Source organism: Capricornis sumatraensis, chromosome X (assembly GCF_032405125.1).
Source record: "Capricornis sumatraensis isolate serow.1 chromosome X, serow.2, whole genome shotgun sequence".
NCBI lineage: Eukaryota > Metazoa > Chordata > Mammalia > Artiodactyla > Bovidae > Capricornis > Capricornis sumatraensis.
Genome location: NC_091092.1, coordinates 61,354,747 through 61,498,925, shown reverse-complemented (window position 1 = coordinate 61,498,925; position 144,179 = coordinate 61,354,747). Strand labels below are relative to the sequence as shown.

Sequence of the window (144,179 nt, the reverse complement as noted above, 5' to 3'; positions counted from 1 at the left end):
CTCTGGTTCCTCTGCCTTTTCTGAATCCAGTTTGAACATCTGGAAGTTCACGGTTGACATACTGTTGAAGTATGGCTTGGATAATTTTGAGCATTACTTTGCTAGCATGTGAGATGAGTGCAATTGTGTGATACTTTGAGCATTCTTTGGCATTACCTTTCTTTGGGATTGGAATGAAAACTGACTTTTGCAGTCTTTGGCCACTGCTGAGTTTTCCAAATTTGTCGGCATATTAAGTGCAGCACTTTCAGAGCATCATCTTTTAGGATTTGAAATAGCTCAACTGGAATTCCATCACCTCCACTAGCTTTGTTCCTAGTGATGCTTCCTATGGCCCACTTTACTTCACATTCCAGGATGTCTGGCTCTAGATGAGTGATCACACCATTGTGATTATCTGGGTCATGAAAATCTTTTTTGTATAGTTCCTCTGTGTATTCTTGCCACCTCTTCTTAATATCTTCTGCTTCTATTAGGTCCATACATTTCTGTCCATTATTGTGCCCATTTTTGCATGAAATGTTCCCTGGTATCTCTAATTTTCTTGAAGAGATCTCTAGTCTTTCCCATTTTATTGTTTTCCTCTATTTCTTTGCATTGATCACTGAGGAAGGGTGTCTTATCTCTCCTTGTTATTCTTTGGAAGTCTGCATTCAACTTGTGTGTTTTTCCTTTTCTCCTTTGCCTTTAGCTTCTCTTATTTTCTCAGCTATTTGTAAGGCCTCCTCAGGTAGCTATTTTCTTTTTTGCATTTCTTTTTCTTGGGGATAGTCTTGATCTCTGCCTCTTGTACAATGTCACAAATCTCTGTCCATAGTTCTTCAGGCACTCTGTCTATCAGATCTCATCCCTTGAATCTATTTGTCACTTCCACTGTATAATAATAAGGGATTTGATTTAGGTCACACCTGAATGTTCTAGTGGTTTTCTCTACTTTCTTCAATTTAAGTCTGAATTTGGCAATAAGGAGTTCATGATCTGAGACACAGTCAGCTCCTGGTCTTGTTTTCACTGACTGTATACAGCTTCTCCATCTTTGGCTGCAAAGAATATAATCAATCTGATTTTGGTATTGACCATCTGGTGATGTCCATGTGTAGAGTTGTCTCTTGTGTTGTTGGAAGAGGGTGTTTGCTATGACCAGTGCGTTCTGTTGACAAAACTCTGTCAGCCTTTGCCCTGCTTCGTTTTGTACTCCAAGGCCAAACTTGCCTGTTACTCCAGGTACCTCTTGACTTCCTACTTTTGCATTCCAGTCCCCTATAATGAAAAGGATATCTTTTTTGGGTGTTAGTTCTAGAAGGTCTTGTAGGTCTTCACAGAACTGTTCAACTTCAACTTCTTCAGAATTACTGGTCGGGGCATAGACTTGGATTACTGTGATATTGAATGGTTTGCCTTGGAAATGAACAGAGTTCATTATGTCATTTTTGAGATTGCTTCCAAGTACTGCATTCAGATTTTTTTGTTTACTATGATGGCTACTCCATTTCTTCTAAGAGATTCTTGCTCACAGTAATAGACATAATGGTCATCTGAGTTAAATTCACCCATTCCAGTCCATTTTAGTTCACTGATTCCTAAAATGTCGATGTTCACTCTTGCCATCTCCTGTTTAACCACTTCCAATTTGCCTTGATTCATGGACCTAACATTCCAGGTTCCTATGCAATATTGCTCTTTACAGCATCAGACTTTACTTCCATCACCAGTCACATCCATAACTGGGTGTTGTTTTTGATTGTGTGGATCACAGCAAACTATGGAATATTCTTAGCATGGGAATCCAAGACCAACTTACCTGTCTCCTGCATACAAGTCAAGAAGGAACAGTTTGCACCAGACATGGCACAATGGATTAGTTTAAAATTGGGAAAGGAATACGTCAAGGCTGTATATTGCCACCCTGATCATTTAACTTATATTTCACATCATGTGAAATTCCAGGCTGGATGAATCACAAGCCAGAGTCAAGATTTCCAGGAGAAATATCAATAACCTCAGATATATAGATGACACCACTCTTTGACAGAAAGCAAAGAGGTGCTGAAGAACCTTTTGATGAAGGTGAAAGAAGAGAGTAAAAAAATTGGCTTAAATCCCAACATTTAAAAAACAAAGAGCATGGCATCTGGTCCCGTCACTTCAAGGCAGATAGAAGGGGAAACAATGGAAATAGTGACAGACTTTATTTTCTTGGTCTCCAAAATCACTGTGGACAGTGACTGTAGCCATGAAATCAAAAGACACTTGCTCCTTGGAAGAAAATCTATGACAAACCTATATGGTGTATTAAAAAGCAGAGACATTTTTCCACTAGTCATGTATGGATGTGAGAGTTGGTCTATAAAGAAAGCTGAGCACCAAAGAATTGATGCTTTTGAACTGTGGTGTTGGAGAAGACTCTTGAGAGTCCCTTGGACTGCAAGAGACCAAACCAGTGAATCCTAAAAGAAATATTCAGTCCTGAATAATCATTGGAAGGACTGATGCTGAAGCTGAAACTCCAATACTTTGGCCACCTGATGCGAAGAGCTGACTCATTGGAAAAGACCCTGATGCTGGCAAAGATTGAAGACAGGAAGAGAAGGGGACAACAAAGGATGAGATGGTTGGATGGCATCACAGACTTGATGGACATGAGTTTGAGCAAGCTCTGGGAGATGGTGAAAGACAGGGAAGGCTATTTTGCTGCAGTTCATGGGGTCGCAAAGAGTCAGACATGACTGAGTGACTGAAGAGCGGCAATGGCCACTCTCCTGAATATCTGCCTAGTGCCATTGCTCTCTTTGATTCTACAAATTTTACTACTTTAGATACCTCATACAAATGAAATCATGCTATATTTGTCTTTCTGAATGGTTTATTTCATTTAGCATAATGTCCTCGTTTCACCTTTAGTGTTAAAGAGCATTTAGCCAGCATATAGTTGTCTTGATTTTATACACAGTATGATCATCATATTAGTCTGTTATGTTGCCAGAGCTGAAAGTAAGTCTTATCAATATTTTACAGATGGTAGAACCATGTTTTACTTTGAATTCAAATTCAAAATACTCTTTGCTCCTCTTTCCCCTATGGCCTTTGCCTAATAGGTTTCCAAATGCTCGTGTACTAGGACTGAGAACTCAGCATTTCATTCCCCTTCTTACCTCTTGCTGCAGATATTTTTATTTTGTATATACAATGATTTATGGAATTTAAAAATCTTGATTAAGCTCCCTAATGTTCAAAAAAATTAACAATGTTTCTCCAGGCCTTCCTAGGATTCAAGGGCCAAAGATTGAGATGAAGTTTCTTTTTAAAAGGCCAGGAATTTTCTTCCTTTCTTAGAAACTGTCTCAAAGTTTTCAGATCATCACACTGGTATTATTATATATAGAAGCTTTGACTATCTGTCTTTCTGCTGAATACCCACTGAAGGTAGATGGACACATCTTATTTTCACATCTCTATCTTCTCTGATCATGTTTTCTTAATATTACAAACACTTTTTCCTCGGAGATTTTCCTTAGCCCCTATCTTATGCTTAACATTTAGTTAATACTCTTCTTCATTATAATATATAATAAATATTCTTCTTTATTATACTTTATATTTATATTATATTCTGTGTTCTTTATTATAATAATATAATACTTTAGACATTTTATAGTGAGGAACTAATAATCTATACATATACAAACAACTTTATAAAAAAGATTTTCACACATAGCAATAAAACTCAAGTAATATTTGTATGAGACCCTTGAACTGGAGGTGAGCTCTTGGATATTCTTCATGTATATATTCCCTCTGTGATAATGCTTAGGCTTCATTGACTGCAGTGCTACAATGCTAGGCTATAGACAAGAATTTTGCATTACATATCAACCCTCATGGTATATAAATAGATGGGGTTAGGGCAAGCAGAGAAGTACATCTTTTCCTTCTTGTCATTACAATACTTTTTTTTTTGCAATATTATTTCTTAAGTGACCTCGTTTTTCTAGTGAAAGCTAAAATCATAAACTTGTTCAACGCACAATACCTCCTTAGGCTTGGTTGACCCTTCAGATGACCAATTAAAGTGATTCATTTTGTATAAGTGTGTGAAATAGTCTTTCTTTTTGCTTTTTTTCTTCTTTTCATTTTTCTCTGTAGTTATGGATCTCTTTCTTTCTCTCTGTCTCTCTCTCTTTCACACACAGATACACACACACACACACACACACACACACACACACGAGACAAAGAGTGGACTCTTTGTTTATAGACAATGAGGGTCTTTTAGAAGCTTGAGGCTAGTGACTCTGGATTCCAGCGCTATTCTGAGCTGGACACAGGCAAGTGAGGAAGCACGACCCCAAATGGCTATTCTGGGACAATTTCTGAGCTGCAAAGGTTTGCATTTTGGATCAGTGCTGAGTTGTCTTTGTTTGGCAGTTGTGCGGGAAGCAGTCCCAGAATTTCTAGGTGAGTTGATAATTTCTGACCCTCTCTTTTCTTTCCTTTTGATACTAGGACATGCTCCCTCCCTACCCTGCACATGTTTATTTATTTATTATTATTAGTTGTTGCATTTAGTTATTTAGATATTATTACTGTTGTAGAATGAGTATAGAAAACATCTGTGAGTTGATACTTCCTCATACCATCTCATCAGCACCAGTAAAGAGGAAGGGGCTGCACTGAGTCAAAGGCTTCTTAGAGCACACAGAATGAAGCTGAGTTTGGGAGGAAATGTAAAGGAGAATAAGAAAATTGAGGTGAGAAGAGAATAGAAGTTGAGAGTTTCCTCATTATATACCAAAGGGAGGCACTTGAAAAAGAAAAAAAAAAAACTTTCATCAAGCATTTCTTGCTGTTCTGTGGACATGAGAGCCTTGTGTTTATACATAGCAGGAAATTGTATATTGTCAGGGAACTGCTAAAGCAAGAAAAGGAAGTCAAGAATAAATGGCCTATGAAGTCTTCTGAAAAGGATACCGACTACCTCTTTTCTTCAGAGGTCAAAGTATTGTTTGGCTTTTGAGAATGTTTCAGAGGTAGGCCTCTTCCTGTTGATACTGCAAACATCCCCAGACACCAGGTTATAGAAAAGTATTTCAGAGAAAGAAATGGGTTCAAGAATAAATACTTTTCTGGAGAACAGAAAAATGGAGTCTTTGCCAGCAGAGCAAAGTAGATACTCTACACTATTAAAATAATGATTTAGACTAGCTGTCTTGTGAGTGGAGGACAGATTGTAATAGATTTGGAGGGTTTTACATCTATATTAAGGGCTTCCTAGGTGGTGCAGTCCTAAAGAATCCACCTGCCAGTGCAGGAGACATCAGATACGTGCGTTTATTCCCTGGGTTGGGAAGATCCCCTGGAGGAGGAAATGGCAACCGACTCCAATATTCTTGCCTGGAGACTCCCATGGACAGAGAAGCTTGGTGGACTACAGTCCATGGGGTTACAAAAGAGTCAGACATGATTGAGTTACTGAGCATGCACCCATACCTATATTAACAAAATTCAGTACAAATATTTCTTTCTATTTTGTTTACGTAGCCACAGCTCTTGACAGTCCTTCCCTCTGCTTCCCTCTAGAGGACTCTTGGGGACATTAGATAGAGTGACACTGATGAACATCAGCCCTGGCCTAGGTGTCAGGAAAATATATTCTTTCCTTACTATATAGACAGGGAAACTATGGTTGACCCTGAGAACAAGTAAGTGTAAAAGCCAAATCTACACTTTTAAACAATATGTTGATTTATATTATCCACAGCGTCGCTAGAGCTTATGAGATCCTAAGTAGTTAACTGTTCTTCAGTTTATCCTGAAGTAAGATGCTGGCTCATGACTTAATACTGGAAACATCATTACTGTTATTTAGGTGAGTTGACAGTTTGATGCCAATTTGATGCTGATACCTTTTTTTATTTGTTTCATTTTTGTAGACTGTATTTTTGTTGTTGTTGAAAGTATAATAAAGTTCTTGTTCCAACTCTAGAAAATATGATCATAACTCAAAGCCACTAGTGTCCAGAACCAAACTCATACTACTACTATTCCCTTTTGGTAGAGGAGTAACTTCAGACACAGCGATATTAAGTAATTGCAAGAGAAAGGAAAACACACACACACACACACACACAAACACAAAGAGAGAGAGGATCATACACCATGATCAAATTGAACTTCAGAAACACAAGGATGGTTCAATATTAGCAAATCAGTCAATATAATCCACATTAACAAAGGAAGAGTAAAAAAAAATCACATGATAATCTCAATAGACACAGAAAAGCATTTGACAAAATTCAACATCCATTCATGATAAAAAGTCTCTTCAAGCTGGGTATAGAGGGAAAATATCTCAATATAACAAAAAACATTTATGACAAATCCAAATAATACTCAACAATGAAAAGTTGAAAGCCTTTCCTGCTAAATTCAGGAAGAAGATAAGGATGTCCACTCTCACTACTGCTATTCAACATAGTATTGGAAGCCCTAGCCATAGAAATCAGACAAGAAAAAATATTAAAGGTATCCAAATTGGAAGGGAGGAAGTAAAACTGTCACTATTTGCAGATGACATGATATTCTATATAAAGAACCCTAAAGTCTCCATTTAAAAGCTGTTAGAACTAATAAATGAATTCACCAAGGTAGCAGGATACAAGATTAATGTACAGAAATCTCTTGCATTTCTTTACACTAAATAATGAAATATCAGAAATAAAAAGCAAAAAAACCCACTATTTTAAAAATCACATAAAAGAAAATAAAATACTTATGAATAAATCTAACCAAGAAGATGATTACCTTTACACTGAGAAGTATAAAACAATGATAAAGGAAGTTGAAGATTAAATAGATGTAAATATCTTACTTGAGACTGGGGAAATTACTGCCACTCACACACAAAAAAATAGGGCTTGTTAGTAAATGAAGGAGAAATAAATATTGTATATTTTCTTAAAAGTGTCTGATACAGTTTCATAAGACATGAGATCATGGAATAATATCCTGGGTTTCAAAATAGAAGAAAACAGTAGCTGCCAGAAACTACATTGTACTTTATTTATTCAGACTCATCACATATTTTTTCCAGAACCTTAAGAAGTTTATTGACAAACTACATAGGATTCATATGAGATTTCCAAATATGGTGAGAAATTTGAAGACCATTTAGGAGAAAGAAAAGTTGAGGAAATTTGGTTTGTGATTCAAGAAAGTCTAAGAAAGTCACTGTTCTTAAACATCTAATGAAGCATCATGGGAAAGAGACCTCAGACCAATTCTATATAACTTCATGTGATAGAAGTAGGATCATTAAATAAAAGTTACAGCAGGGTGGTCAGGGTTTCAGTTAACATGAAAAGAAATTTTATTTTATTTTTTTATTTTTTATTTTTCCTTTCTTACAAAGATTTATTACAGGCAGGTTTTAAGTGCAATGCTTAATTCTCAATATAAAACGCTAATATTGAGGATTCTCATTACTTTAGACTAGTTAATGGAGATTTTTCCTATGTAAAGTATTTCTAGTTTACCAGCTTAAGGTATAATCTTTTTTTTTTTTTAGTTCTTAATTTATTCTATTTTTTTTTAATTTTAAAATCTTTAATTCTTACATGTGTTCCCAAACATGAACCCCCCTCCCACCTCCCTCCCCATAACATCTCTGTGGGTCATCCCCATGCACCAGCCCCAAGCATGCTGTATCCTGCGTCAGACATAGACTGGCGATTCAATTCTTACATGATAGTATACATGATAGAATGCCATTCTCCCAAATCATCCCACCCTCTCCCTCTCCCTCTGAGTCCAAAAGTCCGTTATACACCGCTGTGTCTTTTTTCCTGTCTTGCATACAGGGTCGTCATTGCTATCTTTCTAAATTCCATATATATGTGTTAGTATACTGTATTGGTGTTTTTCTTTCTGGCTTACCTCACTCTGTATAATCGGCTCCAGTTTCATCCATCTCATCAGAACTGATTCAAATGAATTCTTTTTAACGGCTGAGTAATACTCCATTGTGAACATGTACCAAAGCTTTCTTATCCATTCATCTGCTGATGGACATCTAGGTTGTTTCCATGTCCTGGCTATTATAAACAGTGCTGCGATGAACATTGGGGTACATGTGTCTCTTTCAATTCTGGTTTCCTCGGTGTGTATGCCCAGCAGTGGGATTGCTGGGTCATAAGGTAGTTCTATTTGCAATTTTTAAGGAATCTCCACACTGTTCTCCATAGTGGCTGTACTAGTTTGCATTCCCACCAACAGTGTAGGAGGGTTCCCTTTTCTCCACACCCTCTCCAGCATTTAGAAAAGAAATTTTAATACAACTATCCAACAGCCATATTTCAAATCTTCTGTTACTAAAAGTGCTTAAGCAGATGCTAGATGACCAATTGCGGGGATTCTGTTAGAGACATGCAGTAACTGTGTGGAGGGCTAGCCAAGATGAAATTAGAGGCCCTTCACCCTACACAAAATCCTTTGGGAATAATATAATGTTTGCTCCATTGTTTGTCTCTTACATTCCTTCAGGCTACCTTAAGAAAGTCTTGAAGAACCATACAGCTCATGCATGTGAAGGAGAGAAATTGGGACTCATTTGCCCACAAAAGGCATCTATCAGCATCCTTTCTGCTCCAACTCTAATTGGTAAGACCAGTGAAAATGCCAACTGTGTGTCAGTCACAGGTAGACAGGTAAGACCCAACTTCTCAGAAAGCAAGGGTCCAGGTAAATCTGCATTCAAAAGCAAACATATCTAATTTTATTTGAGGAAAGAATAGATTGAATATGTAATTACCATGGAAACATGAGTAAAATGGAAAAGAAATTAATCATGCATAGCTTGATTACACCATTTAAATTAGAAGAGCTTTGATTTCAGTTACATATTCTTAATTTGGCCATTTCTCTTCCCTTCTTATATAGTAATAGCTAACATTCTTTAAGATGATATAAGCATCTGAATGTAGAGTTCCAGAGAATAGCAAGAAAAGATAAGAAAGCCTTCTTCAGCGATCAATGCAAAGAAATAAAGGAAAGACTAGAGATCTCTTCAAGAAAATTAGAGATACAAAGGGAACATTTCATGCAAAGATGGGCTTGATAAAGGACAGAAATGGTATGGACCTAGCAGAAGCAGAAGACATTAAGAAGAGATGGCAAGAATACACAGGAGAACTGTACAAAAAAGATCTTAACAACCCGGATAATCACGATGGTGTGATCACTTATTTAGAGCCAGACATCCTGGAATGTGAAGTCAAGTGGGCCTTAGAAAACATCACTACTAACAAAGCTAGTGGAGGTGATGGCATTCCAGTTGAGCTATTTCAAATCCTGAAAGATGAAGCTGTGGAAGTGCTGCACTCACTATGCCAACAAATTTGGAAAACTCAGCAGTGGCCACAGGACTGGAAAAGGTCAGTTTTCATTCCAATCCCAAAGAAAGGCAATGCCAAAGAATGCTCAAACTACTGCACAATTGCACTCATCTCACATGCTAGTAACGTAATGCTCAAAATTCTCCAAGCCAGGCTTCCCCAATACATGAACCGTGAACTTCCTGATGTTCAAGCTGGTTTTAGAAAAGGCAGAGGAACCAGAGATCAAATTGCTAACATCTGCTGGATCATGGAAAAAGCAAGAGAGTTCAAGAAAAACATCTATTTCTGCTTTATTGACTATGCCAAAGCCTTTGACTGTGTGGATCACAATGAACTGTGGAAAATTCTGAAAGAGATGGGAATACCAGACCACCTGACCTGCCTCTTGAGAAATCTGTATGCAGGTCGGGAAGCAACAGTTAGAACTGGACATGGAACAACAGACTGGTTCCAAATAGGAAAAGGAATACGTCAAGGCTGTATATTGTCACCCTGCTTACTTAACTTATATGCAGAGTACATCATGAGAAATGCTGGACTGGAAGAAACACAAGCTGGAATCAAGATTGCCGGGAGAAATATCAATAACCTCAGATATGCAGATGACACCACCCTTATGGCAGAAAGTGAAGAGGAACTCAAAAGCCTCTTGATGAAAGTGAAAGTGGAGAGTGAAAAAGTTGGCTTAAAGCTCAACATTCAGAAAACGAAGATCATGGTATCTGGTCTCATCACTTCATGGGAAATAGATGGGGAAACAGTGAAAACAGTGTCAGACTTTATTTTTGGGGGCTCCAAAATCACTGCAAATGGTGACTGCAGCCATGAAGTTAAAAGACGCTTACTCCTTGGAAGAAAAGTTATGACCAACCTAGATAGCATATTCAAAAGCAGAGACATAACTTTGCCGACTAAGTTCCGTCTAGTCAAGGCTATGGTTTTTCCCGTGGTTATGTATGGATGTGAGAGTTGGACTGTGAAGAAGGCTGAGCACTGAGGAATTGATGCTTTTAAACTGTGGTGTTGGAAAAGACTGTTGAGAGTTCCTTGGACTGCAAGGAGATGCAACCAGTCCATTCTGAAGGAGATCAGCCCTGGGATTTCTTTGGAAAGAATGATGCTAAAGCTGAAATTCCAGTACTTTGGCCACCTAATGCGAAGAGTTGACTCATTGGAAAAGATTCTGATGCTGGGAGGGATTGGGAGCAGGAGAAAGGGACGACAGAGGATGAGATGGCTGGATGATATCACTGACTCGATGGACGTGAATTTGAGTGAATTCCGGGAGTTGGTGATGGACAGGGAGGCCTGGTGTGCTGTGGTTCATGGGGTCGCAAAGAGTTGGACACGACTGAGTGACTGAACTGAACTGAACTGAACATTCTTTGAGTACTTACTATGTGCCAGGCATATTGCTTGGCACAATACATGAATTCTTTCCTTTAGTACACATAACCTCGTTAAGTAGGTACTACTTTTAAATATCATTTTATAGATGAGGAAACTGAGAATCAGATAAGCAAACGGATTCTCCCGAGGTTATACAGCTATTCAGTAACGGAGGTCAATGGTGACCTAGATGGGTGCTGGATTAAGTGCTCTATCATTTGAGAAGCTTCCTAGGAGCTTATGATCTAATACAAACTAAAATATACCTGGAATCAATTGAGAACATTCTAGTTTTCCCTAGAGGCTAATATGGGCTTCCCAGATGGCTTAGGGAAAAGAATCTGCCTGCCAAGGCAAGAGATTTGGTTTCGATCCCTGGGTTGGGGTGGATCCCCTGGAGGAGGAAATGGCAACTCACTCCAGTATTCTTGCCTGGAGAATTCTATGGACAGAGGAGCCTGGCAGGCTACATTCTGTGGGCTCATAAAGAGTTGGATATGACTTAGCAACTAAATACAACAGCAACAAGAGACTAATGTATGGACAGCTTCCTGACTGACCCATGATTCATCCTTATATGCTTGAAAGAATACACTTTCCATCTCTACTTTCTTGGTAGCAACTCAGTCTCATTCCTGCCACCACTAGCTCCACTGAGATCAGCACTGATCTTCACCAGTAGACCCTTTTATGTCTTTATCTAACGTGACTTATTGGAGTCATCTGACACAGTCTACCATTCTACCTTTCTTTAAACACGCAGTTCCTTCGGCTCTCATGATACTAGGCTCTCTCTCTTTTTTCCCCGTCACTTTTAAGAGCTTCTTCTCTCCTTCCCATTGTAACTAACCACATTAATTGTTTGGCCACCTGCTTTTTCTATTTCAGGGAACCAGAGAGTATTCAATTTGTCTTATATTAAAAGTTTTCATTTATGTAGAAATTAGATTTAAAAATAGCCCTTTGCTTAACTTGTGCCAGGAATTAGTATCTCCATTTAACATACAAGCAAATATAATTTTGCAGAGGCAATTTGCTGGTAGTCACATAGCAAGTAAGTAACAGAAGTGTAATTCAAGGCCTTACTTTTTATGTCTACTCCATCACTGTATATATATTCTCTTCTCAAAGTTCAATAAATAGAACATCTATGTGTCAGGGGAAAAAGAAACATTTTATTGGAAAGTTAAAGAATTCAACTTTTTAAAATTTTAAAATTTCATTAGTGGAAATGGTAACACATTTATGTGAACTTCTATTCAGTAATTTCTCTCTTTTCCTTCTTCACAAGAAACTGCTGGATGAGTGCAAGGACAAACGCTGGTGTCAGATATCTGTGAATAGTCAAATGTTTGGACAAGATCCATGTCCTGGCATATACAAGTATCTTATAGTATCTTATAAGTGTAGACCAGGCAACTTTTACAGTGGTGTTTAAAATCAAGAGGGAATTTACCAAAAAGGATGGGACCTATATAGTTTGTGGGCTCATTTTTAAGTGTTGTGTCTTTGTTTTCATGTTTAGCAATTTTAAAACACTGTATAATACCTTAAGCTGTATTAACCCAGAAACACAAATACTTCTTGGTGATAGAGGCCTAATTCTATTCTATAACTCAAGATTTGAAATTTACCCAAAAGTAAGAGCTACTTCCACTTTAACCCTCCTCTCATTTAAAAATTTTTCATGGAATCCCAAATTTGGATTGCAATTCTTCTGACAGCTGATTTCTACAAGTTCAGATGACTTTATTATATATTTCTCCTCATTTTAAGGAGGTTTAAACTATCAGTGCTTCAAAACAGTTTAAAAATATACATATTGGAATATAATATTGAAATTGAAAGGGAATCTAAAGTATCAATTTTGTTTCCTAGTGAACTACCGAATAAAGACAGTGTGTGAGAATGGTACACTGAGGCTTCGATGCAGAAATAAATCTGTCTTGACAATTTTCTCTGCAAGTTATGGGAAATTCATGGAAGGAAAACAAGAACGTGATGTAATGAATAAAAACGGACCTGTCACAGGTATGTTGGAAATAGAAGACAAACAAATCTACAGTCGAAATTTCCAAATTCTCTGAACTTTAAATGATTAATATATTCCAGATCACCATGGTATTAAAATATAAGCAATACCATGAGACTAGCACTGAGTATATAATATGAACATTCTCAACTGAGTGCAACTATTTTATGAACAAGAATATAATCATGATTAGCTAGTGCAGAGCCACAGAAATGATGCTTTTGAAAGCTATGCCTTATATGTTTTCCAGAGTCAGCATAGGTGTAAAACTAAACAATGCTTAGTTTTAAAATGTGCTAACTCAGTAGCCTTTACCTACTCCAGTTTATCCTGAAGTGTATGTCACAAAAATTAACATCCTTAAGAATTTGTTTGGAAAACTCTCTTACACTGACATATTCTCAGTTAATAATGCAACACTGTATCACATTATTGCTGAAGTAAGCTGTAACTTTGGTACCAATAAATAGGGTCTGTGTGCAATTTCCACTGCCATAATTTCTGTCTTTGGCCTAAACTGATCTCAGTTTCAGTGCTGTTGCTCTGTGATTATTGCTGCATTGTATTGCTTTCTGGTATATTCATGGTTCTGTAGAAGACATGCTTCTTGAATGCTTCAGATCAAAAAAGCTTTGAATAACCTTTGTTGATTCTCATAAACCTTGGCCATAGTTCAGGTACACCTTTTTCTTATTAAACATAATTATGCACAGGATTATTTAGCTTAACCTCTGTCCAGTGACTGTCAATCAGCAGTGATTTTAACCTCTTCCACAAAGACACTGTGTCTGGAAACATGTTTGGTTATCATAACTGGGGTCACTTGTTCCTGACGTCTAGGGGGTAGAGGTCAAGGATGCTGTTAAACATTAGACAATGTACAGGACAGCCCCCTGCAACTGAGAATTATCCAACTTTTAAAGTAAATACTTCCAAGGTTGAGAAACTCTGCTCTAGTGATAGTGCATGCTCGTGCTTAGTCACTCAGTCATGTCCGACTCTCTGCGATCCCATGGACTAGAGCCTGCCAGGCTCCTCTGTCCATGGGGATTCTCCAGGCAAGAATACTGGAGTGGGTTGCCATGCCCCAATCCAGGAGATCTTCCCAACCCAAGGATCGAACCCAAGTCTCCTGCATTGCAGGTGGATTCTTTGCCGTCTAAGCCACCAGGGGAGCCCAGTGATAGAGTATAAGATACCTCTAACTTGGCTCCCTCATCTACACTTCAATTACTTCTTCCATAAAAGACAGAAGAAATTTAGTATTTGTAAATTTGTATTTTTCAAAGTCACTAAGCTGTACTAATATCTTTAATTGCCAACTACTCATAGATACTGAAAATGTAAAATAATACATTGTAAACTACATATTTAGAGCAGTGAAAAGAATTTGAGCTGTTAGGAACTTGGAGAAAATTTTAAATCTTTATAACTCTTGGCAAACAAAAGTTGTATTGCATTTTTTTTCCAAGTACAAAAATGACAAATCTCTTTCATGCATTTCAGAGAAAGGAAGACCCAATACTTGGCAGTATTTGATATCTGCCAAGAACTTGGGAGACCTTATGGTATGGTTTTCTAGGGAAGATAAGACAAGACGTCAGCTTCTTTATAAGTTAAAGACAATTCTGGACCTGGTGTGCTGTTAAAGCCTGGCAGTATGATGCTCTTTCCATCCAAGAATAGTGTGCATTTGTAGTGTTTACCTAAGATCTATTTTCCCATCCTACTAACATCCTGAATTTCATGTTAGGAAATTATTAACATTGACTATAGTCTAAAGGGACAATGCTCTTCACTAGTCAAGGAATGGGCATGCTAGCAAAGTCAGGCCAAGATAATAGATGTTCCTTCCACGATTATTTGTATCTCAAATAAAATGACAAAGAGGATAACAGTATCCAGGTTCATTCACCCCAGTGAAGGCATCCTGAATAGATTATTTTGACTGCAAGACCACCCTTTTAGTTCTATTTCTTTGAGATCTTAAAGTATTTTGCATATTTAAAAAAACTCTCAAGCCTGCATTGTAGAAATACCTATTCTGGTTCTTCTATGCATTCTACCTCTTTTTTTCTTCCCCAACTCAAATTATTTGTTTGTTTTAATCATAACCAACAGAGTGCTTAGCTCCTGACACTCTACAAGTAGTCTTGAGACAGTGTCAAAAAAGAGAAAACTGTACGTTGTTTGCAGATACAGCTACTTTTGGTGAACTTTGTTTCCCAGGGGTGAAGAAACAGCCGCAAGTTTCCTATATATGTGGTCCCTACTGCTTAATAAATTACTGTGGAAAACTATAATATTATAACTCACATCCTACAATTACAATAATAGCTAAAATCTGTATAGCACTTTTCAGTTTCCAATTTTTTTATATCCATGTTTCTCATTTGGTCATTACAATAATTCTGTGAGGCGTTTTGTTCAGTTGCCCAGTCGTGTCTGCCTCTTTGCAACCCCCATGAACTGCAGCACAACAGGCCTCCCTGTCCCTCACCATCTCTCGAAGTTTGCCCAAGTTCATGTCCATTGCATTGGTGATGCCATCCAGCCATCTCATCCTCTGACATCCTCTTTTCCTTCTGTCCTCAATCTTTCCCAACATCAGGGACTTTCCCAATGAGTCGTCTGTTCACATCAGATGACCAAAATACTGGAGCATCAGCTTCAGCATCAGTCCTTCCCAATAATATTCAGGGTTGATTTCGTTTAGGATTGACTAGTTTGATCTCCTTGCTGTCCAAGGGACTCTCAGGAGTCTTCTCTACCACCACAGTTCGAAGGCATCAATTCTTTGGCACTCTGCCTTCTTTATGGTCCAGCTCTTGCAACCGTTATGTGACCACTGGGAAGACCATAGCCTTGACTTTACAGACCTTTGTCGGCAGAGTAATGTCTCTGCTTTTCAACATGCTGTCTAGGTTTGTCATAGCTTTCTTGTCAAGAAGCAAACATCTTCTGATTTCAGGGTTGCAGTCACCATTCACAGTGATTTTAGAGCCCAAGAAGAGGAAATCTGTTGTTACTTCCACCTTTTCCCCTTTCTATTTGCCATGAAGTAAGGGGGCCGGATGCCATGGTGTGCTCAGATACTCAGTCGTGTCTGACACTTGCAATCCCATGGACTGTAGCCTGCCAGGCTCCTCTGTCCATGGGATTTCCCAGGTGAGAATACTGGAGTGGGCTGCCATTTCCTTCTCCAAGAGATCGTCCCAACCCAGGGATTAAACCAGCATCTCTTAAGTTTTATGCATTGGCAGGTAGATTCTTTATCATTAGTGCCACCTGGGAAGCCCACCTTTTCCCTTTCTATTTGCCATGAAGTAATGGGGCTTGATGCCATGATCTTAGTTTTTTTTTAATATTTAGTTTTAAGCTGGCTCTTTCATTCTTCTCCTTCACCCTCATCAAGAGCCTCTTTAGTTCCTCTTTACTTTCTGCCATTAGAGTGGTATCATCCACATACCTGAGGTTATTGATGTTTCTCCTGCCTATCTTATAACTCATCCAGCCCAGCATTTCTCATGGTGTGCTCAGCATATAGGTTAAGTAAACAGAGTGACATCAGACAGCCCTGTCATACTCCTTTCTCAATCCTGAACCAGTCAGTTGTTCCATACAGGGTTCTAAATGTTGCTTCTTGACTCACATACAGGTTTCTCAGTAGACAAGTAAGATGGTCTGGTGTTCCCATCTCTTTAAGAGCTTTCCACAGTAAGTTATGATCCACACAGTCAAAGGCTTTAGCGTAGTCAATGAAACAGAGGTAGCTGTTTTTCTGGAATTCCCTAGCTCTCTATGATCCAATGAATGTTGGCAATTTCATCTCTCGTTCCTCTGCCTTTTCTAAACCCAGCTTGGACATCTGAAAGTTCTTAGTTCCCATAATGCTGAAACCTAGCATGCAAGATTTTAAGCCTGACCTTACTAGCATGGGGGGCTTCCCTGATAGCTCAATTGGTAAAGAATCCACCTGCAATGCAGGAGACCCCGGTTCAATTCCTGGGTCAGGAAGATCTTTTGGAGAAGGGATAGGCTACCCATTCCAGTATTCTGGCTTGGAGAATTTCACGGACTGTATAGTCCATGGGGTGGCAAAGAGTCAGACATGACTGAGCAACTTTCACTTTCACTTTACTAGCATGGGAGATGAGTGCAATTGTCTGATGGCTAGCACATTCTTTGGTACTACCCTTCTTGGGAATTGGGATGAGGGTTGACCTTTTCAGTCCTGTGGCCACTGCTGGGTCTTCCACATTTGCTGATATATTGAGTGCAACACATTGACAGCATCATCCTTTAGGGTTTTGAATAGCTCTACTGAAATTCTATCGCATCAGATAGCTTTATTGACAGCAGTGTTTCCGAAGGCTCACTTGACTTCATACTCCAGAATGTCTGGTTCTGGGTGACTGACCACACCATCATAGTTAGTCAGTTCATTAAAGTTTCTTTTGTACAGTTCTTCCATGTATTCTTTCCATCTCTTCTTGATCTCTTCTGCATGTACTAGGTTTCTACCATTTCTGTCCTTTATTGTGGCCATCTTTGGGCAAAATGTTCCCTTGATATTTCAAATTTTCCTAAAGAGATCTCTAGTCTTTCCCCTTCTGTTGTTTTCCTCTACTTTTATGCACCGTTCATTGAAGAAGGCCTTCTTGTTTCTCCCTGCTATTCTTTGGAACTCTGTGTTTAGTTGGATGTACCTTTCCCTTTCTCCCTTGCTTTTATTCCCATTCTATAGAAAAGAAAACAGAGATTCAGAAAGAAAAAGTAACACATTCAAGATTATACAGATATTAAGTGACTTTGATTCCATGCCTGTGAGATATTCAGGAGAAAATGATAAGTTGGCATATATATATGTGTGTGTTGATTTGAGTGTGGGGCCGGTACTGAAGGTATTAGGAGCTGTATCAGTCGGGATGGTTAGATACCTGTAGTAGAGGTCAACCTAAGCTGTTTTAGCATAAAAGGAGTTTATTAAGAGGGCAGTGGATATCTCATAGAGCTGCTGAGAGAGATGTATAACCTGGCTTAGCTATGTATCTAAGAAAAATGCCCCAAACTGTACTTTGGAACTTTATGGTAAGAAAAATGCTTATTCCATTAAACAGCTGCTGCCGCTAAAGAGAGAAGTTTTTAAGTCATTAGCTTCCAAGTCCAGGTGGCACAGACACATCTGACTGGGCGAGCTTAGATCATGTTCCAAATCCCTAGTTGTAAGGGAGATTGGGAAAGTCAGCACTTGAATTTCATCCCCTGTGATAGGAGGTAAAATTTTCTTCCCACAGAAACCTATAATGTGGATTAATACTGCAGTCATATTAACCCACTGCATAAAGAGGTTAAGGCTTTGAGTAGCCAAAACAGCATAGCTGTCATTTGTATTTAAAATATGCTTATATTCTTCCTAAAAAGTTAATGATACTTATCCTACTAATATTTGTAGAATGGAGAAATCTCCAAACAAAAAGTTGACATAGCAGGATAACTGCTGTGTATAGTTTGAAGAGGGATTAGAACAAAGTCCAAAGGAATGTTAGCACTGAAGAGATTTGCAGAGAAGAAGAAAATTTCAAAGGGAACTCAGTTCAGTTCAGTTCAGTTGCTCAGTCATGTCCAACTCTTTGCGACTCCATGGACTGCAGCACTCCAGGCTTCCCTGTCCATCACCAACTCCCGGAGTTGCTCAAACTCATGTCCATCGAGTCAGTGATGTCATCCAACCATCTCATCCTCTGTCCTCTCCTTCTCTTCCTGCCTTCAATCTTTCCCAGCATCAGGGTCTTTTCTAGTGAGTAAGTTCTTTGCATCAGGTGGCCAAAGTACTGAAGTTTCAGCTTCGGCATCAGACCTTCCAGTAAATGTTCAGGACTGATTTCTTTTAGAATTGACTGGATGGATCTCCTTGCAGTCCAAGGGACTCTCAAGGGTCTTCTCCAACACCACATTTCAAAAACATCGATTCTTTGGTGCTCAGCCTTTTTTATGGTCCAACTCTCATATCAGTACATGACTACTAAAAAAACCATAGCATTGATTAGACAGACCTTTGTCAGCAAAGTAATGTCTCTGCTTTTTAATATGCTGTCGAGGTTGGTCATAGCTTTTCTTCCAAGGAGCAAGCGTCTTTGAATTTCATGGCTGCAGTCACAATCTGCAGTAATTTTGGAGCCCCCCAAAATAAAGTCTGTCACTGTTTCCACTGTTTTCCCATCTATTTGCCATGAAGTGATGGGACTGGATGCCATGATCTTAGTTTTCTGAATGTTGAGTTTTAAGTCAGCTTTTAAACTCTCCTCTTTCACTTTCACCAAGAGGCTCTTTAGTTCTTTGCTTTATGTGGTGATGTCATCTGTATATCTGAGGTTATTGAAATTTCTCCTGGTAATCTTGGTTCCAGATTGCGCTTCATCAAGTCCAGCATTTCTCATGATGTACTCTGCATATAAGTTAAATAAGTAAGGTGACAATATATAGCCTTGATGTACTCCTTTCCCAATTTGGAACCAGTCTGTTGTTCCATGTCTGGTTCTAACTGTTGTTTCTTGACCTTCATACAAATTTCTTAGGAGGCAGATAAGGTAGCCTATTATTTCCATCTCTTGAAGAATTTTCCAGAGTTTGTTGTGATCCACACAGTCAAAGGCTTTGGCATAATCAATAAAGCAGAGTAGCTGTTTTTCTGGAATTCTCTTGCTTTTTTGATGATCCAAGGGATATTGGCAATTTGATCTCTGGTTCCTCTACATTTTCTAAATCCAGCTTGAACATCTGGAAGTTCACGGTTGACATACTGTTGAAGTCTGGCTTGGAGAATTTTGAGCATTACTTTGCTAGCATGAGAAATGAGTGCAACTGTGTGGTAGTTTGAATATTCTTTGCCATTGCTCTTCTTTGAGATTGGAATGAAAACTGACTTTTCCAGTCCTGTGGCCACTGCTGAGTTTACCAAATTTGCTGGCATTTTGAGTGCAGCACTTTAACAGCATCATCTTTTAGGAATTTAAATAGTTCAGCTGGAATTCCATCACCTCCACTAGCTTTGTTTGTAGTGATACTTCCTAAGGCCCACTTGATTTCACATTCCAGGATTAATTCAAAGGGAACTAAGAAGAGATAAAGTATGAAGAAGATGAGAAGAATGTGGTGTGAAAGCAAAAAGGGAGAAGACTGATGGAAAGGAAGAATTAATCAGCTGTGTCTATAAGTTATGAGGAACAGTAAGATGAAAACTCAGAGATAATTCTAGGGGGATGTGAGATTACAGATATCTTTTTATTTTTGATTTAAAATATGTCAACATTTTTCTAAACTGAGAGGAAGGAGTCATTCCATACATTAAAACAATGGTTTCATCTTCTTTGGTGTTTGGTAAATCCTTATTTTGAAATTGCTTTAATCCAAAGTCTTCACTACCTTTCATTTCAAGCACCATTAGTACTTTAGTGTACACTCCTTGCTTCTGTGCTTTGAAATCGCCTTAGTTCATTTATTCCTTCCTTTGTTCTGTGACAATGCCTAGACCATTACTTGATTCAATACTCAGGATTTATTCCATGGAAATAAATAGGTATGATAAGGCTGTCACTTTAAAACTTAGATTAACACTACTTTAATTTAGTCTCTCACAATATATTATTTTAAATGAAAGTATGCCAAATATCAACTTTTCAACCATTCCAGTTGTATGAACAGTAACTGCAATTCCCATGCCAATTTTCAACTCTTTGATGTTTTGCATTTCAGTGCCTATAAAGCTGCTGCAAAAAATTGACCATAGCTCACTGGACCCATTTACACTGTCTGATTACATATATATGGTAAGTATCAGAAGACACTGCATAGTATGCCTACAGGTGAATGATTAGAAACAGAATAGCTAAATAGTCTTATTTAATACTAAATATGCCTTTCTTCATCCTTTCCCCTCTTAAAAACTTGGGTCTAATCTGATCTCCTACATACTGCCTTCCTATAAAATATCTCTTTCATTCTGACACAATCATGGGAATTTAATCTAAACTAAGATTAGGCAGTTTTAGGTGGAAAAATAAAGTCTCATAAAAATGGAATTTAATATTTGAAATGGTGCTTTATTGTCTAAGTCTATTGGAAAGCTTGCTTAGAACATCTAATGGTGGAGAGCATCTTCCATACATACAGTCTCAGGGAGTCAGATTTTGTACCATAACTATATATATTTAAATTATAGAATTAATATATAATATCAGAGTCTAAGTCCAAACTTCATTAATCTTTGACTCATTCTCAAATGGCAAACTTCCTCCAACAAGTTTTATTTCTTTTTTTTTTGCAGACTTTTGAAGGTATAGTTTACATATCATAAAATTCATCCTATTAAGCATACAATTAATGGTTTTTAGTATATGCACAGAGTTCTGTAACCATTATCATGGTCACATTTTAGAACATTTTATCACCTCTCCCCAAAGAAATCTTGCGCTCATTAGCAACTTACATTGGATTCACCAGAGATCTGTTGATGCAAAAATAGTTAAGAATGTAGATATATTATCAGTCCAATGCAGTTTTCAAATTATGCTAAGTGCTGTAGTTCTTTTTGGTGAAAGTATGTGTAAAAGGATAACTTTTTGAGCAGATCTCTTATAGATGCTCCTAGATGACACTGCCTCTCCAATATGCCAAAGCAGGCCAACAAACTGGTAAGAAAGAATAGGTTGCCACTCTCTTGAGACCTATTTCACATAGGGTTGACATACTTTCTATATGGTCGTTAGGAAAAGAAGTATGACTGCTCCATCTTATATACATTACTCTCACAAACATACATTTAGCCTCATTTCTTGAGGTCTGTGGCACATGGGTGACTATTTTCCTTTCTATAGTAATAGGTGAAGTTTTCTGTTTGTGACTGTTAGATCAATATTATTAATTGTGTTAAACCAATATTTCATATCTTCATTGCATTTATGACTGTTTTCACTGGAAAAAATAAGTGAAATGTTAGTCCCGCAGTCATGACTGGCTCTTTGTGACTGCATGGACTGTAGCACAACAGGCCCCTCTGTCCATGGGATATTCCAGGCAAGAATACTGGAATGGGTTGACATTCTCTTTTCCAGGAGATCTTCCAGACACATGGATCTAACCCGGGTCTCCTGCATTGTAGGTGGATTCTTTACCATCGGAGCCACCTTGCTTTCTCCATTAGTTCCTAAAGGAGGTAATATAGTGCTGAATTTTCACATTTCTTCTTTACTCCTGTAAATTTTTGATTATGGGTGTTGAAGCTATGTTATAACTTGCCTATGATGTTATATCATCCTGGCATATTGACCTTTTCATTTGAATGTTGTGACCTTTTAAATCTTCAGTAAGTTTTATTACCTTAATATTTATTGTGTTGATGTTAATAGAGTTGTACCAACATTTTATGGTTTGCATTTTCCTGTTGTATCTTTAACCATCCTATTGATTTCTACTTTTGGGACTGGCATTTTTTCTTTATTCTCTTAACTGGAACATAATTGCTTTACAATGCTGTGTTAATTTTTGCAGTACAACAACATGAATCAACTATATGTATAATCAACTATGTAAATCTCCTCCCTCTTGGATCTCCCTCCCACTCCACCTCCATCCCATCCTTCTAGGTCATCACAGAGGACCAGGCTGGGTTCCCTGTGTTATATAACAGCTGCTCACTAGCTGTTTTACATATGGTCATATATATATATATATGTCAATGCTACTCTCTCAACTTGTCCCACCCTCTCCTCCTCCCCTCCCCATGTCCACAAGTCTGTTCTCTACATCTGCATCTCTATTCCTGCCCTGAAAATAAGTTTATTGGTACCATTTCTCTAGATTCCATGTATATGAGTTAAGATACAATATTTGTTTTTCTCTTTCTGTCTTACTTCACTCTGTATGACAGACTTTAGGTTCATCCACATCACTAAAAATGACCCAGTTTCATTCCTTTCTATGGCTGAGTAATATTCCACCATATATGTGTATCACATCTTCTTTACCCATTCATCTGTCTCACCAAATAGAGAATTTCAATAAAGAGAAGCTATAAAAATTAAGCTTGATATAAATTCTGGAGTTGAAAAATATAACTAAAATGAAAAGTTTACTAGAGAGCTCAAAATTATATTTGAGCTGGTAGAAGAAAGAATCAGTGAAATTAAAGATAGACCAATTGAAATAGAAGGGACAGGTTCTCTAAAGAAAGCAAGTTGAGAGAGGAATAATAAAATAGGTGTAGGTATAGATTAATTTAGATTAAGGAAGATGAGGGAGTTTCTGTCAGATGGATTCTGTTCTTTTTTGAGAGTGGAGATAAAGATGAATAGGTGGGGCACAGGGCAGTTTTAAAGTGAAACTATTTTATATATATATAATGGTGAACAGAGAACATTATGTGAAGTGAAGTGCAAGTTGCTCAGTTGTGTCTGACTCTTTGTGACCCCATGAACTATACAGTCCATGGAATTCTCCAGGCCAGAGTACTGAAGTGGGTAGCCTATCCCTTCTCCAGGGGATCTTCCCAACCCAGGAATCGAACCAGGGTCTCCTGCATTACAGGTGGACTCTTTACAAACTGAGCTATCTACATGTATCAAAATCCACAGAACTGTAAAACAGAAAGACTGAATCCTAATATAAACTATGGACTTTGGTTAATAATAATATATCAGCATTGACTCGTCAATTGTACCAAATGCATTGCACAAGTTACACAAATGCAAAATGTTAATAATATGAGAAATTGTGTGTGAATGAGGTGGAGGGAGGAGAGAAGGGAGGTATGTGGGAAGTCTCTGCTTTCTGACAATTACTCTGTAAACTAAAAACTTGTTTTAAAAAACTTTAAAAGACTTTAGTCTGTTAAAAATAATAAAAATATAAAGGAAAATATGGATGTTGATAATCTAAAATTTTTCCTTTAGAGGCATAATAGCAATAGAAATTTTCAAAAGGAAAAAGAACTTATCCATTTGGCTATTCACAATGGAAGTGAAATATATTGTGGTGGGAAATAAATCTCTAATTATTATTATTATGATTCAAAAACAGGAGCCACAAGGAAAAGAGTTCTAGATTTGAGTAAATTAATAAAATTAAGCCTATAGACATCAAAAATTGCTACAATTAATGTTGAGGCAAATTACAAAAACTGTAATTTATAACAAAATCACTTACTTCTTTCAATTAAGCAAAAGATAGTAATATAAAATTGACAGAAAGGAGAAACATAAATGTCTAATAAAATTGTCAAAATGTTTAACATTACTGGAAACCAGAGTCATACATAATTAAACATTGTGATAACGTTTCTTGTTAAAGTGGTAACATAGAAAGTGCAATACTCCATGTTGGTTAAAATGCCAGTAGTGTGTATTATTGGTATACCATTGAAAGGGAGTTTGATAGTATCTATTTAGAGTTTTAACAAGTTTAGGTCCTATAGACTATAATGCCATTAAAATAAATTTAGAAAAATATTTGAAAGATCTACATCAAACAGTTGATAACATTCTAAGTGATGATATTGTTGGTGTTTTTTTCCATTTTCTGTATTTTCTAAGGTTTTTTCATAATATATCTCACCTTTATAATAAAAACATACAAAGAAAAAATTTAATCCATCTCTCAGTGGGAAAGAAAGGCTATCTGGTCATTTCATGAAAAAATAATGATATTGTGCCATAACATTGCTCTAAAAAATAAAGTCATTTAAAAAACAACAAAAGAAAGATAATATTGTATATAATGTTAACTGCTTTTTTCCAAGTAAACTCTCATTAGTAGTTTCCCCTGTCATAATAAATAATTTTTAAATACCCAAAAAGACAGCTAGTGATAGGTAAAGGTCATAAAAAGATAAATTCTTCTTTCTGAATTGATAGTAAGGGAAGAAATAGTGATAGTTAAAGCAACATTGCTATTTTAAGAGAGTAAAAGTCATAACATTAAATACAAGGAGACGGAGATTGTTATATGATGATAACTAGCTTATCATCTCAACCAATACAGAGTTTCCAAGGGAACTTTTTTCATTGGATGTATTTCCTCTGGTGCAGTATGTTGCATTTAATACAGAACTGGTGTGAAATAAGCCCCTTGTTTGAAGGTAGGAATAGGAAGTGTAACATTTTATTCTCTGTATTTTCAAGTTTGACAATGGAAAATGCATATACAACTACTATCTTTTGCTTGAGACATTAGAAAAAAAAACCACTAAAACATGCTTGGGCTTCACATTTATAATGATTAAACGAACACAAAATTCCAGTCCAATTCTTATTCAATGTCTTAGTCTGCTCAGGCTTCAAAAACAAAACAACATAGACAAGTTGGCTTAAACAACAAAAATTTATTTTCTCACAGATCTGGGGACAAGAAGATTCAGATTAAGGTGCCAGCATAGGAGGTTTCTGGTGGAAACTCTCTTCCTATATTATAGACATCTGCTTTCTCACTGTATGTCCTTAAATGGGAGAGAGAGACAGAGACAGAGACAGAGACAGAGACAAGAAAGGGAGGGAGGGGGAAAGAGATATCCTTATGCTGTCTCTCCTCATAAGGGCACTAACCCCATCTTGAGAAATCTGTATGCAGGTCAGGAAGCAACAGTTAGAACTGGACATGGAACAACAGACTGGTTCCAAATAGGAAAAGGAATACGTCAAGGCTGTATATTGTCACCCTGATTATTTAACTTCTATGCAGAGTACATCATGAGAAATGCTGGACTGGAAGAAACACAAGCTGGAATCAAGATGCTGGGAGAAATATCAATAACCTCAGATATGTAGATGACACCACCCTTATGGCAGAAAGTGAAGAGGAACTCAAAAGCCTCTTGATGAAAGTGAAGGTGGAGAGTGAAAAAGTTGGCCTAAAGCTCAACATTCAGATAATGAAGATCATGGCATCTGGTCCCATCACTTCATGGGAAATAGATGGGGAAACAGTGGAAACAGTATCAGACTTTATTTTTTGGGCTCCAAAACCACTGCAGATGGTGACTGCAGCCATGAAGTTAAAAGACACTTACTCCTTGGAAGAAAAGTTATGACCAACCTAGATAGCATATTCAAAAGCAGAGACATTACTTTGCCGACTAAGGTTCATCTAGTCAAGGCTATGGTTTTTCCAGTAGTCATGTATGGATGTGAGAGTTGGACTGTGAAGAAGGCTGAGCGCTGAAAAATTGATGCTTTTGAAGTGTGGTGTTGGAGAAGACTCTTGAGAGTCCCTTGGACTGCAAGGAGATGCAACCAGTCCATTCTGAAGGAGATCAGCCCTGGGATTTCTTTGGAAGGAATGATGCTAAAGCTGAAATTCCAGTACTTTGGCCACCTAATGCGAAGAGTTGACTCATTGGAAAAGACTCTGATGCTGGGAGGGATTGGGGCCAGGAGGAGAAGGGGATGACAGAAGATGAGACGGCTGGATGGCATCACTGACTCGATGGACGTGAGTTTGAGTGAACTCTGGGAGATGGTGATGGACAGGGAGGCCTGGCGTGCTGCGATTCATGGGGTCACAAAGAGTTGGACACAACTGAGCGACTGAACTGAACTGAACGCCATCATGAAGGCCCCATCATCATGACCTTTAGTAAACTTCTTTTCCAAAGGCCTCATCTCCAAATACCATCATATTGAGGTTGTTGTTGGGAGAGGGGACACAATTCATTCCACAGCATTCAGGAATATAAAAATCACCAAGACACTAAAGAATTGGTTTTTCATTTGGCATTTATTCTTTGTTTGTTTTAGTATTTCTCATTTTGACCCCATTATAGAGTATGGGTTTATTGTTTATTGTTTTCCTCACAGGCATCCCTGAGAAAATGGGCCTGTATTTCCTGTGTGGTGTCTCTGGAGGCCTTGTCTTTCTATTATGCATCTTTACTTCCAAAATGACCTTTGTCCAAGAAATGAAAGAAGTTTCCGGGTGTATAAATTCCAAGTTGGGCAAGAAAAAGCTACAGGACCAGGAAGAAGAAGAAAACCACAATGATGACAGTTCTTCTGGTTCCTCTTTCCATCACTTTACACACACCTATCCATCCTTGAATAGCATATTTTGCCCTGATCTGACTGCAGCTTTAGAGCATGCAGCTAAGGGAAGAAACCAAGAAAGAGATGAAATCTAGATAGCCAAAGAACCTAGTCCTTATGCTATTTACAAAATCAAAACTGCCACAAAATAAAATGAAACACAATGTGCAATTTACCTAGTTTCCAGATATAAAGACATGATTCTATATGTTAAATACAGAAATGCCCCAAAGTACTGGGTAATATTGATGGAAATGTATTATTGTTAATATATTAGTTTTCAATTGTCTCATTTAGACCATGAGTTTTCAGTTTACAGTAAGGCCCCGGAAGCTATGTTGCTGTTCAGTCAGTCAGTCACATCTGACATTTTGCAACCACATGGACAGCAGCACGTGAGGTTTCCCTGTCCTTCAGTATCTCCCAGAATTTGCTCAAACTCATGTCCATTGAGTTGATGATACCATTCAACCATCTAATCCTCTTTTGTCCTCTTCTCCTCCTGCCCTCCATCTTTCCTAACATCAGGATCTTTTCCAATGAGTTGGCTCTTCACATCAGGTGGTCAAAGTATTGGATCTTCAGCTTCAGCATCAGTCCTTCCAATGAATATTCAGTATTGATTTCCTTTAGGATAGACTGGTTTGATCTCCTTGCAGTCCAAGGGATTCTCAAGAGTCTTCTGCAACACCACAGTTCGAAAGCATCAATTCTTCCACACTCTCCTTATTTAGGGTCCAACTCTCACATCTGTACATGACTACTGGAAAAACCCACAGCTTTAACTATACATAGGACCTTTGTCGGCAAAGTGATGTCTCTACTTTTTAATACACTGTCTAGGTGTGTCATAGCTTTTTGTCCAAGGAACAAGTGTCTTTTAATTTCATGGTTGTAGTCACCATCCACAGTGGAGCCCAAGAAAATAAAATCTGTCACTGTATCCATTGTTTTCCCATCTATTTGCATGAAATGACGGGACTAGGTGCCATGATCTTAGTTTTTTGAATGTTCAGTTTTAAGCCAGATTTTTCACTCTTCTCTTTCACTTTCATCAAGAGACTTTTTAATTTCTCTTCACTTTCTGCCATTAAAGTGGTATCATTTACATATCTGAAGTTGTTTATATTTCTCCCGGCAATCTTGATTCCAGCTTGTGACTTATCCAGCATGGCATTTTGCATGATGTACTCTGCATAAAAATTGAATAAGCAGGGTGAAAATATATAGCCTTGACGTACTCCTTTTCCAATTTAGAACTAGTCCATTGTTCCACATCCAGTACTAACTGCTGCTTCTTGTCCTGCATACAGGTTTCTCAGGAGGAAGGTCCGGTGGTCTGGTATTCCCATCTCTCTTAGAATTTTCCACAGTTTGTTGTGATCTATGCAGTCAAATGCTTTGGCATAGTCAATGAAGCAGAAGTAGATTTTTTCTTGGAATTCCCTCACTTTTTCTATGATCCAGTAGATGTTGGCAATTTGATCTCTTGTTCCTCTGCCTTTTCTAAATCCAGTTTGTACATCTGGAAACTCTCGGTTTGTGTACTGCTGAAGCCTAGCTTGAAGGATTTTGAGCATAATCTTGCTAGCATGTGAAATGAGTGCAATTGTATGGTAATTTGAACATTCTTTGCCATTGCCCTTCTTTGGGATTGGAATAAAAACTGACCTTTTCCAGTCCTGTGGCCACTGCTGAGTTTTCCAGATTTGCTGGCATAGTAAATGCAGCATGTTAACAGCATCATCCTTTAGGATTTGAAATAGTTCAACTGGAATTCCATCATCTCCACCAGCTTTGTTTGTAGTAATGCTCCCTAAGGCCTACTTGATTTCACAATCCGGGACACCTGGCTCTATCTGAGTGATCACACCATCGTGGTTATCCAGGTCATTAAGGCCTTTTTTGTTAAGTTCCTCTGTGTATTCTTGCCACCTCTTCTAAATCTCTTCTGCTTCTGTTAAGTCCATACAGTTTCTGTCCTTTATTGTGCCCATCTTTCAATGAAATATTCCTTTTGTATCTCTAATTTTATTGAAGAGATCTCTAGTCTTTCCCGTTGTATTGTTTCCCTCTATTTCTTTGCACTGTTCACTTAAAAAGGCTTTCTTATCTCTTCTTGCTGTTCTCTGGAACTCTGCATTCAGTTGGGTGTATCTTTCTCCTCCTTTTCCTTTTGCTTCTCTTCTTTTTCACACCTATTTGTAGGGCCTTCTCAGACAACCACTTTGCCTTCTTATGTTTCTTTTTTGGGGGGATGGTTTTGGTCACCACCTCCTGTACAATGTCATGAAGCTCTATGCATAGTTCTTCAGGCACTCTGTCTACCATCTCTAATCCCTCTCTATAATCATAAGGGATTTGATTTAGAGTTTTTTCCTACCCTCTTTATTATTGTTGTTATTATTATCTTGTGATGATGTTTAGCAGAAGATCTACCCTTTTAGTAAAATTTAAAGTACACAGTACAGTATTTTTAATTATAGGCTATATGCTCTATAGTAAATCTCAAGAACTAATGCATTTTGTATAGCTGAAACTCTGTATTTCTTGTCCTTTGAGACCCACATGATGTGAATGTTAGAATACTTGATGTTGTCCCAGGATTCTTTTAAACTATCTTCATTTTATCAAATTCCTTTTTTCTCTGCTTCTCTTTAGTTAGATGATTTCCACTGCTATGCCTTCCAGCTCATAGATCCACTCCTCTGTTTCATCTACTCTTCTGTTGATTCCTTCTAGCATATTTTAATTAGGTTTTCCTGGTGGCTCCGCTGGTAAAGAATCTGCCTGCAATCCAAGAGACTTGGGCTTGATTCCTGGGCTGGGAAGATCCCCTGGATAGGGATAGGCTACCCACTCCAGTATTCTTGGGCTTCCCTGGTGGCACAGCTGGTAAAGAATCTGCCTGCCATGTGGGAGATCTGAGACTCTGTATCATTTACTCTTCTACTGATTCCTTCTAGAGTATTTTAACATTTCAGTTATGGTATTTTTCATCTTTATTTGGTTCTGCTTTATAGTTTTTAACTCTGTTAAAATTCTCACTATGTTCATCAATTCTTCTCTCAAACTCGTTGAGCATCTTTATGATCATTACCTTGAAATATTTACTGGATAGATTGTTTATGTCCAGTTTGTTTAGTTCTTTTTCTGATATTTTGTCTTGCTCTTCATGTGGAACACATTTATCTTTCTCTTCACTTTGCCTGAATCTCAGTGTTTATTTCTATGTATTAAGTAGGTCAGTTACATTTCCTGATCTTGGAGAAGTGCTCTCATGTAGGAGACACCTTATGGGCCCCAGCAGTACACTACCTACTAGTTATCAGTGATAAGAGGTACGGAGTTGTCCCCTATGTGTACTTCATGGATGTTCCTGTTGTAGCAAGGTGGATTACTGTGGGTATAATTGTAGGTTGTGCTGTCCTGGGTTTAACTTCATAAAGGATGTGTTGTACAGAGTGACTGCTAGCCCACTGATCAGTGGACCACATCCAGGAAGCTGGGAACAGGGCACATAGGGTTCCAGTGTCTTTCAAAAGAGGCTTCACTGAAAGTACTTACACGTATGATTGCATTGCTTGAAGTTCTAAAACAGGCAAAACCAACATGTGGTGAAAAACATAAGAATAGTGGTTGCCTCTAGGGCATGAGAATGAGGTTAATTGTGAAGAGACCTGAAAAACCTTTTCGTATGATCCAGTCGTCCAACTCCTGGGTATATACCTTAGAGAAATGAAACTTTATGTTCATATAAAAACTTATCCATGAATGTTCATATCTGCTTTATTCAACATTGCCAAAAACCTGGAAACAACCAAAATGTCCTCCAATAGGCCGAGGTTTGAACAAACTGTGGTATGTCCACACAATGGAATACTACTCAACAATAGAACATAACTATTGAAACACACAACAATCTTGATGAACCTCAAAAGCAGTATGTTTAGTGACAGCAGCCAGCCTCAAAAGCTGACAGACTTAATGAATCTACTTACAAGACACATGGGAAATGTAGTTTTTTAAGAGATGGAGACCAGAGCAGTGGTTGTCAAGGATTAGGTCTGAAGAAAGAGTTTGACAACTATTGAGAGTTTCAAGTACTCTATAATATTGTGTTCTTTTTGCAACCACAGGCCAGCCCCTCATTGGTTGGGCGCACCTCTGTGACAGGTAGACCCCCTGAGGTCACTGTTTTCCCATGACCCCCACCTCACCCCACCCCTCGCAGGCCTGGCCTATGAAGAAATGGTGCTTGCAGAATCCTGCTCACCCTGCCCATTGGACCCTCTCTTTATTGGAACTCTCCCTTTCCACTGGATGGGACCTTTGTACAGAGAAGGCAGCAGACCACCCAGTGGCACCAAGTATACACTGGCGGTGCTGGGCCACCATCATCACTGTGTCTAGTTCCAAAACATTGGCACCACCACAAAGAGAAACCCCTGTACCAGCCAGGCAGTCACTACCCACTGCCCCTCCTGCAGTTTCTCCCACCCTACCCCCATAAACCTCAGGCAATCTCTCATCAGCTTCCAGTCCATAGCCCTTTGCCTATTCTGGAGGCTTCCCAGAGATGGAGGCATACAATAAATGGCCTTCTGTGTCTGACTGCTGTCACTGAGCATAGAGTCCATGCCCGTGGTAGCACAAATCAGTACTTCTTTCCTTTTCCTGGCTGAATAGTATTCCACTGTTTGGCTAGACCACACATGTTTTGTATCCACTCAGCAGTGGATGGACATTTGGGTGTCTTCTCCCTTGTGCCCACTGTGGTGGACATTCTTCTATGGGGTTCTGTGTGAATGCCTGTTTTCAACTCTTTGGGATGTATGTCCATGAATAGATTTATGGGTTTATTTCCAGACTCTTAATTCTATTCCACTGGTCTATGTGTCTATCCTTATGCTAGTCCACACAGCTTTGATAGCTGTAGTTTTGGAATAAGTTTTGAAATCTGGAAGTAGGTGTCCATCATGTCTCAGTACACTGTCCCAAAATATATATTGTTAGTCTGTTTCCTGGCCTTCCTGAAAGGGACCTAGAGGTTTTTAGTGAGTGTGATTTTAAATTATGAGAATACCTTTTGGGGCCTATTGGACACTGGCTCTAATCTCACACTAATTCCAAGATGTCCCAAGTGTCACTATGGTCCATCAGTCATAGTAGGAGCTTATGGAGGTCAAGGGATCAATGAAATTTTAGCTTAGGCCCACCTCCATTGGGTTCAGTGTGAACCCAAACCAGTCCTGTGCTTATCTACACAGTTCTGGAATGCAAAATTAGGATAGACATATTCAGCAGCTGGCAGAGTCCACAACTCGTTTGCTCCCTGACATGCAGAGTGAGGGCTATTTTGGCATGGATGGCAAAATGGAAGCAATTAGAATTGCCTCTATCTAGAAATATAGTAAACCAAATCGTTGCACATACCTGTGTGGATTTCAGCAATCTGCAGTACCATCAAGGGCTACAAACATGCAGGAGTGATGATTTCCTCCATATCCCCATTAAAGTGGCCTATTTGGCCCATGCAGAAAACATATGGTCTTGGAGAATGAGAGTGGATTTTCATTAGCTTGACCAGGTGGTGATTCAATTTTAGGTACTGTACCAATGTAGTTTCATTGCTTGAGCAAACTGACATCTCCAGTGCCATGCTACATGCCCCCTTCATGGATCACAGCCTTGTCATGGTGAAAGTGCTTGCATAACTCAATGAAGCTATGAGCCATGCCATGCAGGCCCACTGAAGATGGATCAGTCATATTGGAGAGTTCTGACATATCATGGTCCACTGAAAGAGGAAATGGCAACCCAGTTCAGTATTCTGCCTTGAGAACTCCATGGACAATAGGAAAAGATAAAAAGATGACACTGGAAGATGAGCTCCCCAGGTTGGAAGGTGTCCAATATGCAACTGGCAAAGAGTGAAGGTCAATTCAGATACCGTTATATCTACTATGCGGCCAAGAATCCCTTAGAAGAAATGGAATAGCCCTCATAGTCAACAAAAGAGACTAAAATGGAATTCTTGTGTCCGGTCTCAAAAATGACAGAATGATTTCAGTCTGTTTCCAAGCAAACCATTAAACATCATAGTAATCCAAGTCTATGTCCCAACCACTGATGCCTAAGAAGCTGAAGTCGAACGGTTCTATGAAGACCTAAAACACCTTCTAGAACTAACACCAAAAAAAAAAAAAAAAAAAAGATATCCTTTTCATCATAGGGGACTGGAATGCAAAAATAAGAAGTCAAGTGACACCCAAAATAACAGGCAAATTTGGCCTTGGGGTACAAGATGAAGCAGGGAAAAGGCTAACAGAGTTTTGCCAAGAGAATGCACTGGTCATAGCAAACACCCTCTTTCAACAACACAAGAGACAACTCTACATATGGACATCATCAGATGGTCAATGCCTAAATCAGATTGATTATATTTTCTGCAGCCAAAGATGCAGAAGTTCTATACAGTCAGCAGAAACAAGATGTGGAGCTGACTGTGGCTCAGATCATGAGCTCTTGATTGCAAAATTCAGGCATACAGGTAGAATGGAAGGGAATAATATAGGGAAATAATGGGAAAGAAGAATGTAGTGAATGAATGTACAGGAAGAATGTAGGGAAAACCAATAGGCCATTCAGCTATAACCTAAATCAAATCCCTTATGATTATACACGGAGGTGATGAATAGATTCAAGTGATTAGATGTGGTAGACAGAGTGCCTGAAGGACTATGGATGGGGGTTCATAACATTGTACAGTAGGTAGTGACCTAAACAATCCCCCCAAAAGAGGATTGCAAGAAGGCAAAGTGGTTGTCTGAGGAGGTTTTACAAACAACTGAGCAAAGAAGAGAATCAAAAGGCAAACAGGAAAGGGAAAGATATACCTAACTGAATGCAGAGTTCCAGAGAATAGCATGGAGAGATAAGGAAGGCTTATTAAAAGAACAATGCAAATAAACAGAGGAAAACTACAGTCTGTGTGGATCACAGCAAACTGGAAGATTCTTAAAGAGATGGGAAACCATATCAGACCACCTTACCTGTCTCCTGAGAAACCTGTATGCAGGTCAAGAAGCAACAGTTAGACTGGGACATGGAACAACATACTGGTTCCATATTCAGAAAGGAGTATGACAAGGCTATATATTGTCATCCTGCTTATTTATCTTGCAGAGTATCTTCATGCCAAGTGCTGTGCTGAATGAATCAAAAGCTGGAATCAAGATTGCTGATACCACTCTAATGTCAGAAAGTGAAGAGGAACTAAAGAGCCTCTTGAGGGTGAAAGAAGAGAGTGAAAGATCTGGCTTAAAACTCAACATTCAAAAACCTACATTAATGGCATCCGGTCCCATCACTTCATGGCAAATAGAAGGGGAAAATGTGGATGTAGTGATAGATTTTGTCTTCTGGGGCTCCAAAATCACTGTGTATGGTGACTGCGGCCATGAAATTAAAAGACGCTTGCTCCTTGGAAGAAAAGCTGATGACAAACCTAGACAGTGTGTTGAAAAGCAGAGAAATTGCTGACAAAGGTCTGTATAGTCAAGGCTATGGTCTTCCCAGTGCTCATGTACCGTGGTGAGATTTCTACTGTAAATTTGGCAGAACACCAAAGAATCGATGCCTTCAGACTGTGGTGGTGGAGAACTCCGGAAAGTCCCTTGGACAGCTAGATCAAACCAATAAGTCTTAAGGAAATCAATCCTGAATACTTGTTGGAAGAACTGATGCTGAAGCTCCAATATTTTGGTCATCTGATGGAACAGTCAACTCATTGGAAAGCCCCTGATGCTTGGAAAGATTGAGGGTAGAAGGAGAAGAAGGCGTCAGAGGATGAGATGTCTGGATGGCATCACCAGTGCAATGGACATGAACTTGGGAAAACTTCAGTAGATGGTCAGGGACAGGGAGGCCTGTTGTGCTGCAATCCATGGGGATCACAAAGAGTCAGACATGACTGGGTGACTGAAAAACAACACAATGGTAATTCTATGTTTCTTTTATTGAGGAACCACCCACCTCACTGATTTCCACAGTGGTCTGCCATTTTTGCATTCCCAACAAGCAGTGAATGAGGGTCCCAGTTTGTCCACATCTTCTCCAAACTTGCTATTTTTGTTTGTTTTGCTTGTAATAACCATTGTAGTGGGTGTGAAGTGTTACCTCATGGTGATTTTTATTTGCATTTCTTTAATGGCTAAATATCAATAACCTCAGATATGCAGATGACACCACCCTTATGGCAGAAAGTGAAGAACTAAAGAGCCTCTTGATGAAAGTGAAAGTGGAGAGTGAAAAAATTGGCTTAAAGCTCAATATTCAGAAAACTAAGATTATGGCATCTGGTCCCATCACTTCATGGCAAATATATGGGGAAACAGTGAAAACAATTGTTGACTCTTTTTTGGAGGGCTCCAAAATCACTGCAGATGGTGACTGCAGCCATGAAATTAAAAGACGCTTACTCCTTGGAAGAAAAGTTATGACCAACCTAGACAGCATATTAAAAAGAAGAGACATTACTTTGTCAACAAAGGTTCATCTAGTCAAGGCTATGGTTTTTCCAGTGGTCATGTATGGATGTGAGAGTTAGACTATAAAGAAAGCTGAGTGCTCAAGAGTTGATGCTTTTGAAGTGTGGTGTTGGAGAAGACTCTTCAGAGTCCCTTGGACTGCAAGGAGATCCAACCAGTCCATTCTGAAGGAGATCAGTCCTGGGTGTTCATTGGAAGGACTGATGTTGAGGCTGAAACTCCAATACTTTGGCCACCTCATGTGAAGAGCTAACTCATTTGAAAAGACCCTGATGCTGGGAGGGATTGGGGGTAGGAGGAGAAGGGGATGACAGAGGATGAGATGGCTGGATGGCATCACTGACTCAATGGGCATGGGTTTGGGTGGACTCTGGGAGTTGGTGATGGACAGGGAGGCCTGGTGTGCTGTGGTTCATGGGGTTGCAAAGAGTTGGACATGACTGAGTGACTGAGCTGAACTGAATGGCTAAAGAAGTTGAGCATCTTTTCTTGTCCTTCTTGGACATTTGCACATCTGCTTTGGAGGAATGCCTATTCAAGTCCTTTGCCTGTTGTTTAATTAGGTTGCTTATCTTTTTATTGTTAACTGGTAACGATTCTTTATGCATTCTGGAAAGTACACTCTTATCAGATTTGCAAATGTTTCTCCTATCGTGTGGATTGTCTTTTCAATTTCTTTTATTTTTAAGTCAGACAGAAGGGAGAAATATCGTATGACATCCCTTATAGGCGGGATCTAAAAAGAAATGACACAAATGAACTTACTTAAAAAACAGAGAGAGACTCACAGACTTAGAAAATTAACTTATGGTTGCCAAGGGGAAGGGATAGTCAGGAACTTTGGGAAGGTCATGTACACACCGCTATATTTAAAATGGATCAGCAACAAGGACCAATGGTATAGCACAGGAAACTCTGCTCAATGTCATGTGGCAGCCTGGATAAGAGGGGAGTTTGGGGGAGAATGGATACATGTATATGTATGGCTGAGTTCCTTTATTGTTCACCTGAAACTACCACACAATTGTTACTCAGTTATATCCCAATACAAAGAAAAAGTTTAAACTTTGGGTAAAAAAAAATGTTAAAAACAGATTTTTCTACTTTTCATACCCTCTCCTGATTTTCCCTCTTTTTTCCCCCAGTTTTTTCTATATCTACATTGTCAGTATATAGAGATATTACATACTACACACTATCTACTTTATAACCATAATTTAGCCTCAGTTCTTAATTGTAATTTTTTCTTTATTTTTAATTGGAGGAGAATTGCTTTACAATGTTGTGTTGGCTTCTGCCATACATCAACATGAATCAGCCATAAGTATACATATGTCCCCTCCCTCTTGATCCTCTGATCGTCCTTCCCACTTCCCACTCCATCTCACCCCTCTAGGTTGTACAGAACACCAGATTTGGGCTCCCTTTGATATACAGTAAATTTCCACTGGCTATCTGTTTTACATGTGGTAATGTATATATTTCTATGCTACTATCTCAGTTCATCCCACCCTCTCCTTCCCCCACTGTGTACACAAGTCTGTTCTCTATGTTCGCATCTCCATTTGTCATTGTTCAGTCGCTCAGTGGTGTCCCACTCTTTGCGACCCCATGAACTGCAGTACAACAGGCTTCCCTGTCCTTCACCATATCCTGGAGTTTGCTCCAACTCATGTCCATTGAGTCGGTGATGCCATCCAACCATCTCATCCTCTGTCATCCCCTTCTTCTCCTGCCTTCAATCTTTCCCAGCATCAGGGTATTTTTCCAATGAGTCAGCTCTTTGCATCTGGTGGCCAAAATACTAGAGCTTCAGCTTCAGCATCAGTGCTTCCACTGAATATTCAGGGTTCATTTCCTTTAGGATGGACTGGTTGGATCTCCTTGCAGTCCAAGTGACTCTCAAGAGTCTTCTCTAACACCACAGTTCAAAGGCATCAATTCTTCGGTGCTCAGCTTTCTTTATAGTCCAACTCTCACATCCATACACGACTAGTGGAAAAACCATAGATTGACTAGACAGAACTTTGTTGGCAAAGTAATGTCTCTGCTTTTTAATACATCATATAAGTGTCATAGATTTTCTTCCAAGGAGCAAGAGTCTTTTAATTTCATGGCTGCACCATGAAAATATAGCAGTCACCATCTGCAATGACTTTGGAGTCCAAGAAAATAAAGCCTGTCACTGTTTCCATTGTTTCCCCATCTATTTGCCATGAAGTGATGGGACTGGCTGCCATGATCTTAGTTTATTGAATGAAAAAAATGGAGATTCTCTGTCCCCACAGTAGGTCACTGCTGACTCATGCTTCTGGAGACCCTCAGACACTCAAAGGAAGGTCTGGCTCAGTCTCTTGTGAGGGTCACTGCTCCTTTCCCTTAGTCCTGGTGCATCTTTATTGCTGCCCTGCAAATAGGCTCATCAGTACCATCTTTCTAGATTCCATATGCATGCATTAATATATAATATTGATTTTTTTCTTTCTGATTTACTTCACTGTGTAATAGTCCCTAGGTTCATCCATCTCATTAGGACTGACTCAAATGTGTTCTTTTTAATGGCTGAGTAATATTCCATTGTATATATGTACCACAACTTCTTTATCCATTCATCTGTTAATAGACATCTAGGTTGCTTCCATGTCCTAGTTATTGTAAATAGTGCTGCAATTGACATTGGGTTACATGAATCTCTTTCAATTATGGTTCTCAATTTCTAGATAGAATTCTTTGATGCACAGAAGTTTTTGATTTGGATAGTGTCAAATTTTTCTTTTCTGCTTGTGTTTTTGCTGTCATATTTATGTAACCATTGCCTAATTCAAAGTCATGGAGATTTACATGTTTTATTACAAGCATTTTATAGTTTCAGCCCTTTACATTTCAGTCTGTGATCCATTTAGTGTTAATTTTCTTTTACATAATGTGAGATTAGGGGTCCAAATTAATTCTTTTGTTTATGGATATCCTCTCATCTCATCAGCATTTTTTGAGTTTAGTCATTCCTCCACTGAATGATCTTGGCACCCTTATTGAAAATCAACTATTTACAGACACATGGATTTATTTTTTATTTGAAATCCTGAAACATTGGCCTATATGACTGCCATTATGTCAGCACCACACTTTTTAGAATTGCTATAGTCTTGTTGGAAGTTCTTAAATTAGGAAGTGTGTGTTCTCCAACATTGTTCTTTCTCAAGATTGTTTTGGCTATCTGCCTTCCTTGCATTTCCATATGAATTTTAGGACCAGCTTTTCAGTTTTTACAAATAAGCCAGGTTAGATTCTAACAGGCAAAGCACTGAATCTGTGTATTGCCTGTGGGATTATGGCCATTTTAACAATATTATATGTTCAATCCACTTACATGGGATGGATTTACATTTCCTTGGGGCCTCTTTCATTTCTTTCAGCAACATTTTGCAGTTCTTAGAGTACAAGACTTGCACATTTTCTGTTAAATTTATTTCTCAGTATTTTATTACTTTTGACAATACTGTAAAATGAATTGCTTTCCTAAACTCATTTTTATTTGTTCACTGCTAGCATATAGAAAGAAGCATAATTGATTATTGCACATTGGTCTTGGATTCTGCAACTTTGCTGAGCTCATTGCATATTTGAATAGGTTGTTGTGGGTTTTTGGTGGTTTTTTTTTTTAATATACAAATAGAAATAATTTTCCTCATTCCTTTCTAGTCCGGATCCCTTTATTTTTCCTGCCTAATTGCCCTGACTAGAGCTTTGAATACAATATTGAATAGAAGTGACAATAACAGACATCCTTGTCTTGTTCCTGATGCTAGAGGGAAGCCGTCTACTCTTTTACCATTAAGTATGATGCTATTTGTGATTTTTCCATTAGGTGCTCTCTATCAGGTTGAGGAAATTCCCTTCTATTCCTATTTTGTTGAATTCATTTTTATGAAACGGGTGTTGGATTTTGTTGAATTCATTTTTATGCAACAGGTGTTGGATTTTGTCAAATGCCCTCCCTTCCCCCACATACATCTATGAGATGATCATGAGTACCTTCTTCACACTCTATAAATATGGTGTATTACATTAATTGATTTCCGTGTGTTGAACCAACATTATATTCAAGGAATAAATCTCACTTGATCATCATGTATGTGCTGTGCTGTGCTTAGTCACTCAGTTGTGCCCAACTTTGTGCAACCCCATGGACTGTAGCCTGTCCAGCTCATAGGTCCATGGGGTTTCTCCAGGCAAGAATACTGGAATGGGTTGCCATGCCCTCCTCCAGGGTATCTTCCCAACCCAAGGATCGAATCCAGGTCTCCTGCATTGCAAGTGGATTCTTTGCCGTCTGAGCCACAATTCTGATTCTTTTCTTTCACCACCTGAGAAGTGTCATGCCAGTTCCTTCTGGCCTCTGGTTTCTGATGTGAAATCCATGTAACTCTGTTTTCCTCACACGTGGAAGACATTGTTTCTCTCTTGCTGTTTTCAAGACTTTTTTCTAGGCCTTTAGTTTTCAGAAGTTTGATGGTAGTGTATCTTGATGTGGATTTCTTTGGGCTTATTCTATTTAGGATTCACTCAACTTCTTCAATCTGTAGGTTTATGTCTTTTGCCACACAGAAAATTTTCGGCCACTTTTTCTTTGAATACTTTCCAGTCCCACCTTCTTTCTCCTGTCCTATAGCACACCAATGAGAAAAATCTCAACCCTTTTGTTATATGCCCACAGGTCCCCAAGGATCTGTTTATTTTTTCCCCCACTCATTTGTGTCCCAGACACATGTTGTGACTAGCCCTGTATGGTTTGTGGCCTTAATGTAGTTCTATTTTCAAAGACTTTGCAATGCTATTCAGTTGGATTCTTTCCCATTATAGTTTATTGCAAGATATGGAATATAGTTCCCTGTGCAGTTAGTAAGCTCATATATGGTAGTATGTATCTTTATTCCTCCTCCCTTTCCCCTTTGGTAACCATAATTTTGTTTTCTATGTAAGTCTGTTTCTGTTTTGTAAATAAGTTCTTTCTTTTTTAAAGATTCCTCATATAAGTGATATCATATACTTGTTTTGGAGAACAGAAAAATGGAATCCTTGCCAGCAGAGCAAAGTAGATACTCTACACTATTACTATTATAAAGATTTAGACTAGATGTCTTGTGAGTGGGGGACAGATTGTAACAGATGTGGAGGATTTCATAATTATAGTAAAGGGCTTCACAGGTGGCACAGTGGTAAAGGATCCACCTGCCAGTGCAGGATATATAAGATACGTGAGTTTGCTCCCTGGGTCAGGAAGATTCCCTGGAGGAGAGCATGGCAACCCACTCCAGTATTCCTGGAGAACTCCATGGACAGAGGAGCCTGGTGAGCTACAGTCTGTGGGGTTTCAAAGAGTCAGACACCACTTAGTGACTAAACAACAACAAATACTCTTTAATACATGAACTTAATCATCAATCCTTTGACCTAAGAGGAAAACACTTCTTATGGAAGACCCCTAAGGATTCCTATGTAGTACAATTAAAATGCAGAAATATTTGAGAACATAGTTTTGTGCCTTGGATGGGTCAAAAAAATAATGTATAAATTGTTAAATGTGAACTAAGAACTTTCTGTAAGCATCAGATTGGCTCTATTCCCTGTCAGAGGATACTGACTTTGATTTGTAACTTATATCCTCACTAATAATGCTTTTTTCCTCTTACATACATCCTGGCTTGGATTGTCTTACATCATTCTATAGCAGTCAATGTGGTTATTGTACAACTTCATTTTCAATGAAAGCCAAGAGAAAATAAATCTCACACCTATCCTTCTGTCTCTTTTACCCTCCCTCTCTCCACATATAAAGGAAAATCATTAAAAATAAAAAACAAAGAATACTTAACCCAGTCAAATCTTGGCAGTTGACATGTATAATATTTTAAGACAGAAAAAGAGAGCAGCAGAAATGGAGGAAAATATTGCATCCTAAATTCCTTCAAAAATTAAAATGCAAGTTTGGATAGTAATCTCCACTTACTGTGCTTTGTGTGCATGTGTGCATGCACGTGTGTGTGTGTGTGTGTGTGTGTGTGTGTGTGTGTGTATGTGTGAATTATCATATGGAACCTCAGAAATCTCTAAAACCTTTGTGCAATTATCCCTCACAGAATTACAAAACGATGGGTTTGTTCCATAGGAACTATTGTGATTTCTTAGTTTTACTCCTTGAGAGATGATTTAGAAGAGATAATTCTTCTCACAAGATAAAATACTATGTATTCAGTTCCTACTTTATTACTGAGCTTGTGCTATGAAGCAATTCCTACAATATCTATAGTTCTAGGAGACCACAGAGAAAAATTTAAGGTTTCAGTTAAACCAAGGGGTCCCTAACCAGGTGAGGAACCAGGCCACATAACGGCAGGTGAGCAGTGGGTGAGTGAGCAAAACTTCCTAAGTATTTACAGCCTTTCCTCATTGCTGTACTTGAATTGTCTCAAAACCACACACCCCCACTCCCGCCACCCTGGCCCAGTTCTTGGAAAAATTGTTTTCCATGAAACCAGCCCCTGGTGCCAAAAAGCTTGGGGACTGCTGCTCTGGGCCACTGGTTCTCAAAAGTATAGTCTAAAGACACCTGGAGCAGTCCCTGAGATTCTTTTAGTGGGTCTATATATTATTAATAAAAATAGTTTTAATAATATTAAGATGATATTGCCTTTTCCATTTAATTATCACAGAAGACTTTTCCAGAGGCTATATGACATGTGATGAAGTCATCTCTCTGATGGATGTATGCTTTTTTATTCTTAAATTTTAAACATTTCTAAGTCTTCATATCTAATATAATTATTAGCAATAGATATAACCCACATCTAAGCACCTTTTGGTGTCCTCAATAATGTTTACATGTTTGGATGTCTTAACTCCAAAAAATGTTGCAAATTTCTGCTCTAGTTAGATTGTGTTATTCCTATAATGCTCTTCTTTCTGACAGATCCTGTTGAAACAAATTTTTACCTAGTGACTATTATTGATTCTCATCAATGTGATGATTATATTTCTGAAGAAGATTGACCAAAATTACATCAAAAGATCTAACAACCAAATGAGTCCATGTTGTAACCTGGGGAAGAGAGATTCCATACGAGATGGCCTATCTCTAAGGTTTTCCTTACTAGAAAAAGGGGAGGCTTTAGTTTCATGTGATGACATGAGGAGACAATTTGAAGTCGGTATTGACATAATATTATTCTGCTGATATGAAATGAAATTCTGATAGCCAGGGTGTCAGGTATGTTCATAATCTCAATGCCATCAATTTTAAGCCTGAAGGCCCAAGAGACGAGCAGTGTTTAGTACATCATCCCTTGTTAAATAGCAGCCACAGAGTTGGCGGTAGCCTGTGAAGGATTCCCTGCCATGTAGGACACGCCAGTTGTCTATAAATAGGACCTGTGAATGGGGAAAAAAAAAAGAGAGAGGAAAAATATTCAGAACAAGTGTGGACCACGGGAATCATAAATCAGAAGAGATCATTTAAAATAAAAACTTTAGGTTGTTCTCTGATTACATTAAATGAGACTTTTTTTCTTTTGAGATTAAGTAAAGATTTGACTCCAGTACTCTTGCCTAGAAAATTTCATGGATGGAGGAGCCTGGTGGGCTATAGTCCATGGAGTCACAAAGAGTCAGACACGACTGAGTGGCTTCATTTTCTTTCTTTCTTTAAACATTTGACAACTAGGAAGTACATAGCTCTGTACTAGGCTAAATGGAAATAACAAAGGCAACAGTAGGTAACAGGCCCTGTATCTGAAGAGGTTATATTTCTTGAGTAATTATTCTTTTATCAAAGCAAACCAGATCATTGGTTTCTTTTGTTCTTTTCTTTTCTTTCTCTCTCTCTCAAAGAGTTAAACTGTTTCACTGTCTTATGCTAAGCTAGAGATATTCTTTATCCAGAGGAAATATGAAGACCAAAACAAAACAAAACAAAAAAAGGAATCATGAAGACAGATGGACCCTTAGGGACTATCAAGTTCAACTCCTTCATCATACAAATAGAATCACTGATGGGTAGATACTCAGGGGAACCTGCTTCTGGGTCATTCGGTAAGTGAGTGGTAGGACCAGGGCCAATACCCAGGACTCTCTTCTTTTTTTTCCTTTGTAACATTTTGACTCACATATTCAATAAGTCCTCATTCTTCACTGCTTAAGTGACATCTATTGAGCTTGGCACCCACCTTGCCAGGCTTGAGTTTGACCCAAAACTCATTCTCAGGTCTCCTCAACTCTCTGGTTAAGGTCCGGTGTGCTGTATACCAATGATGGACAACGTCATAAGGTACAGTATTTATGACAGCCCGGTCATAGTTGTTGTACCTAAGGTGAAATTGTGAGAAAGAAAGATTTTCCCCAAAACATGTTAAAACATCTGTTGCTAATGGGGCAATTTTATATAAGGCTTTTCCTATATTCATTACTTGTCCCATGATGATGTGGCAATAATAAGCTAATGTTCTCTCAAGACTATAAGGTTTTAGAGAAGAGTTCCATTGCCTGTTGACCATATTTCTTTTTCCTTTGAAAAATCTGAGGGTAGGGGATAGAAGAAAGTTCTAGCTGGTTTCTACCATCTTAGAATATTATGTTTTGTTTGTTTTTATATATTTTTTGGCTATGCCACATGGCATGTCTCTCACCTCACCCAAGGATAACTGTTATACCATCATGACTTCTGTCACCACAGGTTAGTTTTGCTTATTTATAAAACTTTATATAAATGGAATACTATAGTATGTACTCTTTTGTGTCTGGCTTCTTTCATTTAATGTTATATTTAGAAGATTTATCATTATTGTACTGCATGTCAATAGTTCATTCATACTTCATGTTGAACAGAATTTTATTGTGGGACTAAACCACAATATATTCATCCATTCAAGGTTTCCCTTGTGGCTCAGCTAATAAAGAATCTGCCTGCAGTGTGAGAGACCTGGGTTCGATCCCTGGGTTGGGAAGATTCTCTGGAGAAGGGAACGGCTACCCACTCCAGTATTCTGGTCTGGAGAATTCCATGGGCTGTATAGTCCATGGGGTCACAAAGAGCTGGACACGACTGAGGGACTTTCGGACATAACTGAGGGGCTTTTACCCATTCATCCATTCTGTTGATAGATGTATAAGTAATTTCCAGTTTGTAACTATTACAAATAGTGCTGGAGGTTCTGGACCATGATAGAAACAAATCTACAGTTATACAGAGAACAATTTCCTATGAAAAAAAATCTGGAAACTGAGTGACTCCTACATATTGGTGAATGAGAAATAAAAAACATATCGAAATGGATAGGAAAGGCTGAGACAACTCAATAATGAAAAGACAATCCAGTGAAAAAGTGGGCAAAAGATCTAACTAGTTACTTAGCAAGAGAAGATATATGAATGGCCAATATGCACATGGAAATATGCTCAACATCATCAGTCACCAAAAAAAAAAAAAAAATGCATTAGAACACCAAGGAGATATCCAATATAATGGCTACAATTAATGACTGAAAACACCAAGTATTAGCAAAGATGTGGAGAAGCTACAACTTTCGTACATTGTTGATAACTGTAAAATGGAACACATTAGTAGTTAGTTGCTAATGAAACTAAAAAGTCACGTACTCTATGATCCAGCAGTTCCACTCTTAGGTATTTATATGTGTGAAATGAAAACACATATCTACAAAGATAGTTTTACATGAACATTGATGGCAGCTTTATTCGTAATAATCCCAAACAGGAAACAGCCCAGGTGTTTATTCATTAAAGAATAGATTTGTTCCAGGATGTGAATTTCTAGAACAGGCAAAACAAATCTATGGTGGTAAAAAATAAAAACAGATGTTTCCTCTGTGTGTGTGTGTAGGGTTGGGCTGACAAGGGGTATAAAGGTACTTTCTGTAGTGATGGTAATAGTCTATATCTTGACAGGCATTTGGGTTACATAGGTGTACGCAGTTTTAAAAACTCAGCAAGTGTATATTCAATATTTATACCAACATTGTATGTATATTTTATATCAAAATTAAACATCTGTAAACAAATAGTGAATTTTAGACTTAAAGTTATAAATGTTGAAGTATATTGGGAGACATATACCTTCAATGTTCTGTGCAATGTATCAAAAATAAGATTAATTTATAAATGTTAAAGTATATTGGGAGACATATACCTTCAATGTTCTGTGCAATGTATCAAAAATAAGATTAATTTATAAACAGAAGGATAGAAAGATAGATAGATAGGTAACAAAGCAAGTATGTGCTGCACTGTGCTTAGTCACTCAGTCATGTCTGACTCTTTGCAACCCCATGGACTGTAGCCTGCCAGGTTCCTCTGTCCATGGGGATTCTCCAGGCAAGAATACTGGAGTGGGTAGCCTATCCCTCCTCTAGGGGATCTTCCCCACCCAGGAATCGAGCCGGGGTCTCCTGCATTGCAGGTGGATTCTTTATCAGCTGAGCTACCAGGGAAGCCCAAAGCAAGTATAGTAATATCTTAATGGTAGAATCTCGGTGGTAGGTATACAAGTTTTCCTTGTAAATGCTTTCAACTTTTTGTATTTAAAAGTGGCCATAATAAAATGTTGGGGAAAATATTGAGCACCTACTCGTTCTAGGCAATTGAGATACAAGAGACGACAGAGGGAGAGTTTTCCAGTGGAGCTTATCCCAGGGAAGTGATTTAAGATTTATGTAATTCCTAATATAATACAGGAGCAACAATTTATTTTTATCTTCACAACTGTGGGTGAAGGAGCAGGCTTGAAATGAGTGGAGATGACAAGTTCAGTTTTGGATATGATGTGCTTTATGACTGTACAAGATACTAGGTGGCAATATACACAGGTCAGGAGAAATGCATAAATCTGGACAAGAGTCAAATTTTGTGGCTATCATGCCTTTAGGCACCCTAGCTGCTTGATCACTGAGCACAATTTAATAACTGTTTTTGTTTGTTTGTTTTAAAAGTGTTTTCATTTTTAAATGTCATGTGAAATACCTGCCCCTCTAATCTAGTGTTCCTTGGCTGTTGTCCTATTTATTATTCCATGGGAATTTTAATAAGAATAGAAATTGTACTAATAAAAAGCTATGGAATACCAATATTAAAATGTGACAGATATAGGATCTTAGGGATTTTCATTACATTAGAAAACTAATATCTGGCAAATAAATTACATTGAGGGATAGTTCTTTGGTACTCACCTGATCAAATAGAGCTCTTTATTCCATGGGTAGATATTTAAGACTGGTCCAACCCCAATCATGTGGTTTTGACATTCTCCAACATTTTCAATATATTCATGCTTCAATGGCACTTTACTGAGGAGTTCAAATTCCTCAGGTGCCTTTTGAAGTACCTGTTCTGCTGCATAGAATCCATCAACTAGCAGTGTCCTGCCACCTGTTCCTTCATGCTTAAGACAGTGAAACACCTGAATGCTAAAGAAGGGAAAAATTAAATTACTCTGTTCACTGGAGAAAAGAGAATACATCAAACTTTTAGAAAAAATATATAAAATGATTACTGATTCTACTTGTGTCATTTTCTTTTCATTAAGAAATAAATCGCATTTCCCAATTATCTTCCAGTTGTACTTTTTTGTGTACTTTGCCATATTAATGCCACTAAGGGTTCCTTCTAAACATATTTAATATGTACTGAAACCTATATGTGTCAGACATGGGCAATACAGGCATGAATAAGATATAGTCTCTCTTTTAAAGAAGAACATAGTCTATCTAGAAGAATGAACCAAGTAAGTACTGATAAAATATGATAGGCACTGTAATAAAGTTGTATACAAGACAGTGGAGCCATAAAGAGAGGAAATTATTGTAGTGGGATGTTGTATAGATAAATTTTTTGAGATGTGGATGAGAATGATTTTGCTTAGTTTTAAAGAATGAGCAAGACTTGGGCTGGAATGAGATTGAGGTGAGGAGAGGGCATTTCAGGCAGGAAAAAGGAATGGCCAAACATATCAATGTAGAACAGCAAGGTATATTCAAGGAAGAGAGTGATAAGTTCCTGTTGGCTTAGCACAGAGAATCACAGGATTTTAAACTAAGATGCAAGATTAACTGGTGAGAAGCAAGATGACAAAACCATGAAAAACAACGTGGATAACTGAAACTGGAGAGAAAACTACTGAGAACTTGAGCTTATAGAAAAGAGGACACATCTAAGAAATAAATGATTAGATGTGGAGGATGAAGAAGAGGCAAAAATCTAGAATGACTGTGGGTTTTTCCCCTGGGCAACTTGACAAGTAATAATGCCCATTTGCCAAGAGAATGAGGCAGATGCATAATTGGATCCTAATAAGGGGCTGTGAAGGGTTGAGGAAGACATTCAGTTTAGGGACATTTTGAAATAATTAAGTTACATATGACTGAAAAATTAATAGGAAAAGGCAAGTCAATTATTAATGGACTAGAAACCTAAAGTAATAATTTCAAATTAACAAGGGAAAAATAAAATCAATAGTAATTTAGGAAAAAAAGCAAAAATAAGGAAAAGTAAACAACGAAGTAAAATAAGTGATAAACATAAATAAAGGTAGAAGGAATAAAATCAAGGAGAATGTAGGGTAAATACAATTAAAATGAGTAAGGTCAGTCCTGGCTATGTTGAGCTTTCTGCAAAATTTCTAGGTTAGGATTATTTAGTAGCCAGTTGAAGATGTTTATCTTAGAAGAGAGGTAGATTTTGTAGCTGTCTGTGAAGTGAAGTGAAGTGGTCACTCAGTTGTGTCTGACTCTTTGCGACCCCATGGACTGTAGCCCACCAGGCTCCTCCGTCCATGGGATTTTCCAGGCAAGAGTAGTGGAGTGAGTTGCCGTTTCCTTCTCCAGGAGATCTTCCTGACCCAGGGATTGAACCCAGGTCTCCTGCATTATAGGCAAATGCTTTACTGTCTGAGCCACCAGGGAAGTCCTGTCTGTAGCTGTCTGTAGGTGATGGCTAAAGCCAAGAGCATAGCAGTCATTTGGAGTGATAATTTCAAGCAAGAAAAGGAGGAAAAAATTTTGAGGAACAACAATATTTATGACACAGACAAAAGAAAATAAGCCAGCATAGGAGACTGGGGAAAACTGACTATAGATGTAGAAGGAAAACTAGAAAAGAAAGGCTATTCAAGAAGAGGTAGAGGTAAATGGCCCCAGGATTCAAATAAGATAAAGACTGAAAGCTACATACTGGGGATGGCAATAAGTTACTTGCTGGTGACTTTGGAGAGAGTAATTTTAATTCAGAGGGGGTTGGATAAACTAGCTGACTACAGGTTTGAAGAGTGAATAAGAAGTGAGAATGAAAAGATACCAAATGTAGATAATTATTTTAATAAGTCTAGCTGTGAGGGTGAGGAATAAGGAATAAGTAGAGGAAGACAGAGTCAAAGGAAGTGTACAAAAGTAGAGGTTTAAGAACTGAGAAGTTGATAGGCAGGAGAAATCCCCAAGGAGGTTGGAAAGAATGAAATCCTGAGCAAAGGTAACTTTAGAAAGCATAAGGCATAAAACAATGATAATGATGATGACAATGACTAAAATGATAAGAACAATAACTAGCATTTATTGAACACCTCATATGTTCCAGGAAGTATCCAAGTGCTTTAAACACATCATGTAACTTAATCCCTGCATGTGTGCTAAGTCGCTTCAGTGGTGTCTGACTCTTTGTGACTCCATGGGCTGTAGCCTGCCAGGCTTCCCTATCTATGGGATTCTCCAGGCAAGAATACTGGAATGGGTTGCCATTCTTTCCTCCAGGGGATCTTCCTGACCCAGGGATCGAACCCATGGCTCTTATGTCTCCAGCATTGGCAGGTGAGTTCTTTACCACTAGGGCCACCTGGAAGCCCAACTTAATCCCTAAGCAATACTAATGGGCAGGTTTTATTACTAGTCCCATTCTACAGATGAAAAAACTGAGGTACTGAGAGGTTATTTTCCAAGATCACAAAGCTAATGTATGTTCCAGCTGGGATGCAAATCCAGGTCTGGGTGATGCCATAGCCTGAACTCAACCACTCTCACTGTACTGCTAATGTATTAGGCTCTCCCCATTGATTAGAAAGGGTTAAATTAAAGGCAAAGCCAACTGTGCATCTACAGTAGTGGTCAGAGAGAAAAGAGCTAGTCAATATTCGAACCTCAACCCCTGTCCAACTGTTTCTCATCCCATTTCCTCATATTCTTCCTTCTGTGTCCCAGAGAATGAGAATGCAGGGCTGTGGGTGGTTTTGTATATTGATAACATTGAGCCAGACATCTAAAAGATGTTTTATTCTTCCTTTTCCGAAGCAAACATTCTTAGGTTCCAATCCTCAAAGGAAATCGGAGTAACTACAATCAATTGGATATTATCATCCTCTCATATTGTCTTTATGAATTCATGCGTGCGTGTGTGCTAAGTCATTTCAGTCATGTCTGACTCGGTGCGACCCCATGGACTGTCGCCCACCAGGCTCCTCTGTCCATGGTATTTTCCAGGCAAGAATACTGGAGTGGGTTGCCATGCTCTACTCTGCCAGGAGCCAGCGTGAGGAACTCCACCCGTGGCAAGGGTCTTGAGGAAGGAGGCTCGGCATACGCAAAGGCGGGATTGAGCCTCAGGAGACCCCCTGTTCCTGAGCATCTACCCCCAAAACCAGAGTCTGCCTACTTTACTGCTTTATGCTCTCACCTACACCTCTGACTTTACAGGGGGCTATCCCCCACCACTTCTCTCTGTAAAGGAGTTAACTTAGGACTCCAGATAATAAATCTCCTGGGTATGACAAGGGTGTCTCAGATCAAACCTCTCTGCTGGCAGACTAGCTTGTGTGACAGGATTATCCACACTCTTGCTACTATGTACATGATTGTTTACAATCTCTCAATCATAAACAGCACAGAGAGTTTGGAGTATTTTGAAAGTCTTAGTTAGCATAGGGTTTTTCTAAAGATAAAAATCATGTTGGTGCAGGGTTTCATTGCTGAGTTAATGATTGCTGCCAGGCCTCCATATCCTTAGGCACCTGGGAGTATGTTAATCAATGTAATTGGAATGTAGAAAAAGAAATATAGTAGTTTTGATGTTAGCAATACTAGACTTTTTGAGTTAATGAATTTTCTCTTTTGTTATAGATCACTGTGCTCCACTTTCTTTGTTATAAATCCTTGTGTCCTTGCTATGTAAGAATGTAACTTTATCACTATCTTAAGACTAAGTAAATCTTAAGGGGAAACAAGTTTTCTGATTGACTAACCTTTATCAGTAGAAAGTAATGTGGGGCCATAAAATGTTGACCGGTCTCCAGACCAGAAGATATTGTGAACAAATGTAAGACCCTTGGAAGAACAAAGATATGCTGATAAGGGTCGGAGCAGCTGACCCTGTGTGACTCTGTTTCTTACATTTATCTCTATGTATAACTAAAAGTATAAAAGTGGACCTGGGAAATAAAGAAATGTGATCGGTTCCTGGAAAGACTGATTCCCCTGTGTCGTTTTTCCTTGTTCTCCGTTTTTCTGTCTGAATTCCCATCTGGAGCGTGGAGGCTCGCCATGTATACTTACTTGCCTGGCTTCTAAGACCCACACAAGAGGGAGCCCAAGGCGGGGCATGTAGGTGGTGCAAACTCCGCTATTCAAGCGGGTGCCGGGGGCCTACATAGGTGGTGCAAACTCCTTGTCTTGGAGTTTTATTGGCTTTCCACGTAAACCAAGTTATTCAGCCTCTTTTCTCGACTTATTTTCCTACTATACTATTCTTTCCTAATCTCTCTTCATATCTATAACTAAATAGTTCTTTTCAGGATGCCAACTCCATCCCCGCTTCAAATTCCCTGGATCCACCAGAGCTGAACCCAACACTACTCCAGGGCATCTTTCCAACCCAGGGATTGAACTCACATCTCTTATGTCTTCTACATTGGCAGGTGCCTTCTTTACCACTAGTGCCACCTGGAAAGCCCTTACGAATTCATACTTATGCACATTTTACTCATATATTTCTGCCTTGGGTTCATTATCTATATGGAGAAGATCAACAAACAACAGCAACAGCAGCTACAAAATAACCACAGAGGCACCTCTAATAAGTGGCAAATGGTAGCACAGTTAAGTATGGTATCTATCATATCAAGTAATTACCATTTCTTCTCTGTGATGAGAAAGATCTAGTCTTTCTTAGCTACTAGTGGTGATCATACTGCAGTACATAACTGTATCAAATCAACACAAGTACACCTCATATTTACAAAATGTTATATATCAAATATATCTTGTAAAGCTGGAAAAAAGTATAGTGTATATTATCTTTGGGTTAATAGCCACTGAGTCCACACAAGAAGTTTATTTTTCGACCTAGAGGAAATAAAAAAGAGTCAATATATAGTGAATAATGCAACAAATGAGATCAAAAACACTCTGGAGGGAACCAACAGTAGAATAATGGAGGCAGAAGATAGGATAAATGAGGTTAGAAAATAGAATGGTAGCAATAAATGAAACAGAGAGGAAAAAAGAAAAAAAAATAAAAGAAATGAGAACAACCTCAGAGACCTCTGGGTCAATGTTAAACGCACCAATGTTCAAATCATACTTATCTGGAGTCCCAGACGAAGAAGACAAAAAGAAAAACCATGAGAAAATACTTGAGGAGAGTAATAGTTGAAAACTTCCCTAACGTGGGGAAGGAAATAGTCACCCAAGTCCAAGAAACCCAGAGAGTCCCAAACAGGATAAACCCAAGGAAAAACACCCCAAGACACATATTAAACACATTAACAAACATCAAACACAAAGAACAGACATTAAAAACAGCAAGGGAAAAACAACAAATAACACACAAGGGGATTCCCATAAGGATAACAGCTGATCTTTCAATAGAAACTCTTCAGGCCAGAAGGAAATGGCAGGACATACTTAAAGTGATGAAAGAGAAAAACAACCCAGATTACTGTACCCAGCAAAGATCTCATTCAAATATGAAGGAAAAATCAAAAGCTTTACAGACAAGCCAAAGCTGAGAGAATTCAGCACCACCAAACCAGCTCTCCAACAAATGCTAAAGGATCTTCTCTAGACAGGAAGCACAGAAAGGGTTTATAAACTCACCCAAAACAACAAAGTAAGTGTCAACGGGATCATACTTATCGATAACTGCCTTAAATGTAAATGGGTTGAATGCTCCAACCAAAAGACAAAGACTGGATGAATGGACACAAAAACAAGACCCCTATATATGTTGTCTACAAGAGACCCACCTCAAAACAAGGGACACACACAGACTGAAAGTGAAGGACTGGAAAAAGATACTCCATGCAAATAGAGACCAAAAGAAAGCACGAGAAGCAATACTCATATCAGATAAAATAGACTTTGAAATAAAGACCATGAAAAGAGAAAAAGAAGGACACTACATAATGATCAAGGGATCAATCCAAGAAGAAGATATAACAATTAAAATATATATGCACCCAACATAGGAGCACCACAGTGTGTAAGGCAAATGCTAACAAGTGTGAAAGGGGAAATTAACAATAACACAATAATAGTGGGAGACTTTAATACCCCACTCACACCTATGGATAGATCAAATAAACAGAAAATTAACAAGGAAAAACAAACTTTAAATGATACAATAGACCAGTTAGACCTAATTGATACCTATAGGACGTTTCACCCCCAAACAATGAATTTCACCTTTTTCTCAACTGCACATGGAACCTTCTCCAGGATAGATCACATCCTGGGCCATCAATCTAGCCTTGGTAAATTCAAAGAAATTGAAATCATTCCAAGCATCTTTTCTGACCACAATGCAGTAAGATTAGATGTCAATTACAGGACAAAAACTATTAAAAATTCCAACACATAGAGGCTGAACAACATGCTGCTCAATAACCAACAAATCACAGAAGAAATCAAAAAAGAAATCAAAATATGCATAGAAATGAATGAAAATGAAAACACAACAACCTGAAACGTATGGGACACTGTAAAAGCAGTGCTAAGGGGAAGGTTCATAGCAATACAAGCTTACCTCAAGAAACAAGAAAAAAGTCAAATAAATAACTTAACTCTATACCTAAAGCAACTAGAAAAGGAAGAAATGAAGAACCCCAGGAATAGTAGACGGAAAGAAATCTTAATTAACCTCCAATTAAAAAAAATATTTAAAAATATTAGGGCATAAATAAATGCAAAAGAAACAAAAGAGACCATAGCAAAAATGAACAAAGCCAAAAGCTGGTTCTTTGAGAAGATAAATAAAATTAACAAACCATTAGCCAGACTCATCAAGAAACAAAGGGAGAAGAATCAAATCAACAAAATTAGAAATGGAAATGGAGAGATCACAACAGACAACACAGAAATATGAAGGATCATAAGAGACTACTATCAGCAACTATATGCCAATAAAATGGACACCGTGGAAGAAATGGACAAATTCTTAGAAAAGTACAACTTTCCAGAACTGAACCAAGGAGAAATGGAAAATCTTAACAGACCCATCACAAGCACGGAAATTGAAACTGTAATCAGAAATCTTCCAGCAAACAAAAGTCCAGGACCTGAGGCTTCACAGCTGAATTCTACCAAAAATTTAGAGAAGAGCTAACACCTATCCTACTCAAACTCTTCCAGAAAATTGCAGAGGAAGGTAAACTTCCAAACTCATTCTATGAGGCCACCATCACCCAGACACCAAAACCAGACAAAGATGCCACCAAAAAAGAAAACTACAGGCCAATATCACTGATGAACATAGATGCAAAAATCCTTAACAAAATTCTAGCAAACAGAATCCAACAACGTATTAAAAAGATCATACATCATGACCAAGTGGGCTTTACCCCAGGGATGCAAGGATTCTTCAATATCTGCCCGCAAATCAATCAACGTAATACACCATATTAACAAACTGAAAGACAAAAGCCATATGATTATCTCAATAGATGCAGAGAAATTTGACAAAATTCAACATCCATTTATGATAAAAACCCTCCAGAAAGCAGGATTAAAAGGAACACAGCTCAACATAATAAAAGCTATATATGACAAACCCACAGCAAACATTATCCTCAATGGTGAAAAATTGACAGCATTTCCCCTAAAGTCAGGAACAAGACAAGGGTGCCCACTGTCACCACTACTGTTCAACATAGTTTTGGAAGTTTTGGCCACAGCAATCAGAGCATAAAAAGAAATAAAAGGAATCCAGATGGAAAAGAAGTAGTAAAACTCTCACTGTTTGCAGATGACATGATCCTCTACATAGAAAACCCTGAAGACTCCACCAGAAAATTACTAGACCTAATCAATGAATATAGTAAAGTTGCAGGATATAAAATTAACACAGAGAAATCCCTTGCATTCCTATACACTAACAATGAGAAAACAGAAAGAGAAATTAATGAAACAATTCCATTCACCATTGCAAAAAAAAAAAAGAATTAAATACTTAGGAATATAATTACCTAAAGAAAAAAAAAAGCCCTATATATAGAAAACTATAAAACACTGATGAAAGAAAGCAAAGAGGACACAAATAGATGGAGAAATATACCATGTTCATGGATTGGAAGAATCAATATAGTGAAAATGAGTATACTACCCAAGGCAATCTATAGATTCAATGCAATCCCTATCAAGCTACCAACGGTATTTCTCACAGAACTAGAACAAATAACCTCACAATTTGTATGGAAATACAAAAAACCTCGAATAGCCAAAGCAATCTTGAGAAAGAAGAAAGGAACTGGAGAAATCAACCTGCCTGACTTCAGGCTGTACTACAAAGCTCCAGTCATCAAGACACTATCGTACTGGCACAAAGACAGAAATATAGATCAATGGAACAAAATACAAAGCCCAGAGATAAATCCACGCACCTATGGGCACCTTATCTTCGACAGAGGAGGCAAGAATATACAATGGAAAAAAGACAATCTCTTTAACAAGTGGTGCTGAGAAAACTGGTCAACCACTTGTAAAAGAATGAAACTAGAACACTTTCTAACACCATCAGTTCAGTTCAGTCAGTTCTGTCACTCAGTCACGTCCGACTCTTTGCGACCCCATGAATCGCAGCACGCCAGGCCTCCCTGTCCATCACCAACTCCTGGAGTTCACTCAGACTCACGTCCGTCAAGCCAGTGATGCCATCCAGCCATCTCATCCTCTGTTGTCCCCTTCTCCTCCTGCCCCCAATCCCTCCCAGCGTCAGAGTCTTTTTCCATTGAGTCAACTCTTCATATGAGGTGGCCAAAGTACTGGAGTTTCAGCTTTAGCATCATTCCTTCCAAGGAAATCCCAGGGTTGATCTCCTTCAGAATGGACTGGTTGGATCTCCTTGCAGTCCAACACCATACACAAAAATAAACTCAAAATGGGTTAAAGATCTAAACATAAGACCAGAAACTATAAAACTCCTAGAGGAAAACATAAGGAAAACACTCTCTGACATAAACCACAGCAGGATCCTCTATGACCCACCTCCCAGAGTAATGGAAATAAAGCAAAAATAAACAAATGGGACCTAAATAAACTTAAAGCCTTTTGCACAACAAAGGCAACTATAAGCAAGGTGAAAAGACAGCCTTCAGAATGGGAGAAAATAATAGCAAATGAAGCAACTGACAAAGAATTAATCTCAAAAATATACAAGGAACTCCTGCAGCTCAATTCCAGAAAAATAAGCAACCCAATCAAAAAATGGGCCAAAGAACTAAACAGACATTTCTCCAAAGAAGACATAGAGATGGCTAACACACACATGAAAAGATGCTCAACACCACTCATTATCAGAGAAATGCAAATCAAAACCACAACGAGGTGCCATTTCACGCAAGTCAGAATGGCTGCCATCCAAAAGTCTACAAACAATAAATGCTGGAGAGGGTGTGGAGAAAAGGGATCTCTCATACACTGTTGGTGGAAATGCAAACTAGTACAGCCACTTTGGAGAACAGTGTGGAGATTCCTATAAAAACTGGAAATAGAACTGCCATATGACCCAGCAATCCCATTGTTCGTCATACAAACTGAGGAAACCAGAATTGAAAGAGACACATGTACCCCAATGTTCATCGCAACACTGTTTATAATAGCCAGGATATGGAAGCAACCTAGATGTCCATCAGCAGATGAAAGGTTAATAAAGCTGTGGTACATATACACAATGGAATATTATTCATTAAAAAGAATACATCTGAATCAGTTCTAATGAGGTGGATGAAACTGGAGCCTATTATACAGAGTGAAGTAAGCCAGAAGGAAAAACACCAATACAGTATACTAACACATATATATGGAATTTAGAAAGATGGTAACAGTAACCCTATTTGCGAGACAGCAAAAGAGACACAGATGTATAGAACAGTCTTTTGGACTCTGTGGGAGAGGGCGAGGGTGGGATGATTTGGGAGAATGGGTCTGAAATGTATATATTATCATATGTGGCATGGATCACCAGTCCAGGTTCGATGCATGGGATAGGGTGCTGGGGCTGGTGCTCTGGGATGACCCAGAGGAATGGGATGTGGAGGGAGGTGTGAGGGCATTTCAGGATGGGGAATACATGTACACCCATGGCAAATTCATGTCAATGTATGGCAAAACCACTACAATGTTTTAACGTAGTTAGCCTCCAATTAAAATGAATAAATTTATTAAAAAAGGTTATTTTTAATTCACTTTTTCCCTCCAACTTCATGTAAACTGGATTCAAATTCCTCTTAATACCATACCCAAAGCAGCTGTGTTTAGACTATGGACCCCTTTGCAATATAATTGCAAGGAGATCCTGCAACTGCAAGAAGATCCAACCAGTCTATCGTAAAGGGAATCAGTCCTGAATATTCATTGGAAAGACTGAGGTTGAAGCTGAAACTCCAATACTTTGGCCACCTGATGCGAAGAGCTAACTCATTTGAAAAGACCCTGATGCTGGGGAAGATTGAAGGTGGGAGGAGAAGGGGACGACAGAGGATGAGATAGTTGGTTGGCATCACAGACTCAATAGACATGAGTTTGAGTAAACTCCGGGAGTTGGTGATGGACAGGGAGGCCTGGCATGCTGCACTCCATGGGTTCACAAGGAGTCAGACACGACTGAGCAACTGAACTGAACTGAACTTGCAATATCATAACTAAATATGAAAAACTGCAAAAATTCCCAAACCAATGGTTAATCAATACATTTCTGGTAAATTATTTGCAATCACTTTGATAAAAATGTAAATTAAACAAAATTAAGATCCATTAATGTAGTAAGGTAGATTTTCAATCATTTGAAAAATTTTTATTCCTATGAGTCTTTAAAAATGGTCATATTTCTAAGGAGAAGAGAGATAATTACATAAGTAAGTAGCAGCAGATACGATCTTGGTTCAAATAAAACAGAAAATGATTAAGAAATTATTCAAGACCATCACATGTAATGATCTCACTTTGGAAAATTCTAATCCACTTACCCACAGGGCTCTTGAAAATAGGTGGTGTCAGTGTGCCGATCCAGAGCTAGCTTGGTGTATGCAGTGTCACCTCTGGAGAAGTCTGAAGTGAAAAACCACATCCTTCCGTAGATGGTTTCTCTGTCAAATGTAGCAGAGGAAGACCTTTTAGTTATTTGAAATTTTCATCCTTGTCATTCAAGACTCTTTCCAATACTTTTTTTATTTACAGATAAAAACAATTTTTTTTGGTTCAGATATCAAACTATAAAGTAAAGAAATCAGTTGAACTTATCACCCGTCTTAATGATCCCACCACTGAGTAATATTCTAGGAAGCTGCGGGGAATTAGTGGAAGGATAATGTAGTCAGAAAATAGGGAACCATCTCACTCTGTTTATGTGTCTGCTTTGAACAGCTTTCAGGTTCACATTTCTGTCCTGCACTCACCTTCAACACATAAAAAAGATGGTTTTGGGTAGCTGCTTTTAGAACTGATTAATGTAGATCCTCAGCCACCTTTTAGACTTGGAAGAATAAAAAAGAGAGAAAAGAATAGTTTATATTAGCAAGTATTTAGTGAGACTTGCTGTATCACTGTATCTCTCCTTGAGATATATACATCATGGGCAAATGACCCAGCATACCATCTGTTACACAATGAGCTATATCTGTTTCTTATGAAGTAAAAGCAAAGTATTAACTATGAAAAAGTCAGTTTACATATCATGTAATACCACAGAAGATAAACCTAGAAATGCAATGGAAAGAACTTTGTACTTAAGATCAGAAAACCTGAGCTCTCTTGAATTCCAGTTCTACTGCTTACTAGCAGAGCAATTCTGGTCAAGGCACTTAACACATCTGATCCTCAAGCGCCTCATTAGTAGAACAGGAGATAAAATACACGCTTATTAGGACTACTATGCTAAACAATTGAAATCATTGATGTGAATATGCTGGTTAAATGCTGTACAGTATCAGTTCAGTTCAGTTCAGTTCAGTCACTCAGAAGTGTCCAACTCTTTGCAACGCCATGAATCTCAGCAAGCCAGGCCTCCCTGTTCACCAAAAACTCCCAGAGTTCACTCAAATTCATGTCAATCGAGTTGGTGATGCCATCCAGCCATTTCATGCTCTGTCGTCCCCTTCTCCTTCTGCCCCTAATCCCTCCCAGCATCAGAGTCTTTTCCAATGAGTCAACTCTTCGCATGAGGTAGCCAAAGTATTGGAGTTTCACCTTCAATGTCAGTCCTTCCAATGAGCACCCAGAACTGATCTCCTTTAGAATGGACTAGTTGGATCTCCTTGCAGTCCAAGGGACTCTCAAGAGTCTTCTCCAACACCACACTTCAAAAGCATCAATTCTTCAGCACTCAGCTTTCTTCACAGTCCAACTCTCACATTCATACATGACCATTGGAAAAACCATAGCCTTGACTAGACGGACCTTTGTTGACAAAGTAATGTCTCTGCTTTTGAATATGCTGTCTAGGTTGGTCATAACTTTCCTTCCCAGGAGTAAGCGTCTTTTAATTTCATGGCTGCAGTCACCATCTGCAGTGATTTTGGAGCCCAAAGAAATAAAGCCTGACACTGTTTCCACTGTTTCCCCATCTATTTCCCATGAAGTGATGGGACCAGATGCCATGATCTTCGTTTTCTGAATGTTGAACTTTAAGCCAACTTTTTCACTCTCCTCTTTCACTTTCATCAAGAGGATCTTTAGTTCCTCTTCACTTTCTTCCATAAGGGTGGTGTCATCTGCATATCTGAGGTTATTGATATTTCTCCTGGCAATCTTGATTCCAGCTTGTGCTTCTTCCAGCCCAGTGTTTCTCATGATGTACTCTGCATATAAGTTAAATAAGCAGGGTGACAATATACAGCCTTGACGTAGTCCTTTTCCTATTTGGAACCAGTCTGTTGTTCCATGTCCAGTTCTAACTGTTGCTTGCTGACCTGCATACAAGTTTCTCAAGAGGCAGGTCAGGTGGTCTGGTATTCCCATCTCTTTCAGAATTTTCCACAGTTTATTGTGATCTGCACAGTCAAAGGCTTTGGCATAGTCAATAAAGCAGAAATAGATGTTTTTCTGGAACTCTTTTGCTTTATCGATGATCCAGCAGATGTTGGCAATTTGATCTCTGGTTCCTCTGCCTTTTCTAAAACCAGCTTGAACATCAGGAATTTCATGGTTCACGTATTGCTGAAGTCTGGCTGGGAGAATTTTGAGCATTTCTTTACTAGCGTGTGAGATATGTGCAATTGTTAGCTCCATACCATTTCTGTCCTTTATCAAGCCCATCTTTGCATGAGATATTCCCTTGGTATCTCTAATTTTCTTGAAGAGATCTCTAGTCTTTCCCATTCTGTTCTTTTCCTGTTTCTTTGCATTGATTGCTGAGGAAGGCTTTCTTATCTCTTCTTGCTATTCTTTGGAACTCTGCATTCAGATGCTTATATCTTTCCTTTTCTCCTTTGCTTTTCACTTCTCTTCTTTTCACAGCTATTTGTAAGGCCTCCGCAGACAGCCATTTTGCTTTTTTTCCTTTTCCATGGGGATGGTCTTGATCCCTATCTCCAATACAATGTCACAAACCTCTGTCCATAGTTCATCAGGCACTCTATCAGATCTAGTCCCTTAAAACCACTTCTCACTTCCACTGTATAATCATAAGGGATTTGATTTAGGTCATACCTGAATGGTCTAGTGGTTTTCCCCACTTTCTTCAATTTAAGTTTGGATTTGGCAATAAGGAGTTCATGGTCTGAGCCACAGTCAGCTCCTGGTCTTGTTTTTGCTGACTGTATAGAGCTTCTCCATCTCTGGCTGCAAAGAATATAATCAATCTGATTTCAGTGTTGACCATCTGGTGATGTCCATGTGTAGAGTCTTCTCTTGTGCTGTTGGAAGAGGGTGTTTGCTATGACCAATGTGTTCTCTTCACAAAACTCTATTAGCCTTTGCCCTGCTTCATTCCATATTCCAAGGCCAAATTTGCCTGTTACCCCACGTGTTTCTTGACTTCTTACTTTTGCATTCCAATCCCCTATAATAAAAAGGACATATTTTTTGGTGTTAGTTCTAAAAGGTCTTGTAGGTCTTCATAGAACCGTTCAATTTCAGCTTGTTCAGCATTACCGGTTGGGGCATAGGCTTCGATTACTGTGATATTGAATCGAACAGTAATGATCTGTTGGAAACGAACAGAGATCATTCAGTTGTTTTTGAGACTGCATCCAAGTACTGCATTTTGGACTCAGTATTATTAACAACCAGTGTGTGAATTAAGCCTTAGGAATAATAGGTCAAAAGTAGATATCTTTAGATACCATCTTATTCAATCCTTTTACTGATCAGATGGGAAAATAGAGGTTACAGGGACAGCAATTGTGGGTAGGAATGTATGTTTATCCAACTGCTTGATGGGAGAACTGAGACTACAATCTGGCTCTCTTTACTCAAAGTTAGTGCTCTTTCTAGCATACAATGAATAACTCTTACTTTGAGTGTCACTGGGCTTGAGAAAAGACAACAACTTTGAAGTCATCATATTTAACATGTAAGTGTCTTTAGAGATTAGAAATCTGGGCTTCAAATAAAGCAGTATAAATGGTAATCTCCTTATTCGGGCTGCAGAATATTCTGGAAAAACAAGGGTGACTATACCTGTCATATTATTTTACTGATATTCATGCTCTGGAAATTAACTCGTGCACATATCAGGAAACTAATGACTCACCTGATCAAGCTGATCCTTTCTGCCACCTTCTCTGTGTGTTTCTGAGTAGGAGGGACATTTTCCACAAAAGCAATTCCATAGAGCAGAAAGTTCTGCAGAAAGTTCTTCAGTCCCTCCTTCGTTTCTAAGAACGTCTGGAAATCTACAGCTGGAACTTGGGCTTGCTGGTAGATTGCAGCATTCCATAAGATTCTAGGCTGGATGACCTTTTGTTTCTGCCCTTCATAGCTGTTTTTCACGAGCCAATCCAAATCATATCTAGTCACATGACCATCTGGCCCTTTTTAGGAAAAAATAAAAGCTATTAAAATAATAATTATATATACTGCCAATAATTTACTGGTTAAGAATATTATTTTCAGCAACCAGTTACCCAGTATGGTATTGTTTATGGGGTTTCCCAGGTAGCACTAGTGGTAAAGAAATTGCCTGCCAATACAGGAGACATAAGAGATGCAGGTTCGATTCCTGGGTCGGGAAGATCCCCTAGAGGAGTGCATGGCAACCCACTCCAGTATTCTTGCCTAGAGAATCCTATGGACAGAGGAGCCTGGTGGGCTACAGTCCATGGAGTCTCAAAGAGTTGGACATGACTGAAGTGACTTAGCACACACACACATATGTATTGTTTATGAGACCAAATTCAAATGAATGCCTAGAATGTTCCTGAGACAGAAATATTTGTCAGTTGAGTAGTATAAATTAATAAGTGAATAAAGGAACAAATAAATCTTCCCAGCAGGTAAATAAGTTTATGAAACTTAGCTACATAGTAAAGGGCCTCGATCTCCCTCTTGTAAATGAATTAGGTCAGTTTGGTCTAATGATATGATATCAATACAGCATGATGACTTCGCCTGCTGCTCTACAAAAAGTCAAAAAGCCAGCTCCTAAAATGTTTTAGAAAATATTCAGGATAAGCAAATGAGTAAGCAAAGGATACAGCAAGAGGAGTGAAAGGTTATCCTGACATTTTCTCTCTCCTTTTTTTTCTACCTCTCTGTCTCTGTTTCTCTCTTTCAAATTTCTACACTATTATAGTAAAAGTATCATAAAGAATTTGGAAAGCACAAAAAAGTATGAGGAAATGAAAAGGTCAGATATACTTATTCGATTATCTACATGAAACCACTATCCACAGCTTGCAATCAATCATTCCTTCTAGTTTTTTGTATGCATACTTTTACTTTACATATTGTGAAAATATATATCAGTTTGCACCCTGCCTTTGTCACTTAAAATTTAAGAATAATTTTATCATTAAAAAATTAAGGCTTCAAAAAATTAATTTCTATAATTTTCAGAATATGGACTACCAAGATTTACCCAGCCAGTTTGTTCTCCCAGGGCATGTAGTTGTATTTTTGGAAAGTTTCCCTATTATTTAATAGTGATCATCCTTGTCCATTTTTCTGATAATTTTCTTAAAATAGACACACAGAAGGTAGAATTGTTAAATCCAAAGACACAAACTTTTAAAAGTCTTGATACATATAACTAGATTACTTTCTAGAAAGTCTACCAATTTTCATCCCCTCCAACAATATATGCATATATGCATGCCCATCAAAATTGAGTATTACTTTTTAAACATGTTTTTGTTTCTAAGTTCGTAAATAAAACTCATCTTATCATAATAAAATTAAGTTATTTAAGATGAAGAAGAACATTTGTTAGACATCTATATTTTTTACATGCAAGGGTTACCAAACTGAGCTAGTAGCCAAACCTGCCCAGAATTGTTTTTCTAACATTTGCTGTGTAATACGTATTTTCTATAGCTGTTTCTACACTACTACCAAAGAACTGAATCGTTGTGCAGATACAGTGTACTCAAAAAAGATTAAAAATCTTTACTATCTGGCCTTTTACAGAGTGTTTCCTGACTTGTGGTTTAATTATCGTTCACTTCTTTCTCACATTTTTCTATTGGAACACTAATAGCACTATACACACGCATGCACACACACACACACACACACACACATATATAATCATATATTTTACAAATATTTTGCAAAGTCAGTTTGTTTTTAAAAAACCTTTCTATGGTATGCTTTCTTTCTTTTTTAAACAGCTGTTATAGTCCAGTTAAGGTTTATTAGAGTTAAAGGATACAGATTGAAATCAACAAAGGGAAAAGGTACATAGGGCTGAGTCCAGAAAAAACCAGGCACAAGTATCTAGGTGTCCACTTCTGGTATCAGTTCAGTTCAGTTGCTCAGTCGTGTCCGACTCTTTGCAACCCCATGGACTGCAGCATGCCAGGTTTCCCTGTCCATCATGAACTACCAGAGCTTACTCAAACTCATGTCCATTGAGTCAGTGATACCATCCAACCATCTCATCCTCTGTTGTCGCCTTCTCCTCCTGCCCTCAATCTTTCAAACATCAAGGTCTTATTCACTGAGTTCGTTCTTTGCATCAGGTGGCCAAAGTATTGAAGTTTCAGCTTCAGCATTGATCCTTCCAATGAATATTCAGGACTGATTTCCTTTAGGATTGACTGGTTGGATCTCCTTGAAGTCCAAGGGACTCTCAAGAGTCTCCTTCAACACCACAGTTAAAGCATCAATTCTTCAATGCTCAGCTTTATTTATAGTCCAACTCTCACATTCATATATGACTACTAGAAAACCATAGCATTGACTAGATAAACCATTTTTAAAACAAATATATAAATTTACTTATTTTAGTTGGAGGGTAATTACTTTAAAATATTGTAGCGTTTTTGCCATACATTGACATGAATTCGCCACGGGTGTACATATGTTCCTCATCCTGAACACCCCTCCCACCTCCCTCCCCATCCCATCCATTCATGTCACATATGATAATATGCAAGTTTCAATGCCATTCTCCCAAATCATCCCACCCTCGCCCTCTCCCACAGAGTCCAAAAGACTGTTCTATACATCTGTGTCTCTTTTGCTGTCTCGCAAATAGGGTTACTGTTACCATCTTTCTAAATTCCATATATATGCGTTAGTATACTGTATTGGTGTTTTTCCTTCTGGCTTACTTCACTCTGTATAATAGGCTCCAGTTTCATCCACCTCATTAGAACTGATTCAGATGTATTCTTTTTAATGAATAATATTCCATTGTGTATATGTACCACAGCTTTATTAACCTTTCATCTGCTGATGGACATCTAGGTTGCTTCCATATCCTGGCTATTATAAACAGTGTTGCGATGAACATTGGGGTACATGTGTCTCTTTCAATTCTGGTTTCCTCAGTTTGTATGACGAACAATGGGATTGCTGGGTCATATGGCAGTTCTATTTCCAGTTTTTATAGGAATCTCCACACTGTTCTCCAAAGTGGCTGTACTAGTTTGCATTTCCACCAACAGTGTATGAGAGATCCCTTTTCTCCACACCCTCTCCAGCATTTATTGTTTGTAGACTTTTGGATGGCAGCCATTCTGACTTGCGTGAAATGGCACCTCGTTGTGGTTTTGATTTGCATTTCTCTGATAATGAGTGGTGTTGAGCATCTTTTCATGTGTGTGTTAGCCATCTCTATGTCTTCTTTGGAGAAATGTCTGTTTAGTTCTTTGGCCCATTTTTTGATTGGGTTGCTTATTTTTCTGGAATTGAGCTGCAGGAGTTCCTTGTATATTTTTGAGATTAATTCTTTGTCAGTTGCTTCATTTGCTATTATTTTCTCCCATTCTGAAGGCTGTCTTTTCACCTTGCTTATAGTTGCCTTTGTTGTGCAAAAGGCTTTAAGTTTATTTAGGTCCCATTTGTTTATTTTTGCTTTATTTCCATTACTCTGGGAGGTGGGTCATAGAGGATCCTGCTGTGGTTTATGTCAGAGAGTGTTTTCCTTATGTTTTCCTCTAGGAGTTTTATAGTTTCTGGTCTTATGTTTAGATCTTTAACCCATTTTGAGTTTATTTTTGTGTATGGTGTTGGACTGCAAGGAGATCCAACCAGTCCATTCTGAAGGAGATCAACCCTGGGATTTCCTTGGAAGGAATGATGCTAAAGCTGAAACTCCAGTACTTTGGCCACCTCATATGAAGAGTTGACTCAATGGAAAAAGACTCTGACGCTGGGAGGGATTGGGGGCAGGAGGAGAAGGGGACAACAGAGGATGAGATGGCTGGATGGCATCACTGGCTTGACGGACGTGAGTCTGAGTGAACTCCAGGAGTTGGTGATGGACAGGGAGGCCTGGCGTGCTGCGATTCATGGGGTCGCAAAGAGTCGGACGTGACTGAGTGACAGAACTGACTGAACTGAACTGATGGTGTTAGAAAGTGTTCTAGTTTCATTCTTTTACAAGTGGTTGACCAGTTTTCTCAGCACCACTTGTTAAAGAGATTGTCTTTTTTCCATTGTATATTCTTGCCTCCTCTGTCGAAGATAAGGTGCCCATAGGTGCGTGGATTTATCTCTGGGCTTTGTATTTTGTTCCATTGATCTATATTTCTGTCTTTGTGCCAGTACGATAGTGTCTTGATGACTGGAGCTTTGTAGTACAGCCTGAAGTCAGGCAGGTTGATTTCTCCAGTTCCTTTCTTCTTTCTCAAGATTGCTTTGGCTATTCGAGGTTTTTTGTATTTCCATACAAATTGTGAGGTTATTTGTTCTAGTTCTGTGAGAAATACCGTTGGTAGCTTGATAGGGATTGCATTGAATCTATAGATTGCCTTGGGTAGTATACTCATTTTCACTATATTGATTCTTCCAATCCATGAACATGGTATATTTCTCCATCTATTTGTGTCCTCTTTGCTTTCTTTCATCAGTGTTTTATAGTTTTCTATATATAGGGCTTTTTTTTTTCTTTAGGTAATTATATTCCTAAGTATTTAATTCTTTTTTTTTTTTGCAATGGTGAATGGAATTGTTTCATTAATTTCTCTTTCTGTTTTCTCATTGTTAGTGTATAGGAATGCAAGGGATTTCTCTGTGTTAATTTTATATCCTGCAACTTTACTATATTCATTGATTAGGTCTAGTAATTTTCTGGTGGAGTCTTCAGGGTTTTCTATGTAGAGGATCATGTCATCTGCAAACAGTGAGAGTTTTACTACTTCTTTTCCATCTGGATTCCTTTTATTTCTTTTTATGCTCTGATTGCTGTGGCCAAAACTTCCAAAACTATGTTGAACAGTAGTGGTGACAGTGGGCACCCTTGTCTTGTTCCTGACTTTAGGGGAAATGCTGTCAATTTTTCACCATTGAGGATAATGTTTGCTGTGGGTTTGTCATATATAGCTTTTATTATGTTGAGCTGTGTTCCTTTTAATCCTGCTTTCTGGAGGGTTTTTATCATAAATGGATGTTGAATTTTGTCAAATTTCTCTGCATCTATTGAGATAATCATATGGCTTTTGTCTTTCAGTTTGTTAATATGGTGTATTACGTTGATTGATTTGCGGGCAGATATTGAAGAATCCTTGCATCCCTGGGGTAAAGCCCACTTGGTCATGATGTATGATCTTTTTAATACGTTGTTGGATTCTGTTTGCTAGAATTTTGTTAAGGATTTTTGCATCTATGTTCATCAGTGATATTGGCCTGTAGTTTTCTTTTTTGGTGGCATCTTTGTCTGGTTTTGGTGTCTGGGTGATGGTGGCCTCATAGAATGAGTTTGGAAGTTTACCTTCCTCTGCAATTTTCTGGAAGAGTTTGAGTAGGATAGGTGTTAGCTCTTCTCTAAATTTTTGGTAGAATTCAGCTGTGAAGCCTCAGGTCCTGGACTTTTGTTTGCTGGAAGATTTCTGATTACAGTTTCAATTTCCGTGCTTGTGATGGGTCTGTTAAGATTTTCCATTTCTCCTTGGTTCAGTTCTGGAAAGTTGTACTTTTCTAAGAATTTGTCCATTTCTTCCACGGTGTCCATTTTATTGGCATATAGTTGCTGATAGTAGTCTCTTATGATCCTTCATATTTCTGTGTTGTCTGTTGTGATCTCTCCATTTCCATTTCTAATTTTGTTGATTTGATTCTTCTCCCTTTGTTTCTTGATGAGTCTGGCTAATGGTTTGTTAATTTTATTTATCTTCTCAAAGAACCAGCTTTTGGCTTTGTTCATTTTTGCTATGGTCTCTTTTGTTTCTTTTGCATTTATTTATGCCCTAATATTTTTAAATATTTTTTTTAATTGGAGGTTAATTAAGATTTCTTTCCGTCTACTATTCCTGGGGTTCTTCATTTCTTCCTTTTCTAGTTGCTTTAGGTATAGAGTTAAGTTATTTATTTGACTTTTTTCTTGTTTCTTGAGGTAAGCTTGTATTGCTATGAACCTTCCCCTTAGCACTGCTTTTACAGTGTCCCATACGTTTCAGGTTGTTGTGTTTTCATTTTCATTCATTTCTATGCATATTTTGATTTCTTTTTTGATTTCTTCTGTGATTTGTTGGTTATTGAGCAGCATGTTGTTCAGCCTCTATGTGTTGGAATTTTTAATAGTTTTTGTCCTGTAATTGACATCTAATCTTACTGCATTGTGGTCAGAAAAGATGCTTGGAATGATTTCAATTTCTTTGAATTTACCAAGGCTAGATTGATGGCCCAGGATGTGATCTATCCTGGAGAAGGTTCCATGTGCAGTTGAGAAAAAGGTGAAATTCATTGTTTGGGGGTGAAACGTCCTATAGGTATCAATTAGGTCTAACTGGTCTATTGTATCATTTAAAGTTTGTTTTTCCTTGTTAATTTTCTGTTTATTTGATCTATCCATAGGTGTGAGTGGGGTATTAAAGTCTCCCACTATTATTGTGTTATTGTTAATTTCCCCTTTCACACTTGTTAGCATTTGCCTTACACACTGTGGTGCTCCTATGTTGGGTGCATATATATTTTAATTGTTATATCTTCTTCTTGGATTGATCCCTTGATCATTATGTAGTGTCCTTCTTTTTCTCTTTTCATGGTCTTTATTTCAAAGTCTATTTTATCTGATATGAGTATTGCTTCTCGTGCTTTCTTTTGGTCTCTATTTGCATGGAGTATCTTTTTCCAGTCCTTCACTTTCAGTCTGTGTGTGTCCCTTGTTTTGAGGTGGGTCTCTTGTAGACAACATATATAGGGGTCTTGTTTTTGTGTCCATTCATCCAGTCTTTGTCTTTTGGTTGGAGCATTCAACCCATTTACATTTAAGGCAGTTATCGATAAGTATGATCCCGTTGACACTTACTTTGTTGTTTTGGGTGAGTTTATAAACCCTTTCTGTGCTTCCTGTCTAGAGAAGATCCTTTAGCATTTGTTGGAGAGCTGGTTTGGTGGTGCTGAATTCTCTCAGCTCTGGCTTGTCTGTAAAGCTTTTGATTTCTCCTTCATATTTGAATGAGATCCTTGCTGGGTACAGTAATCTGGGTTGTAGGTTTTTTTCTTTCATCACTTTAAGTATGTCCTGCCATTCCCTTCTGGCCTGAAGAGTTTCTATTGAAAGATCAGCTGTTATCCTTATGGGAATCCCCTTGTGTGTTATATGTTGTTTTTCCCTTGCTGCTTTTAATGTCTGTTCTTTGTGTTTGATGTTTATTAATGTGTTTTATATGTGTCTTGTGGTGTTTTGCCTTGGGTTTATCCTGTTTGGGACTCTCTGGGTTTCTTGGACTTGGGTGACTATTTCCTTCCCCATGTTAGGGAAGTTTTAAACTATTATCTCTTGAAATATTTTCTCATGGTTTTTCTTTTTGTCTTCTTCGTCTGGGACTCCAGATAAGTATGATTTGAACATTGGTGTGTTTAACATTGACCCAGAGGTCTCTGAGGTTGTTCTCATTTCTTTTAATCTTTTTTCTTTTTTCCTCTCTGATTCATTTATTGCTACCATTCTATTTTCTACCTCATTTATCCTATCTTCTGCCTCCATTATTCTACTGTTGGTTCCCTCCAGAGTGTTTTTGATCTCATTTTTTGCATTATTCACCATATATTTACTCTTTTTTATTTCTTCTAGGTCCTTGTTAAACATTTCTTGCATCTTCGCAATCCTTGTCTCCAGGCTATTTATCTGTAACTCTATTTTGTTTTGAAGATTTTGGATCAGTTTTACTATCATTATTCAGAATTTTTTATCTGGTAGATTCCCTATCTCTTCCTCTTTTTTTTTTTGTTTGGAGGGCATTCATCTTGTTCCTCTACCTACTGAGTATTTCTCTGCCTTTTCATCTTGTTTATATTGCTGTGTTTGGGGTGGAGTTTCTGTATTTTGGCAGTCTGTGGTTCTTCTTTATTGTGGAGGTTCTTCGCTGTGGGTGGGGTTGGACGGGTGCCTTGTAGAGGTTTCTTGGTTAGGGACGCTTGTGTCAGTGTTCTGGTGGTTGGAGCTGGATTACTTTTCTCTGGAGTGCAAGGAAGTGTGCAGTAGTGAGTTTTGAGATGTCAGTGGGTTTGGTGTGACTTTGGGCAGTCTGTATATTGAAGCTCAGGGCTATGTTCTGTGTTGCTGGAGAATTTGCGTGGTATGTCTTGCTCTGGAACTTGTTGGCCCTTTGGTGGTGATTGGTTTCAGTGTTGGTATGGAGCCTTCTGATGAGCTCCTGTTGATTAATGCTCCTTGGAGTCAGGAGTTCTCTGTTGTTCTCAGGTTTTGGACTTAAGCCTCCTGCCTCTGGTTTTCAGTCTTATTCTTACAGTAGCATCAAGACTTCTCCATCTATACAGCACCAATGATAAAACTTCTAGGTTAATAATGAAAAGTTTCTCCACAGTGAGGGACACCCAGAGAGGTTCACAGAGTTACATGGAGAAGAGAAGAGGGAGGATGGAGATAGAGGTGAGCAGGAGGAGAAGAAGGGGAATCAAAATGGGAGAGAGTAAGCTAGCCAGTAATCACTTCCCAATGTGCTCTCCACAGTCTGGACCCCTCAGAGATTTTCACGGAGTTACACAGAGAAGAGAAGAGGAAGGAGACAGAGGTGGCCAGTAGGATAAAAGGGGGAATCAAAAGAAGAGAAACAGATCCAGCCAGTAGTCAGTTTCCTAAGTGTTCTCCACACCCCAGAACACACAAAGAGATTCACAGAGTTGGGTAGAGAGGAGAAGGGAAAGGAGGAGATGGAGGTGACCTGGTGAAGAAAAAGGAGAGTCAAAAGTGAGAGAGAGCAATCAAGCCAGTAATCTCACTCCCAAGAAAAAATGGGTACTGAAGATTGGGTTCTTAAAGGTACAAAATTGATAATAAATACCAAAAAAAAAGATTAAAAATCTAGCATAGAGGTTAGATTCTCAAAAGTACAACATTAAAAAAACAAAACAAAGTCACAAAAATTATAAAATATATATATGAAGTTTGCTTTAAAAATAGCGTCTTTTTTTTGCAAAGTAATGGTAGTTATAAAAATGAAAATTAAAGGAGTAATAGATGACTTAAAATAAAAAAATTAAAAATTAAAAAAATGATAATAGTAAAAATATATCTAGGACTTTCTCTGGAGTTGTTGTGGATAGTGTGGGGTCAGTTCATTTTCAGATAGTTTCTTGAGCTGGCTTATACTTCTCAAGATCTATAGGCCACTTTCTATGTAGTCAGTGCTAAGTACAGTGTCTTAATCTATTGCACCTGTCACTTCCAAAGCAGTTCCCTCTGTTTATGTTAGCTTCTTCTGTTTCCTGGTCTCTTCAGTGTTTGGTTTCTGCCCTGACGCAAGGGGGTGCTGGTGGTCACTTTTTTAGGCTCACTTGTTCAGTAGTGCTGTGGGGAGGGAGGAACACTGCAAACAAATATTACTGGCATGTGTGGGGAGTGCTCGCAATGTTTCAGCCACACTGGATTTGCCCCTGCTCACAGCGTGTGTGCTTTCCCAGTCTACACTGCTCAGACTCTAGGTTGCTCTGCTGGGAACTGTCTGATGCAGGCCCTGGTTTGCCTGCACTTCCCAGGTCTAAGCCCCTCAGGTTCAGATCCTCTGATACTCCACAAAGGCACAGACTTCATTGGGCCTGTGTTTTGCGCCATCCCAGGTCCGAGCAGCTCAGATGACCAGGTGCTTGGCGCACATAGTCACCCCCAGTTGAAGGCTGCAACTTATCCCTTCCCCTGTCCCAGCCACTGGGTTTTCTGGGTGTGTCTCTTCTGGGGAGGTGATCTCTGGCTGCGGCCCTCCTGGCAGATGTCAACCGTCCAGAAACCCAAAAAGTCTTGGTTAGCAATGAAGCCTGCTTGCAGTTTAGTAGAGGATGCCTCTCTGGGGCCGTGATTGCCCCCTTCCAGCTCTGGCTGCTCTTGCCTGCCTGTCTCCTGCAGGGAATGGGCCGGTCCACAGCCGGCTAGCTCTGCTCAGTCCTTTGCTCTGTGAGCGGGCCTGACAGTGTCTTACGTTAGGGCTTTCCATGGGATAGTGAAAAAGTCTGGGTTGCTATCTCAAGGCAGCTCCCTTAGATTGCCCTTGGGGGATTCAGGCTCGGTCCTTACCATAAGCAATGCAGCCTGTGCCTCCCTGTCCAGCCCCCTTTTGCTAGTGGCGGATGCAAGTGTCTCAGCTGCTTCTCCGCTGGGACTTGCCATTAGGCACGTAATCTGTGTGTTTTATTTATTTTTCCTCCCAGTTATGTTGCCCTCTGAGATGCCAAGACTCGCCACTGACCTGCCCATGAGAGTGTTTCCTGGTGTTTGGAAACTTCTCTCTTTTTTAAGACTCCCTTCCTAGGATGGATCTCCATCCCTACCTCTTTTATCTCTCATTTCATCTTTTATATTTTTTCCTACCTCCTTTCAAAGACAATGGGCTGCCTTTCTGGGTACCTAATGTCCTCTGCCAGCATTCAGAAGTTGTTTTGTGGAATTTGCTCAGTGTTCAAATGTTCTTTCAATGAATTTGTGGGGGAGAACGTGGTCTCCCCATCCTATTCCTCCACCATCTTAGGACTGCCCCCCTAAATGAACCTTTGTTGACAAAGTAATGTCTCTGCTTTTAAATATGATGTCTAGGTTAGTCATAGCTTTTCTTCCAAGGAGCAAGCGTTTTTTAATTTCATGGCTGCAATCACCATCTGCAGTGATTTTGGAGACCCCCAAAATAAAGTCTCTCACTGTTTCCATTGTTCCCCCATCTATTTGCCATGAAGTGATGGGACCAGATGCCATGATCTTGGTTTTCTGAATGTTGAGATTTAAGCCAACTTTTTCACTCTCCTCTTTCACTTTCATCAAGAGGCTCTTTAGTTCTTCCTTGCTTTGTTCTATAAGGGTAGTGTCATCTGCATATCTGAGGTTATTGATATTTCTCTCAGTGATCTTGATTCTAGCTTGTGCTTCCTCCAGCCCAGCGTTTCTCATGATGTACCCTGCATATAAGTTAAATAAGCAGGGTGAAAATATACAGCCTTGATGTACTCCCTTCCCTATTTGGAACCAGTCTGTTGTTCCATGTCCAGTTCTAAGTCTTGCTTTTTGACCTGCATACAGATTTCTCAGGAGGCAGGTCACCTGGTCTGGTATTCCCATCTCTTGAAGAATTTTCAACAGTTTGTGGTGATCACACAATCAAAGGCTTTGGCATAGTCAACGAAACAGAAGTAGATGATTGTCTGGAACTCTCTTGCTTTTTCGATGATCCAGTGGATGTTGGCAATTTGATCTCTCGTTCCCTGCCTTTTCTAAATCCAGCTTGAACATCTGGAAGTTCACAGCTGACATACTGTTGAAGCCTGGCTTGTATAATTTTGAGCATCACTTTGCTAGTGTGTGAGATGAGTGAAATCGTGCAGCAGTTTGAACATTCTTAAGCATTCCCTTTCTTCGGGATTGGAAAGAAAACTGACTTTTTCCAGTCCTGTGGCCACTGCTGAGTTTTCCAAATTTGCTGGCATATTGAGTGCAGCACTTTAACAGCATCATCTTCCAGTATACTTGCTGGAAAAGTTAAGTGTTATCTATGGTATTTTTTTTCATTGTAGGAAAATCAGTAGTAAAATGTACTCAAATAAATATTTCTTCTTCAAATACTGTTTTGTTATTTTGAAATACAGATTCACAGAAAGTCACAAAGAAATATATAAAAGAGGTCTCATGCACCCTTCCCTGAGCCTTCTCCAATGTTTAACATCTTGTACAACCACAGTACAATATCAAAACCTAGAAAGTGATATTGATACAATCCATAGAGTTCATTCAGATCTTGTGAGTTATATACATAATTATTTCTGTGTGTGTGCGTGTGTGTGCTCAATGCAGTGTTATTACATGTGCAGCTTTATGTAACCACTACTATAGTCAAAATACTCCAGTGTGCCATTACCACAAGACTCCTTCATGTTACCTCTTTAAAGCCACACCATTCCTCCTCTCTTCCTGGCAACTGCTAATCTGTTCACTATCTCTATAATTCTGTAATTTCATGAATGTTACATAAACGGAATCATGCAGTTACGTTTTTCCTTCACTGTTATTCCTTTGTGCTTTCCCCAAGTTATCATGCATATCAATCTTTCTTTCTTTTTTATTACTGAATAGTTTTTCATTATGTGGATGATTTGTTTAACATTTCACACATTGGAGGATATTAAAGTAGTTTCCAGTTCTTGGCTGTTACAAATAAGGCTGCTGTGAACATTAATGTACATGTTTTTGTGTGAACATAAGTTTTCATTTCTCTGGAATAAATGCCTATCAGTTCAATTGCTGGTTGTATAGTACGTGCTTCCCAGGAGGCTTCCCAGGTGGCTCAGTGATAAAGAATCTGCCTGCCAATGTAGGAGACCCAGGTTCAATCCCTGGGTCAAGAAGGTCCCCTGGAATAGGAAATGGCAACCCACTCCAGTATTCTTGCCTGAGAAATTCTATGGACAGAGGAGCCTGGCAGGCTACAGTCTAAAGGGTCACAAAGAGTCAGACACAAATTGAGTGACTGAGCACATACACATGGTTACTTGCATGTTTAGTCTTTTTTTTTTTTTTTAATAAACGGGCAAACTTTTCCAGAGTGTGTGTGTGTGTGTGTGTGTGTGTGTGTGAAAGTTGTTCAGTCGTGTCCAACTCCTTGTGACCCCATGGACTATACAGTCCATGAAATTCTCCAGGCCAGAATACTAGAGTGGGTAGCCGTGTCCTTCTCCAGGGGATCTTCCCATCCCAGAGATCGAACCCAGGTCTACTGCATTGAAGGCAGATTCCTTACCAACTGAGCCATCAGGGAAGCCTAAAGTAACCATACCATTTTATACTCTCAGCAGCAGTGTATAACTGATAGAATTTTTCCAAATCTTTTATAGCATTTTGTGTTATCACGATTTTTTAAAAACTTTAGTCATTCTGCTAGGTATATAGTGAAATTTTACTGTGCTAATAACTTTTGTTTCTCTAATGGCTTATAATGCTGAACATATTTGCGAATGTTTATCTGCCATTTGTACATCCCGTTCAGTGAAACGTCTGTGCATGCCTTTTATTCATTGTCTAATTGGATTGTTTTTCTTATATTGAGTTTTGAAAGTTATTTAGTTCTAGTGCCAGTCAGTACCTAGGTCAAGGTTTTGAAGATGTTCTCCTATATTCTTCTCTAGAAGTTTTGTAGCTTCATGTTTACGTTTAAGTTCATGATCTATTTTGAGTTAATTATTGTATAAAGTGTGAAATTTTGGTTGAAGTTTTTTTTTTTTTTTACTTTTGCCTATGAGTGTCCAATTATCTCAGCATCATTACTTAAAAAGATTATCCTTCTTCATTGACTGGCTCTTGCACCTTTGTCAAAGATCAGTTTACTATATTTGTGTGATTCTATTTCTCAGTTTCTTTTTCTGTTCTATTGGTCTACATATCTATCCCTCCATCAAAACCACAAATATATAGTTTTATTTCTTTCATTCTAATATATATGAATTTTATTTCTTTTCTTGCCTTATTGCAATGACTAGAAGTTCCAGAACTGTGTTAAATAAGAATGAAAGTGAAATGTTAAATGTGTTCAGCCTCACCATTATAGATGATGTTAGTTGAAAAGATGCTAAATATCTCTGATCGTCAGGGAAATGCAAATCAGAGATACCACCTCAAATCAGTCAGAGTGGCTATTATCAAAAATACAACATAGGCAGAAATTAACATATTTAATTATCTTCAAATTAAAAATAAAGAAAAAAATAAACTCAAATGTCACTACCCTCCTCAAAAAAAGAAAGACAACATACAGCAAATGTTGGTGAGGGTGTGGACAGAAGAGACTTCTCCTATACTGTCGATGGGAGTCTAAATTGGTGTAGCCACTTTGGAAAAAAATTAAAAATGAAAGAACCATATCATCCAACAATCCCTCTTCTGAGCATATATCCAAAGGAAATAAAATCATTGTTTCAAAAAGATAATGCACCCTAATGTTCATAGCTGCACAATTTATAATAGCCAAGACGTGGAAACAGCCTAAGTGTTCATTGATGCATAAATAGACAAATAAAATGTGGTATATAAATACAGTGGAATATTATTCAGCCATAAAATGAAGGCATTCCTGCAATCTGCAACAACATTGATAGATAGACCTTGAGTGTATTACATGAAGTAAGTCAGACAGAGAAAGATAAATACTGTCTACAGAGAGTAGAGTGATGGTTGCCTAAGGCTATGGGTTTGAAGAAATGGGAGATGTTCATCAATGCTATAATTTTCATGTTATAAGAGGAATAAGTTCTGGAGATCTAATGTATAGCACAGTGATATACTTAACAATACTGTATTGTATACTTGAAAGTTACTAAGATAGTAAATTGTTAATACTCTAGCCACACATGCAAATGTGCTAATTATGTGAGGTGATGAATGTGTAAACTAAGCTTATTGTGGTCATCATTTCACAATATATACAGATATGTCAAATATATCTCAATAAAGGTGGAAAAATATTTTTCAAAACTATGATGTTAGCTGTAGATTATAACAATTTAATTTAAGAAGAAAAATAAAAGGTACACAAAAGAAATGCTGCCAAAGAAAGGAAAAAGGAAGAGTAACTAAAAGAATATCCTACTATGTAAAGGGGCAAACCATTTTTTATAAAACAATTGTTCTTTAAAGAAGTACCCAAAGAAGACCATGTCTCCTGTCCACTCACAAGTGAAAAACAGTGTGGTCTCATCCAGATGAATGGTCTTTGGCTGGATACATAAATCCACGCTGGCAGTGTCTAGGCTACGCTGGTGAGTCTTAGAGTTGTAGCAAGACGCTGAGCGGCAGTGGTCTCGAAGCCAGACATAATCAAAGCGCATCACATTGTTAGCATATTGCAGTTCTAGGGAAAAGATCACATTCTTTTATTAGCATTTATTACGTTATTTATTCTATAAAAATGAATAAAATATTTAGGAAAACTAAAAAATCTGGATTCAGAAAACTCCATTCAAAAAGTCTTCTACCAACAAATGAGCGAGAGCAATGTGAGGGATACTGGCCCCCTACAATTAAAATATAGCACGGACTTCTTACATTTATCTCTATGTACAACTTAAAGTATAAAAGCTTTCCTGAAAAATAGAGACAGGCCAGTTTCTCGGAAAAAAAAAATAGCATGGAACTTCTACAATTAAAATAGTGTGATGTTGGTATAGGAATAGGCAGACAAAACAATAGAAGAGTATAAAAAGTCAAAAAATATACATGAATGCACATAGAAATTTGATTAGTAAAAACTGATACATATAATCACTGTGGAAAATATGACTTTTTAAGTAAATGGTGTTGGGACAACTGATAATCATTTGGAAAATTATAAAATCAAGTCCATACCTTATATTGTCACCAGGTTTCCAAGATAAACTCAAAACAGATTAGAGTTCTAAATTTGGAAAATGAACATGGCTAGAGGATATAAAGGAGGTCCTTGTACTATACTTACAACTTTCCTGTTAGCTTGAAGATGTATCGAAAGAAAAAGTTACCAAAAAATATCAAACACTTTATCAGATTATTCATTTAGACAGGGTAAATTGAGTTCAAATTTATAACAGGAATAAAAACTATAAAGTATCTGGGAATAAATGATAATGTAGAAGATAACTATGGAGAAATTCTGAAGGACTTGAAGGAAACTTGAATGGAAAAATATGCTCACAGTTGGGCAGATTCAAAAATGAAAAGACAGAAATTCTTCCATAAATTAATACACAAAACTCCATGTACTTCCAACCCAAATCCCCGTGAAAATTTTCATGTACTGGACAGACTAATTCCAAGAATTAACAAAGCAATAATTTTGACAAGAAAAAGAAAGGCTTGGAAGGGAAGTCTTACTAGGTATAAAAATATATTATAAAGCTATAGTCATTTAAAAAGTATGATATTCATGCAAAATGGACTAAGAAATCAAGGGAACTGAATAGTCCCAAAACAGACCTAAGTGTATATGGAAATATGGTATACGTTAAAGGTGGTATTTTGCAATAGTGGTAAAATGATAGATTTTTCAATCATTAGTTTTAGAAAAATGAATATTCGAAAAAATTGATTCTAGATTCACATCAGCTTCAACAGTAAATTACAGATACAGTAAAATATAAAACATAAAACTATTATATATTGACAAATTTGAAGAAGGAAAAGTATTTTAATATGACACATAAAGCATAAAAGATAATTTGTGTATGTGAAAATAAAAAAAAACTTCTGTTTTGCAAAGTGTAAACAAGTTAAAATACAACAGGAAAAATATTTTAACATAAAAGGATTAACACCCAGTATATTAAATAAATCCTTATATCATTAGGATAAAAACTCAGTAGAAAAACAACTGAAGGATATCAATAGGAAAAGTCACCAGCGGTGAACAGTAAATGCATGCACTCCTCTAACTTTAGGATTAATAAGAGAAATGGGTATTAAGATATCATTTTTTATTCATCAGAGTAACAAATTTTTTAAAGTTCGATTAAAACGTGTTTTCAAATGATGTGGGGAAATGCATGCTCTCAAACATTGGTAATGTGAATATAAATTGATGATGACTCACTGAATGGTAATCTGGAAGTTTCTATGAAAATAATTTAAAAAATATGTATATTACTTTCTTGACTCAGAAATTCACATCTCAGTACTTACCTTATGGAAACTGTCACATGCAAGGAGGTATGCACAAGGATATTCATAATTGTTTTGTTTATAATAGCAAAATAGAAAATAAGATTGTCTATCAGTGGGGCAGTGAAGGAACAGCTGAATAAACTGTGGTATATCCTTACTGAGAAACTAATCAACAGTTTAAAAATGCAGTATATCTATTCTCCTCAAATTGACTTTGTACAATGTTGCAATTCTCTTTTTAAGGAAGGGAAACTAAAGCTCAGAGATGTTAAATTAATTTGTAAGATCATATAATGATTAGGTGTGGAGGAAGGACAAGAATTCAAGTTGTCCAACCCCAAAGTCCTATGCTAGTGTTACTCAAAATGCAGTCTTAGGAATCTGAGGTTGAGACTTCAGAAAAGGCAGGGTAAGGAGCTTAGAAAACCTTCTGCCCCAATAACAATGATAAAACTGGACAAAATTATCAATAACAACCATTTTTGGACCCTGGAAACTGACCAAAGGCCTCCAGCAAATTAAAAAGCATTTAGTCAAGAAAGATGATTGAATCTTGGGTAAGAACAGTAGGGATCTGAGTGCTTTAGCTTGAGGTGCTTTAACCCCTACTTAACCCCCAGCAGCTCCATCAGCAGTAGGTGTAGCAGGACAGGAAAACCAGGAAAGCCAGCTGGCATACTGGTTAGGGCAAGGAATAGACCGGCAGAACAATCAAGAATCTATGAAGGGGATTAAGGGAAGGAGACAGCTATAGTGGTCCTGGGAAAGCCCCCTCACATGCCCAGTGTTCAGCAAGGCTGTATACACATGTAGCGCTGTGTGCATACTTAGGAGAGACTGGAACAGGCCTTAGTTATCTACATGTCCCTGGAGGAATGTAAGGCCCTCTGCCAGCACAATGGAAACGTAAAGTGTGGCAGAAACTGAAAGCCAAGGCAAACTTATGAAAAGCCTAAACTTTGTGTGCCCCAATCCACATACAGTTGCAATGGCAAAGGGTGGAAACCTTATTGACTAAAGGTTTTTAGCTTAACCTCTGTCCAATTGTTAGAAGTGAAGTCGCTCAGTCGTGTCCAACTCTTTGCGACCCCATGGACTATAGCATACCAGGCTCCTCCCTCCATGGGATTCTCCAGGCAAGAGTACTGGAGTGGGTTGCCATTTCCTTCTCCAGGGGATCTTCCCAACCCAGGGATCAAACCTGGGTCTCCTGGATTCCAGGCAGACACTTTAACCTCTGAGCCACCAGGGAAGTCACTAAACTGTACCACCCATTCATGGATCATAGCCTTGTTGAGGTGAAGGGGCTTGTCTAACTCAATCAGCTATGCTGTGCAGGGCCACCCAAGATGGACAGGTCATAGCGGAGAATTCTGACAAAATGTGGTCCACTGGAGGAGGACAGGGCAAACCACTCCAGTATTCTTGCCTCAAGAACTCCACGGACAATATGATAAGGCAAAAAGATATGACACTGAAAGATAAGCCCCCCAGGTCAGGAGCTGTCCAACAAGCTACTGGGGAAGAGTGGAGGGCAATTACTAATAGCTCCAGAAAGAATTAAGAGATTAGGCCAAACCAGAAATGATGCTCAGTTGTGGATGTGTCTGGTGGTGAAAGTAAAGTCCGATGCTGTAAATAACAATATTGCAAAGGAACCAGGAAGGTTAGGTCTATGAATCAAGGTAAATTGAATGTGGTCAAGCAGGAGATGGCAAGCACATCAAAATCTTATGAATCAGTGAACTAAAATGGACAGGAATGGGCAAATTTAACTCAGATGACCATTGTATCTTCTACTGTGGGCAAGAATCCCTTAGAAGAAATGGAGTAGCCATCATAGTCAACAAAAGAGTTTGAAATGCAGTACTTGGGTACAATCGCATAAACAACAGAATGATTTCAGTCTGTTTCCAAGACAAACCATTCAACATCACAGTGATCCAAGTCTATGCCTCAACCACTAATGCCAAAGAAGCTGAAGCTGACTGGTTCTATGAAGGCCTACAACACCTTCTAGAACTAACACCCCCATAAAATGTATTTTTCATCAAAGGGGATTGGAATGTAAAATTAGGAAGTGAAGAGATACTTGGAATCACAGGCAAGTTGGACCTTAGAGTTCAAAATGAAGCAGTGCAAAGGCTAAGAGAATTTTGCCAAGAGAATGCACTGCTCATAGCAAACACCCTCTGCCAACAACACAGGAGACCACTCCGTACATAGACATGTGGAGATCAATACCAAACTCAGATTGATTATGTTCTTTGCAGTCAAAGATAGAGAAACTCTATAGAGTCAGTAAAAACAAGACATGGAGCTGACTGTAGCTCAGATCATGAGATCCTTATTACAAAATTGAGGCTTAAACTGAAGAAAGTAAGGAAAACCACCAGACCGTGGTATGACCTTAATCAAACCCTTATGATTATACAATGGAGGTGAGGAATAGATTCAACAGATTAAATCTGATAGACAGAGTGCCTGAAGAACTATGGACAGGTTTGTAAATATGTATGAGAGTCAGTGACCGAAACCATCACAAAGAAAAAGTAATGCAACAAGTCAAAGTGGTTGTCTGAGGAGGCTTTACAAATAGCTGAGGAAAGAAGAAAAGCAAAAGGCAAAGGAGAAAGGGAAAAATGTACCCAACTGAATTTAGAGTTCCAGAGAGCAACAAGGAGAGATAAGAAAGCCTTCTTAAGTGAATAATGCAAAGAAATAGAAGAAAACAATAGAATGAGAAAGACTAGAGATCTCTTCATGAAAAATAGAGATACCAAGGGAATATTTAACATAAGGATAACATGATTAAAGGACAGAAAAAGGTAAGGACCTAACAGAAGCAGAAGATATTAAGAAGAGGTGCCAAGAATACACAGAAGAACTATACAAAAAAGGTCTTAATGACCCAGATAACCAGGGTGGTGTGGTCACTCACTTAGAGCCAGACATCCTGGAGTGTGAAGTCAAGTGGGCCTTAGGAAGCATTACTACAAACAAAGCTAGTGGAGGTGATGGAATGCCAGCTGAGCTATTTCAAATCCTTAAGACAATGCTGTTAAAGTGCTGCACTCAATATGCCAGCAAATTTGGAACACTCAGCAGTGGCCACAGGACTGGAAAAGGTCAGTTTTCATTCCAATCCCAAAGAAGGGGAATGCCAAAGAATGTTCAAACTACCACATAATTTCACTCATTTCACATGTTAGCAAGGTAATACTCAAAATTCTTCAACCTAGGCTTCAGCAGAACTCCCAGATGTACAAACTAGGTTTAGAAAAGGCAGGGGAACCAGAGGTCAAATTACCAACATGCTTTGGACCATGGAGAAAACAAGGGAGTTCCAGAAAAACATCTACTTCTGCTTCATTGACTATGCTAAAGCCTTTGACTGTATGAATCACAAAAAACTGTGGAAAATCCTTAAACAGATGAGAATACCAGATCACCTTACCTGCTTCCTGAGAAACCTGTATGCAGGTCAAAAAGCAACAGCTGGAACCTTAAGTGAAACAACGGATTGGTTCAAATTGGGAAAGGAGAGTGTCAAGGCTGTATACCGTCACCCTGTTTATTTAACTTATATACATATTACATTGTGTGAAATGCTGAGCTGGACGAATCACAAGCTGGAATCAAGATTTCTGGGAGAAACATCAACAACCTCAGATATGCAGATGATACCACTCTAATGGCAGAAAGGGAAGAGACTGTTGATGTGGGTGAAAGAGGAGAGTGAAAAAGCTGGCTTGAAACTCAACATTCAAAAACCTAAGATCATGGCATCTGGTCCCATCACTTCATAGCAAATGAAAGGGGAAAAAGAGGAAGCAGTGATAGATTTTATTTTCATGGGCTCCAAAATCACTGTGGACAGTGACTGCAGCCATGAAATTAAAAGACACTTCCTCCATGGAAGAAAAGCTATGACAAACATTCACATCACTTTGCCTACAAAGGTCCATATAGTCAAAACTATGATTTTTCCAGTAGTCATATACAGATGTGAGAGTTGGACCATAAAGAAGGCTAAGCACTGAAGAACTGATGCTTTCAAATTGTGGTATTGGGGAAGACCCTTGAGAGTCCCTCAGACTGCTAGGAGGTCAAACCAGTCAATCCTAAAGGAAATCAACCCTCAATATTGGTTGGAAGGACTGATGCTGTAGCTGAAGCTCCAATACTTTGACCACATGGTGCAAAGAGCTGACTCTTGGGAAAAAAACCCTGATGCTGGGAAAGACTGAAGTTGGGAGGAGAAGGGAGCAACAGAGGATGAGATTGTTGGATGGCATCACCGACTCAATGAAAATGAGTTTAAGCAAACTCTGGGAGATAGTGAAGGACAGGCAAGCCTGGTGTGCTGCAGTCCATGGGGTCACTAAGAGTCTGACATGACACAGCAAGTGAACAACAAATAAGAAATGATATAACAACTGCTGATACTTTGAAATGGGGCTATTGTTTGGTAGTAACCTGAAGTTGGAATACTTGACTTAGGATCCATGGAATGGTATGTAAAACTCTATGTGTGTATGTGTGTGTGTGTATAGTTCTGCATTTCTGGATGGAATCTATAGCTTGTAACAAAATTTCTATGGGATTCATAAATTAAAATACTGAGAACCATTTCCTTGGAGTGATAAAAGTGATTCAGTACCACCTGTAGCCAATATGACATCTCTGTATCCTTCAAGCTGTTGTACATGCAGTTCCATCTGAATGGAACATTCATCCGTACCTTCTCCCCATTTTCCCCTCGCCTAATTCATATTTAATATTCATGACTCTGCAAAGATTCTGTAAGCAGTCATTTGTAACTCTTTAGTTTGGGTTAGGTACCTTTCCTCTTTGTTCTTACAGCACCCTATATGTTGTCTAAAAGCATTTATCACATTGTCTTATAATTGTCCATGTGTTTTTGCTATAGACAGTACCTTGACGATAGGGAACATGTCTTTTTCATCACTGTGTGCTTGGCACTTATCACAATGCCTGGCTTCTGGTACATGCTCATTAAATGCTCGTTGAGTAAATCAATGAGCAGTGGTGAAGATATCCTATTGGTGAGCACAACATAGGTCACACATAAGAAATGAGAATGATTTTCTCATCAAAACTATAGATGATCTTCTCCTGTCCTATTAGATATCTGGGTTAGAAGTTTCTACTCTTGCCATTTTTCTGCCTGAAATTATAGTCTCCTGTAATTAAGTGACCATCTTTTCTTTCAAAATCTAGCTAAAAATTAAACTAATGCAAAGAAGTTTCCTTGACTCTTGACTAACTCTGCATTTTTCTTGAAATTAATTATTCGGTAATTTGCATATGGCATAAGCTATTTATACTTGTTATATTTACTCATTTTATATTTAATGGATACTACATCTTACATTAAGATATGGACTACCATCTCTGGCTCTCTAGAAGTTCTCAGTTCTGTGTAAAGTTGGCACCAAGCAAATGTTTATTAATTAGGCCTGGCCAAAATATGGAATGAAGCAGGGTAAAGACTAATAGTGTTTTGCCAAGAGAATGCACTGGCCATAGCAAATACCCTCTTCCAACAACATAAGAGAAGACTCTACACATGGACATCACCAGATGGTCAACGCCAAAATCAGATTGATTACATTCTTTGTAGCCAAAGATGGAGACGCTCTATGCAGTCAGCAAAAAAAAAAAAAAAAAGACCGGGAGCTGACTGTGGCTCAGATCATGAACTCCTTATTGCCAAATTCAGACTTAAATTGAAGAAAGTAGGGAAAACCACTAGACCATTCAGGTATGACCTAAATCAAATCCCTTATGATTATACAGTGGAAGTGAGAAATAGATTTAAGGGACTAGATCTGATAGAGTGCCTGATGAACTATGGATGGAGGTTTGTGACACTGTACAGGAGACAGGGATCAAGATCATCCCCATGGAAAACAAATGCAAAAAGGCAAAATGGCTGTCTGAGGAGACCTTACAAATAGCTGTAAAAAGAAGAGAAGTGAAGAGAAAAGGAGAAAAGGAAAGATATAAGTATCTGAATGCAGAGTTCCAAAGAATAGCAAGGAGAGATAAGAAAGCCTTCTTCAGCGATCAATGCAAAGAAATAGAGGAAAACAACAGAATGGAAAGACTAAAGATCTCTTCAAGAAAATTAGAGGTACCAAGGGAACATTTCATGCAAAGATGGGCTTGATAAAGGACAGAACAAGGGAACATTTCATGCAAAGATGGGCTCAATAAAGGACAGAAATGGTATGGACCTAACAGAAGCAGAAGATATTAAGAAGAGGTGGCAAGAATACACAGAAGAACTGTACAAAAAAGAACTTCATGACCTGGATAATCACGAAGGTGTGATCACTCACCTAGAGCCAGACATCCTGGAATGTGAAGTCAAGTGGGCCTTGGAAAGCATCACTATGAACAAAGCTAGTGGAGGTGATGGAATTACAGTGGAACTATTTCAAATCCTGAAAGATGATGCTGTGAAAGCGCTGCACTCAATATGCCAGCAAATTTGGAAAACTCAGCAGTGGCCACAGGACTGGAAAAGGTCAGTTTTCATTCCAATCACAAAGAAAGGCAATGCCAGAGAATGCTCATACTACCACACAATTGCACTCATCTCATACGCTAGTAAAGTAATGCTCAAAATTCTCCAAGCCAGGCTTCAGCAATACGTGAATCGTGAACTTCCAGATATTCAAGCTGGCTTTAGAAAAGGCAGAGGAACCAGAGATCAAATTGCCAACATCCGCTGGATCATGGAAAAAGCAAGAGAGTTCCAGAAAAACATCTATTTCTGCTTTATTGACTATGCCAAAGCCTTTGACTGTGTGGATCACAATAAACTGTGGAAAATTCTGAAAGAGATGGGAATACCAGACCACATGACCTGCCTCTTGAGAAACCTGTATGCAGGTCAGGAAGCAACAGTTAGAACTGGACATGGAACAACAGACTGGTTCCAAATAGGGAAAGGAATACGTCAAGGCTGTATCTTGTCACCCTGCTTATTTAACTTCTATGCAGAGTACATCATGAGAAATGCTGGGCTGGAAGAAGCACAAGCTGGAATCAAGATTGCCAGGAGAAATATCAATAACCTCAGATATGCAGATGACATCACCCTTATGGCAGAAAGTGAAGAGGAACTAAAAAGCCTCTTGATGAAAGTGAAAATGGAGAGTGAAAAAGTTGGCTTAAAGCTCAACATTCAGAAAACTAAGATTATGGCATCTGGTCCCATCACTTCATGGGAAATAGATGGGGAAACAGTGGAAACAGTGTCAGACTTTATTTTGGGGGGCTCCAAAATCACTGCAGATGGTGATCGCAGCCATGAAATTAAAAGATGCTTACTCCTTGCAAGGAAAGTTATGACCAACCGAGATAGCATATCCAAAAGCAGAGACATTACTTTGCCAACAAAGGTCCCTCTAATCAAGGCTATGGTTTTCCCAGTGGTCATGTATGGATGTGAGAGTTGGACAGTGAAGAAAGCTGAACGCCAAAGAATTGATGCTTTTGAACTGTGGTGTTGGAGAAGACTCCTGAGAGTCCCTTGGACTGCAAGGAGATCCAACCAGTCCATTCTAAAGGAGATCAGTCCTGGGTGTTCATTGGAAGGACTGATACTGAAGCTGAAACTCCAATACTTTGGCCACCTCATGTGAAGAGTTGACTCATTGGAAAAGACTCTGATGCTGGGAGGGATTGGGGGCAGGAGGAGAAGGGGACGACAGAGGATGAGATGGCTGGGTGGCATCACCGACTCAATGGACATGAGTTTGAGTGAACTCCGGGAATTGTTGATAGACAGGGATGCCTGGCGTGCTGCAATTTATGTGGTTGCAAAGAGCTGGGCATGACTGAGTGACTGAACTGAACTGAACTGAACCAGGTAAACATTGTTAGAGAAAAAAATTTAAACTCTGTTGGTTCCTTTCATTTCAAAATCACCAAAAATACCGAGTACTCAACACTGCCAGTCTTTGCATAACTTTTTAGTATAATCACTCACTCACTCTCTGAGAACACTATTATACATTGTCTCTTCTCTCCTCAAACTGTCAATACCACCTCTCCCTTCCCACTTTCAACTGATGATCTTGCTTTTGAATATGGAAGTAATTAGAAGACAATCTCCACAAATCCATGGTCCACATCCAGCCACTTACATATATTGGTACACATATATTCTGCCTTCCTTCTTGTTAGTATGGTTTAAATATCTGCGCACTTAAGGCCAACACTCTCATTTATGAATCAAATTTCCTCCTCGTACTGGATCATTCTCATCAGTGAAGTGTTGTAATATCTTACATCTTAAAATAATATTCCCCTGGTTTTCAGGTTTCCACTACCTTCTCCAATTCCCTCTCTTTTAATAAGCTTGTTTTTAACTTTATAATGGTATTAGGTCTATAGAAAAGATGCAAATACAAAGAATTCACATATAACACTTGGCCAGTTTCCCCTATTAGTATTATCATACAATAGTGTAATAAATTTTTGACAGTGAATGAATATTGATATATTATTCATTAAATTCCCAAATTTATTTGAATCATTTGTTGTTCAGTCATTCAGTCAAATCTGACCCTTTGCAACCACATGCACTGCAGCATGCCAGGATTCCCTGTCCTTCACTGTCTCCTGGAGTTTGCTCAAATTCATGTCCATTGAGTCGGTGATGCCATCCAGCCATCTCATGCTCTGTTGTCCCCTTCTACTCCTGGACTCAATCTTTCCCAACATCAGGGTCTTTTCCAATGAGTTCACTCGTTGCATGAGGTGATCAAAATAGTGAAGCTTCAGCTTCAGCATCAGTCCTTTCAATGATTATTCAGGGTTGATTTTCTTTAGGATTGACTGGTTAGATCTCCTTGCTGTCCAAGGGATTCTCAAGAGTCTTCTCTAGCAGCATAGTTCAACAGCATCAACTCTTCCATGCTCAGCTTTCTTTATAGTCCAACTCTCACATCCATACACGATTACTGGAAAAATCATAGCTTTGACTAGATGGACCTTTGTTGGCAAAGTGGTGTCTCTGCTTTTTAATTTGCTGTGAAGCTTTGTCATAGCTTTTTTTTCCAAGGAGCAAGCATCTTTTAATTTCATGGCTGCAGTCAATGTCCAGAGTGATTTTGGAGTCCAAGAAAATACAGTCTGTCACTGTTTCCATTTTGTCCCCTTCTATTTGCCATGAATGATGGGACTGGATGCTATGATCTTCATTTTTTGAATGCTGAGTTTTAAGCCAGCTATTTCACTCTCCTCTTTCATAAAGAGGCTCTTTAGATCCTCTTCCCTTTCTACCATTAAAGTGTTATCATCTGTGTATCTGAGGTTATTGATATTTCTCCCTGCAATCTTGATTCCAACTTGTGCTTCATCCAGCCCAGCATTTTGCATGATAAACTCTGCATATAAGTTAAATAAGCAGGGTGACAATATACAGCTTTGATGTACTGCTTTCCTAATTTTTGAATCTCATTAGTTTTCCCCTAATTTCATTTTTCTGTCACAGGGTCCCATTCAGGGCCCAGGTTACATTTAGTCATGTCTCTTTAGGCTACTCTGGACTGTGACTGTAACTTTCCTTGGTTGTGATGATCTTGAGAGTTTTGAGAGGTACTAGTGAGGCATTTTGTTAGAGTGCCCCACAATTTGGGTTTATCTGATACTTTTATTGTGTTTAAATAGGGATTTTAAGTTTTGGGGGAGATAGCCACAGAAGTGAGGGGCCCTTCTCACCGAACTCTATCACTGGTATATGCTATCAGAGGTAGTGTTTGCTAGGTTTTTCTTCTTAAGAGTTACTCTCCCCAGCTCCTTCTACACTCTATTCTTTGGCAGCAAATCACTAAGTACAGCCTGCCTTCCAGGACAGAGGAGTTAAGATCCACCTCCATTGCTGGGGGAGGAGGAATATCTATATAAGTTATTTGAAATTCTTTTGTATGGGAGATTTCTATCTACTCTCCAGATTATTCAATCATTTATTTATATCAGCATGGATTCATGGATATTTATATTTTGTGTTATAATCCAATATTACATCATTTATTTTCTTGCTCAAGCTGTTCCAAGTTTGGCCATTAGAAGTTCTTTCAGTTAGCTCCTGTGTCCCTTGAACATTGCCTCATCATTTTTTTTTTCTTGAGCTTTCTTACTTTCTGAAACTACAAGATGCTCCAGGCTCATCTTTTATCTTCTCTGGCCCAGCCCTAGAATCATCCAATCTCCAAAGGGTTGGTTCCTTTTGCTAGAGAATGGTATTAGAAACCAAGATCTGGGTGTGCTCATTGCTACTGGGGTGTCATTATTCCCAGGACCTCTTAATGGGTAGAGCTAGAAAATATACTAATCTATGTGTAAAAACATATACACTTGACCCTTTAACAACACAGAGTTGAACTACACAGGTCCACTGATACATAGAATTTTTCTCAATAGTTCAGTTCAGTTGCTCAGTCGTGTCCGACTCTTTGTGACCCCATGAATCGCAGCACGCTAGGCCTCCCTGTCCATCACCAACTCCCGGAGTTCACTCAGATTCACGTCCATTGAGGCAGTGATGCCATCCAGCCATCTCATCCTCTGTTGTCCCCTTCTCCTCCTGCCCCCAATCCCTCCCAGCATCAGAGTCTTTACCAATCAGTCAACTCTTCACATGAGGTGGCCAAAGTACTGGAATTTCAGCTTTAGCATCATTCCTTTCAAAGAAATCCCAGGGTTGATCTCCTTCAGAATGGACTGGTTGTACATACTACTTATTATACAATCTGTGGTTGGTTCAGTTCGAGAATGCAGAAATGTGGATAGAGGGGAACCACATATACAGAGGGCAATGTACAAGTTATATGCACATTTTTAACTGCACAGAGGATTGGCACACATAGCTCCTGCATTGTTCAAGGGCCAAATGGAATTATTTCTGTATCTTCACATCTCTCTATATGAGGCTAAACATGAGTTTACTGATGTCTCCAAATATAATGCATTACATTGATTCATTCTAGCAATCCCTCTATACTTATCTTTAACTGATTTCTTTTCTGTCCCTATAGTTTTGCCTTTAATAGATTTTATGTCATTCCTTTTTATTCCATTGCATGGATGTACTATAGTTTACTAATTGACCTGTTGAAGGGTATTTTGATAGCTTCCCACTTTTGACAATTATGAATAAAGTGGTTATTCACATGTGGGTTTTTGCTGTGGCCATACGTTTACAAATCAGTTGGGTAAATACCTAGAAATGCAACTGTTGGCAAGTCCACGTTTATAAGAAACTACCAAACTTTATTCTAGAATGGCTGTACCATTTTTCCATTATCACCAACTATGAACAGGAGTTCCTATTGCTCTGCATGCTTGTCACCACTTAGCATCGCCAGTTTTCTTGGATTGTAGTAATTCTAACAGGTGTTTAGTGGCATCTCATTGTGGGTTTATTTTGCATTTACTAATATGAAACGATGTTGAGCATGTTTCATATGTCTATTTGCCATGCTTTTCTCTTGTGGTGAGGTGTCTGTTCAGCCCTTTATACCCTTTTAAAAACTGGGTTGTTTTCAACTTTTAAGAGGTCTTTTCAAAATTTTTTCTCAGGTATGTTGTTTGCAAATATTTCTTCCAAGTCTGTGTGGCTTTTCTTTTCATTCTCTTAACGGTCTTTTTAACAGAATGTTTTGAATTTTGTGACTGTAGCCATAAAATTAAAAGATACTTACTCCTTGGAAGAAAACCTATGTCAAACCTAGACAGCTTATTAAAAAGCAGAGACATTACTTTGCCACCAAAGGTCCGTCTAGTCAAAGCTATGGTTTCTCTAGTAGTCATGTACGGGTGTGAGAGTTGGACCATAAAGAAAGATGAGCACCGAAGAATTGCTGCTTTTGAACTGTGCTGCTAGAGAAGACTCTTGAGAGTCCCTTGGACTGCAAAGAGATCCTTGAAAAACGTGGCTTTGAACGATGTGGGTCCACTTACATGCAAAATTTTTCAATAGTAAATACTACAGTACTACATGATTTGCAGTTGGTTTGATTTGTGGATGCATAACCACGTATATGAACAAACTGAATATATAAAGAGGACCAACTCTAAATTACAATCAGATTTCTGACTGCTCAAAATGTTGGTACCCCTAACCCCTGTATTGTTTAAGGGTCAACCTTATTATGGAAATTTAAGTATTTTTACTTATTTTTTTCCAGAAGTACATTGGCTATTCTGATATCTTTGTCTTTCCACATACATTTTAGAATCAGTTTGTCAATATGTATAAAAAATGTCTGCTGGGATTTTGAGTGGGATTGCACTGAACCTGTAGAACATACTGAGAATTCACATCTTAACAATATTGAGTCTTCTAATCTATGGTTATGGAATGTGTTTTCAGTTATTTATGTTCTTTCATTTTTAATCAGTGTTTTGTAGCTTTTTTGCACAGATTCTGTGTGTATTTATTGCCATACATCTCCCTCCAACTACTGCTTTAGTAGCTTACCACAGATTTTGATAAGTTGTATATTCATTTTCATTTAGACTGAGGGGCCTAGAGGAGCTATCCCACGTCGAAGGTCAGGAAGGGCGGCGGTAAGGAGATAACCCTCGTCCAAGGTAAGGAGCAGTGGCTGTGCTTTGCTGGAGCAGTCGTGAAGAGATACCCCATGCCCAAGGTAACAGAAACCCAAGTAAGGTGGTAGGTGTTGCAAGAGGGCATCAGAGGGCAGACACACTGAAACCATACTCACAGAAAAATAATCAATCTAATCACACTAGGGCCACAGCCTTGTCTAACTCAATGAAACCAAGCCATGCCTGCGGGGCAACCCAAGATGGGCGGGTCATGGTGGACAGGTCTGACAGAATGTGGTCCACTGGAGAAGGGAATGGCAAACCACTTCAGTATTCTTGCCTGGAGAACCCCATGAACAGTATGAAAAGGCAAAATGACAGGATACTGAAAGAGGAACTCCCCAGGTCTGTAGGTGCCCAATACGCTAATGGAGATCAGTGGAGAAATAACTCCAGAAAGAATGAAGAGATGAGGCTAAAGCAAAAGCAATACCCAGCTGTGGATGTGACTGGTAATAGAAGCAAGGTCTGATGCTGTAAAAAGCAATATTGCATAGGAACCTGGAATGTCAGGTCCATGAATCAAGGCAAATTGGAAGTGGTCAAACAAGAGATGGCAAGAGTGAACGTTGACATTCTAGAAATCAGCAAACTAAAATGGATTGGAATGGGTGAATTTAACTCAGATGACCATTATATCTACTACTGGGGGCAGGAATCCCTCAGCAGAAATGGAGTAGCCATCAGGGTCAACAAAAGAGTCTGAAATGCAGAACTTGGATGCAATCTCAAAAACGACAGAATGATCTCTGTTCGTCTCCAAGGCAAACCATTCAATATCACAGTTATCCAAGTCTATGCACCAACCAGTAATGCTGAAGAAGCTGAAGCTGAACGGTTTTATGAAGACCTACGAGACCTTTTAGAACTAACACCCAAAAAAGATGTCCTTTTCATTATAGGGGACTCAAATGCAAAAGTAGGAAGTCAAGAAACACCTGGAGTAACAGGCAAATTTGGCCTTGGAATGCGGAATGAAGCAGGGCAAAGACTAAGAGAGTTTTGCCAAGAAAATGCACTGGTCATAGCAAACACCCTCTTCCAACAACACAAGAGAAGACTCTACACATGGACATCACCAGATGATCAACACCGAAATCAGATTGATTATATTCTTTGCAGCCAAAGATGGAGAAGCTCTATACAGTCAACAAAATCAAGACCAGGAGCTGACTGTGGCTCAGATCATGAACTCCTTATTACCAAATTCAGACTCAAATTGAAGAAAGTAGGGAAAACTGCTAGACCATTCAGGAATGACCTAAATCAAATCCCTTATGATTATACAGTGGAAGTGAGAAATAGATTTAAGGGCCTAGATCTGATAGATAGAGTGCCTGGTGAACTATGGAATGAGGTTCGTGACATTGTACAGGAGACAGGGATCAAGACCATCCCCATGGAAAACAGATGCAAAAAAGCAAAATGGCTGTCTGGGGAGGCCTTACAAATAGCTGTGAAAAGAAGAGAGGCAAAAAGCAAAGGAGAAAAAGAAAGATATAAGCATCTGAATGCAGAGTTCCAAAGAATAGCAAGAAGAGATAAGAAAGCCTTCTTCAGTGATCAATGCAATGAAATAGATGAAAAGAACAGAATGGGAAAGACTAGAGATCTCTTCAAGAAAATTAGAGATACCAAGGGAACATCTCATGCAAAGATGGGCTCGATAAAGGACAGAAATGGTCTGGATCTAACAGAAGCAGAAGATATTAAGAAGAGGTGGCAAGAATACACAGAAGAACTGTACAAAAAAGAGCTTCACGACCCAGATAATCACGATGGTGTGATCACTCACCTAGAGCCAGACATCCTGGAGTGTGAAGTCAAGTGGGCCTTGGAAAGCATCATTATGAACAAAGCTAGTGGAGGTGATGGAATTACAGTTGAGCTATTTCAAATCCTGAAAGACGATGCAGTGAAAGTGCTGCACTCAATATGCCAGCAAATTTGGAAAACTCAGCAGTGGCCACAGGACTGGAAAAGGTCAGTTTTCATTCCAATCACAAAGAAAGGCAATGCGAAAGAATGCTCAAACCACCGCACAATTGCATTCATCTCACATGCTAGTAAAGTAATACATGAACCGTGAACTTCCTGATGTTTTCAAGCTGGTTTTAGCAAAGGCAGAGGAACCAGAGATCAAATTGCCAACATCCGCTGGATCATGGAAAAAGCAAGAGAGTTCCAGAAAAACATCTATTTCTGCCTTATTGACTATGCCAAAGCCTTTGACTGTGTGGATCAGAATAAACTGTGGAAAATTCTGAAAGAGATGGGAATACCAGACCACCTGACCTGCCTCTTGAGAAATCTGTATGCAAGTGAGGAAGCAGCAGTTAGAATTGGACATGGAACAACAGATTGGTTCCAAATAGGAAAAGGAGTACGTCAAGGCTGTATATTGTCACCCTGCTTGTTTAACTTATATGCAGAGTACATCATGAGAAACACTGGACTGGAAGAAGCACAAGCTGGAATCAAGATTGCCGGGAGAAATATCAATAACCTCAGATATGCAGATGACACTACCCTTATGGCAGAAAGTGAAGAGGAGCTAAAGAGCCTCTTGATGAAAGTGAAAGAGAAGAGTGAAAAAGTTGGCTTAAAACTCAACATTCAGAATACGAAGATCATGGCATCCGGTCCCATCACTTCACGGGAAATAGATGGGGAAACAGTGGAAAAAGTGTCTGACTTTATTTTTTTGGGCTCCAAAATCACTGCAGATGGTGACTGCAGCCATGAAATTAAAAGACGCTTACTCCTTGGAAGAAAAGTTATGACCAACCTAGATAGTATATTCAAAAGCAGAGACATTACTTTGTCGACTAAGGTCCGTCTAGTCAAGGCTATGGTTTTTCCAGTGGTCATGTATGGATGTGGGAGTTGGACTGTGAAGAAAGCTGAGCACCAAAGAATTGATGCTTTTGAAGTGTGGTGTTGGGGAAGACTCTTAAGAGTGCCTTGGACTGCAAGGAGATCCAACCAGTCCATTCTGAACGAGATCAGCCCTGGGATTTCTTTGGAAGAAATGATGCTAAAGCTGAAACTCCAGTACTTTGGCCATCTCATGTGAAGAGTTGACTGATTGGTAAAGACTCTGATGCTGGGAGGGATTGGGGGCAGGAGTAGAAGGGGACAACAGAGGATGAGATGGCTGGATGGCATCACTGCCTCAATGGACGTGAATCTGAGTGAACTCCGGGAGTTGGTGATGGACAGGGAGGCCTGGTGTGCTGCGATTCATGGGTTCGCAGAGTCAGACACGGCTGAGCGACTGAACTGAACTGAACTCAGACTTCTTATACATTTAAAGGTAGTGTATAACTTAAGTTCCAAATATTTGTGACTTTTCTAACTTTCTGTTATTGATTTCTAGTTTTTTTTTTTTTCCATTATGGTCTCTATATGTTTTTTAGAGTCCTTTAAATTTTGAGCTTTTGCCTCAAAATGTGGTCTACCTTTATGAATGCTTCATCTACACTTCAGAACAACGTGAACTTTACTGTTGTTAGATGGATTGTTGTACAAATGCCAACTGGATGAAGTTGGTTCATGGTACTTAGTTAATATATCAGTTACTGTGTGTACGTATGCGTTTTAGTTGCTCAGTTGTGTCCGATCTTTGTGACTTGAGGGACTGTAGCTCACTAGGCTCCTCTGTCCATGGAATTCTCCAGGCAAGAATACTGTAGTGGGCTGCCATCCCCTTCTCCAGATGATCTTTCCAACCCAGGGATCGAACTGCACTGCAGGCAGATTCTTTACTGTCTGAGCCACCTGGGAAGCCCATCAGTTACTGAGAGATGTATTAAAACCTCCAAATGCAATTGTGGATTTATTTCTACTTTTATCTCTCTTTCAGAATTTTCCACAGTTTGTTGTGATCCACACAAAGGCTTTGGTGTAGTCAATAAAGCAGAAGTAGATGTTCTTCTGGAACTCTCTTGCTTTTCTATGATCCAGTAAATGTTGGCAATTTGATCGCTGGTTCCCCTGTCTTTTCTAAATCTAGCTTGAACATCTGAACATTCTTGGTTCATGTACTGTTGAAGCCTTGCTTTGACAATTTTGAGCTTTACTTTGCTAATGTGTGAGATGAATGCAATTGTGAAGTAGTTTGAACATTCTTTGGCATTGCCCTTCTTTGGGATTGGAATGAAAACTGACCTTTTCCAATCCTGTGGCCACTGCTGAGTTTTCCAAATTTGCTGGCATATTGAGTGCAGTACTTTGACAGAATTGTCTTTTAGGATCTGAAATAGCTCAGTGGGAATTCCATTACCTCAACTAATTTGTTTGTAATGATGCTTCCTAAGGCCCACTTGATTTTGGACTCCAGGATGTCTGGCTCTAGCCTTTGATTGTGTGGATCACAACACACTGTGGAAAATTCTGAAAGAGATGGGAATACCAGACCACCTTAACTGCTTCCTGCGAAATCTGTATGCAGGTCAAGAAGCAACAGTTAGAACAGGAAATGGAACAATGGACTGGTTCCAAATTGGGAAAGGAGTACACCAAGGCTACATATTGTCACCTTGCTTATTTAACTTATATGCAGATTACATCATGCAAAAGGCCAAGCTGGATGAAGCACAAGCTGGAATCAAGATTTCAGGGGAAAATATCAATAATCTCAGATATGTAGATGACACCACCCTTATGGCAGAAAACAAAGAGGAACTAAAAAGCCTCTTGCTGAAAGTGAAAGAGGAGTGAAAAAGCTGGCTTAAAACTCAACATTCAAAAAACAAAGATCATGTCATCCGGTCCCATCACTTCATGGCAAATAGACGGGTAAACAATGGAAACAGTGAAAGACTTTCTTGTCTTGGGTTCCAAAATCACTGTGGATGGTCACTGCAGCCATGAAATTAAAAGACACTTTCTCCTTAGAAGAAAAGCTCTGACCAACCTAGACAGCATATTAAAAAGCAGAGATATTACTTTGCTGACAAGGTCTGCCTAGTCAAAGCTATGGTTTTTCCAGTAGCCATGTGTGGATGTGAGAGTTGGACTATAAAGAAAGCTGAGCACTGAAGAAATGATGCTTTTGAACTGTGGTGTTGGAGAAGACTCTTGAGCGTCCCTTGGACTGCAAGGAGATCAAACCAGTCAATCCTAAATGAAGTCAACCCTGAATATTCACTGGATGGACTGATACTGAAGCTGAAGCTCTAATACTTTGGCCACCTGATGGGAAGAACTGACTCACTGGATAAGACCCTGATGCTGGGAAAGATTGAAGGCAGGAGGAGAAGACAATGACAGAGGACAAGACGGTTGGATGGCATCATCGACTCGACTCAGTGGACGGGAGTTGGAGCAAGCTCCAGGATATGGTGATGGTAAAGGACAGGGGAAACCTGGTGTGCTGTAGTTCATGGGGTTGCAAAGAGTCAGACATGATTGAGCAACTGAACAACAACAACTTAAGTTAAAGAAAAATATTTAAGTAGACTATAATTTTTTAGAGTAGTTTTAGGTTCACAGCAAAACTGAGACAAAAGTTCAGAGAGATCCATATATCCTCTGTCCCTACCTCATCCCTTAACTTTTATCCTGAGTCTTTACATTTAAAGCGTGTTTCTTGTAGACAACATATAGGTGAATATTTTTTGATTCATTTTGACAATTTATTTTTTGAAGAGATTACCAATGTAGTTGACTTTAAATCTGCCTTCTTGCTGCTTTCTATAGTTGTATTTATTCCTTACTTCCTTTCTTTTTTCTTCTCTGTCTTTCTGATTTTCATTGTATGATTCCATTGACTTATTATTCACACTATTTTAAAAAACATTTTAAAATTATTCTTCCAAATGTTTAGAATGTACATTTTAAATAATCTAAGCCCACTTTTAGATAAATCTAAAGTGTCACTCAAAGTTGTAGAGTATTTTGCATACCACTAGCTATGAAAAAGAGTTCTGATTCCTCATCATCCTAGTTAGAACTTGGTATTATAAATAGAATATTCCTAATTTCTCCCTCCTATCCTGTCATATTGTTTTCACTTATTTCACTTTTATATGTGCTATGAACACCAAACACATTGCTGCTACTGCTACTGCTAAGTGGCTTCAGTCGTGTCCAACTCTGTGCGACCCCATAGATGGCAGCCCATCAGGCTCCCCCGTCCCTGGGATTCTCCAGGCAAGCACACTGGAGTGGGTTGCCATTTCTTTCTCCAATGCATGAAAGTGAAAAGTGAAAGTGAAGTCATTCAGTCGTGTCCAACTCTTAGCGACCCCATGGACTGCAGCCTACCAGGCTCCTCTGCCCATGGGGTTTTCCAGGCAAGAGTACTGGAGTGGGGTGCCATTGCCTTCTCGAAACACATTACTATTACCATTTAAATAGTTAAAATTTCATGTAATTCAGAAGCAGAAAAGTTTGTTTTTTTATCTTCATTCCTTTCTAACACTCTTTATTTTTATGTAGATCCAAGTTTGTTACCTATATCATTTTTCTTTTGCCAGAAGAAATTCTTTTACAATATTTTGAGAAGCTAGCTGAGAAAGTCTATTTCTCTATCACTTTTGAAGGATTGCTGGATATAGAATCATAGGTGGTAGTTTTTTTCCTCCCTTTAATGTCTTAAAATTGTCATTCCATTGTGTTCCTGCTTGTATAGCTTCTCATGAGAACTTCACATAATTCTCATCTGTCTTTCTCTGTAGGTAAAGTGTTTTTCTCTCCTCTGACTGCCTTCAAGATTTGCTCTCTGTTTTTGCTCTTTTGCCTAAGTGTGGGGTTGTGTTTGTGTGTGCATGGGTTTTTAAAACGTATCCTAAGCTTCTCTAAGCTTCTTGGATATGTGGTTTGGTGTTTGTCATGCATTTTGGAAAGCTTTCAGAAATTATTTCGTCAAATATTTCTTCCGCTTAGTTCTTTCTTTCTTTTTTCAGTATTCCATTCATGTGTATTATATAACTTGATATCATTCCACATTTTCTGAATACTCTGTTATGTTTTGTTTGTTTGTTTCCACTCTCATTTTCTCTGTGCATTTCAGTTTAGGTAATTTCTAATGACCTATTTTTACATTCACTGATTCTATTCATGGGTGTGTCTAATAAGCCCCACAAAGTCATTCTTCATTCCTGTTACTATGCTTTTGATTTCCTTTTGATTCTTTCTTGTATTTTTCTATCCCTCTGCTGACAGTATCCATCTGGTCTTCCACTTTGTCTATCTCTTCCATTTAGAATCCTTAAAATATTAACCACAGTTATTTTAAATTTCCTGACTGAAAATTTCAATACATATGTCACATGTGAGTCTAGTTCTGATGGTGCCTTTTCTCTTCAACTTGTGTTATTTCTTGCCTTTTAGCATGTATGTTTTGTAATTTTGTGCTTGTTGTTGACAGCCAGACATACTGTATAGAGCAGTAGATACTGAAGTAAATAGGACTTTATGGTGACTATTTATATCAATCTGGCCAAGAGTTGCACTGTGTCTGATGTTCGCTCTGTCTATGGGTACCAGAGGCTTTAAATCCCTTTAGTGATCTTGTTTTTACCTCCCCTCTTGGCCTTGCCCCTTTTCTTGGTGCTTCATGTCCAAGACAGTGTTTGTAGCTGTCATCCACTGCTATTTTAACAAAGACTTATTAGCTTGCTGGAGTCGGGGGAGGAAAGGGAATTCTCTGATCTTGGGATTAAGTCTAAGTCTTTGGAGTGCATTGTGGGTCTGTGTCTTGGGAGTATGGTCCTCACAGTTGTTTTTGGCCCTTTCCAGAGTACTGTGAGTTGAACTGTATTCCCCCAAAAGATATGTTGAAGTTCTCACCTCTAATACCTGTGAATGAGACCTCATTTGGAAATAGCATCTTTGAAGATAATCAAGACAGGATGAGGTCATACTGGATTTGGGTGGGCCCTCAATCCACCAAAGGTGCCCTTGTAAGGAGAGAGAAATTGGAACACACAGAAGAGACCCAGTAAAGAAGGTTATGTAATGATGGAGGCAAACAGTGGAGTGATGTTGCCGAAAGCCAAAGGACACCAAGGAGAGAGAAGAAAGAATTCTCTCCTAGAGCCTTCAGAGAGGACACAGCCCTGCCAACAACTTCATTTCAGATTTTCTACCTCTAGAATTGTGAAAGAATAAATTTTTCTGCTGTTCTCTGCTGACTAGTTCATGGTAAATTTATCATAGCAGTGCCAGGAAACTAAAACACAGGAGTAAAGCTTTTGGCCCCTCTGCCACCTAATACCTTCCCTGGCTGTAGAATTTCCAGTCTATGTCTTTGAAATTTTCTCCCCTGTATAGTACACTCAAGATCAGTTGTTAAATCATGTCCACCTCTCTGTGACACCTGCCAGGCTCCTCTGTCCATGGGATTTCTCAGGCAAGAATCCTACAGTGGTTTGCCATTTCCTCCTTCAAGGCATCTTCTTGACCCAGGGATTGAACCCATGTCTCCTGCATTGTCAGGCGGATTCTTTACCACTGAGCCACCAGGGAAGCTCCCGCCCCTGTATACTGAGGCTTTGATTTTTTCTTTCCTTTTTCCTTAGATGACCTGGGGAGACAAAGTGGGGTGGACCATGGCAGAGCTCCCTTCCCCTAGCTGGGATGAGATTTTACTATTAGCCCATATTATTTCTGTCTTTCTCACAACCTGTAAAAGAATCCTGGAAATACATGGTTAGAAGTTGTCACAACTCCACAGAAAGTATTTTCAGTCCACATGAAGAGTATGTCACTGCACGACGATGTAAATATACTTTACATTTACTGAAGTTTACACTTAAAATGGTTAAGATGATATATTTTATGTTACTTTTTTATCACAATTAAAAATAAAGTATCTGTCTCTACACGTCTTACCAAAATGATCTTCATGTTGCTGCCAAACACAATTCAGAGACTTGGAGGCTGTATGGTGCCAATAGATGGCTAGTGGAAATAAGCTTTTGAAGTTGGACTGTTGAAGGGCCCAATGTGTGACCCGTCCCCTCAGCAGGTCCTGGAGACTGCTTTGTAGGTGGGACAACCTATGACACCACATCCTAGAAAATTCAACAACGAGAGTGTTAGTAACAATATAAAACAAGGTTTATACGGCTATAGGAATAACACTACATATGTAACTATGTAAAATAATTGATTTTCTTATCTCAACCACAGAGCATTAAAGGAGAAATTCTGAAAAGCTAACCATAAGTGGTCGATAACCATTACTTCTATTTTCTTACCAGCCACTCGTATTATGCACTGTAATCTTGCTTCCATCCCACTATCTAACTGAAGTGGTTCTTTAGAAAATCACTAATTCTAATCTTCCAACCACATATAAGGGTTGCCTTTTAGATCTTGTCCTTCTGGGACTCATCACTGTGACACTATTGATCATCCTCATCTTGATGCCTTGAAACTTTCTTTTCCACTGATTATGTGTAATTGTGGGGGTTTCTTAAACTTTCAGTGACTCTGTTTCCTGTTCTGTAAAATGAGTATAATAATAATACTTATCTCATGGGTTTAGTGTACTTAGAACTGTGTACATAGTAAGACCTATATATGTCAGCTACTATCATTCTAATCATCCTCATCATTATTGTTATTAGGGATAAACTATATCTATTGAGAAAAGTACCTTTCTCGGAGTTGATGACAACCTGAGTGTGATGCTTTCATAAATATTAAAAAAAAAAACACCATTTGCATATGATCTTAAAAGGAATTCATTCATCTTGTGGGAAAAAAAGAAGGTCATGCCAGAGAAGCTATATGGAGCTTGATGTGAACCTTCTCAATAACTCCTTGCAAAAATGCTTGCTTTGAGTGGATGTGTACATGTTACTATGTGGTAAAAGTTGATAAAGGAACTGAATTTCATGCTGATGGGGGATGAAACCAATCACATATACCAAGTCCATAGCTAGAGATATAAGATAATTTGCTGATGACTGAGGGAGGTTTCTGAAATAGGTTAGAGTCTTCACCCCTGGAGGAGGGCATGGCAACCCACACCAGTATTCTTGCCTAGAAAATCCCATGGACAGAGGAGCCTGACAGGCTGCAGTCCATGGGAGTCACAAAGAGTTGGACATGACTGAGCAACTAAGCACAAGGTCTTCAGGGAAAAGTCCAATTTAGTTATCATATTAGGTAATGCCTCCAATTACCTGATCCTAAGCCACCTCTCAGCCTGACATCCTATTATTTACTTCCTTGTACTTATTTGTTCATAGTTTCCCAGACTCACTATAAATTTTGAGAAACTCTTGTTCATGCTATTTGTTCCTCTAAAGTGAAGCCCTTCCTACTCTCTTCTATTCATCTTTTAAGAATCAGTGGAGATATCATGTCATCTAAGAATTATTCCCTAGATTCTCAGAATGAACTAGCAGCTTTCTTTAGTTCTCTCATAACAGTCTGTTTACGCCTCTGTCTTCCATTTCAATACATTTTGTTGAAATTGTATGCCTTTCTATTATGACATTGTTAATTGGCTACACTCCGATATAAACAAAAAGAAGTCAGACACAAAAGGCCATATGCTATATGATCCCATTTATATGAAATGTCCAGAAAAGGCAAATTCAAAGAGATAAAAGGTAGATTAGTGCTTGTCTCCAGCTGGAGCAGTGGGTAGGGAGGAATTGGGGAATGACAGCTAATATGTGTGCAGTTTCTTTTTGCAGGGATGTATATGCTCTAAAATTAAATGATGATTGCAAAAATTTAAAAAAAAATTATGTTTTTATGCTTTCCTACCAGTAAGACCTGGATACATCTCAACAGGAAACCTATGGGTCATTTATGTTTGTACCCTAATATCTAGCATGGTTCCTAGTACTTAGGAGAATTTCATAAACATTTGTGGACATTGGATTGAATTAATTTTCTTTGAGGTTCATAGCATCTTTAAATCTGCTAAGGTGTCTGCTATAAATCTTAACTTAAGTAATTAAAGTGTTGATGAAATCAAGCCAAAGGTAGGGTTTGCAATAGGCCATCTCAAACTCTTCCATTGCTTATGGTCTGCAATCAGCACTCTTTGAGTATGGTTATTAATATATAATTGTATTAATTATATAACCTACCAATATGGATTCATAATTCTTGTTCCCAAGGGTATCATAAAAGACTTGTTAAAATCTTGCTGAAATTGCATTCATTCAATATACATGTTATAGCTGTCATATTTTCATAAACACCTCTAATAAAATTAGATCTGTGTGGAATGTCTTGTTGATAACTTTGCAATTTTCTAGGTATTCGTTTACTTGAAAATCTGTTCTAGAAGCTAACCAAGGACATATTTAACTCATTGATTAGTAGATTGAAAACTTCCTTCTTCTTGTTAGAAGTGGTAGTATACTTATATAAATTAAGTGTTAAAGCATCTTCCCTTATTCTTATTAATTCTTTTGATCATTGGGAATTGTTAAACAATATCAAGTTATAACTTATCCAACCCAGGACACATGTACTTCTTCCTTCTGAGAACATAGTTAACATTGTTCTGCCTTTGCAAGCCCGAGGTAATTTTGGGCCTTAATCCTTCCAAATACTAATCCTTTAGGCACGTGCCATCTGCTATATTCATCCTTCTTTTCGCTGTTTATACATCATTCTTTAAAAAGAAAAACAGCACCTATGAGGTCATTGTAAAACTTCCCCTGCAACCCATGTATTCCCTCATTTCTCCTTTAATAGGATAATTTGCTGTTCCATGGTCAAAATGATATTTTTGAGAGCTTCCCAATCTTTAGAGTCTAACTTCATCTTAATGTAAATTAAGGTCCATCAAGTATCAATCATCCTAAGAGAAACTTTTGGAGAACAGCAATTGCTAGAAATTCTAGTCAGAGTAAGCGATTACATAATAGGTCAATCTGAACCTTTGCATGGTTATTGCTAAGGAAGAAGCATTCTCTCTTAAAAGGCTTAAAGCCGAGTCCATTTAGCCTCTGTCAATTTTTCCTTTCAAATGTCTCTCAGATTTGTTCTTCTCTTTCCATTCCTATAGATGCTTTCATCAGCTCATACCTGGACTACTGCCATAGACTAGATGGTTTCCTTGCCTCCATTCTATCCATATGCCAATCCACCTTCCATACTACTGCCAGATTAATTTTCTTAAAACAATTTCAGCATATCACTCTCCTGCCTGAGACCTAGCTCAAATGTCACCTTTGTAAAATCTTCCTAACCCCCCTAGGAAGAGTTAGGAGCTGCCTACTCAGTGTTCTCACAGCGCTTTGTGCATACCCTTATGAGCTTACAACATATCCAATAATTACCCATTTAATTACTTCTCTCTTCCATTCTCTGAGAGCTCCTTGAGGGCAGACAAAACTATTGACGCATCTCTTGGCCCGATCTATCTTGCCCCGTGCCTCAGTGCCTTCACATATGTGGTTTCCTCTGCCTACTGTATTTCTCCCTCTCATTATTCCTGCTCAATTCATTTAACACATATTTACTGGGGGTCAACTTTGTGCCAGAAACTATTTTAGGCACTTGGGATTTATCAGGGAACAAAACAAACAAAAATGCCTGCTTTCATGGAGCTTATCTTCTAGTGGAAGGACAAAGATAAATATAATCAATAAATATAAGAAGGCAGTCAGGGCGATGCAGCAGGATAAAGGGGTGTGCTGAAGGAAGTAGGACTTTTAAACATGGTGATCAGGGTAGACTTTATTGAGAAAAATGACATTTGAACAAAAAGGGAATTGTTCATGATGATATTTTTCTGGTTTAAAGGAGGTCAAAGTAAAAGCTCTAAGCTGAGATTGTATCTGTCATACATATCTTTGTCTGGGTTTAACTAGTGCAAGAATATATTGGACTGCATGAGTTAAGAGGATGCTCCTTAAAAAAAAAAAAAAAAAAGAGGATGCTCCTTTACATCGAGGTCTCAAAATTAAATGCCCACAGGGTCTAGGCAAGAAACATAAATAGGTGAAGCATAAGAGACAATAGGGGACTGTGGTGAGAGGGGTGAATCGAAGAATGCTTGATCTGTCCAAAAATACTAGCCACTACTCAGGTCTAGCTAATTATTGCCAGAGAGTATTAATGTTGCCATATTTGAGAGAAGCCAGAAATGTATATTCTATGAGAAATATCCCAATGTGTAACGTTGACAACTGCATTAGGCCAGGTCCTTTGAAAAGGAGGTGCCATGACAGGCACAGATTGTGCAAGTGGTTTATCTGGGGAAACGTTTGACAGAAAATAGAGACAGAGTCTGAGAAGTCCAGGAGAGTTGTTGTGTCATGATGTAGGTCTAATTTCTGTGGAAGAGGGTAAATGCAAATCAAAACCACAATGAGATACCACTGCCTATCTGTCATAATGGCCATTATCAAAAACCCAACAAGTAACAAGTATTGGCAAGGATGTAGAGAAAAGGGAACCCTCCAACACTGTTGATGGGAATATAAATCAGTACAGTCACTATGGAAAACAGTACGGGGGTTGCTTAAAAAATTAAAACCAGAGATACCATATGATCCAGCAATAACACTCCTGGGCATGTACCTTAAAAACCAAAAACACTGACTTGAAAACATATATGCACCTGTGTGTTTCAATGCAGCGTTAATTTTTTTTTAATGATTCTGATCATTAGTTGTGACCCTCAGAAAACATTTCCACATGAATTTAATTCATAAGCTAGAGCTATGCTTCCTAAAATCCTCCCTTCCGTCTTCTCTGGTTCTCACACATCCTGCCACTGCTGTAGGGATGCTCACACTCCATGCTAAGCTGCTTCAGTCCTGTCTGACTCTGTGTAACCCCATGGACTGTAGCCCACCAGGCTCCTCTGTCCATGGGATTCTCCAGGCAAGAATACTGTAGCGGGATGCCATGCCCTCCTCCAGGGGCATCTTCCCAGCTGAGAGATCGAACCCACGTCTCTCACATCACCTGTACTGGAGGCAGATTCTTTACCACTAGCACCACCTGTGCTGACCGTGGGAATGAGCCAACACATCCACAATTCTTGGGGGTGTCAGGCAGCTGGGGACCACCAGCGGCCCACCAGGGAGGCCTGGCATGGATATAGTAACACCTTAAATCTGTAGGGACTAGACGATGCGCTGGCCAACCCCAAAGTTCTCCAGGGAGCAGCCTTGGGAGATTCTGAACACCAATAACCTGATGCAGGTATCTGTCCCAGGGCCAGGTGGGCTCGGTGACAAAGGGAGTGGTTCTGAGCCACTTTTATTAAACCAACAGGTGGCACAGCTAAGTGCAAAACTTCACATTCCAAACTGTGGGGGACAGGAAGGGGAGTTGTTGGGTCCTTCCCCGCCCCCCCCCCCCACCCCACTCTCAAGCATGTTACAACACAGCTCTAAAGCCTGGAGGGCCTACCTGATGGGTGACAGCTTAGGAGTCAGGTGGGGGAGGACCCTAGCACCCTCTCATTCTCTGCAAAAGGTCTGGAGAAGGAGTGAAAGCTCCCCAAGCATGCCCCCAGCCTCAACTGCTCCTCTGTAACAATGGGCCCTCCTCCATCAGGAGAAACACATGTCCCTTCCCGAGCAACAGAGTATGATTATATCCAGCTGTTCCTGAGTCCAGGCTCAGGAGAGGAAGTCTCAGCGAGTGTCAGTTCAACCATGCGCTCAACAGGTTGGCCGCCCACCTTAGCAGCTGGGCCCCACGCTTCTGCAAAGGGAGGACCCCTGGGCCTTGGGGAAACAGGACCCCCAGACACTGATGCTGCTTATAGCTCCCTGGGTAACCCTGGGTGCTACCCCCAGCCTTCCCTTCCCACCTTTTCAGCATCTGCTGAGTCTGTAACCAAGCCCATTCCTTCCCCACCATCCTTGAGGATCACACGCCTGCCAGCCATGACCCCTAAGTGGGCAAAGACCTGCCCCCTAAAATATATCACCACGTCCCCTCTAGAAAACACAAATCCTGAGATCTCACCTGGTGGTCACTGCTTAAGACTCTGCACTCTCACTGCAGGAGTCAGGGGTCTGATCTGTGGTCAGGGAGAACTAAGGTAGATTTCCCAGGTGGTGAGGTGGTAAAGAATCCGCCTGCCAATGTAGGAGATGCAAGATAGGGTTTGATCTCTGGGTGGGGAAGATCTCCTGGAGAGGGAAATGGCCACCCACTCCAGGATTCTTACCTGGACAATCCCATGGACAGAGGAGCTTGGCGGGCTGCAGTCCATGGGGTCACAAAGAGATGGACACGACTTAGCAATTGAGTGCACAGGCACAGGCAACTGAGATCCCACCAGCTGCACAGTCCAAAAAGAAACCCACCATCAAATCCCAAAGACAATAGACCTGTGACTACAGGTTGGAGGGATCAGATGGGTGGGTGTGTGGTCAGGGCAAAGGGAACTGGAATGACTTTTCCCTGGGAGCCCAGGGCCAAATGCAGAACCCCCTGTTTGCTCAGCTGGGCCAGAATGTTCTAGAGAATGCAAGAGGAAGGTCAAAAGAACCAAAGTCTCCCAAAGCAAGCAGGCCTTGGGGGAAAGCTCCATGGTTTCCCAGCACACTGAGGCCTTCCCAAGTGTTGGGCATCCAGTGCGGGGGGGGGGGGTCAGAGATGGTCACTCTACTGGGTTCAAAGGGTTCCCCACTCCCACCCCGCTGCCAGCGCCCACACCAGAAGCCCTCCTGGATTACTCACAGCCAGCTCACCCACTTGGATGGGTAAGGGGCACCATTCTCTCCTGCCTGCCCTGGGGCTGCAAGGAGGTGACAGGGCTCAGAGCTTGGGCCTCTGGCACATTTGCATGAGAACACAGCCCGGCCTGGAGAACTGGACTGGGGTGGCACGGGCTTTCTTCTGGGGCTGGTTGTGCTTGCACATGTGTGTGCAAGGATCTGGAGCAGCGCTGTCCCATGGAACCTCCTGCCATGGAGGCAAGGTGGCCTCTCCGAGATGCCCAGTAAGGCGGCTGGCACCTCCACAGTGGTGGTTCCTAAGATGCAGCTGGTATGATGGGGGAACCGACTGTCTCCCTCGGGTTCAAGTCTGAATCACAATTGCCAGCAGCTGCCGCAGCAGATGGCATAAAATGGTGCTCTTGGATCCCGGGGACTCGCCATGCCCCCCTGAGCAGGACTGAAGTATCCATCCATCACCAGCCCAGAACGCTGCCCTGTCCACTCACGGAGATGACCACCGCCCACCAGGGCCCGCACGTCACAAGGTGAATGGGTACCCAAGGGCCTGGCACGTCTCCCCACGGGCCCAGTGGGGTAAGGCACGGGAGTCCTACTCTGCACCTGCACGGTGTCCAGCAAGACTTTCCCAGGGGCCAGCGACCTCAAGAGTGGACACTGAAGGTCCTCTCTCCAAATGCCCCCAAATTCAGCACTGCTTACAAAATCCAAAAGATGGAAACAACCTAAGTGTTCATTGATGGAGGAATGGACAAAGAAGATGTGATATGTACATATGGTGGCATATTACTCAGCCATAAAAAAGGATGAAATCTTGCCATCTTCAGTAACACTGATGGGCCTAGAGAGTACTGTGCTGAATGAGATAAGTCAAAGAGAGAAAGAAATACCGTATGATTTCAGGTATGTGTCAGATGTAAAAAACAATACAAATGAATAAATAAAATAGAAACAGGCTCATAGATACAAAAAACAAACTGGCCGTTGCCAGAGAAGAGGAAAGTAATGGGGGATGAAAGAAACAGATAAGGGATCGTAAGAGGTACAAACTTCTGGATACAAAATAAATTAGCTGTGTGGGCATAATGTATACATAGGGAATATAGCCAATAACATTATAATATCTTTGTATGGTGATAGGTGGTAACTGGACTTATCATGGTGATAATTTCATAATGTATAGAAATATCGAATCACTATATTGCACACCTGGAAGTAATACGGTATTGTAGGATATACTTCAGCTTAAAAAATAGGTGGCTTTAGACCGCCTACCTCACACCACACACACAAAAGAAGTCAAAATGGATTAGAAATAAATGTAAGATTAAACTATAAAACTTTCAGAAGAACATATAGGAGAAAATCTTCATGACCTTGGATTAAGCAAAGAGTTCTTAGATACAACACGAAAAAGCACAATTTGCAAAAGAAAAATGATAACTTGAGCTTAACCAGAATTCAAAACCTTTGCTTTTCAAAAGGCATCATTAAAAAATGAAAAAAACTAAAAATATTTAAACAATGAAAAGACAAGTCACAGATAGGAAAAAAAATTCAAATGATATACCTGATAAAGCACTTGTATCCTAAATATATTTTTAAAATCTTACATCTCAATAATAGGAAAGGAAATAACCTAACTGAAAAAATGGGCAAAATATTAGATAGGCATTTCTTCAAAGAACATTTACAAATGGACAAGACAGATGAAAGGATGTTCAATATTTTTACATTAAGGAAATGTACATCAAATCTAAAACGAGATATTACTTTACATCCACAAGGGCAGCTATACATCTTCTAAAAGGAAAAAGGACAAAATATTGGTGAGGATGTAGAGAAATTAGAACTTTTATATGGTGCTGGTGGTGCATGTGAATGTAAACAATGTAAAATGATGTGGGTTAGTGGTTGTTAAGGGGGTTGGGATGGTAATGGGGACTAAATGCACATGGGCAAGAGAGCGATGCTATTGAGGTGACAGAAATAGCTAACGTTGAATGCAGTAATGGTTGCACCACTTGATAAATTTACTAAAAATCCTTGAAAGTACATGTAAAAGGAGTCAAATTTATGGTGTGTAAATTATATCTCAATACAAAATTTTAAAAACACTTTGGGAAGGAGAGAAAAACAGAAAGTTCGTGTGTTTGATTATTCATTAGGGGTCATACACGCCTCATTGAGCTGCTGTATGTTGTTGATGTTGCTATTGTGGTTATGGTAGGAGTGGAGATTTTCCCATGAGGACTGAGGGTCAAGCAAAGACTTGGATCATTTAATATAGTTTTGTAATTAACAGAAAAGGAAAGAGTGTTGCTGGGTTGAAATTCTGAGTAACAGGAGGAAAGAGAAGTGAGTGGGTTTACAAAAAAAATGTTCAGCACGCAGAAGTGGCAAGATTTTGCACTGACCAGATATTAGGAACGAGGAAGAATGAGGATGCCTCAGACTTAGCATGCTTCAAGTTGAATTCCTGTTGTCTCAAACTTACTGTCCTCCTGTGCTGCTCATCTCAGAGTGGATCAGCGTCCTGGCACAGAGGAAGTATTCATTGATTGTCTTCAGAGTGACAGTGTGAATGAACAGAGGAAAAATATGGCCAAAGCCTCCACGGGGTCCTGCCAGTCAGTCAGTCCTACGCTCACCCACGAGGTCAGCTCAGCAGATGTCTAGCAGAAGTTCCCTCTCACCCAGTTGATCACTTGGGAAATCATCAGGTCCCCAATCCTAAAGGACACTCGCATTCATACCCAGCAGCCACTCCTTGTTTCAACCCTGTGGGCGTGGCAGAGACCAGATTTTGCCCAAAGCCTGTAAATTGTCCTGCAAATTCTTTACACGTGGGCAACGGCAGGTGCATTTATAGCCCATATGAGCACAGGGGACATGTGGTGTTGTACAGAGGGGGTCACAATGGTGCCCAGCTTGTGGATCCATGTTCACTTTGGCTCCAAGCAGAAAGAGACTCTTCCCATCAGAACGGGTGTATTCACCCAGGGCCTACGTCTGCCCCACCCCACCTCATCCTGGCAGGCAGAAAACACAGCTGCCAGAAACACTGCAGAGAGTGAGTGATCAGTTTGGATATTTTACTGCTGTCTCCAAAGTTGACAAGCAGAGATACAGAGCTGTTTGTGGTTCCTCATACAGATACTAAAACCAGAAAGTGATCCCTCACAGTCCACCATTCTTCTCAGAAATAGGGGGACATGCAAAAGACACCCCCAGACTCAACCCACCCTTTGAACATTCCCTTCATCATACTGGTTATGAGATAAAGTATAACATCTTTAAGTATCACGACAGATAAACACATTTACCTCTTGTGGTTGTGAAGATTACAGTGTTTTGCATAATATATGGTTGCCATTATCACTGTCACTAGTTCCTTAATGAGAAGGAATTAGAGGGACAGCATCATGTCCCTCCATAGGGTTTCTAATTCTTTGCCCTTATGCTGCTGCTGTTGCTTCAGTCGTGTCCGACTCTGTGCGACCCCACAGACGACAGCCCACCAGGCTCTGCCGTCTCTGGGATTCTCCAGGCAAGAACACTGGAGTGGGTTGCCATTTCCTTCTCCAATGCATGACAGTGAAGTCGCTCAGTCGTGTCCAACTCTTCGCAACCCCATGGACTGCAGCCTACCAGGCTCTTCCGTCCATGGGATTTTCCAGGCAAGAGTAGTGGAGTGAGTTGCCATTGCCTTCTCCTTTGCCCTTATAGTTAATGCAAAATCAAGTGGAATTTTTAATACAGTGTTTCCTGAAAATACCAAGCTAAGAGGCAACCCTAAAAGACAACTCTATGGGAATGGCATATGAAAGCATTCCTCCATATGAGAGCTCAGGTCTGTCTTGCAGTGTTTGATTACACAGCTAAGTCACCCAAATCTTTCTGATTAGACTTTGCCAGACCGTGTACAATGCTCATTCAACCCATAAGGTTTTGGACAATGATTTATCATCTGGTTAAACTCTTTAACGGTAAAGCATTCAGAAGGGCATTCTTTGGAGTTAACATTAAACCAAAGCATTGAATTAATGTTTCCAGTTTTCCCCGCAGGTGGTAAAGTAAGTAAGCCTCCTTGGGCTTTGCAGAATTGTTTGCATAACAGAGAGAGATCTCCTGGCCTAACTTCCCCAATGCCCTGCCCTGCCTCTTGCTAGGTTTCCTGCTCCCGAGGGGCCGAGAAAGGGTACCATCTGGGCAGAAAACATTAGCAAGAAAGAGTCGGTGCTGCAAGGTCCTGCAGACAACCGAATTCCAGCTTGCACTGCACTGCCCAGCCAGGCGAAGCATGGAGATGGGAGGGATTCGCTGAAAGCTGGACATAGTGAAGGACAGACCCAGGGCGGGGAAGTCTGCTCGAGTTTGAGGCTATGTCCTCTGGGCAGCAGTCCCAAAGCGAGTCTGCTGCAGCTCTGCAAGCTGTTCCCAAGCACTGGGTCCAGCAGATCACGCGCTGATCTACGGGCTCTGGGTCGCGCAAGTGCCACCCACCGTGTAACGGAAGCCCTGCAGCAAGGAACAAGTGGCCTTCTCCTGTGCCAGGGTGAAGGTAAGTACCACCGCCCCGGGGCCCAAGCAGCCAGGGTGGGGGCGGCCACTATCTCACCTCCCCGGGCCTGCAAGCCAGCGCCTCGGCCACGCCACTCATGAACCCACCCAGAACACCCCTTCCTCGCTCCATGGGGCGGGACCCACCTGTGCCAGAGGTCGCGACTCCCAATTCAGCCAAGCGGACGAATCGCAAGCGAGGAGAGCCTCGGAAGGCAGCCCTGCGCCCGCCCTTTTGCTTTTGGCCCCCAAACCGGCAGCCCCACACTCCCCCCTCCCCCGGCGCGAGGCCCCGTTCCCCGCCCGGAGGCCCCGCCCCGCTCCTTCCGGCCGGGGGGCGGGGCGTCGCGCCGGGCACGCAACTGATGGCCGCGCGCACTGGATCCTTGGAATCAGCAGGATGGAGACGGGTCGCTGAGGTCGATTCCTAGCAGATTGGGAACCATCAGTTGCAGACAGCAAAATAGATGGACCCATAAAACGATGCGTGTAAGACCCAGGTCGCCTTGCTTGCCTTTTCAGGACTCCGCCTCGGATGCTCCTATTTCCGGTAGTTTTATTGAGGTTCACTAAATTTACCTTCTTCCAGTAGACTCCGCCGCTCTCTTGAGCTTACGTGAACACAGCACTCACTGCTGGCCTCCCACCAACTCGTTGTTGTTCAGGCGCTCGGTCGTGTTCTGTCTCTTGCGACCCCGCGGACTGCGGCACGCCAGGCTTTCCCCCAATTTAGTTGAGCACTTTGAATCCAAGGTCCAGGTACAGTGTTAAGTACAGTAAGCGCTAGAATGGAACGAATCATTAGGAACACACAGCTTAGGCACGCAAACATGGAAGAACAGTATACATATGACAAAGAAGGACAAATTAAGCTCCCTGAAATACTATGTGTGATGGAAATTCAGGACAAAGGGAGAAACTGAGAGCAACACATAGCAAATGTCATGTATAGACATTGAAAATGGGAGACTGAGCAGTCTCGTAGTTATTGGACATGCAAATTGATATTCAAAATGGTAATAGAAAAGGAAAAGGTTTGCAGAAGTCAGGACCAACAAAGGAGAAAAAAACCTTCATACTTTTACCCTGGAATTCTTTCTGCTGAATGTTTTTTCCCTAATTGTCTATTTTCAAAATTGCTACTCATTATTTTTGACTCAATTGAGATATTACCTCCTCTATGAATCCTTCCTTTTCTTTCCTAAGTAAGTGTATATTCTGGTTTTTCATGAGTCCAATGTGACCAATGGTCTCAAGCACAGGCCTCAAGTATACCACTTAATCATTCTGGATTATAGTTTCTCTGTTTGCATGCCTGTGTCCCTCTGTGAGCAGGTGGCTTCTTGAAAGCTGGAAATTCATATTTTTCAAACTTATTTTCAGAGTCCCTAGCCCAGAACCTAACAAATCTTGTGTGTAATGTGAGCATTATCTAGAACCAGTGAGTAGGAAGAAAAAAGGCTATAGCTAGGATGTGAATTAATGTACAGAAGAATCACTGAATAAGGTGAGATGATAGACTCAGACTTGTGTTTACTCATGCAGCAAACATTAATGCGTGTCAACCAAACTCCAGGTGCAGTATTAACCACTGAGTGTAAGATAGTAAACAAAAACTGGAGAGAGTTCGTGCCCTATGGAGTTTAAAGAGCAAATAGGAATTAGCCAGGCAAACAGGAAAAGGAACATTCCAGATGGAAGGAACAGTATGACCAAAGGTCCTGTAATAGGAAAGAGCATGACGATAGCAACTAGAGTGACAAGATCGATAAGGGGGAGTCGAAATCAACAGGGAGAAAGTACCCAGAAAGAGGCCAGAGGTTAACAGATAAAGCCTGTTTAAAAGCTGGGGAAAAAAGCCATTTGCCTTAATAATACTAACCAACATTTATTAAATTTGCCACCATAGGCCAAAGGCTGAACTAAGTATTTATAACATTTAAGATAGATAATATTATTATCCTTGCTTTAAGGATAAGAATATCTTTGCTTTAAGGATAAGGACACTGGGGCTCAGAGAAATTAAGCAGTTTTACAAGGATCACACAGTAGTTAAGTGTCAGAGCTGACACTGAAACCTAGGTAATCAGGCTCCATGGAAACAGTGAGACTTTATTTTCTTGGGCTGCAAAATCAATGCAGATGGTGACTGCAGCCATGAAATTAAAAGATGCTTGCTCCTTGGAATAAAAGCTATGACCAATCTAGACAGCATATTAAAAAGCAGAGAAATTACTTTGCCAACAAAGGTCTGTCTAGTCAAAGCTATGGTTTTTCCAGTAGTCATGCATGGATGTGAGAGTTGGACCATAAAGAAAGCTGAGCGCTGAAGATTTGATGCTTTTGAACTGTGATGTTGGAGAAGACTCTTGAGAGTCCCTTGGACAGCAAGGAGATCCAACCACTCCATCCTAAAGGAAATAGGTCCTGAATAGTCATTGGAAGGACTGATGCTGAAGCTGAAGCTCCAATACTTTGGCCACCTGATGTGAAGAACTGACTCATTTGAAAAGACCCTGATGTTGGGCAAGATTGAAGGTGGGAGGAAAAGGGGACGACAGAGGATGAGATGGTTGGATGGCATCACCAACTCGATGGACATGAGTTTGAGCAAGCTCCGGGAGATAGTGAAGGACAGGGAAGCGTGGTGTGCTGCAGTCGATGGGGTCACAAAGAGTCAGACAAGACTGAGCACAGTGTTAGTTAGTTATGATTCTGTTATAATTGCTTAATTGTTGTTTTCCCTTATTATGATATGTGTGTCTTTATGTGAAGCAGCTAACATAGTGTCTAGGACAGAGTGGGAACTTAAAGAACATTTGTTGAATGAGTGAGTTAATGTCTGATTAGTAAGTAATGGTTGTAAATTGTTACAAAATAAGAAAAGGAAAAACCAATGGTAATATCTGGGTTATTTAATGTTTTAACCACCCTGGCCTGCCTTCCCTTATGCTGCTAGAACTCACCAGGCTTGTTCATTCTCTGACTCAAAAAATATAATCTGCTCATCTATTTATCTCCACTTATACTGCTAATATTTAAGGCCAAGTGTTGGCAATTTTTTTCAAAGGGTCAGATAGTAAATATTTTAGGCTTTGTGGGGCACATGCAGTCTCTGTCTGCCACCATTTAAATCCACATTCATTGACCAAAAGCAGCCATAGGTAATATTTAGATGATGAATGTGGATATATTCCCATTAACGTTTATTTATGAAAATAGACAGGAGGCAGAATTAGGCCTGTAGGCCCTAATTTGGCAGTTTAGCTTCCCACATGGCACAGTGGTAAAGAATCCACCTGCAATGCAGGAGACACAGGGGATGTAAGTTCAATCCCTGGGTCAGGAAGATCTCCTGGAGGAGGAAATGGCAACTCATTCTAGTATTCTTGTCTGGGATATCCCATGGACAGAGGAGCCTGGCAGGCTATAGTCCATGGGTTTCCACAGATTCAGACATGGCGTAGTGATTGAGCATGCATGCACACTCTAGCCTAAAATGGGCTGTTGTATAAGAATGATGTATGGGAGCCATCATCTTTGGTCAACATCTACATCTTGGTTTTATCAGCATTTTAGTGAAGCCTTCATGCTTTCTAATGCTGTTCATAACCTGGAGAATTGTTGAAAAGTGATTCAAAGTGTGTATTGCAATTTTGAATTTTTGTTCATCAAAATGATCTCTAAAAGAATCAACCAAATCTTTGAAATTTCTAATCTTTGAAAGGTTAGAAAAGAAAGAAAATGAAGATTCATAATAAAAGTAACTTTTATTATGTAACTTAAAGTGACTTTAGCCAGAAAATAAATATTCTGTACACAGTGCAATGTTGAATTTGGTTGAGACTTTGGTCTATAACATTAATTCTAGCCTATATACACAAACACATGAATCCTAAAGGTTTTCAGAAGAAATCATTTAGGCCATACAAAATTTCCCTCATCTACTGATGGATAAAAATTGGCTAGAAGCTGAAAATTATCTTAATTTTGTATATGAGAATATGAACAGGATATGGACATTTCTGACTCTCATCAGGAATATGGTTCAGCACAAACTTAGTAGCCTGTACAGTAAGTTTTGCACTGTAAAGACATTTTAGTAGTTTAAAGGCACACATGGGATTCTCCAATGAGAATGCTGCAGTAGGTTGTCATGCCCTCCTCCAGGGGATCTTCCTGACCCAGGGATCGAACTCTGGTCTCCTGCATCTCCTGCACTGCAGACAGATTCTTTATTGCTGAGCCTCCTATATATACATGTTTTTAAACTTTGATGTCCTCCTCTTAAATCTGCCTTATGTTGATTTAATTCTTTGTCCAGCCAGAAGAACCCAGAAGGGTAGAAGAAAATCTGTTCCTCCCTGATAAGGACACATAGTGATATTGTGCAGGGCCCTGTGGGGTTCTGGGGCACAAAGCCTGTGTCCTCCATTTCTTTGATGATAGGTAACAGCCTTCACTCACCCTCCTTGACCCACTGTGAGTTCCAATGGGCAGATTCAAGTAGTTCTTAATTAGGGAAGGGAGGGGATGCCAGACCAGGGAGAAACAAACAGTCAAGAGCAGCCTTGGGTTAGGGTCCTGGTTCACCCCAAATGGATACACACAATATCTTTGATTTGCTTTACAGATATTGAAACTCTCTCAATGTGGGAGCAGTTAGCAATTAACAATTGTATGCTGCCCACAAGCATGTAGACCCCAGGCCAGTTGGACCTGAAGGTTGATGATGCTGACTGCCACTTATTTCACCATCAACCCATCAGAAGAATGTCCACTAGCTGATCACAACCTGCTCTTTGAATAATTACTGTAAAACTTCTCACTGTCTCTCCGAAGTAAAGACACATGGTTTTGCGGGCAGCAGCCCACTATGTCTCTCTTTGCCTGGCAAAGCAATAAAATTATTCTTTTCTTAAAAAAAAAAAAGCACAAAAACCTATCTGCAACTAACTTAAGTGAAAGAGAAAAATTTATGAAAAGATAATGGGCTGTCTCACAAAAAGGTAGGAGTGGAACATTCAAAACTTGGAAAGGACAAGGTACAGTTAGGCCTCAAGAATGATCAAAACCAAGGGTGCAAATGTTATTAAGATTCTCTATCATTCTTTAATCTATTCTTCCTCATACATTTATTTGTACACTCTTTTCTCTCTCTCCCCCTCTCTTTTTCTCTCCCTTTCTCTACCCCTATGCCCCTTCTGCCAAAGTTCCTTTTGTTTCTCAAGTCCATGCAACAGGAAATATGATTACTGACACCTCCCTAAATTTTCAGCCTACGGCTTCAATCACTGGTTGGATCATCAGAGTGATGGTAGCCTCATAGAATGACCTTGGGAGTGTTCCTCCCTCTACAAATTTTCAAAAGAGTTTCAGAAGTCTTCTCTAAATGTCTGATCGAATTTGCCTGTCGAGCCATGTGGTCCTGAACTTTTGTTTGTTGGAAGATTTTTATTCACTGTTTTTCAATTTCATTACTTGTGGTTGGTCTGTTCCTACTTTATATTTCTTCCTGGTTCAGTCTTGGGAGATTATACCTTTCTAAGAATTTGTCCATTTCTTCCAGGTTGTCCATTTCACTGGCATATAGTTGCTTGAAATAGTCTCTTGTAATCCTTTGTATTTCTGCAGTATTAGTTGTAACTTCTCCTTTTTAATTTCTAATTTGATTGATTTGAACCATCTCCCTTTTTTTCTGGATGAGTCTGAAAATTTGTTGTAAATCCTACAAAGTTTGCCTAGGTATTCAACAAGCACAATTGGCTATATAGTACTGTACTATAACAGGTTTATAATACTTTTCACACAAATAATATATTATTTCATTCTTTTTTATGGCTAGGTAGTATTCCATTGTCTATATGAAATACATGCACATCTTCTTTATCCATTCATCTGTTGATGGTAGAATATCCCTGTTCTAAAGTAATACACATTGAAGTATTTAAGGGGAAAAGAGGCATGAGGTCAGTAACTTACTCTCAGATGGTTTAGAAAGTAATAATAATATCAAAGATTAAATATATACACACAAATATATCTTTGTAAATATAAATACATACAGAAACATGTATAGGTATTTACATAGAGGAAGAGAGAGGGATAAAGTAATAAAGCAAGTATTTGCAAAATGTTAACAATTAGTAAATCTGAGTGAAAGATGTACCCAAGACCCTCATACTGTTTAGTTTCCTAAATGAAACGTACCTTTAAATGTAAATTATTTCAAAGTAAAAAGTTAAAATTAAATATAATCAAGAAAAAGTATATGAAAATATTAGTATAAAATAATGTGGTACTGGACTTCTAGGTCCTTATCTATTAGAAAGTTGTTAGAAATGCAAAGTCTCCCATCCTACCCCAGACCTATTGAATAAGAACTCTGGTGTTGGAACTCAGCAACCTGTGTTGTAACCGCTCTCCAGGAATTCTGATATATGGTAAAGTTTGAAAACCACTGGAATAAAGATATCATTAGAATAAAAATGAAACCTTTCTAATTAGCAAAATATATATCAAAAAGTAAAGTGAAATATTTTATGTGCATAATACACACTCACATACACACATGTATTCATATGCCAAAATTGAGACCCTCCTCCCAAAGTTACTATTTATACTAGAAACAAAAGTTATAAGATATATTAAAATAAATCCTATAAAAGATATAATGTTTTTAGGAAAAGAATTATAAAACTTTAGAAAAATTTAAAAGACCTAGGTGAATATAAGTTATAATATGTTCATAAGGGAAGATTCATTGTCATAAACTTAGGTACTTTTTTCAAATTATTCTACACATTAAATGAAAATACAATCAAGATAGCAATAGAATTTTATTCTTATAGAACTTGACATGCTGATACTAAAATTCATATTATAATTCATGTAGAAGAGAAAATAGATAAAAGAGTCATGAAACTTTTGAAGAATAAGTATAAAGAACTTATATTAGTAGATAGCAAAATTTACTACAAATCCATAATAAAGAAACAGTATAGTATTAAGGCACACATGAATAGACAAATAACTGATGGAGAAAATAATGAACTTATAAGCAGAACTATGTATAAATGTAATATTATATGACACATAGAGAACAATAAGTCAGTGGGTGAAATGATTGACTCTTCAATAAACAGAATTAGGATAATTGGCTCTTAGGGAAACAGATAAATGTAGATCAATACCTCACACCACTCACAGACATTTAAGAATTTAATTTCTGAGTTAAATCTTAAGAAAAAGCATATATATATATATACACACACACACACACAAACACACACACACATATATATATAGTTAAAGTGAATGGACTATCTATTTTTAACAATATAGATACATCATAAAAACATAAAATTAAGTGAAAAAAGTAACTTTTAAAACGTGTGTCCAATATGAAACCATTTATATATACATGAAGTTGTATATATACATTATATATTACAGTAAGTCTCCTACATATGAATGAGTTCTGTTCCGAGAGCATGTTCATAAGTCCAATTTGTAAGTCCAATAAAGTTAACCTAGGTACCAAATTAACGCAATCAGCTATATAGTACTGTACTGTAATAGGTTTTTAATACTTTTCACACTAATAATATGTAAAATGTAAACAAGCAAAAAAAAATAAAGGGAACATTTTTAATCTATAGCACAGCACCTTGAAAAGTGCAGTAGTGCAATACAATAGCTGGCATCCAGGAGCTCGCTTCCAGTGAACAGGCAAGAAGGGTTACTGACTAGAGGAGGGAGATGAAGTGGGAGATAGTAGAGCTGGCAAGTCAAGAGCAGTTACAGACAGAGGGCAAGCTGCAATGTCACTCATGCCTGCATTGATGGTACAGTGTCTGGCTCCTTGCTGGACTCAATTCTATCCACCCTCTTGAAGAAACAATCCAGTGATGTCTGGGTAGTTACTCTTTATTTCTTGCCATAGATGACACAGTAGCAGTGGATTGCATTCTGAACACCTGCTGCAACATTCATGTACCATTCTAGGTTCAGATCCTGGGCTTCAAAACTAACAATGCCTCCTCAGATAAAGAAAATCCCCTTGCCATTTGCTGTCTTGTAAACCTCACTGGTTCTTCACTTATGTTCTTCACTTACTTCTTCCTCTGGTCTTTCTGGTCTTTCTCTGGTCTCTCTGTGGCCTCCAATTCTAAAAAGTTGAAAGGAAGTGTAAATTCAGTTCAGTTCAGTTGCTCAGTCATGTCTGACTCTTTGTGACCCCAGGACTGTACCACACTAGGCTTCTCTGTTGATCACCAACTCCCAGAGCTTGCTCAAACTCATGTCCATCGAATTGGTGATGCCATCCAACCATCCTCAAGAGGCTTCTCCAACACCACAGTCCAAAAGCATCAATTATTTGGCCCTCAGCTTTCTTTATGGTCCAACTCTCACATCCATACATGACTACTGGAAAAACCATAGCTTTGACTAGACAGACCTTTGTTAGCAAAGTAATGTCTCTGTTTTTAATATGCTGTCTAGGTTGGTCATAATTTTTCTTCCAAGGAGCAAGCGTCTTTTAATTTCGTTGCTGCAGTGACCATCTGCAGTGATTTTTGGAGCCCAAAATAATAAAGTCTGTCACTGTTTCCATTGTTTCCCCATCTAATTGCCATGAAATAATGGAACTAGAAGCTATGACCTTAGTTTTTTGAACATTGAGTTTTAAGCCAACATTTTCACTCTCCCCTTTCACTTTCATCAAGAGGCTCTTTAGTTCTTCTTCTATTTCTGCCATAAGGGTGGTGTCATCTGCATATCTGAGGTTATTGATATGTCTCTTGGAAATCTTGATTTCAACTGGTGCTTCATCCAATCCAGCGTTTCGCATGATGTACTCTGAATATAAGTTAAATAAGCAGGGAGAGGATATACAGCCTTAATGTCAAGGATGTAAGGACGTGTAAGTTTAGTGGCAAGAAAATGAGGGAACTCCTATCTATCTGGTGGCTTTTGTTGCCCCAGTAAAAGAGGTAAATTTGTCTGCTGGGAGGATGGTGGTATGTGATATGTATGTGTTATTTCTGTTCATCAAGAGAGACTATTAATAGAAGGGAAAGGAAATCCACAGAGTACAAGATAATTGTAATACGTATAAACCATATGGCAATATGGCAAACCACCCCAGTATACTTGCCATGAGAACCTCATGAACTGTATAAAAAGACCAAAAGGTATGACATGGAAAGATGACTGCCCCAGTTAGTTCAGAAGGTGGCCCGTTTGCTACTGGGGAAGAGTGGAGGACAGTTACTAATAGCCCCAGACAGAATGAAGTAGCTGGGCCAAATAGAAAATGATGCTCAGTTGTGGATGTATCTGGTGGTGAAAGTAAAATTCAATGCTTCAAAGAACAGAATTGCATAGGAACCTAGAATGTTAGGTCCATGAATCAAGGTAAATTGGACTTGGTCAAGCAGAAGATAGCAAGAGTTAACACTGACATCTTAGGAATCAGTGAACTAAAATGTATGGGAGTGGGCAAATTTAATTCAGATAACCATTATATCTACTACTGTGGGCAAGAATCTCATGGAAGAAATGGAGTAGCCCTCATAGTCAACAAAAGAGTCTGAAATGCAGTACTTGGATGCAACCTCAAAAATGACAGAATGATCTCGGTTTGTTTCCAAGGCAAGCCATTCAACATCACAGTAATTCAAGTCTATGTGCCTACTACTGATGCTGAAGAAGCTGAAGTTGATTAGTTCTACTATGACATAGATCTCCTAGAACCAACACCAAAAAGCATGTTCTATCACTGGGGACCAGGATGCAAAAATATGAAGTCAAGAGATACATGGAGTAACAGGCAAATTTGGACTTGGAGAAAAAAATGAAGTAGGATAAAGGTTCACTGAATTCTGCCAACAGAATGCACAGTTCAGTTTAGCTCAGTCACTCAGTCATTTCCGACTATTTTGACTCTATGAATTGCAGCACGCCAAGTCGCCCTGTCCATCACCAACTCTCGGAGTTCACTCAAATTCATGTCCATCGAGTTGGTGATGCCATCCAGCCATCTCATCCTCGGTCGTCCCCTTTTCCTCCTGCCCCCAATCCCTCCCAGCATCAGAGTCTTTTCCAATGAGTCAACTCTGCATGACGTGGCTAAAGTACTGGAGTTTCAAGTTTAGCATCATTCCTTCAAAAGTACACCCAGGGCTGATCTCCTTTAGAATGGACTGAGTGGATCTCCTTGCAGTCCAAGGGACTCTCAAGAGTCTTCTCTAACACCACACTTCAAAAGCATCAATTCTTCGGTGCTCAGCTTTCTTCATAGTCCAACTCTCACATCCATACATGACCAGTGGAAAAACCACAGCCTTGACTAGACGGAACTTTGTTGGCAAAGTAATGTCTCTGCTTTTCAATACGTTATCCAGGTTGGTCATAACTTTCTTTCCAAGGAGTAAGTGTCTTTTAATTTCATGGCTACAGTCACCATCTGCAGTGATTTTGGAGCCCAAAAAAATAAAGTCAGACACTGTTTCCACTGTTTCCCCATCTATTTCCCATGAAGTGATGGGACCAGATGCCATGATCTTCGTTTTCTGAATGTTGAGCTTTAAGCCAACTTTTTCACTCTCTTCTTTCACTTTCATCAAGAGGCTTTTTAGTTATTCTTCACTTTCTGCCATAAGGGTGGTGTCATCTGCATATCTGAGGTTATTGATATTTCTCCCAGCAATCTTGATTCCAGCTTGTGCTTCTTCCAGCCCAGCATTTCTCATGATGTACTCTGCATATAAGTTAAATAAGCATGGTGACAATATACAGCCTCGACGTACTCCTTTTCCAATTTGGAACCAGTCTGTTGTTCCATGTCCAGTTCTAACTGTTGATTCCTGACCTGCATATAGGTTTCTCAAGAGGCAGGTCAGGTGGTCTGGTATTCCCATCTCTTTCAGCATTTTCCACAGTTTATTGTGATCCACACAAAGGTTTTTGGCATAGTCAATAAAGCAGAAATAAATATTTTTATGGAACTCTCTTGCTTTTTCCATGATCCAGTGGATGTTGGCAATTTGATCTCTGGTTCCTGTGCCTTTTCTAAATCCAACTTGAACATCAGGAAGTTCACGGTTCATGTATTGCTGAAGCCTGGCTTGGAGAATTTTGAGCATTACTTTACTAGCGTGTGAGATGAGTGCAATTGTGCGGTAGTTTGAGCATTCTTTGGCATTGCCTTTCTTTGGGATTGGAATTGAAACTGACCTTTTCCAGTCCTGTGGCCACTGCTGAGTTTTCCAAATTTGCTGGCATATTGAGTGCAGCACTTTCACAGCATCATCTTCCAGGGTTTGAAATAGCTCAACTGGAATTCCATCACCTCCACTAGCTTTGTTTGTCGTGATGCTTTCTAAGGCCCACTTGACTTCACATTCCAGGATGTCTGGCTCTAGGTGAGTGATCACACCATCATGATTATCTGGTTCGTGAAGCTCTTTTTTGTACAGTTCTTCTGTGTATTCTTGCCACCTCTTGTTAATATCTTCTGCTTCTGTTGGGTCTATACCATTTCTGTCCTTTATTGAGCCCATCTTTGCATGAAATGTTCCCTTGGTATCTCTAATTTTCTTGAAGAGGTCTCTAGTCTTTGCCATTCTGTTGTTTTCCTCTATTTCTTTGCATTGATCGCTGAGGAAGGCTTTCTTATCTCTTCTTGCTATTCTTTGGAACGCTGCATTCATATGCTTATATCTTTCCTTTTCCCCTTTGTTTTTCACTTGTCTTCTTTTCGCAGTTATTTGTAAGGCCTCCCCAGACAGGCATTTTGCTTTTTCCATTTCTTTTTTTTTTTTCAGGAAGAAGATGCTCTTTTATATACATATATATATATATATTGATAGCTTTATTTTCTTTTATTTAAATTTTTTTATTTTTATTTTTTTACTTTACAATACTGTATTGGTTTTGCCATACATTGACATGAATCCACCACAGGTGTACATGAGTTCCCAACCCTGAACCCCCCTCCCACCTCCCTCCCCATATTATCTCTCTGGGTTATTTCAGTTCACCAGCCCCAAGCATCCTGTATCATGCACCAAACCTAGACTAGTGATTCGTTTCTTACATGATAGCATACATGTTTCAATGCCGTTCTCCCAAGTCATCCCACCCTCTCCCTCTCTAACAGAGTCCAAAAGTCTGTTCTTTACATCTGTGTCTCTTTTGCTGTCTCGCATACAGGATTATCATTACCATCTTTCTAAATTCCATATATATATGTTAGTATACTCTATTGGTGTTTTTCTTTCTGGCTTACTTCACTCTGTATAATCGGCTCCAGTTTCATCCATCTCATCAGAACTGATTCAAATGTATTCTTTCTAATGGCTGAGTAATACTCCATGTGTATATGTACCACAGCTTTCTTATCCATTCATCTGCTGATGGACATCTAGGTTGCTTCCATGTCCTGGCTATTATAAACAGTGCTGCGATGAACATTGGGGTACATGTGTCTCTTTCAATTCTGGTTTCCTCGGTGTGTATGCCCAGCAGTGGGATTTCTGGGTCATAAGGCAGTTCTATTTGCAGTTTTTTAAGGAATCTCCACACTGTTCTCCATAGTGGTTGTACTGTTTGCATTTCCACCAACAGTGTAAGAGGGTTCCCCTTTCTCCAACCCTCTCCAGCATTTATTGCTTGTAGACTTTTGGATCGCAACCATTCTGACTGGTGTGAAATGGTACCTCATTGTGGTTTTGATTTGCATTTCTCTAATAATGAGTGATGTTGAGCATCTTTTCATGTGTTTGTTAGCCATCCGTATGTCTTCTTTGGAGAAATGTCTATTTAGTTCTTTGGCCCGCTTTTTGATTGAGTCATTTATTTTTCTGGAATTGAGCTGCATAAGTTGCTTGTATATTTTTGAGATTAGTTGTTTATCAGTTGCTTCATTTGCTATTATTTTCTCCCATTCTGAAGGCTGCCTTTTCACCTTGCTTATAGTTTCCTTTGTTGAGCAGAAGCTTTTCACTAGATGCCATTTGTTTAGTTTTGCTTTTATTTCCAGTATTCTGGGAGGTGGATCATAGAGGATCCTGCTGTGATTTATGTCAGAGAGTGTTTTGCCTATGTTCTCCTCTAGGAGTTTTATAGTTTCTGGTCTTACGTTTAGATCTTTAATCCATTTTGAGTTTATTTTTGTGAATGGTGTTAGAAAGTGTTCCAGTTTCATTCTTTTACAAGTGGTTGACCAGTTTCCCCAGCACCACTTGTTAAAGAGATTGTCTTTAATCCATTGTATATTCTTACCTCCTTTGTCGAAGATAAGGTGTCCATAGGTGTGTGGATTTATCTCTGGGCTTTCTATTTTGTTCCATTGATCTATATTTCTGTCTTTGTGCCAGTACCATACTGTCTTGATGACTGTGGCTTTGTAGTAGAGCCTGAAGTCAGGCAGGTTGATTCCTCCAGTTCCATTCTTCTTTCTCAAGATTGCTTTGGCTATTCGAGGTTTTTTGTATTTCTGTAAAAATTGTGAAATTATTTGTTCTAGCTCTGTGAAGAATACCGCGGGTAGCATGATAGGTATTGCATTGAATCTGTAGATTGCTTTGGGTAGTATACTCATTTTCACTATATTGATTCTTCTGATCCATGAACATGGTATATTTCTCCAACTATTTGTGTCCTCTTTGATTTCTTTTATCAGTGTTTTATAGTTTTCTATATATAGGTCTTTAGTTTCTTTAGGTAGATATATTCCTAAGTATTTTATTCTTTTCGTTGCAATGGTGAATGGAATTGTTTCCTTAATTTCTTTTTCTACTTTCTCATTATTAGTGTATAGGAATGCAAGGGATTTCTGTGTGTTGATTTTATATCCCACAACTTTTCTATATTCATTGATTAGCTCTAATAATTTTCTAGTGGAGTCTTTAGGGTTTTCTATGTAGAGGATCATGTCATCTGCAAACAGTGAGTGTTTTACTTCTTCTTTTCCAATTTGGATTCCTTTTATTTCTTTTTCTGCTCTGATTGCTGTGGCCAAAACTTCCAAAACTATGTTAAATAGTGGCAGTGAAAGTGGGCACCCTTGTCTTGTTTCTGACTTGAGGGGAAATGTTTTCAATTTTTCACCATTGAGGATAATGTTTGCTGTGGGTTTGTCATATATATCTTTTATTATGTTGAGGAATGTTCCTTCTATTCCTGCTTTCTGAAGAGTTTTTATCATAAATGGATGTTGAATTTTGTCAAAGGCCTTCTCTGCATCTGTTGAGATAATCATATGGCTTTTATTTTTCAATTTGTTAATGTGGTGAATTACATTGATTGATTTGTGGATATTGAAGAATCCTTTCATCCTTGGGATAAAGCCCACTTGGTCATGGTGTATGATCTTTTTAATGTGTTGTTGGATTCTGATTGCTAGAATTTTGTTAAGGATTTTTGCATATGTTCATCAGTGATATCGGCCTGTAGTTTTCTTTTCTTGTGGCATCTTTGTCAGGTTTTGGTATTAGGGTGATGGTGGCCTCATAGAATGAGTTTGGAAGTTTACATTTCTCTGCAATTTTCTGTAAGAGTTTGAGTAGGATAGGTGTTAGCTCTTCTCAAAATTTTTGGTAGAATTCAGCTGTGAAGCCATCTGGACCTGGGCTTTTGTTTGCTGGTAGATTTCTGATTACAGTTTCAATTTCTCTGCTTGTGGTGGGTCTCTTAAGATTTTCTATTTCTTCCTAATTCAGTTTTGGAAAGTTGTACTTTTCTAAGAATTTGTCCATTTCTTCCACGTTGTCCATTTTATTGGCATATAATTGCTGATAGTAGTCTCTTATGATCCTTTGTATTTCTGTGTTGTCTGTTGTGATCTCTCCAATTTCATTTCTAATTTTATTGATTTTATTTTTCTCTCTTCTTTTTCATGAGGATGGTCTTGATCCCTGTCTTCTGTACAATGTCACAAACCTCAGTCCATAGTTCATCAGGCACTCTATCTATCAGATCTAGTCCCTTAAATGTATTTCTCACTTCCACTGTGCATGGGTCGGAGCAAATACCCTTTTTCATCAACACAAGAGACGACTTTACACATAGACATCACCAAATGGTCAATACTGCAACCAAGTTGATCACATTCTTTGTAGCCAATGATGAAAGTGAAAAAGCTGGCTTAAAATTCAACATTTGAAAAATGAAAATCATGGCATCTGGTCCCATCACTTCATGGCAAGTAGACGGGGAAACAATGGAAACCATGATAGACTTTATTTTCTTGGGCTCCAAAATCACTGCAGATGATGACTGCAGCCATGAAATCAAAAGACTTTTGTTCCTTGTGAGAAAAGCTGTGACCAATCTAGACAGCAGATTAAAGAGCAGAAATATTGCCAACAAAGATCCATCTAGTGAAATCTATGTTTTTTCCAATAGTCATGTATGAATGTGAGAGTTGGACCATAAAGAAAGCTGAGTGCCAAAGAATTGATGGTTTTGAGCTGTGATGTTGGAGAAGACTCTTGAGAGTCCCTTGGACTGAAAGGGGATCAAACCAGTCAATCCTGAAAGAAATCAGTCCTGAGTCTTCATTGGAAGGACTGATGCTGAAGCTGAAACTCCAATACTTTGGCCACCTGATGCAAAGAGCTGACTCATTGGAAAAGACCCTGATGCTGGGAAAGATTGAAGGCAGGTGGAGAAAGGGATGACAGAGGATGAGATGGTTGGATGGCATCACTGACTTGATGGACATGAGTTTGAGCAAGCTCCAGGAGTTGGTGATGGACAGGGAAGCGTGATGTACTGAACTCCACGGGGTTGCAAAGAGTCAGACATGACTGAATGACTGAACTGATCTGAACTGAGCCAAAGATGGAAAAGCTCTAGTCAGCAAAAACAAAACTCGGGGCTGACTTTGGCTCAAATCATCAGCTTCTCATAGCAAAATTCAGGCTTAAGCTAAAGAAAGCAGGGTAAACCACTAGTCCAGCCAGGTATAACTTGAATCAAATCCCCTATGAATATGCAATGGAGGTGATGAATAGATTCAAAGGATTATATCTAGTTAAAAGTGTTCCTGAAGAACAGATGGAGGTCCATAATATTGTACAGGTGGCAGTGAAAAAACCATCCCAGAGGAAAAGAAAAGAAAGAAGGCAAAGTGTTTAATCTGAGGAGGCTTTACAAATAGCTGAATAAAGAAAAGTTGAAAAGCAAGGGAGAAAGGGAAAGGTACATCCAACTAAATGCAGAGTTCCAAAAAATAGCAGGAAGAGACAAGAAGGCCTTCTTCAAAGAACAGTGCATAAAAGTAGAGGAAAACAACAGAAGGGTAAAGGCTAGAAATCTCTTTAGGAAAATTGGAACTATCAAGGGAACATTTTTTCCCACAGATGGCCAAAATAAAAGACAGAAAGGGTAGAGATCTAGTAGATGCTGAAGAGATCAAGAAGAGATAGCAAGAATACACAGAAGAACTGTACAAAATAGATCTTAATGAACCAGATAACTACAATGGTGTGGTCAGTTAGCCAGAGCCAGACATTATGGAGTGTGAAGTCAAGTGGGCCTTAGGAAGCACTGCTGTTAATAGTGCTAGTGGATGTAATGTTAAAATATTAAAACTAAATATTCCAGTAGAGCTATTCAAAACCTAAAGGATGTTGCTATCAAAGTGTTGCACTCAATATGTCAGCAAATCTGGAAGATCTAGCAGTTACCACAGGATTATTCCTAATTCCCAAGAAGGGTAGTACTAAAGACTGTGCTAACCATCGGACAATTGCACTCATCTCCCATGCCAGTAAAGTCATGTTTAAAATCTTGCATGCTAGGGTTCAGCATTATGTGAACCAAGAACTTCCAGATGTCCATGCTAAGTTTAAAAAAGGCAGAGGAACCAGAGATCAAATTTCCAGCATTTGCTGGATCATAGAGAAAGCAAGGGAATTTCAGAAAAACTTCCACCTCTGTTTCATCAACTACACTAAAGCCTTTGACTGTGTGGATAATAACAAACTGTGGAAAGCTTTTAAAGAGATGGGAACACCAGATCATCTTACCAGTCTCCTGAGAAACCTGTATGCACGTCAAGAAGCAACATTTAGAATGCTGTATAGAACCACTTATTGGTTCAAGATTGAGAAAGGAGTATGTCAGGGCTGTCTGCTGTCACCCTGTTTATTTAACCTATATGCTGAGCACATCATGAGAAATGCCAGGCTGAATGAGTTACAAGCTGGAATCAAGATAGGCAGGAGAAACATCTCAGATATGTGGATGATACCACTCTAATGGTAGAAGGTGAAGAGGAACTAAAGAGGCTCTTGATGAGGGTGAAGCAGGAGAGTGAAAAAGCTGGCTTAAAACTAGATATTAAAAAAAGTAAGATCATGGCATCAGGTCCATTACTTCATGGCAAATAGGGAAAATGTGGACATAGTGGCAGATTTCCTCTTCTGGGGCTCTAAAAATCACTGTGGATGGTGACTGCAGCCATGAAATCAGAAGACGTTTGCTTCTTGGCAAGAAAGCTATGACAAACCTAGAGAGTGCATTGAAAAGCAGACACAGTACTCTGCCAACAAAGGTCCATGTAGTCACGGGTATGGTCTTCCCAGTGGTCATGTACAGTTGTAAGAGCTGGACTTTAAAGAAGGCAGAACGCCAAAGAATTGATGCCTTTGAACTGTGGTGCTGGAGAAGACTCCTGAGAGTCCCTTGGACAGCAAGGAGATCAGTCAATCTTAAGGGAAATCAACCTTGAATATTCACTGCAAGGACTGATGCTAAAGCTGAAGCTCCAGTATTTTGGTCACCTGATGTGATCAGCTGACTTGTTGGAAAGGTCTCTGATTTTGTGAAAGATTGTGGGCAGAAGGAGAAGAGGACATCAGAGGATGACATGGCTGGATGACATCACTGATGCAATGGACATGAACTTGGACAAACTTTGGGAGATGGTGAGGAACAGGGAGGTCTGGCATGTTGCAGTCCCTGGGGTCACAAAGAGTCTGACAAGACTGGGCGACTGAACAGCAACAACATCAACAAGAAGATAATTATAATACATATATACGACAAAGGGCTCCTGTTCAGAATATATGGACACTTAGAAATCAACTAAAAAAGATAATAGCCCAATTAAAATGTGGGAAAGCCCTGATCAGATACCTATCAAAAGAAGATACCCAAATAACCAATAAACATATTAAAAAGATGCTTAACATCAAGAAATGCATATTAAGCAACTAAATAACGTGTCTGCTGTTCATCCACCAAAATGGCTTAAACAGTAGATAATATCAAGTGTTAACAAGTTTGTTGAACAGCTGGACTCTTATACATTGCTGGTGAGGGTATAGAGTGAAATAACTTCTTTAAAAAGTATTTGACAATATCTACTAAAGCTGAGGTCTTCCCTGGTGGTACAGTTGTAAAGAATCTGCCTGCAATGCCAGAGACGCAAGAGATGCCAATTCGATCCCTGGGTCAGAAAGACCCCTGGAGGAGGGCATGGCAACCCACTCAGTATTATTGCTGGGAACATAGAGAGAGGAGCCTGATGGGCTACAGTCCATGGGGTCGCAGAGTCAGACATAACTGAAGCAACTGTGCACTAAAGCTGAAAGTATGACTAAATACTTAGTGATTTCACTCCTAAATATGTACCCAACAGAAAGGAACTGTGGGCTTCTCTGGTGGTCTAGTGTTTAAGAGTCTGTCTTGCAATTCATGGGACACCAGTTTGATCCCAGACCTGGGAGGTTCCCACCTGTGCTAAGCAGCTAAGCCTCTGCACCACAACTACTGAGCCAGTGCTCTAGAGCCCGTGAGCGGCATGTGCTACTACTGAGCCCATGTGCTACAACTGCCTGCCCTAGAGTCCATGCTCTGCAACGAGAGGCCACCGCAATGAGAAACCTGTGCACTGCAAATAGAGACTAGCCCCCAATCTCCACAACTAGAGAAAAGCACACATGCAGCAACCAAGACTCTGCACAATCAAAAATAAATAAATCTTAAAAAAAGAAATTATGTATGTTTACCCCAAAACATGTATATGACTGATGGGAAAAGCATCATTTTTAATAGCCCCAAAAGGGCTGGAAACCACCCAAAAGTCCATCAATGATACCATGAATAAAACTTACTTGAAAACCATTACCTGGCAGCTCAGCAGTAAGGAATCTGCCTGCAATGCAGGAGTCACAGGTTTGATCCCTGGGTTGGGAAGATCCTCTGGAGGAAGAAATGGCCACCCATTCCAGTATTCTTGCCTGGAAAATTCCATAAACAGAGGAGCCTGGCAGGCTACAGTCCATGGGGTCAAAAAGTCAGTCAGTCAGTTCAGTCGCTCAGTCGTGTCCGACTCTTTGTGACTCCATGAACTGCAGCACGCCAGGCTTCCCTATCAATCATCAACTCTTGGAGCTTGCTCAAACTCATGTCCATCGAGTTGGTGATGCCATTCAACCTTCTCATCCTCTGTTGTCCCCTTGGCAGATAATGTCTCTGCTTTTTAATATGCTGTCTAGTTTGGTCATAGCTTTTCTTCCAAGGAGCAAGCATCTTTTAATTTCATGGCAGTAGTCACCATATGCAGTGATTTTGGAGCCCAAGAAAATAAACTCTGTCATGGTTTCCATTGTTTCCCCATCTATCTCCCATGAAGTGATGGGACTGGATGCCATGATCTTCATTTTTTGAATGTTGAGTTTTAAGCCAGCTTTTTCACTCTCCTCTTTCACTTTCATCAAGAGACTCTTTATTTCCTCTTCACTTTCTGCCATGGGGTCGCAAAGTTCAGTTCAGTTCAGTTGCTCAGTCGTGTCTCACTCTTTGTGACCCGATGAACCACAGCACACCAGGCCTCCCTGTCCATCACCAACTCCCAGAGTTTACCCAAACTCATGTCCATTGAGTCGGTGATGCCATTTAACCATTCTCATCCTCTGTCATCCCCTTCTCTTCCTGCCTTCAATCTTTCCCAACATCAGGGTCTTTTCACTTTCATCAAGAGACTTTTTAGTTCCTCTTCACTTTCTGCAATGGGGTCACAAAGGGTCAGAGACAGTTGAAGTGACTGAGCACAGCACACAAGCTACTGACACATATGAATGAGTATGAAAAATAGTTTACCGAGAAAAAGAGCCAGATACAAAAGAGTACATACTGTTTTATTCCATGTATATCAATTTTTAGAAAAGGCAAATCTAATCTATAATGGGCTTCCCAGGTGGTTGGTTCATTGGTGAAGAATCTGCCTGCCAAGCAGGAGACATGGGTTTGATCCCTGGGTCAGTCAGAAAGATTCCCTGGAGAAGAAAATGGCAACCCACTCCAGTATTCTTACCTGGAGAATCCCAAGGACAGAAGAGCCTGGCAGGCTACAGTTCATGGGATTGCAAAAAGAGTTGGAAATGACTTAGTGACTAAACAACAACAAAATCTATAATAATAAAAAGTCTGAATAGGGGAATTCCTCCTGGAAGGAGAAATGGAATATAGAATCTGAAAGGACCAGAGGGAACTTTTTTGAGAGTTAGATGTGTTCTATATCTCTATAGGAGTTACACAGACATATATACATATGTGTAATTTTATTTAGTAACACACAAGATTATTGCTTTTTATATAGTTCATGAATGTTGTATCGATAAAAAATTTTAACCTCCTGTGGTAATTATATTAAACATCTCCCCTTTCTTTTGTTTTCAATCTCTTATTAAGAAAAATTCTACCCTCAGTTGATTTTTATTTATTTATTTATGTTTGGCTCTGCTGGGTCTTTGTTGCTGTGGGTGGGCTTTCTCTAGTTTGGTGAGTGGGGACTACTCTCTAGTTATGGAGTACAGGCTCGAAGGTACTTAAAGGCATAGGAGTTTCAGTAGTTGCAGCGTATGGGCACAGTAGTTCTGGTGTACAGGCTTCATTGCTACTCGGCATGTGGAATCTTCCTGGACTGGGAATCGAACCCATGTCCTCTGCCTTGGCAGGTGGGTTCTTATCCTCTGTGCCATCGGGGAAGTCCCCTTAAGTCTGTTTTTAAACCATGAGACTCAACATTATCCTGAGGCTTCCTGAGTAACTACTTCTCTTTGGGCCCCATATTGTCCCGGTGTCTTCTTTGTTTTATGGCTTAAACTGTTCTTTGTCTTTTGCTTCAGTTCAGTTCAGTTAAGTTCAGTCACTCAGTCGTGTCCAACTCTTTGCGACCCCATGAATCGCAGCATGCCAAGCCTCCCTGTCCATCACCAACCCCTGGAGTTTACCCAAACTCATGTCCATCAAGTCAGTGATGCCATCCAGCCATCTCATCCTCTGTTGTCCCCTTTTCCTCCTGCCCCCAATCCCTCCCAGCATCAGGGTCTTTTCCAATGAGTCAACTCTTCATATGAGGTGGCCAAAGTATTGGAGTTTCAGCTTCAACATCAGTCCGTCCAATGAACACCCAGGACTGATCTCCTTTAGGATGGACTGGTTGGATCTCCTTGCAGTCCAAGGGACTCTCAAGTGTCTTCTCCAACACCACAATTCAAAAGCATCAATTCTTCGGTGCTCAGCTTTCTTCACAGTCCAACTCTCGCATCCATACATGACCACTGGAAAAACCATGAGCTTGATTAGAGGGACCTTTGTTGGCAAAGTAATGTCTCTGCGTTTTAAGATTCTATCTAGGTTGTTCATAAATTTCCTTCCAAAGAGTAAGCATCTTTTGATTTCAGGCTGTAAACACCATCTGCAGTGATTTTGGAGCCCAAAAAAATAAAGTCAGACACTGTTTCCACTGTTTCCCCATCTATTTCCCATGAAGTGATGGGACCAGATGCCATGATCTTCGTTTTCTGAATGTTGAGCTTTAAGCCAACTTTTTCCCTCTCCACTTTCACTTTCATCAAGAGGCTTTTTAGTTCCTCTTCACTTTCTGCCATAAGGGTGGTGTCATCTGCATATCTGAGGTTACTGACATTTCTTCTGGCAATCTTGATTCCAGCTTGTGCTTCATCCAGCCCAGCGTTTCTCATGATGTGCTTACTCAGCATATGAGTTAAATAAGCAGGGTGACAATATACAGCCTTGATATACTCCTTTTCCTATTTGGAACCAGTTTGTTGTTCCATGTCCAGTTCTAACTGTTGCTTCCTGACCTGCGCACAGATTTCTCAAGAGGCAGATCAGGTGGTCTGGTATTCCCATCTCTTTCAGAATTTTCCACAGTTTATTGTGATCCACACAGTCAAAGGCTTTGGCATAGTCAATAAAGCAGAAATCTTTTGCTTAGGTCAATGTTTGCTCTAGGGTATTCTATTTTTACACTCTTCCATGTTCTATGATTTAGGATTGTCCATGTTATAAAGGTCCAGGAGCCCAGGCATACTTATGAAGAATTTGTTCTTTAACTGTCTTTCAAATACAAAAAGTAGGGGATTATAAACAGTGAGCTATTAGGAACCCTAATGCAATATTGGCTCCATTCCAATGATTTGCTTTTGGAGATAAACAACCTAGATCATACAAATAATAAAGCAATTCTTTTGGGGCTTTAAGTACCCACTGAATAATTTCTAATGTGTCTCTAAATAATCATCAATGGCTTTTATAGAATTGTTGTTGTTCAGTAGCCCAGTCGTGTCCAACTCTTTGTGACCACATGGACAGCAGCATGCCAGGCCTCTCTGTCCCTCACCATCTCCTGAAGTTTGGCCAAGTTCATGTCCATTGCATTATGGAGTTACCTCTAGCTAATTTGCTTTTGTCTTCTTTTCTCATCCTTTCTCTATTTTTATATTTCTATTCCTTCACATAATGCAGTCCATTTAAAATACTTATACTATTATATTCCTCAGTGATCATCCACAAAACCTTTAAAAATTTTCCCAAAACCCTCCCACTCCCGATATTCTAAACATTGAACTATTTAAGATGTGCAATTTTTGTAAATCAAATTATTCGTCTATATTTTTACCTGTATCTTAAGAAACTGACTTTAAACTCACACCTGCCAGAAAGATGAATCATAAGTGTATTTATAATCCCTATGCTGATACATAGGAAAAGAAATACAAAAAAGCAAAATGGCTGTCTGAGGAGGCCTTACAAATAGCTGTAAAAAGAAGAGAAGCAAAAAGCAAAGGAGAAAAGGAAATATATAAGCATCTGAATGCAGAGTTCCAAAGAATAGCAAGGAGAGATAAGAAAGCCTTCCTTGGCGATCAATGCAAGGAAATAGAGGAAAACAACAGAATGGGAAAGACTAGAGATCTCTTCAAGAAAATTAGTGATACCAAGGGAACATTTCATGCAAAGATGGGCTCAATAAAGGACAGAAATGGTATGGACCTAACAGAAGCAGAAGATATTGAGAAGAGGTGGCAAGAATACACAGAAGAACTGTACAAAAAAGAGCTCCACGACCCAGATAATCACAATGGTGTGATCACTCACCTAGAGCCAGACATCCTGGAATGTGAAGTCAAGTGGGCCTTAGAAAGCATCACTATGAACAAAGCTAGTGGAGGTGATGGAATTCCAGTTGAGCTATTTCAAATCCTGAAAGATGATGCTGTGAAAGTGCTGCACTCAATATGCCAGGCAGTTCAGTGGCAGTTCAGTGGTAAAGAATCTGCATGCCAATCTAGGAGACACAGGTTCAATCCCTGTGTCAGGAAGATCCCCTGGAGGAGGAGATGGCAACCCACTCCAGTATTCTTGCCTGAGAAATCCCATGGACAGAGAAGCCTGGTGGGATACAGTCCATGGTGTTGCAAAGAGTTGGATGCTACTGAGTGAGCATGCTGATGGGCGCCACATGCGCTGATCATCCTCAAATAAGAGTTCCCTGAGGCAAGCTGTACCAATTACTAGTCCATGATCTTCGCTTAAAACATCTTGAGGAAGCTTCCATAAGCCACTTATCCTTATCCATCAGAGGGCAGACTGAATGAAAACCACAATCACAAAAAACTAGTTGAACTGATCACATGGACCACAGCTCTGTCTCACTAAATGAAACTACGAGCCATGCCACATAGAGCCACCCAAGATGGACAGGTCATAGTGGAGATTTCTGACAAAACGTGGTCCATTGGAAAAGGAATGGCAAACCTGGTCAGTATTTTTGCCTTGAGAACCCCATAAACAGTATGAAAAGGCAAAAATATATGACACTGAAAGATGAACTCCCCAGGTTGGTCGGTGCCCAATATGCTACTGGAAAAGAGTGGAGAAATAACTCCAGAAAGAATGAAGAGATGGAGCCAAAGCGAAAACAATGCCCAATTGTGGATGTGACTGGTGATGGAAGTAAAGTTTGATCCTGTAAAGAACAATATTGCATAGGAACCTGGAGTGTTAGGTCCATGAATCAAGACAAATTGGAAGTGGTCAAACAGGAGATGGCAAGAGTGAACATCGACATTTTAGGAATCAGTGAACTAAAATGGACTGGAATGGATGAATTTAATTCAGATGAACATTATATCTACTGCTGTGGGCAAGACTCTCTTAGAAAAAATGGAGTAGGCCTCATAGTCAACAAAAGAGTCTGAAATGCAGTACTTGGGTGCAGTCTCAAAAATGACAGAATGATTTCTATTTGTTTCCAAGGCAAACCATTCAATATCATAGTAATCTATGTCTATGCCCCAACCACTAATGCCAAAGAAGCTAAAGTTGAACGGTTCTGTGAAGACCTACAAGACCTTCTAGAACTAATACCATAAAAAGGTGTTCTTTTCATCTTAGGGGACTGGAATGAAAAAGTAGGAAGTCAGAAGATACCTGGAGTAACAGGCAGGTTTGGCCTTGAAGTACAAAATGAATCAGGGCAAAGGCTAACAGTTTTGCCAAGATAATTCACTGTTCATAGCAAACACCCTCTTCCAACAACACAAGAGACAACTCTATACATGTACATCACCAGATGATCAATACCAAAGTAAGAATGATTATATTCTTTGTAGCCAAAGATGGAGAAGCTCCATACAGTCAGCAAAAACAAGACCAGGAGCTGACTGTGGCTCTGATCATAAACTGCTTATTGCCAAATTCAGACTTAATAGAAGAAAGTAGGGAAAACCACTAGACAATTCAGGTATGACCTAAATCAAATCCCTCATGATTATACAGTGGAAGTAACAAATAGATTCAGGGGATTAGATCTGACATACAGAATGCCTGAAGAACTATGGATGGAGGATCATGACATTGTACAGGAGGTAGAGATCACAACAAATTGTGGAAAATTCTTAAAGAGATAGGAATACCAAATCACCTTATCTGCCTTCTGAGAAATCTATGCAGCTCAAGAAGCAACAGTTAAAACCAGACATGGAACAACAGACTGGTTCTATATTAGGAAAGAAATACGTCAAGGCTGTATATTGTCACCTTGCTTGTTTAACTTATATGCAGAGTACATCATGCAAAATGCTGGGCTGGGTGAAGCACAAGCTAGAATCAAGATTGCTGGGAGAAAAGTTAATAACCTCTGATATACAGATGACACTACCCTTATGGCAGAAAACAAAGAGGAACTAAAGAGCCTCTTGATGAAAGTGAAAGAGATGAGTTTAAAAGCTGGCTTAAAACTCAACATTCAAAAAATGAAGATCATGGCATCTGGTCCCATCAGTTCAGTTCAGTTCAGTTCAGTCACTCAGTCGTGTCCAACTCTTTGCGACCCCATGAATCACAGCACGCCAAGCCTCCCTATCCATCACCAACTCCTGGAGTTCACTCAAACTCATGTCCATCAAGTCGGTGATGCCATCCAGCCATCTCATCCTCTGTTGTCCCCTTCTCCTCCTGCCCCCAATCCCTCCTAGCATCAGGGTCTTTTCCAGTGAGTCAACTCTTCACATGAGGTGGCCAAAGTATTGGAGTTTCAGCTTCAACATCAGTCCCTCCGATGAACACCCAGGACTGATCTCCTTTAGGATGGACTGGTTGGATCTCCTTGCAGTCCAAGGGACTCTCAAGTGTCTTCTCCAACACCACACTTCAAAAGCATCAATTCTTTGGCGTTCAGCTTTCTTCACTGTCCAACTCTCACATCCGTACATGACCACTGGAAATCACAGTTCATGGCAAATAGATGGGGAAATGATGGAAACAGTGACAGACTTTTCTTGGGCTCCAAAATCTATGCAGGTGGTGACTGTGGCCATGAAATTAAAAGACACATGCTCCTTGGAAGAAAAGGTATGACCAACCTAGACAGCATATTAAAAAGCAGAGGTATAACTTTGCCAACAAAGGTTCACCTAGTCAAAGCTATGGTTTTTCCAGTAGTCATGTATAGATGTGAGAATTAGACCAGAAAGAAAGCTAGCACCAAAGAATTGATGCTTTTGAATTGTGGTGTTGGAGAAGACTCTTGAGAGTCTCTCTTGGACTGCAAAGAGATCCAACCAGTCAATCCTAAAAGAGATCAGTCCTGAATGTTATTGGAAGGACTGATGCTGAAGCTAAAGCTCCAATACTTCAGCCAACTGATGCGAAGAACTCACTCACTGGAAAAGACCCTGATGCTGGGCAAGATTTAGGGCAGGAGGAGCAGGGGACGACAGAGGATGAGACGGTTGGATGGCATAACCGACTTGATGGACTTGAGTTTGAGAAAGCTCCAGGAGTTGGTGATGGACAGAGAAGCATGATGTACTACAGTCCATGGAGTTGCAAAGAGTCAGACATGACTGAGCGACTGAACTGAACTGAACTGATCTTTGCTTCCATAGCAACCTTTTCCTTTCATATAACACACACGACACACTCCATGCCATTTGACTCCATCTTGCTGAACCACCATGTTCCCACCTTCTGCGTCCTTGGAAGCTGCAGAGATAACCTGCTGAGTGTGATACTTTAAAGGTAATGAGGAAGCTGGGGGCTTTGGAATGTCGAATTAAGAGACATAGAGGAATGAGGGGCTGGGAAGAGGAAGACAGTTGCTTATTTCAAATGGTTTTCACTCCAGGCTGCTCATAATTTAAGCAGTAATATTATAGCCTGATAACGTTTTTATTAATCACTCTCTCCCCTGAGTCATTCTGATCCCTGAGGCAGGGAGCCAGTTTCTTCCGCAGAAAGGTTATTGCTTCTCTTAATATTCTGGGGGAATCGGGATATCTTGAGGGTTGGTGAGGGAGAAGGAAAAGCATGCCAAAGAAAGAAAGTGAAAGTGAAGTCGCTCAGTCGTGTCCGACTCTTTGCGACCCCATGGACTGTAGCCTACTAGGCTCCTCCCTCCATGGGATTCTCCAGCCAAGAGTACTGAAGTGGGTTGCCATTTCCTTCTCCAGGGGATCTTCCCAACCCAGGGATCGAACCCGGGTCTCCAACATTCCAGGCAGACGCTTTAACCTCTAAGCACCAGGAAAGCCCAGAGCATGCTGAAGGCTAGGACAAATAATTCTCTATCTTCTAATGGGTGTCATTTCCAAGTCTTAACAATTATCCAACAATTTAATTCAAACATTTGTTTTGAGCAGATATCCAGCATCGCTATCCATCTGCCTATCTATATCTATGTCTCTATCTATCTATTATCAGTCTACCTATCTGTGCTGTATTCTGTTAGACCATAGAATGCAAATACGAAACCTCAAGACAGTTTCTTTCCTTAAGGACCTCGTGTCATGAGCACAAAACATGACGATGAGCATGATGTGTTTTCAAACTACTGCCTGTATAAAACTCTGTTTTCTTCTTTGCTCATTACATATGAAGTCGATTTGAAAAGATATTGGTATTGCTTTTGTGAAAAGCATTTGTTGGTTTTAGTAAATTCTGCATCATATTTTCCAAAGGGAACATTGCAGTGGGAGAGGTTTCTGGCCGAAGTTTGTCAGAAGTGCTGCCAAAGTGTGAAATCAGCCAAGGTTTCTTTGGTGCCCTTCCAACCTCCCTTACTACTGGCTCTCAAATCTTCAGTGCCTTCAAATTGTCCCCCATCTTTCCAAGCCTTCTTCCAATTGCATCTCACCCAGATATGCCTTATTTAGGAGGTTCTTGGTTGGAGTTTTCCTATTTAGTCTTTTGCTGGTCAAAATGTATCTATACTCTTTTTCAGAAGACTTGGAGAGACTAACCCTCTGGAGATACACACTGATTCAAGATATATTTAAGTAGAGGGAAGCTCTATTTGCCTCTGTTTAATTCTACTATCCATGCATGAAGGATGGGGTTTCTTCTCCTTGCACCAGATCATTAGAAAAGTAGTCTATCCCACTGGTTTTCTTTACCATCTTTCTCTAAGTCCAATTCCATAGTAGTTATATTTATTAATGCTTTGCTTCAAGTTTCTATAGATGTTTTACTCTCTGTTATTTTAGGTGCTGTATTTTAGAAAGAACACTGGACTCATTTCTAGCAAAAACTCTAATAATGACCTACACAATTTGTTTATCATAGTTGAAAGGAAACCAGAGTTCATGTTGTACAGTGGTTCCTAATTTTGTTTTGCATCATGATACAAATAGAAGATAATATTTGTATATCTGACTGGGACATACAGGTAAATCTTCTTGCAGCTAGAAGCAACCAAAGCCATGTGTGATCACCTTGAGAGTTGAAGGACTTCATGTCTTATTACATGCCTATAGTCTATTTGTGAACAACCAGTGTTGCAAAAACAACACACCAATTGGGAGTTTCCAAGATTTCCAAGTAGATTTTATATTATCTTAATATGTCCACTGTTGGGCAACTCAGTGCCCCTCAAGGAAGGAAGTCTGTGTATGCAGTTCCACTTGTTATAAAGCTAAAATTTGCCTCTCAGAACACATTCCTTCAGGTGAGATTTGATCAGAGCAAATTTAACTAGAATTTTTACACCTCCCTATGTATTCCATCCTTTTATTAAAGAAGACTGAAATTTTGCCAGCTTTTAAAAATTAACTACAGACTACTGACTCATAGACTTAATTTCAACTGAATCCCCTAAGTCTTTTTTTTTCTTTCTTTCTTTTTTCTTAAGTCTGATCCATCCTGTGTATTTGAAGGATTTTTCCATTGATCATTATCACATTTCATTTTTTAAAAATATTGGGCCTATTTCAGCTCTCCTCATCCCTATAAAGGTCATCAGCAAAATTTTCTGAATAAGCCAAAAACTACATATCTCCCTATATTTGATACATTTTATCCCTTAATTATGAACACTTTCTTGAACACTTTTTATGTACTGAACAAACAAAACATCTACACTTTCCATCCTCATGGATCTCATGATAAACCCTTAAGCAGAACTATTTTGTTGTGATTGTTCAATTAGTCATGATCTCATCTAATTGTCAGAAAAGGCAATGGCACCCCACTCCAGTACTCTTGCCTGGAATATCCCATGGACAGAGGAGCCTGGTGGGCTGCAGTCCATGGGGGTTGCTAAGAGTCGGACACTACTGAGCAACTTCACTTTCACTTTTCACCTTCATGCTTTGGAGAAGGAAATGGCAACCCACTCCAGCAGTCTTGCCTGGAGAATCCCAGGGATGGGGGAGCCTGTGGGCTGCCGTCTATGGGGTCGCACAGAGTCACGACTGAAGCAACTTAGCAGCAGCAGTAGCAGCAGCAGCAGCATCTAATTGTGTTATTACCTTCCTGTTGTTTTCATAAGTATATCACATGAAACTTTGTCAAGGATGTATTGTTCAATACAGATATACTATTACTATGAATACAGCATTCATCTTATATACTAACCTAATAACCCTAGGAAAGAAGTACAACAAGCGTGTAAGTATGCATGGAACTGTAAGTTGGAAGCCTGTCACTTACCAGTAAGTACACAGGAAGATTTACTGAAGATGTGTCTCTGGCTTGCTTGAGGAGAAGGGCTTAAAGGGAAACCTGAAATATGTTTCTGCATGGGAATAGAAGAGGAAAATGAGGTGGGGTGTGTGTGTCCTAGAATGAGAAGGGAGATGTATCAGAGTAATTGAGAATGATTAACACATAGCTTAAAGATATGCCAGTAACTCCAGAAGTAACAAGTAAAGTAATCAATTGAGGCACACCAAGGTGGGAAGGGTAAGATTTTAAAAGGCATTAGGAGACAGAGCAAAGATCGTGGTTCCCAAACAGCAATATTTTCTACAGCTTTGGTCATTATGAGTGAGACAAGTGCTGTGGTAGTCGCTCAGTCGTGTCTGGCTTTTTGCAACTCCATTGACTGTAGCCCACCAGACTCCTCTGTCCAAGGGATTCTCCAGGCAAGAATACTGGAGTGGGTTGCCACGCACTTCTCCAGGGGATCAACAAATGATGTACAAAAACTATGAATTAGGCAATGTGGGAAAGTTGTGACTGGCCAGCTATATATGCCAGTTACTGACAATATTGTTATATATTGTTTTTTGTTAATTGAGCTTCTTAATGTAATGTTGTGGCCAAGGGGGCACACCATGCAAATTATGATGTTTTGGGAAAAGAAAGCTGCTTGTCATGGTGCATCAGATATTGCTAGCTGTACCATATGCTACCAAAATAGAGTATTCATAGTAACTTAGGCCTTTTGTTTGATCAAAAATCAGCATGGACTTTTCATTAGGAAATTTGAATATTCTATCTTCTGGTAATATATGTTGAGTTTCTAGTGATCACTTGTTTTCCCTTGTCATCAATATCTTTTTGATTCTTGTTGCTGTTCAGTTGCTCAGTCATGTCTGACTCTTTGCGACCCAATGGACTATAGCACACCAGGCTTCCCTGTCCTTCACCATCTCCCAGAGCTTTCTAAAACTCGTGTCCATTGAGTCTGTGATGCCATCCAACCACCTCATCCTCTGTCGTCCCCTTCTCCTCCCACCTTCAATCTTTCCCAGCATCAGGGTCTTTTCCAATGACTCAGCTCTTCTCATCAGGTGGCCAAAGTACTGGAGCTTCAGCTTCAGGATCAGTACTTCCAATGAATATTCAGGACTGATTTCCCTTAGGATTGATTGGTTTGATCTCCTTGAAGTCCAAGCAACTCTCAAGAATCTTCTCCTACACCACTGTTCAAAAGCACCAGTTCTTTGGTGCTCAGCCTTCATTATGGTCCAACTCTCACATCCATACATGACTGTTGGAAAAACCATAGCTTTGACTAGATGGACCTTTGCTGGCATCTTTTTGGTAATCAGTTCTAAAGCCCTGACTAAACTTTACATTGAGATCACATTTTATAAGTTCTGAAATTTCCCCTTATTCTGTTGAGACTAAGGAGTATATTTTCTAGCCTCTATTTTGAATAGGCTTTTTTTTTTCATTTTTTGAATATTGAGTTTTTTTGGTTTTTTTTTTGTTTTAAATTTTTATTTTTACTTTATTTTACTTTACAATACTGTATTGGTTTTGCCATACATTGACATGAATCCACCACGGGTGTACATGCGATCCCAAACATGAACCCCCCTCCCACCTCTCTCCCCACAACATCCCTCTGGGTCATCCCCATGCACCAGCCCCAAGCATGCTGTATCCTGCATCGGACATAGACTGGTGATTCGATTCTTACATGATAGTATACATGTTTCAATGTCATTCTCCCAAATCATCCCACCCTCTCCCTCTCCCTCTGAGTCCAAAAGTCTGCTATACACATCTGTGTCTTTTTTGCTGTCTTGCATACAGGGTCATTATTGCCATCTTTCTAAATTCCATATATATATGTTAGTATACTGTATTGGTGTTTTTCTTATTTTTAAAGGCAGTTTTAGTTTCATAGCAAAATTGAGTATTAAGTATAGAGATGTATTTTTCCTATATAGCCCCTGACCCTACACTTGCATAACCTCTCCATTATCAACACCCTTCACCAGAGTGGAACATTTGTTACAATTCATGAGACAGTATTGATATGTTCTTACTAAAGTCCATAGTTTACATTAGTGTCCAGTCTTGTGTTGTACGTTTGATGGGTTTGAACACAAGCCCTATGACATGTGTCTGTCCTTATAGTGTCATACAGTGTAGTCTTACTGCCCTAAGAATGCCCTTCAGTTCAGTTCAGTTCAGTCACTCAGTCATGTCCGACTCTTTGTGACCCCATGAATTGCAGGCCTCCCTGTCCATCACCATCTCCCGGAGTTCACTCAGACTCATGTCCGTTGAGTCCGTGATACCATCCAGCCATCTCATCCTCGGTCGTCCCCTTCTCCTGCCCCCAATCCCTCCCAGCATCAGAGTCTTTTCCAATGAGTCAACTCTTCGCATGAGGTGGTGGAAGTACTGGAGCTTCAGCTTTAGCATCATTCCTTCCAAAGAAATCCTAGGGTTGATCTCCTTCAGAATGGACTGGTTGGATCTCCTTGCAGTCCAAGGGACTCTCAAGAGTCTTCTCCAACACCACACTTCAAAAGCATCCATTCTTCGGTGCTCAGCCTTCTTCACAGTCCAACTCTCACATCCATACATGACCACTGGAAAAACCATAGCCTTGACTAGACGGACCTTAGTCAGCAAAGTAATGTCTCTGCTTTTGAATATGCTATCTAGGTTGGTCATAACTTTTCTTCCAAGGAGTAAGCGTCTTTTAATTTCATGGCTGCAGTCACCATCTGCAGTGATTTTGGAGCCCAAAAACATAAAGTCTGACACTCACTGTTTCCACTGTTTCCCCATCTATTTCCCATGAAGTGATGGGACAAGATGCCATGATCTTCGTTTTCTGAATGTTGAGCTTTAAGCCAACTTTTTCACTCTCCACTTTCACTTTCATC

The 144,179-nt window shown here is 39.4% G+C and overlaps 1 protein-coding gene across 1 annotated transcript; it reads right to left on the bottom strand.

Annotated features, from left to right (window-relative positions):
* Window positions 1–43,870: 43,870 nt before the first annotated feature.
* TMLHE (trimethyllysine hydroxylase, epsilon) lies at window positions 43,871–111,736 on the bottom strand. Its single transcript, XM_068962571.1, is given in 8 exon segments — window positions 43,871–43,908; window positions 43,911–44,008; window positions 46,675–46,911; window positions 57,942–58,061; window positions 61,667–61,946; window positions 76,683–76,859; window positions 100,139–100,320; window positions 111,643–111,736. Coding segments are annotated over 7 exon segments (1,131 nt in total). The 5' UTR covers window position 100,320; window positions 111,643–111,736.
* Between the last annotated feature and the right edge of the window lie 32,443 nt (window positions 111,737–144,179).